Below are 121,534 nucleotides of genomic sequence, written 5' to 3' on the forward strand. Positions count from 1 at the left end.
GCTCACATCCCCATATGAACCCATCTGTTTTCTTCACACTCATCTGGGCCCAATTAGAGCATTAAACTGGGGCACCACCCCTCACTCATCGACTGATAGACAGCTTGGAAAACGCTCAATCTTACTTCATAATACGAAATATTGTAGTCACGACCTAGTGATATTGGTTGAAAATGTGCCATGTCGAAATCCATTTGAATCCTGTTCAATGCTTCACTTAAGGGAAGAGGATAGACTTCTCTGCATAGTCTGTCTGCCTCTTCACCCCCTCCATGTTTGGATACTGTCTGTCCACTAGCCACTTTTTACCACTGTCTTTCTGCCTCACTGTTTGCGTGCTATATTAGCACATTTGCATAACCCCTCCCTCCATGCCACAGCTGAACTGTGGCCACACTTATACCTTTTCTTAAAATAGTTATATATATATATAGATATATAGACTTTATTCTTGCACTGTTGGACTTACTCATTTGCACTATCATCATGACCACTATCACCATTGCACTATCACCATGACACTCACTCACACAGAGCACCTTACCTTATACCTTACTATGCACAGAGAATCACAGGCTCAGTCCCTGCCTCAGTCATTGCAAGTGCCTCTTGATTGATTAATCACCACTATGTGGATACTGTTTTTAGAATTGATTTAGATTAAGTGTTAGTTAGTATAATTTGTATTTTAGTATATTTAGTATATTATTTATCTTCTACTGTCCTTATTGCTTAGTTGTGTTTTTATATTATATACTTTTAATTACTTTTTCTGCTGTTAGGGAATGTGTGTGTGTTGTCTGTATGCTACTGAGACCTTGAATTTCCCCTGGGGATCAATAAAGTATCTATCTATCTATCTATCTATCTATCTATCTATCTATTTCTTTTTATTATTTTTCGATTTTGGCACGACTTTCAGGGCCACTTCTCAAACGAGTTCCCGACCATGCTCCTGGGCACCTGAGATGGCAGCGCGCCAACTCCTCTTCTTACTGAAGTTTTTTACATCCTTCCAGGGATTTCAGAACTCTAGGCGTGTGTTGAATGCAACCCCTCCGCCATACCACTTTAAAGATGGTTGAAATTCCGCTCATGACCTGACTGAAGTCAAACACACTATGAGCCTTTGGTGTTGGAGAAACGGGGGGGGAAAGTGAAGTTTGTTTTTTTCGCCCTTGAGAAAAGCTCACAGGTAGTTTCACACTTCCAAAATCACCCACGGCTGCGTTTTAAAGATGCAAAGGTGCATAAGAAATGAATGATCGCTTTGTATGTATGCATTCATGTATTCTGCCATGCTCTTGACTTCATGAAAGTAGAATAGGTGACCGAGATCCATTCACGATAGAATAAATAAAATCCCCCTCGTTTAAGACCATACAGACACTAAATACACCAAATCTGAAATACTGAGTCAGCCTTCATCTTTAGATTCGGTTTGTTCAGTGACCATCCTCACTTCCTCTATGGTGGTGATTGATTCGAGAACCTTATTTATCTTAAAGTAACTCACAAATGCTATGTTTGAATACTTTCATAACATTATCATGTACAAATAACAGAAAGCAACTTAAAGCAAAGCCAAACGTGACTTTATCATACATTTTCATGTCCTTACCGTGTACTCATCCCAGTGATCTATAGGCCGAACAATCACTGAATCACCATAAAGAATATGCAGCCAAAGTCAAGCTTAACCTACATTGATTAGACGGACCCATTTAAATGACTATGCATTTATGTCTGCATAAAAGCATGAATTAATTTGTGCTAAGCTGTTTTAGGAAAAGATGTCAATAACAGGAGTCAACCTGCAGACTGCTGAGTCAGATACTTTTGGCTTGGCCCAGATCCTTATGTACTGTAGGCAACCAAGAAGACCAGCAGGCACTGCTGTTCTTGTTAATATCCAACGCAATTGGAACTCTGTCTAAAGTGTGACAAGGTCATGAGTTCAGTTTCCTGTCTACAAATCTACTACAGAATCTCTAAATAAATTTCCCCCACAAAAACACAAAGTAAGCCATATATTTAGCTGATATATGGTGCATATATAAAGTCTACTAAACAACATTTTGGTTTTACACTTGAGGATGCCTGTCAAACTGTGGGTGGCATTTGGGGTGTGATGGCTTTGAATGTCCACATGGGGGCACTGAAGACTCCCAATTACCATGTCTAGCCAAAAATGTAGTATGGCAATTGTTAATTCTTTTGTCATTTCTTTGCCTGCCAAAATGTTGACAAAAAACAGTTATATCTGTATGTTGTATGGTTCATACTAATATTAAACTTCAAATTAACTGAATTAAATGAAATATATTTCAACATTTTGAATTAAATGGTTCCAGCAATTCTACTTTAAATGAAATTTGGTTCTATTTGGTAATACTCTAATCATAACTGAGTTTTACTTGTCCATGTCAAAGCCAAATGGAGTAGTTTATTTATTCCTATTATTTTATCCACTAGGCTCAGGTGACACATGGTGGTGCTGTTGTGGGCTGTGTGTCTGTCTCACAGAGAAATTCTGGACATTTAACACTTGTAAAATCCTGCATCCATTACATGTGTATACACTCATACAATATACAAGACCACCATGTTGAAAGTAGGACACAATATTATTGGTTTCATTCTACAACATGTTAGGAAGAATCAGCAAAATACAATTAACTGACGTTTTAGTTTTACTAGTTTTATTTTAATTGTGTGATTTTTTCCCCTCTCGACTCGATTATGTAAAATAATATCATACATATGAACTCTAAGCAGTTAAGCAGCTTTCAGACTGCCAGTAGATCAATCAAATTTGTGCCTCATCCATAATTCATTTTCTGATTAATTTTTATCATGATTTCAATTTATAGATTGACATTTAAAACATGATTACGAAGCACTTTTGTGACAGTTCAAGTCATTTGCCTTATACGTAAAGGTTCATATACATGTAGTTCAATTCTGTGAAATTGAGGACAAACTAAACCAAACAAATATTTAACAATGTAGTTAAAGCCCTTGTAATTTAGCTATGCATTGTGATGAATGTATCAGGACATCAAACTGCTGTTAAAAGAATTGGTACTAGTACTTTTTGGTGTAGTGGCATTGTATGTATTCATGCCATGGACAGCATGTAAACTAACTAATTATAGCAGTCGTAGCCTAATGTGTAGCATTTTGTGTGTTAAAACATAGGCCCATAAGTATTTATGGCCTGGCTATTTTCAGAGACTGCAGCATGAATGAATGGCTAGAGGTGGGAACGGTTTGAAATTGATTGCCAATATAATTTCACAGTGTGCAACAAGCAAATTCTAAATGAAAAGCCTGTGGCAAATTCAGACAGCCTTTAAACTACGATACAGTATTTACCAAGAAACGTTTGCTATTGAATATAGTCAGGTAAAAAAGAGAAAGGGATTGAGGTTCACTCCAAAAAGTAATTACCCTATATTCACAAATTAACCTGATAAGGTTTTAGTATATGACAAACACCTCATTCAGATTAATTGGTGAAGAGCCGGAAATAAGAGAGAGGGGTTAAGTTTAAATGTTCCATACTGCGTTTTCCTTGTCAGTGCAACTGACTGTAGAAGTGGGACGGTTTTTCCGTGATTGAACGTAAAACCGTGTGACATCACGTCAATGTTGACTTTCTGTCTTGGGAAGACATCCATAAATGCAGTGCTTGTGCTTTGTCCTTAAAACTTCGAGGTGGGTCGGGCAGGTGCCGCTGCGCACCCTGTGGGAACATATCCTTAAACACTTTGGCTCGTTTGTCAGACGCATAGTGGCGTGAGACTCCTTTCCTGGAAACAACCCGATTGGACTTCAGAGAGCAGCTGAAGGGGTTATAATTTCAAAAGTCTATCACTTCATATTTTCCAAAGAGAGTTTGCCCAGCTGGCGCCCGGGTGCTTTGTATTTTAGCGTGTGCGTAAAAACTGAGGATGAGAAAGGCACTCGTGCACTTCGGTTGCAGCTTTCATTTGTTGACGACTTAAAGATTTCGGACCATCTTCACATTGCAGCGTGGAAGGTGTTTCACATAGATGTCCACTCAACTGGAAAGAGGCCTTCAGCTAGATGAGACAAAACTTGACTCACTCAAATCCGAATGTGAAGGAGAAATTGACGTGGAGAGCCTTGACGGGTGTGTGCCCGTGGCGCGTCACGACTGTGGCGGGAAGGGAGCCGAGGTGACGGAGGAGCAGCAGCAGCAACCCACGCGCAGGCTGACCCGCAGCCCCAAGTGCGCTCGCTGCCGAAACCACGGAGTTGTGTCATGCCTGAAAGGTCACAAACGCTTCTGTCGCTGGCGTGACTGTCAGTGCGCAAACTGTCTCCTCGTTGTAGAGAGACAACGAGTGATGGCCGCCCAGGTTGCCCTGAGGAGACAGCAAGCCACGGAGGTGGGTTCACTGCGCATTCGACATCGAAGGACAACTAGTGGCAAACCTAAAAATTCACTAGCTCAGTTTGAAAAGTAGTCTGCTGATTTGATGATGATTATTAGGATATGTTAAGGGCATTTAGAAAACATCCGTCTATCTGAAGATACGCGTTTTTTGTTATTACATGTTAACATGTAAATCATTTTCATATAACCTGACGTAAAGCAAGGTAGGCTACTATTACTTGTATTTATCATGATAATGTGGTCCATGTTTTAAAATACGATGGCCAACAGTCCAATCTACATAGAATTCTAAAAAATGTTTTTATTCAAACATTTTTCTCGCAAAGCAGCAACAAGTTTAGTAAGATGTAGCAACCTACATCTTATTTTATAAAATGCATATTCACACATATTTCATTTCCTGACAGGGCAAGAAAGGCCACAGGACGACCCCATCGCTAAGACGCAAAGCCTGCCAGCGCTACGCACGAGCACCCAGCCTTCTCGTCAAAAGTATTCTTGAGGGTAAGTGCTAATTAACACGCATCTCATTAACACATCGCGGCCTCCCAGGCAGCGGGGAGAGACCGGATTAGTTCAGTGATTACTGTACGTGTCTGAATCCTCAGAGGGAAATGGGATCTGTTTGTGTTTATTTAAAGTAATTAAATTTATGCAAATTGCGGTACCGAATTACACTGGAATTTTGAAAGCAAAATAGACGGTACAGAGGATCTTATAGAAGTTTCCCCATGTGTATATTGAATTGTCAGGCCATCCTGCTGTCAAGGCTACATTTTGTCTTTTACATCTTGTTAATAAGCAGGACATTATGTAGTACATGACATAATATCTCATATGAAATGATATTCAAAGACATTTTTAATAAGCAATTAAAGCAATTTTCAGTGTGTGTTTCTTCAGTTGCGTGCAGAATCACAAGAGCTTTCTTTTTAATGCCACAGGCAGCAAACCTCCACTGATCGAAGAGGACTCCTGGCTGAAACGGATCCACTACCCCTCCATCAGCGCACGGATGCGCAAGCGGCGTGCTTTTGCCGACAAGGAGCTGGAGAGCGTCATGCTGGAGCGCGAGCTGCGGCAGAAAGAGATGCAGGAGATGTCTGGACTGGTGCTCCTCCACCCGCCTCTCTCCCCGCTTTTCACAGACCCCCCGCTGGCCGAGCCTGGGCTGCCTGCCTACATGCCCATGTACAGAGGTAACCCACTTCTGTTTGACTGCAGCCTCCTCTGCCAGGCCACCGACGAGCGACTCAAACCTCGGCCTATGGAGGTCAGTTACAAAGACAACCTGCCCAAAGGGTCTCTGGCAGTGGAGCCCTCAGGCCCTGGCAGGGATAGAGCGTTGGACAGGTGGGGGGCTTTGGAGGACTCGAGGGGCCTCCACGAGCCCCTGTTTCTGCCCATGTTGCACACCCAGCTCAGACCTTGCACGAACTCTGCTGGCCTCATGGACCCAGAGAGGACTTTGATTAAAAGTGTTATCGTTGACCAGTCTAGGTTAACACAGAGCACGGCAGCAAACCTAGTCCATGAGCCCAGACCGGTCAGTCAGCAGGGGCTTAACAAACACTGTAGATCGCCATCACACACAAGCTCAGTTAAAAACACTGGAGTTCGGCCTTTGCCCTTTTCTGTGGAGTCTCTATTGATGAGGTGAATAGCTCATACCATGTCATATACTACATTAGGACTGGCCGTGGGCTGCATTTAGGAATGTATTGGAAATGCAACCATTTTGTATCATTCATGCAAAGTGCATTATCTAATATGAAATAGGGCAACATTATAAAAAGTGTACTTGAACATTTATGGTGTTAAAATAAAAATTTAGCTAATAGATCAAATTCCAGCAATTTGACACTATTTCCTATTACTGATATATTTACATTTTATAATGCTTTGTATTACAGTATTTTTTGGAGGAGAAATATACTTTTTTGTCCTTTAAAGAACCTTACATTTTGTGTGACTACATGCATTGTTAACTTTTTTCAAGACACCTTTTGTAAACTTGAGTTTAAAAAGTGGCACAACTTTGCTTTGAAATATTGTTACTTTTTTGGCTCAAAATATTAAGAAAAACTGCATATAAACTGCCATATTTCCAGTCTTTCTTACTCAGAGTTGTTGATCACCTAGTTTTCAGATCTTCTCGAAACATTCTCCTGACAAACTTGACTGTTCAGTCTGAGCCTGTTTTCTCCTGTTATTTTAAAAACAAGCCACTATGACACTCCACCAACATACTGACAAGTAACGATGTCTCAGAAAACTAATTTTCTTAAACAAGAAGAACAAGTCTACTTCACATGTATGTGTTCCTGTTATGACGAGTTTGAAGTGATAGAACTTGTGCCCAGAACCTTTGTGTGTTTAAAGAAGTGAATCACAAATACCCCAGGTTCCTGTTCAGTCCTCTTAGAGCAAATGATGTCCAAATAAATTTTGTGGTGTTCTGGGACTCTTTTGAGTTCCAAAGAAAACCAATAATGAAAGAGCCTTTTAGCGGGTCTATATTCGCCTGATGAGAGGGACAGACGAATACAGAGAAACCCTGTCAAGTGCTGAGATGTTTAAGTTCCTCTACTAACCCTCTCGATTCATAAGGTGCGCCACAGATAAGCATTATGGGTAATATACACCAGACTGACAGATGAGCAAAATGGTAGCTAATTTGTATAAACCATAATATTCACATATAATCATGGACACTGGAGCAGGCAGCATTTAAAAATAGGATAAATGTACTAGTACTAGTGCTGTTTTACTCAGCATTGGCCGAATTATGCTACTCAATGCTAGAGCACACATGAAGAGCCAACCTTTCTACAATGGGCTACAAAAGCCAGGGCCATCTGATAATGTTGCCTTGGCAACATTGTTCTTTATCCCACAGTGGGGTTCCACTCTGGAGCCTTAACAGGTTTGTTTGACCCGTTGGCGATGTCTATCTAACTTCTCCTTTTTTGAAAATCCAGCTCTCCATTGTGATCTCTCCCCGATATGGCAGCCAGATAGTTTTGACAACTCCGGACCGTGTGGCGTCAACATGGAGCGATAGCAGCCCTGGCTCTGGCCCGGCCTCCACTGATCTCTGTGCGTTTATCTCTGGGTATCTGAGTTGGAAACATAGGGGCCTTTATACGGAGCCTCACAATGGGAGCCGCAATCCCGTTAAAGACAGGGGGGCGGTGCACATGATGTGTCAATGATGTCTGTTTGCATACTTTCCATTAAGAGGGATCTAAGAATATTAAGCCCTCGCATGACACACTGTCATCACTGTTTCCTTTCATCAGGACAAACAGACAAGCATCTGTCACCAGGGGGAAGATCATTATTTCCCTGGCCCAAAAAGAGGATAATGCATGGATGGAAATTAATTTCCCTTCCTCAAAGCAAAGGAAGGGCTTCATTCATCTTCCTCCCCATGTTGCGTTTCACAGTGCCACCCTCTGAAGTGTATCTCAGAGGTTTAATGGATTCTGACCTTTCTCCAAATGCTTCGTTTCTCATTAGGATTGCGTTGGACAGAAGATTAGCCATATTGTTCCATCCTTTTTGTGGCAGCCTGAATCGCCCTCCCGTTGGCATTTTATTAACATTTTCCTTCGTGGGGCTTTGGGCGGTGGGTGGGTGGGTGAAAGAGGGAGGTTTATTGAGCCAAGGCCAGTTAGCTGACGGAGCATTTAGCCATTTAAAGCACTTAAAACACATAAGTCCGTTTTGTAGCAAGTCCACAAACACGACTTCAAGCCGCTCTCTTTTGTCAGGGCTTAGCTTTTAGCCTCCTTGCCTTTCCTCATTTCCATTTCAGACATATTCATTACACGCGGGCATGTTTGTTCACCCTGGCCCGCACCAAACACACACGCACACACACATACATGCTGCCATTGGCCCACAGAACTGGAAGAGAAAGGTGTTGTTTCAAGTCACTGAGAGAGAGAGAGAGAGAGAGAGAGAGAGAGAGAGAGAGAGAAGAGGAAGAGGGAGAAAGACCCTCCCGAAACTCTTCCACCGAGAGGTTTATTTATCCTAACAGACGGCACCTAGCGTGAAGCCACCCCCGACATGTTTGTGTAATCGAGATATCCAGCGTCTCCGCTCTCCCCTGATGGAGTGAGTATCAGCAACGTTTAGGATCAGGGCTCAAAGGTGGGATGGGGGTGGGGTGGGAGTGGAGGAAGGGGGGGGGGCCTTTGATGCCGCTGCCAGTGCTCGGCGGCTGAAGAATTTCACCAGGCAGCACACCCCCACCCCGACCCCAAAACTCCTCCACCCTCCCGCTCCTCCTCCTGCCGGCACTTGGCGCTTGGCAGGCACGCCCCAGAAACGCGGGCTCTAGGGTTACACGGCCCCGAGCCCTGAGCCCCTCACTCCTGAGCCGGGGTGTCTCTTTCAGTGTGGGTGGGCCGCCTGGCCCGCAGCCGCACCGCCACTTCGGCCTCACCTGCTGTGCCCAGTAAAACAGACCCTCATGGAGCATGTGTGTGTGTGTGTGTGTGTGTGTGCGTGCGTGCGTGTGTATATGTGTCACAAGACTCCGAGTAAACACCAGGCAGCACTCCTCCGCAACAGAGACGGGGGGAGTGGAGTGGTCGTGACATCTGTATGCAGCCAGGCCGTTGGTTTGTACTGTATGAAGGCCCACCTCTGCTGGTGTGAATGTCTCTATGAATTCTAAACAGCATTAGGCTGACTGGGCAACATTTGAGATTTTATTAAGCTTTTTTTTTTAAGCTGGGCTACTCTTCAAGGTTGTGCACTACCAAAGCAGCCTAGACCCATTTCTTTAAAACAGTTAATTTTCTGCCATATTCGTCACATAAGATGCCCTCCTACATAGAGAACACACACGTCGCATGATGGGTTAAGCCAGTATTTGGGTACATTTTAGGGGATATTTTGTTATTAAATTGTCATTAACTTTCACATTAATCTGAGAGAGAGAGAAAACTGTTTTGATGCTCTGTCAGAAATATTCCGCCAAAGGACAGCTGAATTCAGCTCCATTACCCAAGAGTCCAAAAAGCTGTCGATTTAATTTTCAATCCGGTGTCCCCACATGCACAGAAGCCAAAAAACAGAGAATAATGGGCTTTGCAAGCTAAGAAGGCTGCCATGGAATTGAAATTTCACAGCTTTAAAAACATTAATGAAACAGGCCGGATAGGGTTCCCCTGCTCTCTCTCTCTCTCTATCCCTCTCTCTCCATATCCCCTTAGTGCAGTGGAGTTTTTCCATACAAATCCGCCTGATTACAGGCCTGCCCTGGCCAGCGCTCTCCGGCAGCAGGGCCCAACAGCCGAGCACTGGAGCTGCCCACGGCTGCAGCTGCGCCGCTATATGGTTACAATCCCCACCACCGCAGCCCAGGAACACTAACCACAGTCTTTCCTGGCTTTGTACAGCCTCACAGGTGATGGAGGGAGAGAGAAACAGAGAGAGAGAGAGAGGGTTGGTTGTTTCTGCCAGAGTCATGATACCTTGGCTATCCAGACACTTATCCCTCAGAAGACAGTTTGTTGGGTTCGTTATTGCTCACCAGCCAATTACAGGCTTGTATGAGACAATTACAGGTCGCTTGTATGAGTGGCGGTTGCTTACAAGTCTTCTCTCATTCTCTTGCCCTGTTTATGGCTTCAAGTCAGATACCTGAGGGAGGGTCAGTTACATCCAAGCCCCTTGTTTCCTGCTTCACTTGAAATTCCAGCTTAACCTTTTCTGACCTCTATCTCCTACAGGGGGCCGCTTCCCGACACTGTGTCAGGAATTTAATGAAAACGGGAGGTATCCGCAATACTCGGATGAAAATAGCCTGAGCTCTCCCTTCCCTTACCATGTGAAACCATTAGCACGGTATTTACCCAGGGCAGGTCTGATTCTCCTCTGTGGGTAACCTTAACCAGCGAACCTCTCACACTCCCTGCTCCATTATGGAAACTCAGGCTGGGCCTGGCATTGCCCCGTGGTTCTCATCCTGTAAAGGGGAGAGAGAGAGAGAGTTAGAGTGAGTGAGAGAGAGAAATAACAACAGCGTGCAAATGTATTGGCACCTTCTTAAACGTGATTGATTGTGCCATGGCTCTTTGCTCATAAAGGGGGGGAAAGTGGGGTTATTGACACATAAAACTGGAGTTTCTGATGGCCAGGAGAGCAAGAGAGAGAGAGAGAGAGAGGGAGGGGAGTGAAGTGGAAGTAGAGGAGGGTGGGTGGAGGGGGCCGTGGGATCAGCAGAGGAATAACAGCTGGCAGGCCAAAAGCAACGGGCCCGGTGAGCAGAGGGGAGCAGGGCCCTGGCAGCCTGTCGGAGAGAGGGAGAAGAGAGCAGAGATGGCGTGATAGCAGAGCCACACTGTAGCCAGTGCAGCTGCTCCGAGAGCGAGCTCGGGGTGGCTCACCTGCCAAGAACAACACCATGTTTAAGGGCTATTTATTCTAACAGGATTATGGTTACAGACATGACAATCCATTCCGCAAATTCTCGCAGTAAGAGAAGCCATGGGGCGGATTAAACGATGCAATTTATTCTAATAGCTGTGACAATATATAGTATCAATAAAAAGGGGTAGCGGCCATTACCAAGCTAGGGTTTCCCTGTGGCATGTGTTAATACCATTCCCCTGAACACAAGAATGCCTCTTGATCCATTTTATTTTGACTGGATGATGTGACTTAACTACGCCCTCACAAATGAAAACTTCCTTGTTTGTCTGTGTTGGATATTTGTTTAGATATTACTTTCTCCACTCTGACAACCTGTATGTCTTCTCACAAGCTGCCACAAGCTGAACCATGTCAGAAAGTGTGTCCATGTCCTCTCCTACGATTCTGCGAGCTGTTTTCCTGAAATTAGACATTGTCCTTTTCTAACCTGATATGTAGTCGGTAGTCATCAGAGCCAAGTGACCTTGAATGGTGTTGCTATGGTAATCAAAAAGCATTGGTGAACCATTTCCTTATTTTGTCCCATAAGGCACCTCTTTTTTTCAGAGCTGAAAGAGTAACTCAGAGCAGCTATTAAGGTTTTCTACATGATGGAGCAGCAGGTCACTATAAAGGCATTTTCATTTTCATTCATCACCTCTCTCCGTGTGCCTCCTCTGGAATACAAGACCAGCTGACTGAATGAATAAACTTGCCATTATAACGTTTGAGCATAGCCATAAATCAAGCAATCGCTCAAGTGAGACTTATTTTGGCTAAATATAGAGAGAACAAAATGGAGAGAGCGGCACACGACAATTTCTATTACACAACCCCCACCAGCAGTCAATAATTTCACAATCAGTACCTGATGAAACATCCACTCAGCAACTCATCTGACTGGCGATACCTGACCTAGGGCTTTTTCTGCAATCTCCAGCAACGCCCCAAGGACAGGCAGTGGGAGTATTTCCTGTGCCCATGAATATCATTTACACTTTCCCCTTAATAGGACCCAGGCACATCCCCATCAATGCAGAAAATTACACAGAATCAGGAGGGAGCCTGTTTGTTTTTTTCCCACACAAATAAATAATGGACACAGATATACACACAACAGCCTCACAAATTACTGAAACAGATTGCATAAAACATGCACACATATTAAAACACACTCATGCAGTCATTATTTACTCATTTCTGCCCACTTCAGAAAAGGCAGAACATATAATCAAATGCACTGCAACACACGCAAAGAAAATCAATCACTGACATCATTTATATGTACACACCAACACATAGGAATCACATTGCATCACACATCAATCATACATCTTTCTACAGGCAATATAGAGACACACCATAAAGTCCTTTAGCTTCCCTATTTGTTCCCTTTCTCCTCACACACAAGCCACCCTCAGCACACTCACACACACAAACACCAGTGGTCGTAGTTGACAATTAGGAGAGTAGAGGGGACACAGTGAGTCTTCTGTAGCTTGCAGCCTTCAGGTCAATATTACCGTTTACTTTTGGACTCACGCACATACCTTCCTTGCCTCACCACTGCCAGCCTACCACTTCCCACTTGGACACTCTTAGTCTGTGTGAGTGTGTGTGCATGTGGGTGGATGGCCTGAGCTCTGTGTAACCCACAAGGGAAGGTGTGTATTTGTATCTTAGCAATTCATACAGGTATGCGTGTGTGAGAAAGTGTGGAGCTGTTTGCAACTCAAAGGAGTGTGTTTTCCATCAGTGTGAGCCTAGCAACGTGCTCTCAGTGTCCCAGTTCTCTTCACACCCGGTCCCAAAAACACCCCCACGTACACACCCATGTCCTGCTTACGTCCCCAGGCCTTGTAACCCCACCCCCGCCTCCCCCCGCCTCCGCAGCTGAAGGCTTTTCCCTGCACCAAGCTGCCTGTTTTGCCTGTAACACAAACCGTTCTGTCTTGTGTTTTGACTTCAAACAAAGCTATTAATCACCTTAATCGCCCTCAATTAACCTGCTGCTCCAGATGCTCTTCTCACGTCACGCCCATAACCAAGCCAGGCAATGCAAACAGGATATAAATCACCCCTGCCGGGCCATTTCTCACCAGAGATTCATGTAACAACAAAACATTAGTGACATGGAAAAAGGTGCCCCTGCTTGAAGGATACTGAGTGGCCTGGACTCAAGTAGTTGGTCAGAAACTTGTGGGTTTGTGTATAAATAAATATGTGAATGTCTGAAATAAATCCGAATGTTCTTAAAGATATGTGTATTTGTGATTTGTGTTCTAGTGTTTAGTATTTATGTTTATGTGTGTCTATGTGTGTGTTTCTGTTGTGAAGGAGGGTATGGGCTAAGTTAGGATAGGAAAGATTTCAGCCCCCTCGTCATGTTTAGCGCAAGGCACTTTGCGGGCCAGTCCCTCTCTGTCCCCCGTCCCTCTGACGGGCAGGCCTTTACTGGGTTACACTCACTGGTCCACTGCCAAATGTTTGATATCTAAGCCTAAAGTACTGGCTTTGAACACGCATTCACGGATAGATCTCTCCCATTACATTGGTGCGAGGCTTAAATCATTGCAGACGCTGGCCAAGTGCTGACAGGTGAGACAAGACAAGGTCTAATCTGAGGTGGAGGGAGACAAGTCTCTTTGTGACATTTACGATGCTGTGTCGTGTTTCATCATAACAACAAGAAATCGTAAATGGAAAATCAAAACTGACCCATACATCATGACAAAACTCTGACCCACGTGTACATACTTAGTGTCTGTGCTGTCACTTCAAAGGCAATGGTTATATAAAAATATACATTTAAAAGCCGTTAGGTAATTTTACTAGTAAAATATTTACAGCTATGTTTCACTTTCATTTGGACATATTCTAAGGCTTAACTACAGAATGCAGAATTTGTGTATATAAATGACCATAAATAAAGCATAGACAATATACAGTATATAAATTAATCATTTTTAATGGATGGCCACAGGGTGAGAGGAACCTCCTGCTCACAGTTCTAGTGTTCTCTGTTTGACCTGATGCCTCTGACAGAAGAATGCACCGATGGAATGCTGACCGACCCATGGCAGGTATTGTCCTGAGTCTATCAGCCCCTTAATGACAGCTCATTGGCCAGATCAGGTATACACGTCTTTGCAATCAGTCACACGATGTGACAGCGGCGGTAAAAGTCTGCAGACTGCGCAGAGGGCCCTGTGCTGTTCTCTGTGGAAGGTACAGCTCTGTTGCGGCAAGTCTTTCAGGAAGGCCGTGCTGACAGATGGATGGACTGGGAACACTGCGGTGAGCAGTCACTGTCAAAGCAGCTTAGGTGGCGGGCATCCCCCCAAACAAAGAGCTTTGTTAAGTATGCTGAGTGGAAAGAGTGTGAGCGTACGTGTGTGTGATTGAGAGAGTGAGTGAGAGCAAGAGAAAGAGAGAAAGAAACTTGTTTGAGAAAACGTGTTTGAGAGAGATTTTTTTTGCATTGCCTTTACAGCTCTGTGTTTGTCTTTCTGTGTATGAATGTGTGTGTGTGTGTGTTTGTGTGTGTGTATGCGTGCACGTGCACATGTGTGTGTGCGCATCAGTATGAGTTTGTGTCAGTGGTGTGTGTTTGTGTGTGTATGCGTGCGCGTGCACATGTGTGTTTGCGTCAGTGTGTGTGAGTTTGTGTGTCAAGTGTATGTGTGTGTGTGTGTGTGTGTGTGTGTGTGTGTGTGTGTGTGTGTGTGTGTATGCGTGCACGTGCACATGTGTGTTTGCGTCAGTGTGTGTGTGTGTGTGTGTGTGTGTCGGCAGGTGGGCAGAAAAGACTGTGGGCAGATTGTGCGCATTCTGGCGCAGGCCCAAAAGCAGATTGTAAGAACCCGTGTCTGCGTGTCGCGCTCCACCATGCGAACACGAGGCCCGGGCTTAGCTGCGGCAGAAAGGACCAAGGCCCATTTGATGTGCAGCCTCAGCACATTGGGCAAGGATCAAGCTCTGATTACAAGGCCTGCAACAGCCCATAGCCCCACACTGGGCAGCCGTGGCCATGTCGTGCATCAGGGATTAACGGACACACGGGCCCATTCTTGCGACTTGCGCATACACATACTAAGGCTAGCATATTCACTGTGTGGACAGCTTAATGCCAAGGGTCAAGCACAGGGATTCCTGCGAGGTTGGTGTGTTGGGGTAGTGCTAAGTATGAGTGAGGATATCTTGCACGGACTGGAACAGATGTTTGGAGCTTCGGTTCACCTGAATAAGATTGTCAAGTCTTGTGTTTCATATCCTAATGCTTTACAGGGTAGTTAAAAAATGCTTCATAAAATGATAATGGTAAGAATACCACATTATGATTTCTAGAAAGTGGAAGTAAAATTGCTCATTTACATATAATTCTCATTAGAAGCTTTGAATCACGACTTCAAAGAGCTGAGTTGAACCTATTTAATAAGCCTGCTCAAATCATTTTGTTTTGGTTGTTTACCAAAGTGGCACAAATAGGGTTTGAGGACAAAAGGACACAAATCAGTGTCTTTGAAAGAGATATTTGTATCTGCCGTACAGGGGAGGTGTACCCTGGAGCGGAAGCAGTGGAACATTTCCATATATGCTGGCTATGCAAGCGGCAGTGAGATCTGCAGGGGACTTTTGTTGTAGTTTATTTTCGAAAGCTTCACACTCCGCTGTAGCCCCGCTGGCCGTTGAAATGGTGTCATTTAAGTTGAGCGGGGCTCCACCCGCCTCCCCCACCTTCTTCTCCCTTTCGTCCGCGAGGCCTGGTAATTATTTTGATTTCCTGAGGCGGCTCGTTTTGCATGTCTCTCCGGCACCTCAGTGTTTGCTTTGGGCCCAACTTTGAGCTCGGAGAACAGCTCGGCTTTATTTTTGGTTTCTTTTTACCACGGATCTGACCGGTTTGGGTCTCTGGAGTTGGATTATATCATCAGATGTGCAGCATAATTTTGACAGAGCCCTGAATGAAAGTAACTAAAAAAGTATCTTATAAACGGTATCTTTTGGTCTTTGTTTTTTTTTTTTTTTGGCTTTTATGGTGAAAAACAAATCACTCTAAACTATTCAACTAAAACAATATCAAGTCATTCTGAAAAACAGATTCTGAGAATTCAGATTTGATCCTAAATGCCGCTTCAATGGCTTTAAGAATAACCAATGAAGTGATGATATCCAGCAGAGCTAACAGCCCTAGTGTTCAACTACCTTGTGTCTGTAACACACATAAAAACAGACATGTGGATGCAGTGTTGCACATTGCCTTCTCTTCACAACATATATGGAATGCACTGAAATGTGCACAAGAGATGCAAGGAAAACTACACCTCTCCTTCATGGCATCCCAAACAAACAAGTCTTGTCAACAGCCTAAGAGCCACTTCCTCTCAGGTGTTGAGGACTGAAGCTCTGTAATTTGGCTGTCATTACTTCATTTAACCACCGAGTTTTCACAAGAGCCAAAATCACAGCCACAGCTATTTGCAAATATGCAGGCAAATCACTTAAGCCCTCTCATTTAGCCCTTGCCTGTTCTATTTGGTAAGTATGTTTTCACTACCATTTAAAAATGCATGTGTGACTTTCTCCGAAAATATTTTCCCCAAATGTATCCAATTAACACAATGGTCTTTGGAAGGTGGTTGGTATTTTGTCAGGCTCATTTTCATTCAGTGGAATATTCTACTCTACCGGGTAGGTGTAAGGTTAGAGTGAAACATGAACACTTTAAAGATGAATGTCCTGACCCTTCCATTTGTCTTTTTGGATTGTTGTGACTACATTCTGGTAGACATTGTTGGTTTTCTGTCAAAAGAATTGGATTTTATATAATCAAACCATCTTTTCTCTTGTACAGAGCGGTGCACTGGAGAACACTGGAGCCTCTGGAGTTGATCAAGGCTTGATTGTCAGCATGCGTGTCAGCAGAGACGCCTACTGTCACATCCCACAACACACAAACACACAGACAGACATACACAAAGAGATACAGAGAAAGAGATACACACAGTTAGAAACAAAGATATACACACAAACACCCTACAATATCTTGACCGCATCACTGCTCTGACGTGGCCCATGCCATCTTTGTGTTTTGTTTGTATGTTCACAACTTTACCCTCCTTGATGTGTGCCACTGATGTTATCCCACTCCACTCCTCTTCACTGTACATACAAGTCTCACTGTCTCCACAGCAGAACCCAGATGTGCTACACTGGCTCATCTACATGGTGGGATGGTTCACTGATATGTTAGCAAGAGGTTGAATGTGTGAAAAGGTCCACGTGACCCTATCAAAATGTTTAAGATTCTCTTAACTGCTCAAAACTGTACAAAGCTGGCTCAGTAGCAATGCATATATCCTCTCAACGTTTAGACTTTTCGTACTCAAATGTTTGTGATTTTACCAAGTGGATGTCATGTGAACCGTGGACTATTTTTCATTGAATATCACAGGGAGCGGAATGAGTGCCTTACAGACACAGCGTTTTCTCAGACTGGTACAGAAAGATGGATCGCTGCCCACCTTCCTGTCTAAAACTAAACAAGTGCTTCACTCCTGCAGTTTGCTTTTCACGCTCTTGCCAAAGCCAGTCAACACTTCCTGTTCTATTAAAGGCATACATATGTCGACAGATCGCACAGGAATGCAAGCTTTCCCACGCTTTGGCAGTAAAGGCTATTTTCCATTTCAGCAGATAATGTTAAAATCATTACAGACTAATATACTAATCCAGCTGACAGTTTAATGTGCTGCTTATGTTAAGATGTACAGTCACATCTTTCAGTTTTGTTTGTTTCATCAAAGCTAGGATCTTTGCTTCTATATCTATGCGTGTGTGTGTGTGCCTTTTTAGTCTTCAAAAAGTTCTTCAGAAAATGTCACTTAAATGAACATGTCCTTCAGTGCTAGAGAAAGCTCGAGACACCTTTGTTTCAACACGTATCCATTACTGTCGGAGTGACTGTCAGGCTGAATTAGCCCTCTCACCATGGGATCAAGCAATTAATGGGGAGCTAATGAGCTGCTGTTTGTCTTTGTGTTGAACCTGCAGCTGTTCAGGAGGGACCTGGCAGTGCCGCCGCAGACTGGCAGCTCAAGGCGGGGGCAAGGGGGCCCACCTCCGGAAGCCTGGCGAATTGGCCCCTGGACACCTCGGGTTTCACATCAAGGGCATTTCAATTTGCTCCCAGCTCTCGTTTGGAAAGAATAGGAGACAAGTAATGGAGGAGCTCGTGCCTAGAGCAGAGCAGAGCAGAGCAAAGGGGAACTCCTGCTGCTGAAAGGTCTGTCAGAGACCAAGGGGATGTAAGAATGAGATAGAGAGAGAGAGAGAGAGAGAGAGAGAGAAGGAGGGAGAAGAGTGTATATAAGAAGCAAGTAAAGAGTGACTATGTGAACAGAGAAAGTGTGATGACTAAATGTGGGTGACAGATTGAAGGGGGGTGGGGGTGTGCTGAGAGAATGTGTGCGCAGCAGGGAAGAGAAAGAATGAGAGGGTGAAAGACACAGGAAGGACAGAGTCGATCTGAATTGAGAATGCTGGGATAGTGCACTGATTACAAAAAAGCCCAAAGATTACAAAAAAGCCCAAGATTAGACAGCTCATGAAATCACAATGAGCCTAATGTGAGGTGTGATCAGTGCACAGGTTTCCCCTGGGGGTCTCTGGCGGTCAGCTGAATGAGACGCAGCGGGCCTCTAGCTGGTGATTTCCCACTTCCCACTCACTCAGGGAAACTCATCAGCTGGAAATACCTGCAGCACTTCGCAATTAGCGACCTTTGGAGCTCGTCTGCACCACACGTCATTACCGAGGCACACTGTTCATCAACGGCCATCTTCAGGACTCGCTAATGCTTCACCTTGAGTAAGTGTCATGTGAAGTACACGGCTGACTGTCTCAGGGGAGCATGTGTCAGTAAAGAACGCTGGGAAAAGGTTGTCTCATCATGGCGTGGATACCTAAGGAATGGATAGAGGGGAGCTTAACATTTGCAACATTTATGCATGGTATATTTTTGAAACTCCCAAAATATTACACAACAAAATCTAAAATGTTTATAAGAAACGCAAGATGCTAATACTTACATGTGCACATGTTAAGATTGTTTGATTACAGATGTAATAACTGACTATTACTGTCTCGTTACACAATGCCAATTAGTGTCACACTGTAACAAGGGTACCATGATGTGAATAAAACAGCACACTTGCACATTTTCTTAACAATATTAGACCCATTTACTTTTTATTATACTGTATATGGAGGCTTATTAAAGACGGAATATAGCAATTAGATATCTCTGTAATACCATATCCCCAATGGATTGCATTATCTTTATGTCTGTATGCATTGTAAATTTGCATGGTAAATTTCACATTAAATTCAATCTCATGTTCTTTGCTCGGTTCCATGAGGAGCGTGCCCAGTCGGATGTGAAAGACACGCACTTGAGGTTTTAAGAGGCAAAGCCAGGCGGAGAACATGCCGGAGCACAAGAGGGCCACTTGAGCCGAGTGTTTCACAAAGCCGGGCCCTGAGTCAGTGTAACCCGATCGGCCAGCGGGTCGGATGGGAATGACAGGGGATGCCGCAGACGCTCTTAAAGCCGGGGAATATGGCATGAGAAAAGGGGCGGCTAGGGCCTTTGTTGGTCTTATCTGTGGGTTGGCGCTGTCGCCACCTCAGTTTGGGATCTGTCTAGCTGTCTCTCAGCTCTCAGTAAAAGTCCAGACACAGACACACACATCATCCTAACGAATCCTGAAAGATAGAGATTCGGTGTTTCACAGGCCAAGGCATGCAAGTCAGCCATCAACGGGATCTGCCTTTGTGTGCGATTTAAAATAACACACTACACCTAAAAAAGGTATTTTTTTCATTTTCATAAACTCTGACCATAGCAATTCAATGAGAAATACCACTGAAGAGGTCAAGCTGCTTCACGTCCAATTGAATTGACAAAACTATCCATGAAAATCACCTCGGATTGATTTTAACATTTCAAGTACGTTTTAATCAATGGACCGGAAAGCGAAGCTTAAGCCGATTTACGTGCCAGGCGGCCGGGGTTTGCCTCTGTGCCCGCTGGCATTGTTCGGCACGACCACCGCACAGCACACATAAATCCAGCTCGACTTGCCTTCATGCCGCACGGCGAATATCGCAGCTTACCCTGCGCCGTGTTAACTGCCAGCTCGCACACTTTAAACAGACAGTTTGTCAGAGGATGCTCTGCTAATGTTATTGCCAGGTGTGAAGTGTGATGATTGCGTGTTGGCAGCCGTCACAGGCGCCCTGGAACTGGCCTGTGACCAGAGATCTATGTCGGTGAGAAAGTGAGAGAGAGAGAGGCAGAAGAAGAAGGAGGGAGGAAGAGAGAGAGAGTGACGTGCTTTGATGAGAGTTAAGTGCATTAGCGTGGTGGTCTGGAAAATGGCGGTCAGCATTTCTCGCACTCGGCCGGCCAAAGCCCAGCAGCGGCACGGCCACAGGTCCTGGGAGAAGCATGCGAGGACTGCTCAGCTCTGCTGGTGAATGGCTGGCTTTCATTTTCAGACTTCTCTCCAAGTTGAACCCCACCCCCCCTCCAAAAAAAAGACAAGAAATCACACCTTTCATCGACTCTTGTGCTTAAGAAAATATAAAAATTGAGGTTCGAATTGGGTTACAGCTTGAACTGTAAATGTAAATGTGACATACAATGACAGACTGGAGGTCATTCATCCCTAAATAATCCTCTTCTGGCCAAAGAGATACGAATTAAACTGAGGGTGCGCAGAGTAGCAGCTCATTGGCTTGTGTTGACCAGCTCTCATGTGTTGGACAGGGTGGCGATGAGAAAGTCAAAAGCATTGTGCTCTGTAGCAGTACATCAGACATGCAAATATTGTCCATCTGTGCAATCTGGCAGAAACACTTGAATCTTCATGTAATCCAATCAGCAGCCACCTCAGCCTCTCAGTCTCCAGCTTTGACCCACACGCTGATCCATCAAAAAAGGCGGCGGCGGTACTTTGCTGTGAGTTCATTTTTGGAATGCCTGCCAAATTAGCACTAATTACTCCCCCAATTCAACACAAGCTTTTTTTTTGTTCTTCTGTTCTGTCACAGATGAGAAACCAAATTGTGCTTTAAACTCTTCAGTGGCTGCAATCGTCGAGAGAGGCAAAGCACAGCGTGTCTCTCTGAACAGATTTACGCCCTGGAAGCTCAAAAGGGACACGAGATGACAAGAAAACTTGGGGGTCTGGCACTCGGGTTAAGCTGGGATCCCCATCAATCATGACATGACTAGTTTTGAAGGGCGCACGTTAACAGATAAGCATCCCAAAAATGTGCGATCTTTTAGATAAAATATATAGACCAATAGTCTGTTAACCTCCTCAGACTTCAGAACAATCATGAAAAGAAACACACACGTATTGTATGATTTATTCAACAAACACGGCGGGCAGATTGGCTTTGACAGGTTGCTTTTGGTCTCAGAGGTGAAGCTGCTCGTGCTCAGGATCTAATGAGCTATCTCGGAGTCTCTTTCATCTTAATGGGTACATCAGTCTCAATTTGAACAGCTTCATAAGAATCCAACAGCAGGTGACGCGGCCATCTTTCTTGAGATTAGAGGAGGTTTGACTTATTGGTACTTGAAAAGCATGGTCTTACAGCTTGTGATTTGTGCCATTTAGGCTACTTGTTGTTTGCAGTCCAGAGATGAGATAGGGAAACACATAGTAGGCTACGCTGCTTCAAAGTCAAGCATCAAGCAGGTCATTGAATGTGAAGATACACATAAAAGTAACAGCTGGAGAGATTGAATGAAAAGCCATCAACGTTTGATTTGGTTGGTCAGATTTTAAGATGGGATTTGCCAGGATTTTCCAACATTGTGGACAAAGGTTATTTACCTGTTCTGTGAAACAATTCAATTTCTGTGTCCTTTCTCATCTCCTTCTCCATCTGTCAATCTCTCCCTCCATCTCTCTCCCACTCTCCCCTTCACACACACACACACACACACACACACACACACACACACACACAAATACAGACATACCTGGAAGGAGGCCGAGTCACGGCCATGTCCTAACTAATACTCTGCAAACACAGGGCCTGGCTCTCGGAGGAAACCCGACCCCTGCTTTGTCGCTTGGCGTAAGTGGTAGCTGTAGACAGACTTGACATTTAGCTGGCCTGTCACTCAGAGAGAGAGAGAGGGCCCTGGAGTTCTGATTTCTCCCAGATTTTAAATAAATGAGGCTGTTTACTTAACACGGTCAGGTTTTAATCATATCCGATGGAGCTTTTAAAAGATTAAACACTTGGCTCTTTTGCACACCAAGACCTGTCTACAAAACGGGACCCAGAGGTTCTTCATGCTGGGGAGTGGAGGGGTTTATGACTTTATGCACGCAGCACCTGTTAAATCCTGGGTGATTCACATCACCTAAGCCGAGGTGATTCACCTTTGATTCGTCTGTGAATATTAAGCACTGAAAGCTGTGACTGAATTGCAAAACAAAGACATGCTTCTAAGTGTGTTGACTCCAAAGAGCAAAACTCAAGAGTCCATCAAAGCCAGTGACAAATATATATTATTGCACTGCATGTGTTCCCATGTCACATCACTTCACATTCAACTTGAGCCCACATTTCAGGCTAGCGTGTGTTCAGAGGGCATACATTTTTCTTCCATTTCACGCGGGATGGCGAGGTTTCAGACGTCATTTCTGAGTGAGTGATGACAACAAAGCTACGAGTAGCATTCATGTCTACCGCATTCCTCCGCCAGAGCATTTAAATAGTAGAGACAAAAGGCACGCCGATGAGTTGTCCACAGTGAGTAAATGCTTGAAAACCCACCCAAGCGGAGGATGGCTCTTAGGCCGGGTGATTAAGTGCTCTTTAGACTTTCGGTGACTCATGGCCCTCAGGTCACTCTCACCTGTCAAGACCCCCAGACACACAGACCCACACACACCCAAACCCGTACATTACAGGGTGTGTCAGGGCGGAGAGCCTTCCCTTCCACCAAACACAGGCCTCTCACAGGAACATGAGAGGAAGCGTCCATGACATGTTGCCTCAGTATTACACATGACGATGCGGAGCCAACGTGACAGCCAAGCATGCACTAGCAATGTGTGGAGTGATGGGCTTATTCAGGGGCGATTATTTATTAACCTGTAATAATGCATTTTAACTGCAAATACATTAAATATGACTATGACTGAAAAACAGCCATCTCACAAATCCCTTCACTGCCACAGTAGTTCCGGTCTCAAGAAATATTGATGTCACAACTATGACAAAAGAATAAAAAAAAAATATTAAACTCTGGGATGGGTCCAAACATCAAGGTGAGAGTATACCAAATATTTCTTGCAAACAATAACAGATAATAATTGGAATGTTAATATTGATATAGACTATATTGTTCATTTAAATGCATTTAAGCTCAGTTGTCAGTAGCTTCGGCCCATCATGCAGCACCTTGCCTTTTGACATGGAGAGCCAAACCCACGCCCAGACACAAGGGGAGACGGTTTTCCTTTAATGTCAGACAGGGGCTTTTCTAGATGCACAGGTAGACTAAAGGTGCTATGATCAGAATCAGGATAAAAGTGATACGAAACCATAAAAGTGAGATTGCCTCATGTTGCATCAACACACCTTTGCATTCCGAAGAGACTTGAGAAATAAGAAACCACCAGCGCCGGCTAAAGGTAAGCCCCACCACATTTTTTTATATCTCGATAATGCCCCCAAACTATTAAAAAGGGGCCATTAAGAAAACGAAATAAATAAAAAGTTAGACAAAACTGGAAAATAACCAGTCAATGCGCTCTAGATGACTCCCGCTAACTAGGATGTCAGTGACAGAAAAGCTTTGTGCTGCTGACAACTTCACTAATCTCACATGAATTGCAAAAGGCAGATGAAGTGGCACATTGTTATGAGAGCATGGAGCATCTACATCCTAGGTTTTAACAACCACTCACCCATGCCACTATCGCTGACACTCCCAGGGACGTGAACCAGGCCTGATGGGAAGCGCGGAGGTCGGGGCTGTTGTAGCTGCTTTGTCTGTGTTAAGCAAATCGATGGGGTGTTCAGTAGCTGGGGCCAAGGGCCTGGAGACACTAAAACAGCTCCAGCTCACTGTCCTTCTGCCTGCGTGGATGCTGGACTAATCACATCAGTTAACACACCACCAAGCTCATCAGTCCAGCCGTGCCTGGGGAGTGAGGGAGAGAGAGAGAGAGAGAGAGAGAGAAAAGAGAGAGAGAGAGAGAGAGAGAGAGTAATTAATTAGATGAGTTATTGCAGTCAGGAAGGTATGTGAAAGGACAAATTAGATTATGATGCTGTCATGGTTAGGCAGTAGGTGGTCGAGCTCTAATACCTTCACTGCTCACTACTGCTCTCCAGTGGTGCAATTACAGACCTGAGACACTGATACTAGGTTCTCCACTCTTCTTTATGAATTAAATATTCATATGAGTGACTACTGTGTTATGACTGTTAATTGGAATATCATTATTATCTATTCTGTTATGTAAACAATATGGCATTAAAGAATATTAATGTAAACATTTACAATTAATTTCTCTTCTTTTATCTCCAATATTACCCCGTGCTTATGGGCATAGAAAATCAAAGCATCATTTCAACAACATTTGAAAAAAGACCAATTTGAACACCACATCTCAGTTTCGCCAACCAAGACTAAACAGTGTGAGATTAGGAGAGGACATGCTAGCGGTGGAAACCCCAATCTGATCTCAGTTCCCATGACGTGTGGTGGCGTCTCAGCCAGGTGGCAGCGGCGGCGGTGCTAGCGCGTGGGAGTGGAGGAGGTTTATCAAAGATAACGATTTGGCAGTCTCCCCTTATTCACCTGTGTTTGGGGGAGAGGGCCACCTCCACCCGCACATTAGGAGACAGGTGGTGATAGCACGGGGCACTTATCACTACCCCACCTCGCCACAGGCAACACACACACACACATAGACACACGATTCTTGCCTTTCACCCCCTGACTGGTGGGCTGCCACATAAGTGATGTATATGAGATACACCATTATCTGGCTTTGTGTGGAGACAATGGGGCGGGCGACGGCATGTTTATATTTCTGACAAGATGGCTGTTCTGGATGACTGCTTGTCACAGACACAGAGGGGGGTAGATGTCACAGGAACAGGGAACTTTCTCACACTGCGCTGCCGGATAACACACAGAAACACAGCCATGTGCAGTTCTCCAACACGTATTTGGATTTCTAACAACAGAGCATTGTGTTAAATTAACCCTTAAAGGAGTACCGGAATGTTGAGAAATGAACATTCTAAAGAATATCTGGGTTCATTGAATTCAACATAGAATTTTAGAATTCTTCAATTGTTGCGGAACTTAGAATGTTCAAAAACCTACACCTTTAAGGTGTGAAAGACTGCAGAATAAAAAGAAGTATGTGTTCATTGCACATCAATAAAATGGTTGAACGGTTGAACGGTTTTACTACTGTAGATAAACAAGACTTAGTGAAGTGGCAATTAAGTGTCTACATGGAAAGATATACTTTTATCACATTCACATCACTACTCATACATTTTTACCTGCACCTGTTAGACTAATACAGACAGTAATATTTGTCCTGTGATTACCCCAAAAGCTCCTCTATGATTATCCATGAGTGGGTGAGATGGCATATCAAAGTATCAGTGCCTGACTGTTTGTTCTGGGTGGGACTAGTGAAAAGGAAAACAGCTGAATTAAACATGACACAATGTTTAATTAGCACGCTAGGCAAGGTGCTTTGCAATTATAATGTGACCTCGTTAGGAAAGGTTAAAAGATGTTGCCCTGGCATGGATTCTGCCTGTTTACACAGAGATAATAATCCATATTTTTTTCTTCGGGTTTGTTTGAGAGACAGTGATTCAGAGTGAGGTTATAGTGTGTAAAAAGAAACAAATGTAGAGGCAGAAATACAGAAATAAAGCCCATCTTCCCTCAGGGTGAAGAAGGGAATTTTCCCTCGTTTGTGCAGTGCACTGAAAAGCACCCCACAAATGCATTCCAGAAAAAGAAACAAAATAGAAAAGCAGGACTTCATCATGACAAAATGGCTTCTGTGATGTTAACTTGGTTGGACACTGTGACAGGACTCTGTGTAAACGAGGTAACTTGACATGATGTGAACCGCACACCCGCACAATTCGCCCCATAGAGCAAACAGCCCTGGGATGAAAAATAAGAGTGCCATAGTGTTCTTTCTTAAAGGGGTGGTGGTGGTGGTGGGGTGCAGTCTCATTCATGTCCATGAAGGAGCAGACACTTTTCTCTGCAGCAAACCTGTCAACGGCATGCAATGGCATGCTATGACCAAACAATGCACTAACTGAAAAAAAAAGAAGATTGAAATGAGTGACTAGGCCTAATGTTTCTAAGGAGAAAAGCTGTGACATATGAATGCCTACATTTGCTGACTAAAATCCAAACCAGATCACTAATTATGTCAAAATGTAGCCCGGGATCCGGTCCCCCCCTATGTTTGTGCTTTAGACTTACACATTGATGCATTTGCATCACAACATTTTCTTAATTTTGTTTAGGCCTAACTGTTAAATTGTCATTTGTTGCCTAGGCTAGAAGAAGAATTGGATTTGTATTCACTCCCCTCATGCTTTGTTGCAAATAGATTTCAAGGAAGGATATTTCACCATTATAGGCTACATTTTGGACAGACATAAGAGAGCTATGCATGGAAGAAAACAAAGACACCAACACAAAACAGTCTCTAATTATAAATCAGAAGTGTTAGTGCGACCTCTTGTGGATAGCTTGGCCATTTAGAATCTGTTTACCGCTGCTTGGCAACAGGACTCGGAAATCAGATGAGGACAGCTGCTGTGTGATTTCAGCGATTCCGGACTGTTCTGGCGAAAGAGCAATCTTGATTTAACATGGCAGACAAAAAAGCGAAGGAAAAGGATCCCATTGACATCGTTCACCAGAATGCCATCCACGTCGAGACGATTGTGAAAGAAAAAAGATGTCAGAAGCTGTATACAAAGTTCAGCATCAACCCATACAAGAAACGTATGCAAATTACGAGGTTCTTCATTTCCTGAAATTTCTATCAAATGTTTAAATCTTGTTAATATTACTTTAATGTAAACATTAACGTCGAATGCTCTGTCTTTTACTTTAGTTCACGTTTTGACGGATAAGCCCATGTCGACGAACACTCACGAGCAGATGGAGGCGGATCGTAAGTAGGCTAGCCTAGCCTAGGCCTTGTTAATGTGAGGCTCAGGAGGCATTTTGCTGAATGAGCCACTCTGAGACTATTATTTGCCACAAACTTTACTTTAACTTTTGTATGATTGCACGACCACATATGTGACACTGACGACAGTTATCTGACTTTTTGTAAACAACACTACAGCTACATTCCTAAGGATAATTCATGGAGCGCACCTAGAACCAACAAAGAAGTACACTTACCCAATGACGGAAAGCCAAGAGATTGGCTGGATATCTACTCCTCTGGTAACGTAGGGCTAAAATCAGCATGGTATTATTGTAACCGTATTTTCATGGAGATTAAGATTCTACCATTAGGACATGGTGAGGCATGTCTCAACTCATACCACGGCTTTCAGAAATTCAATTCAATTGTTCCAATGATACTAAATAGGCCTTTGCTATAACTTCCACCAACCATTTTTCAGGCTAATTTGCTTAGACTTGTTGCACACAACACTGATACATTTATAGATTTTATCAAACTAGGTCTCATTTATGTTCTTTGTTCCTCCTCTCAGATCGTGTCTGACCGCAGTGACCGGAGACTCAACTTCCCCCGGCAGAACTCCGAAATCACCAAGTATATGGATGCTGCGTGGCGCCTCAAAGAACAGACCCAAAACCTGCGCTAAAAGTCACACTGCCGACACAAGGAACAGCTACTCTATAAATCAAAGACTGTTGACAGACAACCATGTATTCATGTTATTTCTATTTGCTTACCCTTTAGGTTGAATGTCTCATAATGATAGATAGCCCAAGATAACTTTTTTTCTTGTTTATGCAAAATAAAATCACAAAGTATAAACCTCTGTCTCACCAAAAGATACAACTGTCAGTAAATCATATAGTATTAGCAATATTGACTGATCAAAAGGCTACATAAATAATGATCAATATTTTAAAATGTCGTGCCATGACATATGATCAATCATAAGGACCTGAATTATGTGTACGAATTTGTGTCCCAAAATTCAATAACAATCTGCCATCCGCACGCTCAGTATTTATGCCAGTTTAGTCATGATTTTAGAAGGTCCAGTTCAAGGTACTTCTGATTGTTTTAAAGCTCTTAATGGGCTGGTGCCTAGTTACATCACTGACCCCATGCATCTGCACCAAGTCCCCAGATCTCGCAGATCTGCTGACAAAGCTCTTCCCCCGGTCAAGGCTCAAACAAAAAGGTGACAGAGCCTTTGCAGTTGCAGTGCCACGGCTGTGGAACCAACTGCCCCTGGACATTAATGCTCCCTCCATCTTTGTTTAGTCTAGTCTAAGTCTAGGCTCAAAACCCACCTTTTCACCTTATCCTTCCCAGCTTCCTAACCCTCTGTCTGTTGCCCTATCTGTAACTCTAGGTCTCCTGTTGTTATTGCTGTTGAGTCATTGTTGCTATTGATCTGTGTCTGTCTGCTGTTGCTGGTCTCATACTGTAATTAATTGTTTACTTATTTTTACTTTATTTTTTGTTTTTTACTTCATTATTTTATTTTGTACAGCACTTTGTGTTTAAATGTGCTATATAAATAAATACATTTTACTTACCTACTATGATACTGGAGGATTACTTTTACTTGTCTTAGTCCATCCATAAAGCCTGGACCACTAGAAAGAAAAGACAATTTCTTAAGATAATGTAATAAAACAGTTCAACCATTCATGTGCTAATCCAATCTCTGTAAATGGACATGTTGGTTACATACAATAGCAATGCCTTCTCATGGGGGAAAAATATTGTTGATATTTTTATATAAGATATTTTGAGTTTAAAATAATTATATTTTGCACTCAAGAGGCAGGCAATATAGATTAAGACTAAAAACATCTTCAACGGGTAAGGTATTCTTTTATTTGTTCTGGTTAGTGATTTTTTTTTTTAGGAACAGAATAGCCTTATGTTGATATGCACTAATGTAACTAGGCTATACATGAAGACAAACCTTGGGCAGCCTACTGTCTAATACAACTCAATCCAGGTTAACTGCTGGAGCCACAATGGTTCCTGGCAGCATAATTGGTTTGATATCAGTGATTGATTCACACCACTCTATGGATAAAGATTTCCAAAGTTTCCTCAATACATACAAAAGATTGTTTCAATAGTTAAAGTTAATGTTAACTTATTGCCACGGAGTGAGAAGGACAGTATCATACATGAGTTTTATGCCTACTCCTACATAGTCAGATTTTCCTTTATGTCATTGCATACTGTCATTTTCATTGTGATGAATATAATGATGTGTATTCCATGGCAACAAAACCAACAATGCTGATCCATTCTAATAGAACTTCTGTGAACATTCTTGTTCCAGCATTTTCATTCACTTACATAAGGTGAGTTTCTATGTTGGTCCTCCAAAACTATAAGTAAACCATCAGAAAGAAAATAATGTCTTACAAAATAATCAATACAGTCTTGGAGATATTAATCAGACTTAAGAAGCCTCAGTGGCTGACTAATGATCACAAGTCATTTTAAATTGGTTTTCTCCACTTGGCAGTGAAGTCACTAGCTTTGACGTGACACAATTTAGCAATGGCTGCCTTGGTGGCCCAGTGTCACCACGTCTTTGGGCTGAGAACTGGAGTGGCCAACAACGTGTGCTGCGTTGATGAGCAAACGGTCATCTTCCCCTCTGGAAACAACTGTGTGCGCTACAACATTGACCAAAAATGTCAGAGATTCATACCAGGTAGCCTACATTAGGTTTAAAATGTGTGAATTTCAGTTTTGTTAATCATTTACCAGGGTCATATATTCCCCTCTTTCTATTCTCATTGAAAATGTCTTTAAACAGTTAGAAACAGTTTAACAAACACATAATGGCATGCTAATATATTATGTAGTAGTCTAACTAAAGTACCTAATGCAAACCTCATGTGCTCTTCAGTAGGCCTGTGGCCTATTAAATATTGAACACAAATCACTGGAATTGGAAATTTAGTTAATTTAGTCTGAAAAAGTTAAGATAGACTATTTATTTTAACCAACTCTGAATAGACCTAGCCTGCATTACACATACTGTACCAGACGGAGGCTTAGACCTACTGTTAAGACTCACTGAAACAACAGGTAATAATTAAACTACCTAGAATAAATCAAAGGGGCAAACCTTTTCTAGTGCCACATAAATGCCGTACCATGTCTCCCTTTGCAGGTCTGGAGAAAAGCCAAGGCATGTATGCACTGGCTATCAGCCCAAACAAGCGCTACTTGGCCGTGTCAGAGCGCGGGGAGAGGGCGATGATCACGGTCTACGACCTGCAGCATGAACAGTGCCGCAAGAGAAAAGTGCTTACGGGCGGCGACCTGGCTGTCTTTGAGTTTGTGTCCATGTGCTTCTCCCCGGACTCTAAATACTTCATCGCACAGTCAGGTGGCCCGGACTGGATGCTCTTGTACTGGATGTGGGAGAGGCAAAAGGTCATAACCACAGTCAAGACTACTATCGTTCCTAATCCCATCTCTCAGGTAGGCTGTTTGAGAGAGAGTAGCTTGAGCTTCAAGTTCAAGAGATTGCAGAAGGCTTGGCCAGGCATGGAATTTGCACTCATCTTCTTCTCCAGAAACGTTTCTTAGCGCGACCTGCTATTATGTATGAGGCTACATACCACTACATGATAGTTATATATCTATCTAGTTCCAACAGTTAGGCCTAGGCCTACCTGTCGTCTTGGTGCGCATGTTGCACAATAATGGCGCCTCAGTCTTTCCCGCTCAATGCGTAAGCCTATTCTGCACAGATTTAAAATGTATCAGGGTTCCCACGGGTCCTTGAAATCCTTGAAAGTTTGTGAATCTGAAAAAAAAAAAAAAAAAAAAAAAATCAAGGCCCTTGAAAGTTTTTGAAAATAGACATAAATAAATGGAGGTCCTTGCATTTCTTTTTGAGGAAAAAAATCCATACAATTCCGTCCGCTTATTAACATGTTTCCATTATTTCGCCACCACTTCTTTTGATATCCTACAGTATGCGTATGCCTGATTTACGTTGAACTACACAGCTAGCGTGATTTCTGCGTGTTTGCCGCGTGTAGTGTTTGTTGCCCAAATATTTAATTTAACATATTGATGAATAAACCAACAGGTTCATGGTAACGAGTTTAACTTGTTTAGGAAAAGTTTATTTCAGCTCAGTTTTATGCAAAATACAAACATGAACAATAGAATAAGCCTACCATCTGTCATATGACCAAAAATAAAAGAAAACTGCGATGAGAAATCCTTGGTCTGTTGAGGTAACATGATTTAACCATGCCCACGCTTGAAATTTATCGACACATTAGGTCCTTGAATTTGAGGATATTGGGCCTGGAAAGTCCTTGAAAGGTCCTTGAATTTGATCTTAACTAAGGTGTGGGAAACCTGTGTATTGATGAATGGCAAAATGGCTGATTTTAGCCTAATCCTCTTGACGTTTTTCACAGTAGCAATTTTTACATTAAATATATGCCAGCCTCTGGTGCTACTAATGACATTAATTAAATGTTTTGATTCTGCTACACTTAAATGGAACATAGACTTCAGGTATTTAGTAACTCCATGCTTGCCCTACTCTTTCATGTCAAAATGACTGCTGTGAAAAAAAGTATATTCCTGTACACTTGGAGTAGGCCTAGGCTAGGCTACAGTGGTGACCAAATTAAATGTTTCCTTCCCACTTGTTTAGTTTATTCAAACACACCACCCCTGTGTTTACATGAGAAGAAGTTATTTATATTGGCAGGTTTATTCCAGGCTGTGAAAAGTGAGGTATTATTGAACTGCAATGATTTTATGAATGTAGGCTACTAGGGAAACACTTCAAATTAGTTGTAGTGAGTTGTTTAAACATCATATTGATTTGATACACTAAAGACATAAACTTTCAGCAAGCAACGTTTTCCTTCAGGTCAGCTTCAGCCCTTATGACAACACACAGATCTGTGTAACTGGCTATGGAGTCCTGAAGGTCTTCCGCTTCATGGAGGGCATCCTTAAACAGACCGCCTTTCAGAAACTGGACACCCAGAATATTCTGTGCCATGCCTGGGTCTCAGAGGAGCGCATTATCGCAGGAACAGAGAAAGGCAGGTTGATGGTGTTTGAGTCGGGCGACCTGCACTGGGACATGAGTGTGGTCTCCAAAGCCTCCCAGGGCCCAGCAGACAACAAGTCCGGCTGTAGCAGGTATGCCTCCCAATGATGTGCTACGTATTTCTACTGTTACACCCCTCCCATCTCTGGCATTTGCACTAGGCCTACATCATCTCTGGCAGTCCAAGCAGACATCACCTGTAAAAGATGCATCTCATCTGGTGTAGAGTCAAATTTACTAAGCCTCTTTGAGGTAATCAAGTTTGGATTATTAACATAAAATGCCTTCAATGCCTTCATTGGCTACATCTTACTGGGCATCCCAACACATGCCATGATACATACTGTAGTGGAGGGCTATATACCAAATGTGAGCAACAGAAAGAAAAAAAGAAAGAAAGAAAGAAAGAGATTCTTCGCCATTGGAGGGAACTATTGTGGGGAAATTTCCAGTAATTAGACAATACTGTAGCTGTTAAATGTCTCCTGGGGTGGTTGTCCAATTGGCTACACTTTAAATAAATGTATACATTACAAGGATGATCTCAGTCATTTTGGTTTTCTATTAGCTGTGTTCTCCAAGGTCAACCTCCCTTGGGAGTCTGGAGTGATTCTCTTGTCCTGGACCTCTGAGGTCAACCGCCTTAATACCATCTTTTCTTTTAATTAGCTTTCTTTATGATGACAGCTCTTTTTTTCTTTTTTACTACGGAATCTATCAAGATAAAGTCATATAAATAATGGTAAGACTAGTGTGTTTTACCATTGTTCTTGATGTAGGTCTGCCAGTCTGAAAAAGAAGGAGATCCAGACGGAGATGCCACGTGTTACAGTCATCACAGCATATTCCAAAGGGTTTGCCTGCGCTGCTGGTCCCGGGAAAGTCCTGCTGTATGAGAAAACTGAAGAAAAGGACCACTACAGGAAAACCAGAGAAATCCGGGTAACACTTGTTTGTTGGTTGGATAGTTTGGCGCATTCCTGTTTGTGTGGCTTTGTATGTAGGCTTGCTAGTTTTATTTTTGTGTGTTGCTGCATCAGTGTGATTGTGCAGAAGTTTATGGCACCCTTTGCTGGTATGTTTTCTTATGTCATGCATGTATGTTTCGTATGCACATGTCTGTTCCTGTTCAGTAGTGTGTGTGTGTGTGTGTGTGTGTGTGTGTGTGTGTGTGTGTGTGTGTGTGTGTGTGTACATGCATGGTGTCAGTGTGTCATTTTCTGTGTTTGTTTATCTTGTATGTGTGTAACACCACCATGTGTGTGTGTGTGTGTGTGTGTACATGCACCATGTGTGTGTGTGTGTATTCCTCACTCAGATTCCCCAGGACCCCTGCAGGAGCGACCCAGGCCGTGCTGAGCAGCAGCAGATCATGTCTTTGGTCATCACCCCAACAGAGGAGACTGTGGTGACCAGCACAGACTTCAACCAGCTCTACAGCTTTACCCTGTCCACTGCGGAGATGAGCAAGGTCAGTGCAGGACTCTGTTTGATCCCTTTCAGCCATCATACATCCCTTCGGCTTAAGATCCACTTCTTAATGATGCTCTAGCATTTCGACCCATCTTCTACAGTGCCCTTTGTTTTGAAGTTTCTAATCCAGTTATGTTTGTGTACTATAGGCCACTACTTGCTTACTTTTTTCTTGTGTTTGTGAACACACAGAACAAACTATTTGTGAAGTTTTGTTTCCCCGACTCACATTTTTACAGTTCACACAGCCACATCAGAAATGCACATCTGTGTATGCAGAATTAGTTTTTAGTTAGAGCCGAGAGTATTTTAACTAATAAATCAATGATGCTTCAGAATATGTTAGTGCATGCTGGGTATGTCACCTTGACAGGGTGAGCTGGCCCACTTTGAGCACCTGTCCCACTCCTTCCACTCCGGAAGCATCACCGGCCTGTCTGTCTGCATACGCAAGCCCATCATCGCCACCTGCTCACTGGACCAGTCGGTGCGCATATGGAACTTTGAGACAAAGTACGGAGATTGTCACTCATTGTCGTTTGGCAGAGACATCTGTACTGGTTATTCGTATTATTTAATTTTCATTGCATCCCATCTGTATTTAGGGAAAACCTTGTCAAAAATGTTATTATGAAAATACACATAATGGACTGTAATTAGATTTAAGCCATTTTAGTTTCCAAACTGTAGAGTGTTTTCATGTTCAATTTTGTTATACTCACCCTTAGCATCCTTGAGCTTTACAAGGAGTTCCAGGAGGAAGCCTTCTGTATTGCTCTTCACCCCTCCGGCCTCTACGTGTTGGTGGGTTTCTCCAGTAAGCTATGCCTGATGAACTTGCTCATTGACGATATCAGGCTCTTCAAGGAGTTCACCGTGCGAGGCTGCAGAGAAGTTAGCAATGTTACATCCAGTTAGTGGTACAAATGGGTAGAAGTGTCCCATGTCATTTCTCTATAAAATTAGTTTTTTGTCTCTTACACATTTTTTTCCCCTTCTCTCTGCAGTGTGCCTTTAGTAATGGTGGACACATATTTGCTGCTGTTAGTGGCAACATCATACACATTTTCTCCACTACCACCTTTGAGAACATCCTCAACCTGAAGGGGCATAATGCCAAGGTTAGACACGCAGTGTGGTAGATTGTTGTGCTTCACAATGCACTGAGACTAGAAAGTTGTTGCAACAGATAGAATGTTTTTTTTAATGCGGTTTTAATTCAAACCACATTTTGTTAAGTTCTGTCATCTAGGCCTATTCTGTTGCTTTTATTATAGTATAGAGTCTTTATTGTCCTATAAGGATATTCTTTGTCACACATATTATTCTTATTATATTCCATGCAGGATATCTACAGCCTCATACATATAACATATAACATATAACATAACACACCCCATAACATATAACATATAACACACCCCATACCCCATACCCCCTCTCCCAAGTTTCCCTCCCTCCTCAACACCAAATAAGCAAAAAGGTGGACAGTACAGACAACACAAAACACAAAAGAATAGGGGGGATGGATGATTGTCACAGGAGTTTGTGAAGTGCAGTGATTGCTGAGGGTACAAAACTTTTCTTAAAGTGCGCTTTTTTCCAGTCCAGGGCTCTGTATCTGCGGCCAGATGGGAGTAGGGTGAAGAAACGGTTCAGGGGATGGTCAGGGCTGCTTGCTATGGTGCGTGCAAAGCGTGTGGTGGCTGCGTCATTTGCATCAGTGAGGCTGGGGGTGGGGAGCTGTATTATCTTGGATGCTAAGTGTGAGATTTTAATGAGTTTGTTCTTGCTGGTGACATTTAGTATGGTGAAGAAACAGGGGGAGCAATAGAGTAGAAGTGGTTGGATGATGCTTTTGTAGAGTAGCAGAAAGAGATGGGGGGCAACATACAGTGATCTTAGTTTGCGTATGGCGTTTATTAGTGATGTTTAATGTTTTGCCGTGGTATCGTTTCAGTATTGGTATTAAGATGCTTAGGTATGGTATCATATCGAAGTCATCATTTTGGTATCAGGACATCACTAGTGAATGGATACATACTTTAGTGGATGTGGACTGATGTGGATTTGTCATATCATAAGTAGTGGGAAAAAACAGAAATGCTCCCACTATTGTTTGTGTAAGCTCTGAGTAGGTTTCAGACAGGGCTGTCTGGCTGGCTAGCCTCAGGTTTCCATCCCATCGGGAGCACACTTGATTGAACTCAATCAACAGTTTTCAGACCTCAAAGAAGCATGGACTGATTGGAGATGAAAACAGCTAAAGATGAAACCTGACAGCTGTGTCAACAACACACTTGTTTATGCGGAGTGAAAAACCCTGGTTTAAAGCAAAAAAAAAAGACTATTTAAGTTTGTTTGGTGGCTGGGGGGATTAATGTTTGTAAAGTGCTTGCAAAGAAATATCTGTCCTAAGCTTTCCTGGCTTTAGACACCCTTGTTGGGAAATAGAAAAAACATTGACAATACAATTGATTTGGTCTCTGAAGCCCAAAGAAGAATGTGCTTTTGGATTAGTCTCACAAGCTAACTAAATTGCTTGATTGATTTGCTCTGTAAAACTTGATTTTCCCCCCATGGCTGACACAACCCCATAATGAATGCACACTTAGTTTTAACTACATCGCAGCTTTTGACATTTTTATGCTCTCAGAAGCACCGAATGGTAAAAAGAGAGAGAAGAATGTCTTTGTGATTGGTCAGATAATACAAAATACCCCAAAGGTGTTCCTTGAAACTGAAAAGAAACAGACAATCATAATAAAGTAGAACAAGAGATGGATAGAGAAGAGGTACAGTATATTAAAAGACTGACTGTGCTACAAAAGAATTACCTCCTCTCCTCGATCTGCCCTTACAATAGTGAGAATAAAGCATGTTTAGATTACTATATGTTATGTATTTGAAGATAAAAAAATATGTCTAATCGAGTATCTTCTGTTGAACTCTCAGAACTTGATGCACAAGATATGCCAAGATAATTGTGTGATTTCTATGAATTTATTGGCACTGATTATATAAATAGAAACCGCAATACCAGTGAGTCCACTAAAATGACACAGGTGATGAGGGTCTCATGACCTCCACTGCCCCTCCTATCCATGTCCGCAGGTGCTCTCCATCATCTGGAGTGGCGACGACAGCCGTCTGGTGTCCTGTGGCATGGACGGAGCTGTGTACGAGTGGAACACGCTGACAGGCAAGCGTGAGTCCGAGAGCGTCCTCAAGTCCTGCAGCTACACAGGGATCAGCCTGTCACCCGACAACAAGTCCATATTCGTCGTGGGCACCGACTACACCCTCAAAGAAATCCAGGACTGCCAGGTGAGATACACCTGTCATAGGTAGCCTAATTACTCTCTTGCACCTCATTCTTTGGTTTGTGTGAAATGTAAAATAATTGCAAGAGACTGCTGTCATGGCATGGTCAAAAAGTCACAAACAAAATATTTCTGTTTTCTATCATTTTCCGATGTGTACCAAGGTCAAGTTAAATAAATATATCAGAGTGATATATCAAAATATGAGGCAAGTTACCTCATAAATCAGTGTGTGCTCAGGCACGCATATATCTATCATCCTCACTCAAGTCAGACAGCCCATAAAAATGTTCGTGGAGCTATCAGTGCTGGGTCTTGTCAATCTGACAGTTCTTAAAAAGTAACGCTGCTCTCGGTCTCCCAGGACGTGTTTTCAATAAGTTTGCCTGACAGAGCTTGACGGAACCCTCCGAATTGTCTCTGTCTGGGCATTCGTGGAATATAAAATATTAGACATCTATGAAACTTTGTGGCAAAGACCTTTGTTAGATATATATAAAGTTTGGAGAGGCTCTTCACATAATATGACTGAAGATATTATTTTTGGTACATACTATAGATTTAGTGGATACTTTAGCAGATAGATTTTTATGAGGCAAGCGCCCTCCAGGTGTTTGAGCTGTTATGATACTGTGGTACTTTGTAACACTGCCATCAGTATTCTGCCTGCATATGGTCCAGAGTGTTCAAAAGCCCTGTGCAGTGGCTGGCAGATGGGGTGTGTGAACAAGGGCCACACACATCACATCTTAGCATTGCTGTGCCGTGTGTGTGTCCTGACAGATCTTGCGGGAGGTGAGCTCCGAGGACGTGACATACACCAGCGTTGTCATGTCCCGTTCCGGCCGAACTCTCTTCACCGGCACGTCCATTGGGACGGTCCGAGTCATCAGATACCCGCTGTCTCTCCAGAGGGAGTGGATCGAGTACCAGGCACATGCTTCCGCTGTCACCAAGGTTTGTCACTAAAAAAACAATGGTATGGAGGGAACGCAATGGGCCAGTGTCCCGGACATGGATTAAGCCTAGTCCTAAACTAGAAGCTCACTGAAGGGGATCATTGAAGTTGTCTTTTATTCTCATTTTAGATCAGGCTTAATCCATGTCTGGGAAACTGGCCCAATATGTTTCATTAAACTACATCTGTTTATGGAATTGTGCTTAAGATAAGCACTTGTTACAAATATAGAACAATAGTAATTACACCTGATTTTAAAGACATTATATTTTCTACATACATATCTGATTATGGCTTCCGGTTTTTTGATCATGGTAAGAGTATTTATGATAGTTCCAAAAGTGTGGCCATCCCACATTACTGAAAATTAGAAATGTATCGCATCCACGGGTAAAGCTAAAAAACAGTACATTGCTTGCAGTCAGGCTGCATGGAAGTTTCTTCAAGGGAAGCCTTAGCAAGTCACAAGTTGTTCCTTATAGCATCACACAAATTCTGCTGTTACAATGTAATTTAAAAAAGTATATAACTGTTAAACCTATTTCTATCCATGGTGGTCTGCACAGATGGTGATAACGTTTGATGACCAGTACCTGTTGAGCGTGTCCAAGGACGGCTGTCTGATCACCTGGAAGCTGATTGATAAGGAGGGCCGGGGCCTGAAGAGAGATAAGGAGCTCTGCTACGCCGAGGAGATCCTCATCACCAAGACTGACCTGGAGGAGAAGGTAAGGACTGCATCATCACTCAAAGACAGAAGTCAGACAGAATTACAGCTCAGAGAAGCGCGGTGTTATTGTAGCTGTGCTCTTATTGGGTCTGTTTAGAGATTCAGACAGTGCAGTAGCTGTCTAACAGGTATAGGTCCTTGTAAGCTATTTTGCACCAGATCCTACAGTGTTTGTACTTGCTGTCTTTTTAAGACCCGTTCAGATATACAGCGAGTAGGAACGAGTAAACCACAAGCGTCCATGTAACGTAAATCTGTTTGGGCAATGTCGAGGCGACAACAAGTGATATGACAGCAAATGATGCAAAGTGGGCAGGTACCGAGTTAAAATAACTCTAACTCTAAGCAATTACCAATGGGAATGATGCACACGCTGACTGACAGATAATGACAATAGCTAGTCCCCCAGAGGTTTCGCTGGCTATCTGAAAGCCACTTTATTCACATTAGTTTTTTTTTCTTGGACAATGCAACATGAGTCCAAATTTCATGACTTTCAATTCAAGAGTGTTGGAGTTCTTTTGTATGGAATTGAAATTAGTGTCTGTTTACTGACAAGAGTTGTGTTAGCTTGAAGTATGTGGTGAACAAAAAAAAAAATGACACTGTGCATTAACAAGAGCCATTCATCGTCATTCATCATCATCACGCCTATTGGTCTGAAATGTCATTCCAGAACCAGATCATGCTGGAGCTGAGGACGCGGATGGAGGAGCTGAAGATGGAGAATGACTACCAGCTCCGTCTGAAAGACATGAACTACAATGACAAGATGAAAGACCTGACGGAGACGTTCAATCACCAGATGGAGTCCCTGAACACCAAAATCCAGGTGACACTTCCTGATTAAAATCAAAGCAGATACACTGCCATGTATTGATGAAGATGTATGGTCTTTTTGACCCCTACTGTCCATTGACTTCAAGGACCATCAAGCATTAATGAAAGACAACACACGACAGAAATGTGCACAAACACCCCATCAGACATATTCTGATGTCATACATGTTAATTGGATGTTTATGATGATATGAAAGAGTAAAGTCTTTGAGTACTGCAGTGAGTTCTTTAGGATTTTGATAGCTGATTGTTGTGTAGATCCTGAAAACAGAGAAGGGGCAGCTGGAAGCCAAACATCAGGAAGTGATGACTGATTCTCAGAAAAAGCACAGTAAAGAGGTGCAGGATTTAGGTGAGTCTTCTCTCCTCTTCTCTTATCATTCATTCAGTCTTTCTTTTTTCTCACTATTTCTGTCTGTCTTCCACACAGCCATTACCACCACACACACATGCACACACACACACACACACACACACACACTTCTGTTGCCAGAGCACTGTAAATGATTAATGTCACATTAATGATATCTGATTAATTCCTCAAAAGTGCAGTAATTAGCCCGTGGCACTATCAGACAGATGTGATTGTAAGGGGAACAGTGTGATTACACCTGTAATATTGCACCACTGGGCCCGAGCTCCATCCTGCTCACCGTCTGCATGGACTGTCTGAGACGGAGCCCCACCCATACTGGTCATCCTCTCCTCCTTAAGCACCTCTTGTGCCCCCACCCCACCCCACCCTCGATGGTCTCCTCAGAGTCCACCAGCAGCAAGAAGCTCCTTCTGGAATATGAGAAGTACAAGGAGTTGCAGGGGAAGTCGCAGATCATGCAGGCCAACTACAAGCTCCAGCTGCAGACCATGGTGCAGGAGAAGGAGGCGGCGCTGCAGGGCCTCACGCTCTACTACGAGGGCACCATGAAGGAGAAGGAGCTGCTGCTGGAGCAGGTGGGTGGAGGTGGGGGTAAGGTAGGTGGGTGGAGAAGTGTGGAGTGGAGTAGAGTACTGTGAAGTCATGCAGTGTCCTCTCCGGAAACGTTTTTGTCGCCAGAACTTTATGGCAACTGTCAGGATGCATCCGCTTTTAAGCAATTATGGAAGCAGAAGGCAAAGCGAGATCTGCTGGCGGGATGCCGGGGTGTAGCAAAAACAAGTCTGGAAAATCAATTCTCAGACCTGATGGTTGTCATGGTGGAACAGTGTGAAATTACCCCAGTCGAGACTTAAGCCCTTGGCACGTTGTTTCAGAATAGCATTGTCGATGAGGAATATTAGCCCCCTCAGCTGATATGCCGATGTCTGAGTGAGGTGATATGAGTCGTTTTATAGTACTACTACACTGTTTATCCCCGCTACATTAAACTCTCCATATCATCATTTGTGTATATCCTTTACATTATTCAGAGCTGAATGATGCTGATGACAGAGATCAGTTTACGGTTTTATAAGGGTTGTTCATTTTATTAACATGAAACATGCACGTTCCATCTGTCATGATTATAGACTTCTTGTGCATGTCCCTTTGAATAGATTGATAGAGATTTTCCTTATGCTGTGAGTCCCTACTTCACTGCACTGTTCTATGCATAAATTGCATTTTGATTTGAGATATCTCAGTATGTTTTAGATAAGTAGGTGTTTGAGGTGTTTGTTCATATTTGTGTCAAGCAGCCTGAATTTCTTTGATTGTGCATTCATGACTGGTGGCTTGTCTCTGACTGTTAAGCTGAATATGAGTATTTGTGTGTGTATTCTTATATGTGCATAATGTCTGTGCGCTTATTGCATTTGCACATATTTTTGCGTGGGCCTATGTCCCGTGTGTGTATGTATTCCGTTCACACACACACACACACACACACACACTCTCACAGACACACACCTCCCACTGTGACACTGATTGGAATTGAGAAGACAAATGAACGGGTGTGAGGGGTGCGTTCCGCCGGGGCCATCCACGGAATCTTAAAGGAAACGCCGCGTCAAGTGCCATCAATCCTCAGCTGGCACGGAGCAGCGGGAGAATGGCCGAGCCGGGGGCCCGGCATAATCACCATATTATTTTCCTCCAAAAGGAATGTTAAGTGAGTCGTATTAGGTCACACCGATGATAGTGTGGCTCCGCGTACTGACAGGCACTGAGAAGAGTGTGTGGTGTGTGTGTATGTGGGGGGGGGGGGGTGGTAGCATGGAAGAAGAGTGAGAGGAGGGGTGTTTAATTGTTTAATTCACCTGTTTAAATGGATGGGATGGACTGACCCACCTCACGGTTTTCATATACTGTCTTGAGAACTCCTTGACAAATCCCTCCTACGGTTTCAAAATGTTTTTTATAGACATGTTTACTTAGCATTAAAGTCTGATTTACTTACACACACACACAGACAGACAGACAGACAGACAGACAGACAGACAGACACACACAGTCCCGCTGTGTTTCTCTGACACCTCTGCCTGCCCCCCATCTACCCCCTGCAGTGCCAGGAGGAGGCGCGCATGCAGCTCCGGGAGTTTGAGGAGTCCAAGAGGCAGATGGAGGAGGACAGCGACCATGAGATCCAGGACTTACGTCTCCGCTACGAGCGCTTGCTCACCGAGGAGAGGGAGACCAACCTCAAGATGAAGGGAGACACGGGCATCATTAAGAAAAAGGTATAGGGAGAAAAAGATGATGAAGCCCTATTAGCTACACTGACAATTACTTACAATCTCACTTATTACTGTTCCACTGGCTTTATTGAGTTAAACATGCATGCCATGCACATGCCTAGGGGGACTTTCCGACAGCTTTAAGCAAAGTCCAACACAACTCCATATTGGGAAGTACCACGAGTCCTCCACACACAAAGCCACAGACACTCGGGGGAATTTTACAGTTCATCGAAAGGGAAAGTGCTTCAACTATCACTAACCACATATCATACATCAAATGCTTCACATAATGTTAAACTTATATTTGTGTTCATCGCCTGTAATTTGAGTTATCAATATACAGATCCTAGTAGACAAGCCTCACTGTAGACAAGCTATAATTTTTGTACTATAGGTCTATGCCATGAAAAAGCAATGCATCATAGGATTTTAATATTATGAGATTCAGAACTTGTTTCATTCTTGACTCCTCCTAGAATTGTATAGTCAGCATTTGGTCACATGTGACATTGTTGTGTTTGGCCCCTCTCACTGCGGCCCCCTATCAGTGCCTGTGCTCCTGTGCTTGCTTAGAATAAATCTCTGTTCCGGTGCGGGCCACTTACACCAACACCAATTTAACCAACCAGCTGTCACTCAGCCGACACCACTCCCTTACTCCCTCCCCCACCTTCCCTCTCCTCCACCTCCATCCCCTTCCCCTCCTCCCTCCGCCACCGAGGTAGGTTATAATTAAGACCAATAACGGTGCCATACGGCCCACTCGCTGTGCGCACGCGTTTCCATCTGTCCACATTTGTGCGCAGCGCGCCATCAGCCACAGTCAGTAATGTGGAACAAATCGCCCCGTAATAGTAAAGGATGATGTTGACTTGGATCGCACAGGCTGCCGTGTGTTTTCAGCGGGCAAATATTTGTTGAATAAGCACAAGCACTGTCAAGTAAGCCGTGCAGGCTATTGGTTTACTGTAACAGCCAGGGAAGACACACAAGCTTGCCAGTGTTTAATGGGCTTCACAAATAATAAAACTTGCCATTTTTTAATTGTAACTTATTTGTTCATGGACAGCATATTATCAAGGGGAATACATCCATACACACACACAGACACACATGGGAAATGCATCCGTGATAGCAGGCTGTAACCAATGCCTAGTATTGTACAAATTAAGCTTAAAGCCAGGATTGTTTATAACCCCCTGATGTTTTTTTTAATGTTTGTCTCTCTGTGTGTATGTGTGTGTATTTTGCATGATCAACTAAACTCGGTCTGTTATCTCTTTGACGGAGGCCTCTTCTTCCCTATCCGTATTTGAGTGTTAGTCAGTGTTAGTGACCCATCGATGTTCTGCGTGTGTGTGTGTGTGTGTGTGCGCGCATGTGTGTTGTGCGGTGCAGTTCAGCAGCCTCCAGAAAGAGATCGATGATAAGAACATGCAATTCGAACGGATGAAGGGGGAGCAGAACAGGCTGCAGGCGGTGATCAAGTCCATGGAGAAAGACACGCAGACCCTGAAGAAGGAGATCCTGGAGAGAGATGAAACCATCCAGGACAAGGTGTGTGGGTTGTGTTGATTTGTGTGTGTGTGTCTGTAATGTTTGCATTTCTTTGTTTATTTGGCAACTGTGTGTGTTAGTGTGTGCATGTATGCCATGTGTGTGTGTGTGTGTGTGTGTGTGTGTGTGTGTGTGTGTGTGTGTGTGTGTGTGTGTGTGTAGTCAATCATTTTTTATTTTATTTTCTATTTCCCCTTTAGTTTTTAAATAAGTATGATAGGAAGTATGAAGTAAGATGACTATAGGGAATTATTTACAGAACCTTTGTTTACCAAACAAAATGTTTGCCCACAAGTCTTGAAGTGATTTCAATGCAGTTTTTCTCTGGCTGGGTGCAAGGCCATTGAGAAAGCTCAGTCAAGGTGACTAGGGAAGTTGGCCAGTCTGTAAGTGAGAAATAATCAGGGACCAACAGCATATGGGCACCAGTTCAGATAGATGTTTCATATCACACACACACACACACACACACACACACACACACACACACACACACACACACACACACACCCTCATACACATATATACCTACACTCACACACATACACATATATATACACATACAGTCTACACACACATATATTTCACATGTTCACAAACCAAATTTGCTTAAAGAAGCCCTATGCAAGTCTGGTTATTCATTCGCTGTTTCTGGGTTTTCGCCTGATTTGGGCTTGCATATTTCACGACATAGCTCCCCCTGCAGCTCCGGTAGCGAGTGACTGCTACGCTAAACCCCACTAGCTAGCTTGAGCTAGCCATCAAGAAACCAAGCTAAACACATACAGGGCTCACAATAAAACGGTCGAGCAAACACATTGTTCAAGAGACTATCAAACCACATTACAAAAACGAAGTTCACCCAAGGGTAGGCTACTTACAATTTCAACAGCAACAAAGCCAAGTCAAAGCAACAAAAAGTCAGTTTTGCAGTCTTCTTAGAAACTACAATCTGACTACATTTTCAAGGCCTTCCGCCGAGTCACATCCGGATTTCTTCGGTCCGGGACCAGAAAGTTGCATATTCGTTTTTTCCGCGGAGAAGCACTAGGGGGAGACGAAGCACCCACCAAACGACCCAAAAAGTGTTGTAGAACCATCAGAACGACTCTCAACCTGCATAATTATTTTTGCTAAAATTGTTGCATAGGGCTTCTTTAAAGAGCAGGAAGCAAAGCCTGTTGACAGGATCTTTAACCAGGGTCCTGAAGTGCTTTACAGGGATCATGCAGGAATAGTATCTCTGCATCACCCCATTGTATTCTTAGCCAAAAGTGACTGGAGGCATAGGGGGTCATGGTGGCTTAAGAACAAATGTCGCTGCTTGAGCTGGTACACTGGGAATAAATTACCTGACAGGGTGACACTGGAGGCATGGCAAATTTCGTCACACTCCTCCTAAACTTTTGCTCAGAACAACCTAATTCTAACATCCATTCTCTTACTTAAGTCTCCAACATCAAAAGCATAATCGCTACACACACCCCCTGAAAAATGGAAAGTCAGCTGTTGTAATGCCATGGATCGGTGAGGCTGTTTTGGCATTTCATCTCGCGTTTGAAAGAGCATATTTTATCATTAGGAGCCTGGGTCCATAACAGGTGATGGACTCCTCCATGTTTTCCTGCTCTCCCCCAGTGAGATGGAGGAAGTTTAATTGATAACTCGGCTCAGTCTTTTAAATGTCACAGATGCTGTCTATGAGGCAGATTAGGTCCTGCACTGCATGGCTTCTGCAGCCTAAATTGGATTTGAGATAAATGATACAAAATGTTTGGGACTAGCGAGTTCAAACACAGATCTGTGCCGTAATGAATATTAATGGTACTCCTGCTTTGTGTGTGTTTTTTCCGGAGTTTTCTTTCGCTTTGGGGGTGTGTTGGTGGAGCACAACATAGAGACATAGAGAGAAGTTGAATGTGGCTTTAGTCTCTGTTATTGCTTCTTTGTGTTGTTGAACTACTTTTGAGTGTGTTAATAGGGTTTCATGTCATAAATGGCATGAAAATATTATAATGAACAGAATAGAGTCCACCCAATTAAATGGTACTAATTTAAAAAAGCCCAACGAATAGAGGGGATTACCCTCTGAATTTCTACTGGTCCGAAAAACACAGCATGTAATCTTTTTAATCTGTGAAATGGTTTTCATTCGGTGTGAAATTCCACTTAAAAATGACTTGCCATTCCTATCTGACTATCTATCCATCTATCAGGAGAGGAGAATGTATGACCTAAAAAAGAAAAACCAGGAGCTGGAAAAGTTCAAGTTTGTGCTGGACTACAAGATCAAAGAGCTGAGGAAGCAGATTGAGCCGCGTGAAGACGACATAAAAGAGATGCGGGATCAGATCCAGGAGGTGAGTCACACAGGAACAAAAATAGAGAACAGGTAAACTAAGCAGTGACCTTCTGGATGGAGGGCTCCTCAGTGGCCTGTAGGCTAAACAATGGTTCAAAACAAATGCGGCATAGTGCTTCATCCAACAACTGAATTAAGCAACGATTGCAAGTCAGACTTTTAGTGTTTTTGCAAGCCCATAAAGAAACTTAATGTTGCCACTGGGATACTGCATTCACAATATGTGGAATGCATTCTAATTAGACTGTCCAGGATTTACTTCATCTGCACCTTAAAGCATCTCAACAGGCCATAGATTAGTTTAGTAATTTTGTTAGAGCCAACATCGCTGCAGTTATTTCCCAACTTTCCCGTCACCATCTGGGGGGATTTGTTTCAGTGGCGTCTCTGCCACACACTGATTGGGAACAGAGGGATTCATAGAAAGCATCTACTTCCCACGTGTTCTGCGCCACATTAGGGTCCTTAATTTGAAAACAAATGAGGCTGGGAGGCCAGATGATTGGGGGTTAGGTCAGCACTAATGGGGGAGGAAGCAGAGAGGAAGGCCAGGCGGATCAATAGGCTGTGCTGTGATGTGCTTTGGTATCCCCAGCAGATGGAGAAGGAGCTGGACTCCTTCCACACACAGGACATCAAGCAGCAGCTGAACATCAGCAAGCTCAGCGTCAAGCTCGCCGCCACTGAGAATGAGCTGCACAAGGAGATTCAGAGGGTGGGCTATCTGTGTGTGTGTTTGTGTGTGTATTTGTGTGGTGTGTGTGTGTGTGTGTGTGTCTGTGTGTGTGTGTGTGTGTGTTTGTGTTTGTGTGTGTGTGTGTGTGTGTGTGTGTGGTTGTGTGTCCGAAGTTTAGTGACTGTGTGTGTGTGTCCGAAGTTCATTGACAGTGTGTGTGCTCTGTACAGGGACGTATAAAAGATGGATTGTGTTTATGTGTGTGACTGACTGTGTCAATATAAATTACAATTATACTGAATAGATGGCCTTGATGATTTTAATACTGAATAGAAGGCCTTGATGGTTTTATTTTCCATAAAACTTTTATTTCTCCATTTTATATTTTAGCACTGAACTGTCTTCATTGTCTTGTTTTGACTCTGATCTCTCTCTTAGTCATATCTTAGGCATGACCCTTCCATTTACATTATGGGTCAGATTCACTAAGCAGTCAACCCAACTTATGTCACCTAATGCCCATGTAAAACTGTCTTTCAGCGTATAGATGATAGATATTTATTGATCCTTTCGGAAATTCATCTTGCACCATACAGCTTGTCAGATAAACAGACAACAGACAACAACACGGGGCAGCCGTGGCCTACTGTTTAGCACTTCGGACCTGTAACCGGAGGGTTTCCGGTTCAAACCCCGACCAGTAGGCACGGCTGAAGTGCCCTTGAGCAAGGCACCTAACCCCTCACTGCTCCCCGAGCGCCGCTGTTGATGCAGGCAGCTCACTGCGCCGGGATTAGTGTGTGCTTCACCTCACTGTTCACTGTGTGCTGAGTGTGTTTCACTAATTCACGGATTGGGATAAATGCAGAGACCAAATTCTTTAGACCCAGATCAAGAGAGTATATATACTTATACTTATACTGTACTTAACAGGACCACTAAACCCTCCCATAAACCCACACAAAAACAATGCCAAGTACACTACCGGTCAAAAGTTTGAGGTCACTTCGAAATTTCCATTCAGGCAGCAGTTTTCAGATTACATTATGTGCTTACATACCGGTAATTGCAAAAGGGTTCTCCAATGTTTTCTCAGTTAGCCTTTCATCTATCAGATTAGTAAGCAGAATGTGCCTTTGGAACATTGGATGAATAGTTGCTGATAATGGGCAATGTAGATATTGCATTAAAGATCAGCCATTTCTTTCTACAACAGTTGAGAACCCTTTTGCAATTATGTAAGCATATAATGTGATCTGAAAACTTCTGCCCTGATTAAAAAAAAACAGTGCAACTGATCTCAGCTGGAATTCTTTCTATAATGGAGTAGAAGGCACACATTCTAAGAATTTTGTTCTTTTTTTTATATAAATATAAATTAAGATGCAACAATAAAGAAATCTGAATCTGAATCAAAATTTCTAAGTGACCTCAAACTATTGACCGGTAGTGTATTTCTACATTTTAAAACAGTAAAGTGCAGTACCATTAGAGCCAGTGTCAGTAGTAATGTGCAATATCATCAGTGCCATTTTAATATAATACCAGAGTGCGGTATTATCACACAGAGGATCAAATTGTTTTCTCTTCTTAACTTATTCAACAGTGTAACACTGGTAGAGGTAAATGACCTGCGAGCCAGGTTGGTTTGGAAGGACAGCAGTTAACCACAGTATGTTAACTGGCTTTGTTACAATGGACACTTGACACGCCATGTGACTGTCAAGTGACTGCTACAGTAGTTTGTCATAAACTGTTTCCCTTCACTGGACTGTCACATGCACACATACACACACATTAGTCCGGCAGCCATGGGGTCAAACCTGGTTTTGTCGGTTAAAGTTTTTTTTTTTTTGCAGAATCTTGTAGACTAGGGGTATCTCTTTAAGATTTAGGAGGGTGCCCAGTGATATCCCTTGGGCAATTTTGTATATAAAACTTTTCTTGTTCAATGTATTGAATACAAGGTGAGACACTACAGGTGAATAGGGTGAAAAATTAACTAGCAGATATCACTATGAAACTTCCCCAGTTGATTACTTACATTAATATGGAAAAAAATGTATTACAAGTTGTGCAAATTAGGCACAATCTAATTAAATATGTGCTGATTTGCATAAAGTTTAAAAAGAAAAAATCTGAACATTAGATGAAGCCGGGTTCAAAATTACTTTTTCATTGTGTTTACATATTAGATGAAAAGTCTTTTACACAGGAAATTTGTATTACAAGTTTTCTGTAATTTAATGTTTAAATATGAAAAAGCCCAATGTGCCAAAATCATGAAATAGGATATACCTCTAATTTCAAGATGAGTAGGCATACTCATATTAAATGCAAATCAACTCAATTAAAATGTACTAAAATACAGTGTTCTGTGTGATAGTTTTTCAGACAGTACATTCAAATTTGGACAATTTAACCATTTACTAAGTGAATTAATGAATTTCTATATTTCAGATAATGCCAGTCCGGGAGACATGGGGTCAGACCTGGTTTTGTGGGTTATTTATTTATTAATTTTTGCTTAGACTTGTTGACTTGGGGTGGCTCTTTAATATTTAGGAGGGTGCCCAGTGATATCCCTTGGGCAATGTCCTACCATTAAAGCCCTGTGTGCCGAAATCATGAAGAAAAAAAAATAGGAAAAGCAAATAATCAACTCAAATAGAATGTACTAAAATACAGTTTGCAGTGTGATAGTTATTCAGACAATACTTCATGCATTCAAATTGGGAAAATGTAACCCTTTTCTATGTCAAATAATGAATTTATAATATTGCCTGTAATAATTCTGAATATGTACACTTTTCCTAGTATTAGTTCTGATAATTGTCCAGTTCTGGCTCATCCTACCCTAAAACATGCAGAGAATATTGTGCAAGGCACCATTAACCTGGCAACTGCATCTGTTAGAGCTACAAGGATTTTCACTCTTGCAGCCACATCTGATCATCTCCAAAATGTAGTTTGGTGCAAGTTTGACATTTTCTGGTAGACTGGTTGGGCTTAGTAACGAATAAATGAATCTTTCTTCAAATGGCAGTTGAATTTCCAACTGAAGTATTCCTTCGTTTCAGGCTCCAAATACTTCAATACTTAAAGGAACCGTATGTAAGAAATGTATTTCAATTAATCATAAAATGGCCCTAATATGTCACTAGACATTAAGAAATCATGTTCATTTCAAATACTTATATCACTGACAACAGTAGTCCGGCCAGGATATTGTCATTTAAAAAGTGAAGTTGCAGCCCTCAACTGATGTTGATGTTGTGTTTTGTCATGTCATTCTGTGTTTTGGCCTGATGCGCCACCCTCCACCTATCTACTAATCACGAAGTCAGTAGTGTTTCGGCATCCGGGTTGGCAACCTCGAGTCAGGGGGAAGGGGAGGGGGAGGGGATACACCTCTCTACAGTAATTTGAAAGTGATTGCAGTACCAGTTTTGGCCACAATCTTACATATGGTTCCTTTAAAAATGAATATTCTCTTTTTGAATGACGAGTTTAGGCTCTGAGCATAGACTACTACTGCAATAAAGAATAAAAATAAATGTAGGCCATATTTTATACATATTAGAACAGTAGAACAGACACCCTGTAGAAATCAGATAAAAGAGGGCAGTTTAGGCTAACAGTAGTCATTTACATAGCTGTGCAGTAAGTAAACCCAAAGTCCTTTTAGGCAAGTCCTTCCACTCAGCAGCCATGCAGTGGTTCATCACAATATAGTCAGTTAAAGATATCTTCAATATGATGCATAGAACAAGTGCAGCCACATTATAGAACATTCAATTAAACATTATCAATTATTTATTTCCTTACTCTCATGATTATTTAATTTAATTTCACTCTTTTTCTCTCTTTCTCTCTCTCTCTCTCCATCTCTCTCAATGTGCCTTTCTTCGACTCCATCCCAGTCGCTTCTTCCTGAACCTGCTTAACCTCAACTTCAATTCTTGTTCCACACTCGTGTTTTGCACGTTTTCTTCGCTCTTTCACATTCTATTTCACCCATCCAATCTCATAATTCTCTCTCTCTATCCGCAGGTGTTGGATGGCCAGGCTTTGATGAAGAGGTTTAAGACAGACCTCCATAACTGTGTGGCTTTCATCCAAGAGCCTCAGAGATTAAAGCTCGCCATCAAGGACTTACACGAACGCTACATACATAAATCTGATATGGTGAGATAGAGCCGGTGGCACAAAGTCACAATGAGTTAGAAAAAGAATGAATTGCAAATGGAAAAATTGAAAACGGGGGGAAAAAAGCAGAACATCACACCAGTAAAAGCAGATGTTGTTCTAGAGATAAATGGCATATTATGGCTGTTTGTAAAATCTCTCTCTCTCTCTCTCTCTCTCTCTCGTTCGCTCACTCTTTCTGTGTGCACATCGATGTATTCCTATGTGCGTTTCCACATGAAGATGGACATAGCAGGGCTTGACAATGCCATTCAGATGGAGTATGCCCGACACCAGGAACATCTAGAGAGAAGCCTGGCCTCAATGAAGCAGAAACTAGCCAGAACCAGCATGGGCCACAGCACAGAAAATGTGAAAATCATGCAGGTATTCTGCACCTTAAGAGTTTGAGTAATGAAATATATGATAATATGTGACGTGTGCAAAAGCATATGATATCTTGCTGATCATTTTACACAGAACAATCTTACTAATTTCTTTATAGTCAAATGAGATTGTAACACATACAATCTCATTTAAAATGAATAATACTGTAGCAGTTACTGTGTTCAGTGTTCCATTACCATGTTTGAAATAATGAAACAACAACACTGCAACGAAAACCCCTTGCGTTGCCAGAAAAACACACAGTAGCGTATTGCAACATGTGCAGCAGACTGTTCTCCATTGATTTCTCTGGGGGCTTTGTCTGTGGCTTGTTGGACACGCAGGAGAACGTGACCCTAATCACAGAAATTAACAACCTGCGAGGAGAGCTGCGGCTGCTGCGGTCGCAGGTCCACAACTACGAGACTCAGCTGAGGCTGAACAACAAGGGCCAGAAACAGCAAGCCGCCGAGGCCAAAGGTGAGGGGATGGAGATCGAACGGCGTCCGGTCGAGGGTCTAAAGATGGGTCTGTCTAAAGGTTGCAGGGTAAAGAATGCTTTTGGCCTGCGTATTACCACCTCAGCAGTTGTTTGGATGGGTTTATTGAGTTTGCGACGCAGTACAAAGATTGAACAGGGGATGGTGAGGTAATTTTCTGTTTCTTGTCAGACATGTCCCATTCCACTGAGTAGTACCACTCTCCACTAAACTAGCAGTGCTCTTTGTAATGCTGTGGGAGACATTTAGAATGCAGCAGCATCATCCATACAACAACATCTGTAGCCTACAAATGGATGGTTATCAAACCAACTTATATCTTAACAATTGAAGCAAGGCATTTGTCATTTCCTTTCCAAAATATCAAAGTTTTTAAGTAAAATAATTAATTTCCCTGTTTGGGAAAATATGCTCAACACCTGTGTATAGGTCGGAGGTTAGACTTGTTGTGAATGCTCTCCTTAATGTTTACCTTCCTGCCCACCAGATAACCTAGCACCCAGGTCCAGCATACATGATGTAGTTCACCGTCTGAACCTCCATGATGAGAAAGAGATGGTCATTCAGCTCCAAAAGGTTGAAATCAGACAGCTGAGACAGGAGATTCGGGACATGTCAGTAAAACACCCACACAGGCCACCATCCAGCCCCAAGCTACCTTCCCTCGCCCATTTGTAGTTCATGTTTACACATAGGCCTATCCATATTGCTTTGTGGGACCACAGAGATGCAAAATTATTAAAGTATATCATGTGAAAATATCAACTTTGTTTTATTTAGTGTTTAGCCTAGTGCTTTTTAGCTGTCACATTAAGATATTGTCGGAACTATTGGTTTGCCTGCTAGTGTGGGGATATTATATTTAGCTATGAACTCAGATCAGAACGGAAAAGAGCTGAGGCAAACAGAATAAAGGGCTGAGACGTTTTTAGGTAAACAGGATGGGACCTTGTGTTTTTTGTCATATCGTCTTGGCTACATACGGACTTCGCAGTGTTGTTTGTTCTCACCACCGGAGTCCCCGCGGAGAACAGGCGAGAGGTTACAGAGGAACTGAGTCCTGTATACAGTGCAGCTTCTGAACCACACCTCCTACGGGGCAAAAGTCCATGCGAAATTGCCTGTAGCCTACACCTGACACGCTGTAAACAAGAGAGAGTAGTTTTGTTAACATTATTTTCAGAGAGATAATCTGTCTTCAAAATCCTATTACGGCGTTGAGTTACAGAGCACCCGTAAGCAGGGACCAGAGAGAGAGAAAGCACATGCCTTCGAGAAATGATAAGAGCGAACGGTAGCTGAGTGCTCAGTTACAAGCGCATTCGGTGCACAGGTAAGAATTCATATTCACTGTCTTTACTACTTATGCAGTTAATGTAAATTATTGTGTCTACACGGTCGGTCACCTGGATATCATGCCAAGCCTTCCAATAACGATAAGTTTGCCTTTACTTCTCGACTCGGTATGTTTCTATATGGCGAAGCGATGGATGTTTGATGGTAAGTCTGTGTTGAGAAATGTCACTTAACAGTCGGTGTTTCCATCGACTCAGATCCTGATCTTTTCTCATAATGCAGAAAATAGGAAATGTGGATCATATTATTAGGCTATTGTTCTAGTGATGATGCAAGCCGCGCATAGACTTTTACCAAGACACATTTATCCATAAACTTGTTTGTAATTGCTCATTCTGAACCAAGAACTTCCAAGTTGTCAATGCCATGCCCACAGTCTTAACCTTTGCACCATGGGATTGACTTTTAGCTTGTAAAAATAGACAAAATATTGTAGAAGCGATGAATGTGTAATGCCATCTATTGTGATGTCTATACAGTATGCAAAATCTCTCCACATTTCTCATTCTAATTTCACACCAACCTCATCATAGCCTACATTTTCTCTCATCTTCACAGTAGCCTATTTTGGTATTTGTTACTATTGTGCACTTTTTTTTTAGTATATTCAGCTATGTCCTGTATAAGCATCAACACAGTTGTGTTTCAGGACAGTGTAGTGTGTATGGGCTTATCGTCCTGTTCCCCCCCCTCTGCCCTCCACCTCTCAGTGTCTCTTGCTCCCTTTTGTTTCTTGTTGTCCTCCTCCCTCCCTCTTCTTGCTCCCTTCTTCTCTCTGCTGCTTTCTCCACCTCTTGTTTCCGATGCCATTCTCCTGGGATGTCCTCTAGGAAATGCAACAACCTTTTGAACCATGTACTGCTGTGGTCTAGGTTTCCTTTTAACTCAAAGGGGAAAAATGTCCTTGCCATTATACATTTTGGCCTGGGACTTTTACTGAAGGCATGGCAAATTATTCATTATTTCAGGAAATACTTGGTCCTTCAGGGGAAGTGAATTTCCAGAAACTGTATAAAGCAGTATATATGATTTCATTTTCTGAAAGAAAATGACCTAGAATATTGGTAAGCAAAGGTAACTTTCTAGAAGTTTCTTTTTGGACTCCTACCTAAAAAAAATGATTTTGACAAATGTCTGTGCCTCAGTCTCAGAACAGGAACAGGGGCTGCCGTACAGTAACTGAAAGATTAGGGCCAGGTGTGTAGCTCTGGTGGTAGCAGCAGCCATGACGACACAGAATGAGGTCAGAGTGAAGGGCTGCGCAGCCGGTAGCTGGAAGCCTGCCTTATCAGGTTATGTGTCCGACAGCCTCAGATGGCCGGCTCATGCTGCTGAGAATGATGAAGATCGGCATGCATGGCCGTGTGTGTGTGTGCGTGCACGTGTGTATGTGTAAGTGTTCATTTGGGTGGAGGAGAGAGAGAGAAGGTGAGCGAGTTTTCTTCCGTCAGCAGCGCAGAGCTGGAGGGACATGCATGCTAATTGGTGATTTAATTAGTAGTTATAAATTGCAGCTGTTTCTTCCTAGCGCCCCACCAGGGCAGGACAGCAATGTGGAGCCAGTGAATTTGTTGTGAAGGCTTCTTCGCTTCACTAGGTGGAAGAATTGCGCTAAAGGACACGGCCCAAAATATAAGAATCCAGCAGAGCGACACATGCATAGTTTTGTAAGCATGCATAATATGAAAGGCATCTGAACAAATATGCATCAGTTAAAACACAGACACACAGACACACACACACACACACATGTCTGGATATGAGTAGGTTGAAGTGATGTATGTACTTGTGCCCTGTCTCCTGTTTCAGGGTGCTTGGCACGTAGAGACGAGTTGTTGGAATGATCCGGTGCTCAGGATGGGCGTGAATGTAAGGGGAGAGGGGAGGAGAAGTCACCCGCCACTCGACCGTGTGGTGGTGAGGGGGTGAGCACCAGTATGTCCAGGTAGTTGAAGTGGGGAGGGTCCCTCGGCCAGCGTGTGTGTGTGGAGAGCCAGTAGAGAGAGGGAGGGACCGTGCAGTGCACTGCTGAGGCAGGTTATCACGCTTGGCCCCCTTAAGATTAGTGGCACTGCAGAGAGGATTGGTGTGAAAGAAACAAGCCTGAGAGAGAGAGAGAGACTGAGGAAGAGGTGAACATCACACAGAGAGAGTGAGGGACAGGGAGAAAGACTCGTTACCAGGGAGAGAAATAGAGGTGCCTACTCTGCTCCTGAGGTTATGCCTGCCAGTAACCTGAGACGTGTGCTGCCACTGATGAAGAGGATCACACACAGGGAAGGTGAAGGGAAGAGGGAGCGTGCTTTGCGGGCATGACAAAAACAAAACTGTTTTTTTTCCAACCATTACATTGTGCAGTGCAGTCTTATCACGGTGAGGCAAAGGCTGAGTGAATTTGGCTTGGTGAGATGTATATTAATGTGACATAATGGCTACTCAGTGATGGATGGTGGTTCTCAGATCTGTGAAGTGGATACTAATAACTTGGTTTTGCAAGCAGCGTATGTGTTTTTTCTAAGAGAACTAACTGCATTCAAAGCATACATTCATAGCAGCTATATAAGTGGAGCTGGATGGGTTGAAATCAATTGGTGTCATTTGCATTAATGTCATTTGGATGATTTGGAAGAGTTTTTGTTGTTCATGATTTTTATTACATTTGGGAAAATAGTTATAACGTAATCTATAACAAAGTTGAGGTAAAATATGTTTGTTTTTTTTAAAGAAATTACTTCAGAGGAAGAACTTTTAAAATTTTTATTGAAGTATTTAAGAGATTTAGTTTTTTCATTGAATGTTGTTCATGTCTTTTTTATGCTTTGCTCCTGATTTTGGGAACACGATGCACCCACTGACACATTCTATTGTCCTTTAGCCTCTGCTCAGGTTTTGTGAAACGCGGAGGAGGGAGGTGAAGGGCAGCCGCTGCCGTTGTGTGTGGTGACGGTGTCGGATGGCTCTCTGAATGATCCTCATTCACCCGCCCCCCTCGTGCGGACACACACATCGTGCCACCCCATCTGTCCCTCTGCCTGACCGTCCCCACGGCGGCACCCGATGCTTGGTTCCGGTGCCCGTTTGAAGCAGTGGCAGCAGGGTCGGCAGTGGTGCCGGATCAAGCGCCTCTCATCTTCAGTGGGGAGGCTGTTGCACTGAGGGGGAGGAGGGAGAGCTGGAGCGTATGTCTCCATGAGCATCCACATCAGAGCAGTGGAGTGGCCAGACCAAAAGGCCGAAGCCTCCTGGAGACGCCTCGACACGCTGGACTCTCGGCTTTCATCTGCTTCTCACATACCAGCCTGTGAAGTGTCTACTGTACTAGATGGACGGAGCATGGGGTGCTGCTCAATGCACTAAAAGGCAGTGGACACTACACTAGACCTGTCCACCATTTACTATTATTTCTTTCACGTTTTTTGTTTTGTTTTTTTTGTGGCCTTACAGGTCATCATGAATTATTGAATGGGAATGGGAGCTGTTTGCTGATGGGGACGCTAAGCGTTTGGTTTGAAATTCAGATGGAAGCCATTCTGCTGTGGGGGATCGGGAATTCGCCAGACTTCAGCAGGAACGGCTAGACACACTCTCCACTATCACGTCTGTCGCCAGCTTGACAATACCACACTCTGGGCCAGGTTTTCTTTTTTTGGAGCAGAGAGTTAAAGAACAAAAGAGAAGGCCGCAGAAGAAAATAAAGCCAAATCTGCAATCCCTCACCCCCACTACGCCACCTTCTTTAAAACTCAACCTGCAAAATATTCACACTGAATCATGAAACACACTTCAAAGGAGGTGACTCTAAAGGACTCTTTTAAAAGTGCAACTGCCAGTGTAAAAGAGAAAAGCTGAGTGGGATATTTTTCCTGCTTTCAGAGTGACCTTGTACAAAAAAACCCAAGCTAAGGAGATCCAATTGATTACCCACTTTTATGATTATCTCCGAAGTGTTTTTTGTCAGAAGTGAACACACCTACTGCAGATGAAGAAGAGTCCTCTCTCTGGTCTACTGTAACACACCTGTGATCTACAGCTTGTTGAAGAGCTTGTTTGGATTAGACTCTCCCTGAAGGAAGGCAGAAGCTGGCACAAAGCTAAGGTAATTATGGTCTATAGAATGACCAGAAGTTTGTTTGGATATTAGAGGCGTGTGTGCATGTTTATCTGTGTGTGTTTGTGTGTGTGTGTGTGTTTGTTTGCTGTCTAAGACAGAAAGAAAATAGAGAGTTAGATTATCAGAGAAAGTACCTAAAAAGATGGAAAGAGAGGGAAAAAAAGAAAAACAATAGAGAGAGCAGAGATGCAGTGGTGCACTGGCTCTCTGTGGTCCGTGTGGCTTCAGCGGCTGTGGATTGTTTGCTTTTTACTCTTGACTTCATATGTGCCCTCAATTACTGACTCCTATTTCAGGGAGCAGGCCATCACTGTCAAATCTGTGGGGACCTAATTATAAAACTGAAACAAAGACAGACTCTCACAAGCACATTTAGCCACACATGGTGGCACACTGACACGTATATACACCCTACACCCGCACGCAGAAACACACACACACAAACACAGTCTAAATTCAGACCCTGAATACAGATAGAATCATTGCAGGGTAAATACAGGTAAAATCCGAAGTTGCTGGAGGGGCATTAAATTGAGCACATTGTCGCTCCCTTCTCATGTGTCCCAGTCTAATGAATGCAGCGCGGGTTTGTTTGTGTGCGCGGCTAGAATTCCTTGCCAGCCAGCGCTCTGCTGACTGCTGGAGTAAAGGCGCTGACAGCATTGTAAAGACAAGCTGTCGGAGCAGCAACCTTGAGGGTCGGCTGGACCACTGGGATGGACCATTGATAAAAGGATTAATACCTGAGCGGGTGATGAGAGTGATAGCATCAGTGACACACACATGCACACACACACACACATGCATACAGGTACTCACACTGGTACTCATATATATTCAGTCTTCATCTCCGCAGCACACACACACATCTCTCCCTCTCCCTCCCTTTCTCTCTCTTTCTCTCACACACACATACACATGCACTAATACATTCAGCTCAGACTACACTTCCATGCATTGGCGTTTGATTAGGTGCTCAATGTATTTGTGTGTGTGTGTGTATGTGTGTGTGTCACCAGTAGGTGGATGTGGCTGAGGCACAGCCGTGCGGAGGAGGACACAAGCATGGTGTTTGACTACTGTGTGGATTTGCATAAAAGTTTACCCTGTGAAATGTTTGCCAACTTCCTCCTGAAACTGTTTGACATTGGTTTAGTGAAACTGACCTCTGTGTCAGTTTGCCTAATTATTGACTGTAGACTAAAGCATTAAAGCAGAGAGTTGCTAATAAGGAGACACCGCACTCAAAGAATCCTCCATGGAAATGTATGGGGTTAAGTTTGTAAGGCCAAGTAACCAACCGCATTTGTCATTTTTAGCCTTAGTTTAGCAATTTGGGCAAAGATAGTTATCGTTCAATTCAGATGCTCTAAGCGATGTTACGCGGTTTCTAAGCAAAACATTTTTTGTCACATACAGCAAACATCACCTCACCATCCGCTAGCTGCCTGTGCCCTGAATACACTGTACAAAAACGTGGTCTCTGTGGACAGCCCAGACTCCAAAAACGGCAACAAAAACAACCTGGTCCAGCCTGGACCATACAAACATGACAAACTGTTCCAGCCAATCACCGACTCGTTTAGGAGAGTTTCATTTGCACTGGAGGGAGGGGGAGGGAGTTGCGAAATAGCTCTGTTTTGTTTGAACGTCAACAGAAGTGATGTTACCCAACATCGCTAAGAGCACCTTTGAACACAGATTTGCCTGATGTTCTTTTTATGTCAATATTACCTCCCTTACATATACTTCCCCATTTATTTGAATAGGAAAATAGCCCGAAGTAACTGCCCGAAACGCACTAGCAAGATGGCTGCCAAGTGGGGGGACTTGCTTATAAGGACTTTGATCCTAGTGCATTGAATAGTGCATTGTGGGTAGCCGTAGCATCTGAGAGACCCTCTGCATAGGTCTCTGATCTGAGGATGTGCAGAGATGTGTGTTGTTTTTAGTTACATGACCATGACTGTGCTGTTTTTGGTTAGAAAACAGAAGCTGTTTACTGTGCACTGTCCCAGACTGTTTGAATGACATTGTGTATCTCTCTTTTCTTCTCTTTACTTTGCAATGTTTGACTTGTCAGAGCTGACAGTTTTGTTCATGATCATTCCCTTATTTGCACTCACCGCTCAGATTATTTTATAGTCCATAGTTCACATCAGTTCACATCTTTACGTACACTAACCAGCCTGTATTTAACATTCATTTAGTATCTTTAAAGGCACTCTTAAGTTCCTCATAGAAAAACCTCAAATGGTCCCTGAAACTGATAGGTTCCTTTGCACTTTCTTAGTAGAGCTTTTAGCTTTTTACAGGACCCATGGCAACTTTTAATGTATGAAGCAGTATTTTGTGAATTTTGTGAAGTGACTGCTCATTTTGACTCTACAGGTTGATATTCCAGTGGAGCCAGCTGTGCCTTCACCCCTACCCTTAGTATCCTCCCGGCCTGGTCTCAGAGCGAGCTTCCCCCCAGTGACGGTGGCTGTCTGGGGGGCACCATGTCTGAGCTGGAGGACTTTCCCCCGCCTCGGGGCATCCAGCCAGCCGCCACCACCCCTGCCGCCGACCCGGCCCGCATCCAGCAGAACCTCCTGGAGGAGCAGGTGGAGCTGTGGTGGTTCCGGGAGCCGCGCAAGTCGCTGCTGTGCTACTGCGTGGCGGTGCTGCTGATCCTGGGCTGTGGCTTGGGCGGCGTGGGCCTGCTGTCCACCACCACCAGCGTGTCCAGCGAGTGGCGCCTGGGCGTGGGCACGGCGCTCTGCCTGCTGGCGCTCGCCGTGCTCCTCAAGCAGCTGCTCAGCTCGGCCGTGCAGGACATGAACTGTGTGCGCAGCCGTCGGCGCATCAACGTGCTCAAGAGCGGCGGCCTGGCCGACCTGCTGGTGGTGCTGCTGACCGGCGTGGCGCTGCTGGTGTGCGGCGCCGTGCTCCTGGACCTGGCGCTGGCCATGCACATGCCCAAGCCGGGCCGGGCGCTCAACGACATGTTCATCTCGGGCGTGGTGCTGCTGGCTGGGGGCGGTGCCGCCACGTTGGCGGTGGTCGTGTATGCGTTGGTGATCTTCCTCGTCGAGCAGACGGGCCCCGGGCAGAGGCTGAGGGAGCGGGCGGTCGGGGTTTTCACCATATCGGGACGGATGCGGGAGGCCAGGAGAGAGACGACCTCCAGCTTAGCCCAGCTTATCTGAACGTGGTCAGCAGCTCAAGCTGGTGCAGACAGCGTAAGGGTGTTACCCTCAACACACAGTGGGTTTGGCGCCTCCACTGGAGCCTGCAGTGAGCTCCTCACGGTCATTAATGGAACAAGTGAGGAGCTGATCCATCTCCCCTCACTGGCACTGTAGCGATGTTTTATGATAAACTGGACGCTACGCGCCAGGAGGGAAAATAAGGAGCTCGGGGGAGATTTATCACCATCCTTATTTATGCACCGCGAAATCATCTAAGGTAGAATCAGGCCAAACGACCAATTTCCAAGAATGATTAGCCGTGCGATTGCCTTGGACGGTCCACGCAAATGGATCTGTCGGGATGAGTGGCTCTATAAGAGTCCATAGGAAAATTGATCCGGATGAAATGGACCTTGGACCTGTAATAGGGCATGGCGCGCTTTCAATTCTCGCCTCGGTCCTTTTTTTTTCCCTCCGCCTTGGACTCGCAATTAATTTTGACACGTCTGTCCTTCACACTTCTATTTCAGTGGCTCGGGGAGAGCGTGGCAACAGGAGACGTCCATCTGGAGGTGTCGCGGCTGCGTTGCGGGAGACGGCGGCGCGGGAGGCCGGATAGGACTGGATGACACTCTCACACGATCACACGGATTTGCATGGCTGTGAATTCATACCTCTTTGCCTCGCTCTGATTTTCTTTCTTTGCACAAAAGAACAAATGAAAAAAAAAAACCACATCATCATCACCAAAAACTGAGAAACTGTCGAGCTTCTCTGATCCAGCTGCATATTCCAACTGTGCCACGTGTGTGTGTGTGTGTCATCAGGCTATGGCATCAAAATAAGCAGTGCTTTTAGTATTAATGCTCTCCAGTAGAGGTGATCTTTTTGACCTTTTTGAAGAATTCTTGTCTGCCTCTTGCACTTTTGCTGTCAGACTGTTCACATGCACAGTCCTAAATAAAGAATGTAAAGACAGAATCATATGCATTTTGAGTGTCTCAGAGAGAGAGAGAGAGAGAGAGGCCAGTGCTTTTGCAGTTGGGCATTATTCTACACGACAGCTGTACAGTTCTAAGCCAAGTGCGGGTGTGTTTGTGCTAGCTCCTCTTCTGTCTGCCTGACAGTGCCTTCATTCTTTCTGATCGCTTTTTTCTGCCTGTCTGTGTGTGTGTGTGTCAGTTCATATGCCATATGCTATCATGTCTGTGCCAATTATACTGGTATATTTTATAACATACGTGTGTGTGTGTGTTTATGGGGAAGTAGTTTAGGCTATGTGTCAGGTAAGCTGTCAGGCAGTAGATTAAGAGCCTAAGATGAGCTGAGTCACATAACCAGATATGGTGCATGATGCAGTGCATCAGGGGCAAGAGCTGGACAGGGCGAGCCGGTGCTGGGCAATGCCAGTTGCCACAGACCACAACCAGGCTATTGTGGCACGGCCAGCGGCCACTGTTGCTTCACAATGCCCTGCTCTATGACCCACTGTCACCCAGGCACAGACTGGGCGCATGCAGGGCGAGATAAGGCGGTCTGCGTCTGGTACTCTCTTTAAGACACACTCCCCCACCCCTACCCAAGTTGCACATGATCTAGCGCTTTGTTTCATTGAGACTTCTTACCAAGTGTGCATGGATGGATATTCACACATTGGTTTGATGTGGTTTGGGAACAAAAACGACCCAAAAACGGCTCTTTTGGTATAAATTCATGCTTTTTTCCTGGAAACAATGAGATGAATGAGGTCCGTGTATTCTGTTCAATAGTAACTGGTTGCGTGCAATCAAGTATACACTGATCCATGGAACCACACAAGCTCTAAATAAGAAGAGCATACACAATTATGTGGAATGATGTTATTCAATAATACTGTCCTTAATACAAAAATAAAGTAATGATTTCAAACTTATGCTGATAAAATGTGTTTATTTGTTTGTTTTTCTTAAAATTACCCTTTTATTGCCCAATGAATGCATAACATCTTTATTAAATACACAAGTATACAAGTATATAGTGGAATAAATATTAGGAGGTTATCACACTGTAATGTGTGCAGCATAAGTGAACCAAAAAAGTTCAGTCTTCATAAACCAACAACGAATAATGAATTCTGCTGGCTTTGCAGTAAAGCCAAACTACATTCCAGCAGGCGGGGACCATCACTGATAACGCCAGGAGTGTGATGCATACTGAGCAGGGCGGACAGAGAGCATATTCCCTGTGGCAGTACCTGCAAGGACCCGCAAAAGACTGAATGTGAGGGCAGTGTCAGAACTTTGGAAGCACAGCATTAATCTCCCTGCAAGACATTCTCAGTTCTGCCAGTTTTCTGTAAAAGGAGAATGTTCACTGGGATCCTTACGACTAAAAGTGGCTGTCATCGAACGTGCCAGTCATTTCTGGCCACACGTTTAGTCCATTTAAGTTTTCACATATTGTCTTTAAGTTTTAAGTCGGGGTATAGTTTTTGTCTGCCATGTGCCATGCTCTAATAGCAAGTGGCATGAGGAAGTAAGGGAAATGACTGCATTATTCAGATCTCTGGCCTCCTGCTCCTGGCGATAGTCTAGTTTGGGTATAGTGTTACAACATTGCTTTAGTGAAGCTGAGGCTTATAAATCATTGATCTCGTGCTCTTGGTGTTCATTTCATGGGCCGGGATATTATGCTTACAACCCTCACAGTAATAAAACCATACAGAGTACTGTAACTTCTGATAGGCTCAATAATCCTCAATCTTCCCCCAGATATTATACCACTTCCACTAAAACACACAGTGACTGTGATGGACAATAAAGTCCAACCGTAAAATAAAAAAAGTGTAAATTTTAAGAGTCCTCACTGATGAGTCCAGTCTCTGCTTAGATAAAAAAAGAGTCTCTGCAGGTGAAAAGACCACCCACAGGCGCAACGCTCTGGAAGCATAATAAAAGCTGGTGTGTTGCTTATTCAAGTTACTCGACTGGCTTCTTCCAGCCTCTGATCCTCTCCTGTCGACATGCGGGAATGTCCAGAGGAAAAAGAGATCCGAGGCAGAGAGGATTCACTGGGGCTGTTTGGCTGCTTCCTAATTTGTCCGCAACTGGTAATCTGTCAGAGGCAATGATGTAGAGTGAGTAGAATGTTCACATGGCCAGCCAGAGACTATCAGGCTCAATGCCACATTAGGCTGTAACAAATGCTTGTGTCATGATGTGAGCAGACAGTCGATTCAGGCAGTACTTAAGGTAAGCAACACAATTTCTTAACAACAGGAGTGTGTGGTTCAAAGTGTGATTGATCAGGGAACATATTCCTGTTTTGTGAGTTTGAAGGTAGTGTGTAGATGGGGAGTCATAAATGTAACTAAAGGGTTTTGTATCCATTCAACTTAAATGTGCCTGTAGAGCCATGAGAATCTGTTTAGAATTCCATAAGTAAACATGGCTAGTCTGGATTTCCAGTATCACCTTTCGTAGCTTCCTGCAAATGAACCGGTCAGTAGGTGAGTTGAGTGTGTGAAGTTAAGTTTCTTACTTACCTCCACTTTGTGTGATGTAACGAACCCATGGCAGAGCCTGGTAACCACTCTTCTCAATAATCTTCAGATAGCGCACCTATGTTTCAAACACAGGTTTAATATAAATTCAATTGTATATACCCACAGTATATCATATACAGAATATGACCCAAACAAATGTATGCATAGATGCATGTCTATTGCATAAATTATGTTCATTTCATACTCTATTCAGGATTCACTGTCTGGTAAGGTGAAGTGCAGTGCAGAGTCAACAACAACAACAAAAAAGGCTCACTTGGATTCCAGAGACGGTGAAATAAGGGATCTCAAACTTGACTGTGATTGGTCGCTTTCCCTCCAATTCATCACTTTCCACACTCGGCAGTCCAAAATGAGCTCTCATCATGTACTCCTTTCCCCCCTTTACAGTACAAACACACAGACAAACACACACACACACCAGTATGAACACACACATTCCTTTTTTACTGCAAACTGTTGAAATGTAGCACATTAGAGAATGTAGCACATCAGAGAGCACACCTTATTTCTATAAATGTTCTCTGCCAATAAGGACATAATCCTCAGTGCTATGATAACATGTGACAAGTGCTGTAAAAGAGGAAACAGTAAGAAAGTGCTGAATAGGTAGAACTGTGCTCACATAACCTTTGCAAATCACTCTGTTCTGCAGAGTGCCTTCTTCCTACCTCTGCAGTGCAGCCAAAGTAGCCACAACACACACACACACACACACACACACACACACACACACTCTTCTGTTATTCTAATTCTGCCTTACAGTTCCTCGTTCTGCCCATGTGCCACAGCCTCTTCCAAAAGATAGGAAGGCAGGGGGATGGATGTGCTAATGCTTCACTGGCAGCTTGAGAGTGACATCTTGAATTATTATTTTTTTTTATTTATTTAGTTTTTTGCCAAGAGGGTGGCAGAGTTACCTCTCTGCCCCAATCAAACACAGACATCAGGCCATTCTCATTTCCTCATGGTTTTATCAGCTCAGCTCCGACACTCTGTGTGTTTATCTGTGGCTCTGTAAAACTCTGATATCAACACAAACGCCGCTTTTCCCTCGGGAGGGAAGTGACCCCAACAGCACCCTCTGCGGATTGTTCAGGCATTCATTGGGGACAGATAGGCACGCAGGAATTGACTTGTGTTCTGGAACACTAAATGCAGAGACTCAATGCATTCAAACAAGCAAAATACAAGTAAAAAGAAGTAACACCTGCATTTTGCAGGAGGGTAGCGTCGAAGAATTAAGTGTATATTAAAGCTGACCGATGATCATGTCACCATTTGTGCTTGCCACAAGTAGGATTTTGCTGTATAAAATAGCACCCAATCCAAAGAAATAGTCCCTCTACACTGACAGCCACTATGACATCAGTAAGATGGTCTGGAAGGTTCTTAGTTGCTTTGTTGAGTGAAGATGAGTGATGGCGTGAGACTCACAGGGAAGGATTTGATTGTCCACTCCAGGGCATTCTTCTCCGGGACCCACTTGGCGCTGCCCGTGCTGGTTTTGAACTTAGGCGAGTCGGCATCACTGGGCACCGGCACCAGGATGACCACGTTGTTGGCCGTGGAGCGGCTCTTGAACTGACTGCGAGCCTGAGAGTGACCAGCGAGAACAAAGAAAAGACCGGTAGACAGGTGGACAGATTGTGAAAGAGAGAAAGAGAGAAAGAGAATGAGTCTGACACAACAGACATGACAGTGTTGAAGTGTCCAGTCCAACGCTTCACCCTCCCATTACCACGGACACAGACACACATTAACCACCCATTTGTCACCGTCACTGCAATTATCAGACATGCCTTATCAGTAGTGAAGAGCCTATGACGGTGGTATATGAGAAAAAGGAAACTGTCTAATTACATCTCTTTCATATCCTCCATGACAGGATCACAGTCAATTAATCAAACTTACAATCCTGTGTGAATATGTGAGCATATCTGTCTCCATTTACTGGATGTATTTCTAGGACCTATGAACAACAGGGTATGTGAATGATGATTTGAATTATATTTTTAAAGCAAACAGAATTAAGAATTTTTTTCCATATTATGTACTGTATTATGCACATAGATTTATAGTATTACTATGCAACAACTTCATGTACAGTAACACTCCCCATCTCCCCCCTCCCCCATCCGTGCTGACTGAAGTATACACTCTTGTACGCTCCTGGTAGTGCCCCCGTGTCAAAATGTCTGTGGCAGCAGCAGCCTGTCGGAGCTCTCCAAGATTGAGACGTAACCCTGGGTTGCCGTTGCGGCACGCATGGCCAGTCAAGCGTGTCCCATACCTTCACCTTGATCTCCACTCGGCTGTGCGAGAACTTCTCGATCACACTCTCAATCCAAAAGAGAGGCTTCATCTGTCAGGAGCAAGGCACACAGTAATGAATCAGGGACTCCGGCGTGGCAGGGCCCGTCAGGCTCGATTGTTTCTGCAGCTCAGCCACCCTGCCTTCAAAGGCCCAAGCGTCTCACACAGAGCATATAGGTTTAATGTACAGGTTTAAGTACAGGTACCAATGCTGTACACAATAGAAAGACTCATATGAAGGTCCATATATCAGTAATGATGAAAACCTTATGAAAACTAATTTGGTCATTTTTATATATGTTCTGTTAGTTTCAGAACAGAAACAAAAGGTGTCTTGGCTAACAATGTGACCAACAATGGCCGAGTATAATACATATCAAACTTTGGATGCGATTGTGTGAGTGTGAGTAAGTGAGAGCGAGGGAGGGGGAAAGAGAAAGAGAAAGAACAGCAGCAGGAGACACTGACCGTGGTGTTCAGGCGGTAGGACATCAGCTCTGATTCCCCATCGGGTGGGATGAAAGAAATGGTGCGGTCATTCTCGAAGCGCGAGAGCCGGACACACTGGTGGAACTTCACATCCTCCAGCTCCACTGCCTTGCTCTTCTCCCCTGATGCAAACAACATCCCGATTTATATTCAACATACAATGCATTCACCCTGGCAGACTGATTTGCAATTTTATTATTAATTAAAAAAGCAAAGCCAATGAAGCCTAGAAGTCAGTCAGTGTTGATAGGCAGTGTGTGTGTGTGTGTGTGTGTGTGTGTGTGTTTTCAAATAAGCAGCTGTTTTCTCTGACTCCGAATTGAGAACCCTTACTACAAAAGGTATACTTAAACCTGAGTACAGTTGAAGTTTAATTCCCAAGTGTATTTCATGTTGTAAGTTTATTAGTATAAAAATCATTAGATCATTAGAATCATTAGAATCATTAGAATGGTTTTATGACTTTTTTCGGACTGAATGGTGGCCGTCTCGTTTCCCCTAGCGCCTGTGAGCGGAAAAACCACCCTTGCAACTTTGGGGCGGCGGGCCGACAGCCTCAGTGTCAGGAGTGTAACGAATTGCTTTACTGCATTTACACACATACACACCAGGCACTGGCTAGAACAAGGTAGCGTTGGCCCCAGCCATGGCGCAACTGCCTGGGGCACCTGCACCGTACGCCGGCGACCCGGGTTCGATTCCCGCCCGGTGGTCCTTTCCGGATCCCACCCCGACTCTCTATCCCACTCACTTCCTGTCACTCTTCACTATCCTGTTGCATAAAAGGACAAAAAAATATACTTTGAAAAAAAAAAAGTAAGGTAGCATACGTATAGCTTACACAAAAAGTAAGCTATACATATGCTTATTTCAAAATAAGTAGACCAACAGTACACTTCCATAAACTTCTTTTTGCTAAGGGAATGAAGAAGTAGAAACTAGTACACTTTTTAATGACCAGGGATCTTTTGTCTTCGCCTCAGTAATGCTGACAGTCAAACAGCAGTCAATCTCAGTTTGGAATGTACACCAACCAAATGGGTGAGGATGAGTGGGTGAGGTGTGTGCATGGGCCTGCTGAGATAAAAGCACTGAATGTGCAGCTTGCACTCTGAGACAGGAGTGACGAAGTGAAGCAGAAACAAAGAAGAAAAATGTGTGTGTGTGTGTGTGTGTGTGTGTGTGTGTGTGTGTGTGTGTGTGTGCATGTGTGATAAAAAGACAGTGTGTAAGATGACAGACAGACAAAGGAAGAGCAGGAGCAGTGTGTGTGTGTGTGTGTGTGTGTGTGTGTGTGTGTGTGTGTGTGTGTGTGTGTGTGTGTGTGTGTGTATATATATATGTGTGTGTGTGTGTGTGTGTGTATATATATGTGTGTGTGTGTGTGTGTGTGTGTGTGTGTGTGTGTGTATATATATGTGTGTGTGTGTGTGTGTGTGTGTGTGTGTGTGTGTGTATATGTGTGTGTGTGTGTGTGTGTGTGTGTGTGTGTGTGTGTGTGTGTGTGTGTGTGTGTGTGTGTGTCACATTCTACTGTTCTCAGAAGGGTCCAGAACACAGGAGCCAGATCAGAGAGCCATGCGAGCCAGTGAAGGCTTTCACCGGTGGATGCAGCCTTTGGCTCGCTCCCTTTAGCAGCAGGAAGAGGACGCCACATAAGGACATCAGTGCCACAAGCAAAAGGTCACACAGGAAGTGCCCCCCTCCAGCTCTCTGATTGGCTCCCTAGGGACCTCAAGCACTGTGAGGGGGGGTACAGAGAGAGGGGGTGTAATTGGGGGATGACAGGCGAGCTCTGGTGCTAAGCCAGCTTGTATCAGACAGGATTCACTCAAAGGAAGTGCTGATTGGGCGATGAACAGTGCCCCACACCTGCCCCCGGCCTCATTTTCTTCTCTCGGTGTCACTGCTGGGTTGCTATTCTCTCCTTCATCCTTTCACATCCATAAACAGGATTTCTGCCCTGATCCACTCACAAAAAAACTGAGACACAGATGGATCACGTACTCTTTCCTCACTAGTCCCTTTATCAGGGACAGAAAACATTTACACATCCTATCCATAGGAGGGCGCTGTTTCTCCTATATCATAGGAGACACTTAAATCAATGTATTTTATGAGTAAATCTGTTTTGCATATCTTTTGTCAAAGGACAAGCTTTTATTATTACATTTTATTACAACTAATTTGGTCAATGCAAAGGTAACCAGCACACAGAAATATTCTTCCTCTTCTCTGTGGGATAATAGAGAAGCATCCTCACATTGAGTGCTATTGTACCGCCGTTTACTAAATTCACCCTAATTCTATTCAAGAGAATTCCCACACTTACTATATTAACCATTATACTTTAAGCTCTTCCTAACATAGAACTGCAGATCATGCGCACAACCTATTGCTGCTTCTTTCTATGACCTAGCCAGCTGTGATAATAATACCCTATATGATGGGCTGGTTGTTTACTAAGTTCAGCAACATTCTATTCTTTATTAAGGGAATTCCCACATATAGCACATTTACCACTATACTTAAAGCTCTTCATAGAGATGTGTCCTCTCACTACCCCTGTCTGTAAGCTAGCCAGCTGTGACCCAGGGGGATACACAGTGCAGTAGGATGAGAGCCGATGAGCGGGGTAGTTCCCACCTGCCCCTACTGCCTGGGGTGGGGATTAGGACACAGACGTTCACCCAGGGTGCGTAATCCGTCGCTCCGCACCAAACGAGTGCAAATGAGAGAGGGATGCAGATGAGAATATGGGGGGAGAGAGGGAGGGGGATGGCTGGACAGATGGGCGATAAAGACGGAGAGGTGGAGATTGTATACGTTACTCACTGCCCGTGTTCTCGAAGAGCACTTTGTCGTTGAGGCCCAGGCGAAGCTCGGGCATGCCAGACAGGACGACTTTGAGCTTGATGCAGCCCATGATCTCGCTGCGAAGGACACTGCCTGAGGCGCTAACCTGTGCCAGGATAGAAACAAGAGACATATATGAAACCAGTCGGGGAAAGGCACACACACACACACACACACACACACACACACACACACATACACGTACACACACACAGTACAGTCAAAGTTGAATGACTACACAGATAAACTACACAGTTTGCAAAAATGTCAACCTCACATATTAAAATGCTAAAAAAAAGCAAAGAAGACAAAGGGACAAAAAGTGATGTAAATTAGAGCAAAGTAGAGAAGAACTGATAAAAAAAATACACAGCCGTCCTGAATCATTCGTCAGACAGAATGAGGCTGAGAAAGTGTCCAGTCACAGAGAAGCCCATTTGGAGGCTGCACGGGTGAATGGTAATGCCCCATTAGAAGGCAATAAGGCATTAGCTTCCCCTTAATCAGGCTGTGAAGAAGGGAGTCGCGTTCAGTGTCCCGATCCATGGAAACGTCACCACACCATTACTAAAGCAGAAAATGGCGGTTGGGGTAGGTTGAGGTCACAGCTGAGGCTAGAGGCTGATGTATTAAAGGAAATCAGGGATTGTTTGTCTCAGTGTGAATTCAAGGAAGTTGAGGAAAGGTTGTTTCCTGATATGTGAGCCTGGCCTATGTTGAATTGGCCGGTATTCCTGCTGAGTAAAAAGGGTAGTGAGTGCAGATATAAAACTAGACAATAAGCCGACCCTGTTCAAAGACAATCTGTTATATTTAAACCATGAAGAAACTTGGCCCACCTTTTTTAAAATTCATTTGAATGCTTTTGCAGAGGTACTAAAATCCCCTCACCAGTAAGTTGACAGATTCAATGACGTCCATGAAGACTTCATTCTTCCGGTACTTGATGCCCTCGGACCTCCAGGACACGGCGTTGGTGACTGTGGCGGGGGGTCGAGGAGCCCCCACCTCCAGCTTGTGTCCCTGCTGGGTGATGTACCTACCAGGACCAAGATCGAGATTAGAGGCATTCCAAATAATAATATATGAAAACAATTGGACCTTTGGGACTACAACAACCAGTCAGGATGTTTCAATTATCTGTAACAATAGTTGCACAATGTTTGCTGTATTCAAAATAATGAGAGCTAAGTTCTGTTAATGAATGAGCTATAACCCATGTGACATGTGTTGTATATGTTGAAAGTATTATTAGTGGTCAAATTTGAGCTGATACTGTATGTTTCTAAAAAAGTGTTGTTCTTGTGGGTTTTGCTGTAAACGGATCTATGGGGGGGGCATGGCCTGACCTTGGAATTTGATGGAGACCAGACGGCAAAGACTGGAGCCTGTAAATACTGTTCTCACCACCTGCATCCCAGTTCTGTTTACCACACACTGACAATAGAGCATCTATCTCTCTCTCTCCCTCTTTCTCTCTCTCTCTCAGCTCTCTTCCTCCCACTGTTCATCTCCCACTCCCACAGCTGTGTTTGCCACTGAGGAATGGCTGCATTGATCTTATATCCTAACACTTTTAGCTGCTGAGGGATCAATACTGCTCCTTTGCCCTAACTCTGACCTAATTCCATACCAAGAAACAAGTTTTCTCAAAGCCATGATCTATAGCCCTCCAGGGACGAAGTTGTTTTGCTTACAATTACAATAATGGCCTGAAGGCAAGTAAACAACCTGAGAAAATGAAAAAAATTGTGTTGTGTAAAATGATATCATTAACAAACAGGGCATCTTAGTGCAACAACGACAGATGACAGAGAGACCAAATGTGTGTTTGATTTATCTTGCACACCTTTTGTACATTCAAACGAGGGCATCTGCCCATGTCTCAGAAACAAACAAAAAAGGAGAAAATACAAGAATTAGCATCAAAATGGACACTACCATGGGCGGATTATGAACTTTCGGGCCCCTGGGCCCAGATGTATTAAGGGCCCCCCATTTATTGTCGTATATGTGGGAGAGGGGTTTGGGGGTCCTCCCCCAGAACATTTTTAATTTGTTTGATGTGATTTCCTGTATTGTGGTGCATTTTGGGGATGGCCAATACTAAATTCAATCAGATTCATAGTCTACATCCTGATTTGTTGATATTGAGGCAATGATTCCATGCAAAGGCTTGGGCTTCAGGGCCCCCTGACCCCTTGGGCCCCTGGGCCTGGGCCCGGTAGGCCCGTGCAGTAATCCATCCCTGGAATGGAAACACTACCCACATAAAAAGCCCAGACCTGCATCTGCTCTGCCTCTCTTGGCTACCATGGCACTCTGCCTGTAGCCAGGGCATGCGTGCTGGGGGAGAGAGTCAGTCGGATGGCTGGGCGTGTGGAGCATATGTGAGCGGATGGGTTTGATGGCGTATAGATCACCCAGATTGCAGTCATATTGTGTCTAATGGTCAATTAGATATGCTAGATATAATTACTGATTCTTTTCTGGGGTTTTTCTGGGTAGAAAACTGCAAACATTGTGCAAAACAAAAACAAAAGCTTGGAGAAGACAGCGAAAAAAACAACAAAACCATACAGTTCCCACAAAGCTGTAGTCTTAAAGCTCCTAAGAACTCACCCACTTGGCCCTCTACACATCAACATCAGACTGAAAAATTATAAATAATAAAGAAACAGTTACTAAGCGGTGTTATGTGAGAAGTCTCGCAAAGGGTCATTTTGTCAAGATGGTTTGACTGTGGTCATCAATAAATTATATGATATATAAATGCTAAGACTAATCCTGTGTCATAAGGTTCTATTTTATACAACAACTCTCTGGTACTCACTGGCAGCACCAGTTATGAGGAAGTTTTGCAATAAGGGAAGCATGAGATGGCATAAAGATAACTATATGACAATAGGTGGGTTTACATGGACAGTTTTTTTGCCATTCGATTAAACTATTTCCTTTTAAAAGAATTTGTGCCATCTGTTTACATGGGGTATGTTCTATTCCGATCAGATGCTCTCAAGCGCTTTAGAATCTTTGATCAGAATAGCCGCTGTTGCCTACTTTTCCTTGAGAGGATACAGCAGGCAATCTGATTGACCCTATGCTGTTCAATCGGAATAGGAACAGAATGCACCACCTCTTCCATTCAGATTATAATTCTGATCGGATCGGCAGTTTTATTCAGATCAAGGTGTTTGTGTAATTTCTATTCCGATTGAGCCGTCATTCCGATTCTAACCTATTGCATTTTCTTTGTCTGAGTGACAATTACAAATGCACACACAATGTCTCAGGTGTTATGTTGCACTGACAGAGGACTGCACTCACTCCTGTAAGACTTTACTTTCTGTGGTCTGGGGGAAGCCAAAGTCCATGATCTCATCCATGAGTTCATATACAGTCACAAAGTTGTCCCGGATGCTCTCCTCCTCCAGTGACTTGAAATACTCTGTGAAAACCTGAAGAATGCAGGAAAAACATAAGCCACATGCCGTTCAGGCAACTGCTAGTAACAGTAGCAAGTTATTGTTGGCAGAAACTCACAACGACCACACAGACATTAATAATCCAGTGTTGTTTGAGAGACCCATTTGAACACTTGAGACAAAAACACACTGTTAAGGACACAGCTGGACACTTGCACTGACCTCAACTATTTTGTACAGAAATGAATACACAAGGGCTGCATTGGAGTTCTTCTTAGTCATTGCAACCACTGAATGGTGACTGTGTTAAGGTCAAAATCATGTTTTCTGAAGGAGAAAGAAAGTTCATTTGCAGTTAAATAACAGTGTGCCTTGCTCAAAAATGTAAGTAAATCAAAGATTAGTCTTAAAAAAAAATCAAAAAACAGATGGAGAAAAAGGGGAAATAAATTGAAGGATACGGTAGAGGTTGCTGTGCTTGATCCAAAGGAAATGAGTCGATCCGTGGCTCAGGACAGGGGAGAGTTCGGAATCCTCCTCATTCTTCATCATAATGGGCATGAAGTGATCGATCTCACCCATATCCATATTCCCCATGTAATTCCGACATATCAACACCTACAGTGGGAGGCAGTAAAGATGTATCCATAGAAAGCTTCACAGCAGTTTCATCTATCATCGTACAGGCAACACAGAATGTTTAAATAAAATATAGCCATATCATATCACAGGGTCTCTTTAACCGCATGTCAATGGTATTTAAAATTACATTTGAAGTTCTTGTATTTCTTTGTGCATCTTGAATCATATCATAATCATAAGTTATATTTTTCTTCCTTGACTTTACTCTTAACATAACTTCTGGCCTCAAGCCCCCAGCCACTCCTAAAATATATTTATTCACGGACCATGTGTAAAGTCTGCCTTCAGAGGATCAAAATACTAAACAGTTAAGTTAAGCGTTAAGCAGAGGTGCTTTTTAGCACCGCACAAGTCTTGTGTAGATGCAGCATTCCAAACAGCTCTCCCTCTCCCTGCCCATTTTCTTTGTTTCTGAGGGTACTAAACAAACAGTGATAATCCAAGGGCTCAGGCTGGAGTATTCTGACAGGCGTGGTGTTATGGTGCAACACCCAGAAAGTGTGCACTGTAAATATTGCTGTATATTTACATACTTTTTACATTCATGTATTTGCACTAAAACAATCACAAATTAATATCTACTTCCTCTCATACACTGTAAGCAACACTTCAAGCAACTCTCAGTCATTGTGAAATGCCAATTAACTGACAACAACCAGTTCCCATGGCAGGCACGTAAGGCCCAATAGAATGATGAAACACAGCACTTTTTTTTCCAATACAGACATACAGAGTCATAGTGATATCTCCACTCATACTTCTGAAGGATGCAAGGGGAAATATCTTAAAGAGTTCCTTTCTGTTCATAAATAAGTCATATTTCTTTTTCAATATCAGAGTCTGTGTGACAAAGGTCAGTGGGGTTCAGAGGAATACAATGAAATGAAGAAATAGGAAACTAGGAAATAGGAAACTACTCAAAAGCAGTAAACCAGTACAGGAGAAGTCAAGGTGACCTCACCCCCATGAAATGGTGTGCAATGCAACAATGCATTGTGCTTGATGTGTCTAACTTACAATCAACAAGGACTTTTGTGTGCATGGCATGCAACTTACAGTGCTGTCAATGCATGAAATACATTGTTTAGTGAGGCCTGCCAAAAAAGACTTGACTGCTGTTTCTCGTATACTGTAAGTCTATTTAAACTTAACTATATTATGAAGTCATGCTCATAAAGTATATTATTCTTTCTTTGCATCATATAAAGAAGAGCCTGCACACCTTGATAGACACTGCAGAGGGCAGCCATTTCACACAAAAAAAACAACTTAAAAGAAGGAGGAAAGAAAAGTGCATCACGTCTTGCTTTAAGCAGTTCCTCCTTCTCTTAAATTACATTTCAGCATAAATGGGGGACAGATTGTGCTGCTGTTTCACAGACTGAAAGTCCAATTAAACATTTACACTTTGGAAAGTATATATATATCTAGCAAACCTCTTACTCGGACTTGTGACAGAAGGGATGGCCGGTTCGATCCCTGACTGGTAGGTAAAATGTGGGTGGGGGAGTGATTGAACAGCGCTCTCCCACATCCACATCCACATCCACAGATGAGGTGCCCTTGAGCAAGGTACCTAACCCCCAGCTGCTGCCCGGGCTCTTATTGAGCTCACTGCTCTGAGTGTGTGTGTATGAATGTGTGTACACTACCCCCGAATGGATAAAATGCAGAGAACACATTTCCAGTAGGAACTTACAGTATAACTAAACTTAACTTATATCTTAAATTGACACCACAGGACAATACACACAGATACTATTGTTATTCAGAAATATTTCCTATAAAGCACCGGCTTAGACATTCTGAACAGGGGAAATTTAGCAGTGTTAGCAGTGAATCAATACTGTAGGCAGAATGCTACAGCTGACACTACCTCATTAAAGGAAACCTTCAACTTTCACTAAAGCATAACAAAAGATTCTGCTGACCTTCATTAAAATGGCCAGTGACCACACCAGTTTTCACTTTGAGAGTAGACAAAATATAAGTCCTTGATTATGTACAACTAACAGTATTGACACATTGTGGCCTTGGCAGGAGACAGATGCATACTGACTAGAAACCCACTTGGATACAAAAATGTTGTGACTGAGGAACCATTGCCTGGATGGAGAAATAGCTTGATAATATCAGGCATTAAAAAGCTTTCATCAGCACAGCCTGGGGTCCAGGCCACATCTGGGTGAAATCCATTTCATGAATACCCCCAGGCTGGCTTTTCTGTTTTCCCTCAGGAATACATTATTCTACTGGCTTTATCCTTCTCGCAGGAATACCATATTTTCAGTGGCAATTTATTGACTTTGTGACATGCATGGAATACCACACAGTCTTGAGTTAAGTGAAAGAATGAATCAAGTAAATGTCAATATCCTAGCTTGACATTTGAAATGTTTCTAAACCATGTCTGTGCATATTGGAGAATACTCTCCTCTCTGTTGAAAATGTGTGAAATGTAATTAAAGCATGTAGGACCATTCAAAGACCCTATCATAGCCTACTCAGTAGAACGAGTTTTGTAAGTTTGATACACCTGTTCTACCGGGCTCCGCCTACGTCCTGCCCAGCTGGCTCTGGGGAAATTTAAGCGCTAGGGGAAAGGTTTCATCGTTCCATATATTATCAATTCAATTAAAACATCTAGCCTACTCATTGATGTGTAAACAACATGATTAATAGATTACTCAAATAGACAATACAGACAATATAGAGAAGTAATTTCCGTCACGATCGCGTACTTTCCAAATGATACAGTCAACATGCAAATTCTGGAGCCTCGGTCGGAAAGTACACCTTTTTCATTTAATACCTCTGCCATAGCCACAGAGATGTCATTCCCCCCCCCAACCTGTTGCCTGAAACTGTCTGTCATAAAATGTACGCGTAGGATGTCTCGTACACTGGCCGTGGCAAAAACGCACACACTTCTTGTCACTATACAGTAGGCTACACTATTTTGTCTTACCTTGCCTTTCAGATCCAGAATAAAAATAGCTGATGCAGACATCTTGGAAGACGTGGCAAATTCAGTTTCTAATTTGAACTACAAACAAATTAAATGTGTGGAGCAGAGGCTCTGTCCATCCTCTCTGTGTTTCCGGGGTTTAAGCGTAACCAGAAGAACAGCTTTCGAAAGAGGTTTCAGATGTGGGGGAGGAATAAGCGAGCAACTGTCACCCACTGGCTAATACCGAGAGAAAGTCTGCAGGCTTCGTTTAAAATGGGTGTGCGATGTTATTTAAATAGGCTACTTATTCAGTGATGGTGTTTTCATACAACATGTATCATCCTAAAAGTGATAAACGTTTGCTAGAATGTATAATTTAGTATGTCTAATGGATTCGATCACATGCACTGCACATTGCATTTTCTATATGGTTATAATTCTACAATGGCAACGAAGAAGTTTTTTTTAAATAGCCTACCTGTTGTTAAGGGCCTAAAGGTGCATGAGGGCTTAGCTATTTCACACCGAAAATTAACTGTTTGCCTGAGTGTGGTACAAATAGACTATGATGAACAAACATAGCCTCCTGTCTGAGAAGAAGTGGGCATAGATCACTACAGAAGACACTGCCTCCAGCTGATCTGTCAAATCAGGGTGTCCCATCATGCCGCTGACTTTTGTTTCAGTCTCTTGTCCATTCAAACTATCCTTTGGTGTCTGGCTTGTAAATTAAGACACTGCATTTATCTTCTCTGGGCTCGTGAAGTTCTGCCTTTTTTTGCAAATGTTCTCATATTGGAAAAAAATGTTTTTGGTTGTGCCCTTAGTGTCCTACAGCAACAATTCATGAAATATCACAACATACAAGCATGTTTTGTATCATCAATGTTGCAGTGCCCTGCATCAACACAAAATCAACATGCCAGGTGATTTTCTTGCAAGTTCTGGGTCCAGTGATTTATTTAATTATAATCTCACTTTGTTATCTCAGACCAATCAAAATAATTGTTTCTAATAAAGTACATTTGTAGTTACCATATAATTTCGTGATTAGTGATTGGCTTCTAACAGGCTAGGCTATTTAAAGAGACCAAGATGTAAAACCATTTGTCCCATTTTACATGATGTCCCAATTTACCTGATTTAACCCTATCACTGTAATGTTAGCATTCTCTGAATAAATAGATGAATAAATACAATGTAGGCTATACATTTTCTGCACAAGAGAGTTAAACTAGACAAGAGAAATGATCCTGCTTGTTGGGAAGCGGTTTTCCTAGCCGAGAAAAACGTCAGGTTACCACAAACCAATAAGTCTGCAGTACTGGTCAAAAATCAGCAGATGGCGCTCGCTTTATTCATGTTTCAGTCCATTAAAAAAAAAAAAAAAAACTGTTGCTGAACAAATGCAGCTGTTGTGTAACGATATACATTTCATTATCAATTATACAATTAGATGTACCGCAGAGCGGTACAAAATATGACCGCCGCCCAGTCCAGCACATTTTTTCCACAAAAAGAAATCACGCTGAAAGGCCTATATGATTCTAACTGTCTCACTAAATTGCATTATCCACACTCAATTCTCACTGGTATCTGCTAGAAAACAAGTACCAAAACATGATTAGTTTATAGATTTCACATGTAAAAGATCAAAACGAAAAATGACGGTTCCATGCTATCCATGTGGGGGTACATGCCCACCAAGTTTTGTGTACCCCGGTCTTTCAGTGTCCCGGGAATCCTTGTTGGTGTACGTCACTAAATGTACACATAAATTATTTTATTGTAAGGCCCCCCGTGAACGAAAGTACACAAAACTTGGCATGCATTCGGAGGGTGTCATAATGGTCCTACACTTTTAATTTCGTGCAGTTTTGACCTTGTCAGCCAGAGATATTGTGATGAAAACACCTAATTGTTTGCTTTTTAATTTTTAACTAGGTGGCGCTATACATGAAATAAGTGGTAATGGGATGGGTTGACATGCCCCCTTAAGACCAACATACATACAAAAGGTGGACCTCCTAGGCCCTACGGTTCTCGAAATATTCACAGAAAACTGTGGTTCCATGCTATCCATGTGGGGTTACATGCCCACCAAGTTTCGTGTACCCCGGTCTTTCAGTGTCCCGGGAATCATTGACGTAAATTTGGGCATGCGAAAAAGAAAAAAAAAATCTGACTAAACCTTCGCTGCGCGGCGGTCATAATTATAGCATTTTTGCTTATAACTGTTTCTAAGGTAGTTGTATCCCATGTGAAAATCATTGCAAGCTCTCTCTGCCAATAGAAAACGTTTCTGTTTTTTTTTTTTTTTTTTTTTACGTTTCTCTGGGTTGCCACGGAAGTGAATGCTGAGAAGGGTCAACGAGTTCCACATTGTGAGCGCGGCACAATTCATTTCTGTTGATGAGACAAATCTGATTATCATTATTTTTAGTTTCTTCCTGAGAGCTTTCATTGGAGTCTTTCATACTCCCCCATCTTTGAAGATTAATACGACAACAGATTTTGGTCGTAGGTATCCTAGAAAAAGTAAGTGAAGAGAACTTCGTTTACTAGCTAGCTAGCTAGGCTAGCTTCACATGGGTGCCTGTGCGAATGGAATCACAGATTACCTTGTTTTGTATAATGTTTTCTATTCACCCAGTGGCCAACTCTACACCCACAGTCAAATTTCTTGCTTCTGCTTTCTCTTGGAATATCAGTAAATTGTCCCAACTTGAAAGTAATTTTAGCTAAGTAAATTATGTCAAATGTTGAGTCAATCGGCTGTAATGTAAGGTTCCATTTATCTGTCCATACTGTCAAAACTTCTATTTAACAAAATCTTCCCATTTTCATCAGATTGATAGACTAGAACCAACATGGCTGGAATCCTGTTTGAAGATATTTTTGATGTGAAAGACATTGACCCAGATGGGATGAAGTTTGACAGAGGTAATATATGCTGTTTTGGTGCTGTGTGTTGTTAGACAACCAATGGGCTTTGGTTCAAAGATTAAATACATAAGCATTGTACAAACTATTCAAACTTTTTATTTCAGTGTCTCGACTTCACTGTGAAAGTGAATCTTTCAAGATGGACCTCATACTTGATGTGAACATTCAGATCTACCCTGTGGACCTTGGTAAGATGAATGGTGACATAAGAAGCCATAGCTTTCAAGTGCGATACAATAACATTAATAAAGTATGACTTTACTATATTCTTCAGGGGACAAGTTCAGGTTGGTGATAGCAAGTACACTTTATGAAGATGGAACTCCAGATGATGGGGAATACAATCCAACAGATGACCGCCCTTCAAGGTAAGATGTGTGTGTGTGTGTGTGTGTGTGTGTGTGTGTGTGTGTGTGTGTGTGTGTGTGTGTCTCTCTCTCTCTCTCTCTCTCTCTGTCTGTCTGTCTGTCTGTCTGTCTGTCTAATAGGACTTGCAATGAGGTATCTATGTTGTTTTTCCTCAGGGCGGATCAGTTTGATTATGTAATGTACGGAAAGGTGTATAGAATTGAAGGAGATGAGACGTCTACAGAAGCGGCCACTCGTCTGTGAGTTTTGTCTTGCTGCCTAATTAAAAATGATCAACCATTATTTTTCTTTAATTCTCCAGATGTTTGTGTGCTAATTTAAATTAACCATTTATTTGTTGTTGTTTTCTATGTAGTTCTGCATACGTTTCTTATGGTGGGTTGTTGATGAGACTACAGGGTGATGCCAACAACTTGCATGGATTTGAAGTGGACTCACGGGTCTACCTTTTAATGAAGAAGCTTGCTTTCTAAACATGGCTTACAGTTTTTCTGTGTGGACTCAAAATACAGTGCATTTGAATATCCGGAAAGACAGTATCTCTTGAGGATCATGGACTTGCATCTTTGTGGATGTTTTTTTTTTTTTTTTGTAGAAATACCTGGGATTTATCTCTCTTTTTTCGTAATGTAATTACAAATTACAAATCAATACTGTTTGTGGTAAACCCTGTAAATAATAATAATAAAAAAAGTTTTATATATTTGGTTGTCTTTATGTTTTGAGACCCAGCACATAGAACCAATTGACCAACCAAGAATTACTTTTTGTGGTTTTGTAGACTAGCAGGTTGTTTAGTTTGTTAAAGATGTTAAAAGATATAGGCTAACCTTGATTATTGAAAATGATGAGTGTCTTGCTTAAATTAATTTAATGGAGAATTCGTATGTAATGACTCAAATGTTTTGTCTGGCAGGACTGGTGAACTGGTTAGTAACAACATACTTTTCTAACTAGTTTGCTTATCCATAAGAGTGGTGTTTGTGTATCATATTAGTCTCCTTAGAATTATAAGGTTCTATCTGCATTCTGTGTAGTTCTGAGATATTGAGCTTCAAAGTTTTAGAACTCAGAGTTATATTGATAAGTGGAACACGTATCTTTAGATGTATGAAGCTAGTGTCCAAAAATGCATACAACTTCAAGAATCACCTCACCTTATTAGGTTGTTACAGAATAAGAATGTCAATATCTTAATTTGGACAAAAATGTCAGATAGATAGAACCTTATAATTCAATGGCATTGCTCCATGTGCAAAAAAATACAGTATTTGCAGCAAAACACGCCACTTTTCGGCTCCAGTCTGTTTGGTTGCTAGGTGTATTTACGAGCGTCTTCCCCTTAGTTACTGGGTAGCGGTTCAGCATTGTATTCTACCATGAAGGTTCGGCTAACATCAGTCTAGCGTTGTTACTGTAAAATGTAATGTTAATGGTATGGCCAATTTCATAATATCAAAATGAGATATTGGTGAGTTGAATTTCCTCGCCTAAAGGAAAACGTAACATATGCTACTAACCAAGTAGGTTTACGTTTAATTGGCTAACGATAGCATAGTTAGCGATAGCATGTTTGGCTATAACGTTAGATGTGCATGTGTTGTAATCCATCTCTAAAAAACTGTCCGCTAACGTAAGCTAGCCTCAAGCAAACCTTACCACGCATGAATACTGTCAGCTGAATTTACTGATAGTTGCATGAATTGCCTGAGATGGGCTGTATTTGCAAATTAGCACAATAAATCTCGATAACTGATTACTGATATTAGTAGCTAACATTAGCTAACTTTGTTGTCGCCACTAATGTTAGCGAGTTATATGTACGTTTGGCGGTGGTGGTTCCATTTACGTGAGCTAATTATTGTCAATACCTACATAAACTGTCCTTGATTATTTGTAATCCACGTTGTCAAGGTACTAATATCCTGTTACAGTCTATTAATCTTTGAGAAACAAAGTTGTTCGCCCTCAAGACGTAGGACAATATTGGAGAGTAGCCAGTCAGGCTACTATCTTAGCTAACGTTTTGCTATTGACACTGATAGCCTAGTTGTATTGAACAAGCTATATTTCATCTGCATTGTTTGTAGGTATCCCTTTAAAGACCATGTATTGCATCTATTTGTTTCAGCATTCACGTGTAAAGGACTCCTAAATTCTTGAAATGGGTGACATGTTTGGAAATGAAGCAGATATTCTTGGGATGATCAAGGAGGTATAGACATAGGCTACATGCATGTATTCACGCAATACACACACACACACATATATACATATTGTGTTAACTAAAGGAATGGTGGATTAATAATTTGTGTTAGTTTTACTGCCCATTGTAGTTATTTTATTTTAGGTAGCCTATGTGTTAGGCAGATATCAATTTGTTGGATTTGTCACCCATCATTATTGTGTCTACAGTATCTCAACTTTGCTGAATTTGAAGAAACAGCAAAACAGTTTGAGAAGGAATGTAAAATCAAGGGGAAACCGATCCCCAAATCTCAAGGCAATGCTGTTCAAGATTCTAAAGCCCTCATCATTCAGGTAAACCTGTTTTAGGATTACAGATGTGATCTATCAATTGTCATTTTATTAATATGTACCCTTATATGCCTTGAATCATAAGTATGATATCCAAATTAATTTACAGAAAGATCTTATGAGCTCATTTGAGGATGGCGACTACAAGGTATTCTTTGAGCTCTGGAACGAACACATTCCTGTAGAGGACCGTGACAGTCATCCCACAGCTCAAAAGCTTGAGTTTTATCTGCACATCCATTTCACCATCTATCCTCTGAAGCACTGCCTTGGAAGACCAGTAAGTTGCTAAGGCCATGTCAGGGACTATGAAGACCGTTGTTTGTTTTTTTTTAAAGTGCTGATATCTCCTATTGGGGAAGAATGCCAGTTAGTATGCTCAGGCATCAGGATATTGCCAAACCTGAGTTGTTACAGTTATTGCTGAACTATTAAGTCTAACCCTATATGGTATGGGTTTGCTGGAGTTTTTGTTTGTTTGTTTTTGGTTACTGCTGGAATGACTTATATTTGGTTACCAATTGCATCCAGTTGGTACTTAAAGTATGTGACAGCCTTAAAACTAAAATTTGTCCCATAAATCTTACACACTTGTGTACTTGCTTTATTACACACATATACACATGCTTTATTATGCCCAGTTTACAATTTATAGACAATCTGAAAAAAACTTTCCTAGAGCTTCACTCCAGTTGTTGCACAAACATGCCACCATGCATATCACTCAAATATCAAGGTGTGCCATTATATGTGTTTTGCCATTCTAGACTAGCCTGGGTGTTCCCATGCTGCCTTGCGCGTGATTTGATTCACGCTGCTAAGGCAGCCTGGAGACCATGGAGCAAATTTTCGCCCTGCGATAGGGAACCAATCACAGAACAGGGGGGAAAGCAAGACGATGATGAGCTATGCACAGACGCATTTGATAGACATCCGTGGCACCCAATAAACGGATCTGAGCATTTTTTTCAAATACGAGAAAATGAATGTTTGGTTCCCAGACCACGTTTCATTGAGAAGTGGTGGCGCTAGCCAGGCTAATTCTAGACCTGTTCCTCTGTTTCAAGGCCTAGTTTAAACTTCTAAGCAATGTAATGTTTTCAGTAGGCGTTGGAATGAAGCATATTCCATGCTTGACCTATGCAGCCACTTATCATACAAACCATACAAAGAATTGCTGCTAGGAGAGTGACAAACTGAATTTCGTTGTGAACCACATTGACAATAAAAATATTGAATCCTTGAAGATATTGTTATACTATCTCCTCCAGCACACAATGACAGAATGTATTGTACAAGCATGTACTCATAGAATGCATTGGAAAACAAAGACACCTGCCATTTCATTTTGCCTCAGGAATTCCAAGACCACCACTCGTTGGAATACAACCTGTACGTAATACATTACATTTCTGCCCTTTTTGGCCAGTAGGTGGCCCCACTTCTCTCACTATTCCGCTGCGATGAAGTATAGTGAAGAAAGTCCATGATACAGTATGATGTACATGAAGGGTTTATGTCAGGAATTATGTATCAGTATCAGAAATAAGTATCAGTGGTGGTGAGCTGTGTTTGATATCTGCTGGAGCAGGACCGAGGGGATTTCGATGAGAGGATTACACACTTCAAACACTTTCTGGAGACCAGAGGCTCAGCACTGAGTCAGACCACTGAGTTCCTGCCGTTCTACGCTCTACCTTTCGTACCCAATCCTGTGGCGCATCCGTCCTTCAAGAACCTTTTCCAGGTAGGCTCAACATCTTCCTCCCCTCACCCTCAGTCACTCTCAGAAGTTGAGCTGATGTCTGAGCTGATTTTGTTTTTTGCAGGATTCCTGGATGCCAGAGATGAAGGAGAAGCTTGAGAAATTTCTCTCTACGACACTAAAAGCTTCCAACACTCCAAGATTGGTGACCATATATGTATCCTTAATGTTACTAAAACTGGATACAACTGGAGTTCATACTATAGCTTTTCACCATAGTCCTAAAACTGTATCATCAGGTCCTCTCACTCCTGGTCTTCTGACTATATCACTCTTCTTACCTAATGAAAGAAGTGAACCAGAGAGATAAACAATGAGATTAAAATGAATAGGAATACAATAGCCTAAGATTGAAAGCAGATGAAAAACATGTAATCTCCTCTCCTGTTACTTGTGAGAAACACATTTAAGTCCTTCATAAAAGCCTTTCCCACAAGGAACCAAAGGGAGCATTAATATGCAGACAGTGCCCCTTCCATTTATTTGCAGTCATTCAGAAACAAAAGCAAAGAGAAATCCACTTTTTTCCCCCCTTCATCAGTGTGTGTGGTTCAGGGCAAAACCTGATATGACTCTCACCCTGTGTTGACCCTGATGGTCTATAGCCACCTATGGGCATCTTAGATTGGTCTGACATCAAAACAATTACAGCTTTATAAGAAGTCTGCTGTATAGGCTTTCCTTCCCATGCTATTAAAGACCTGGATTAAGATTATGTAATATTCTTCAGTCTGGTTCAAATCCCAAAAGACAATCATTGTTGCTTTTCAATTGGTTTTACGAATAATACCAGAAATTACTGCCAAAGTACTTGTTGGAACTGCGCCCATGTGAGGTGATACTAAGTATGATATTAAATTATGTCTGCATATCCAAAGATGTGTCACAATAATCATACGAGACTACAGTGGAAAATCTTAAATGATATGATTTGATGCAGCATTCTTGATCAAATTTGTTTTTACTGATAGTTATCCCTCTTTTTGTTAAAATGATCACTGATATTATGTTCTAGTTATTTCTTTAACACTGGTGTCAAAGAGGGAAGGTTTCTCTAGCAACAAAGGTAAGCAGCTCATGTTTAGAGAATAACTCGATGTACAGTTTATGTCTGCTGTGTACTGTGTTGTGCACACATTGACAGGGACTGTGGGAAGGAGTGTCACTGTAATTGCATTTGGCGACTTTTCAGTCTGATGTGACGCATTTAAGCATTCTTGACTTGAGTTTGAATCATTTTGTGTGCTTGTTAAACCACAAACCACTAATGTGGAGGCCGTACCCAAATGTCATGCATCCTCTTATTTCTACTGTCAATCAAATTTCCCAATGTTGTCTGTTGAGGAGTTGTCTGTTTAATATGAATCTGAGTTTAGTTCCAAAACGCTACATCCTCCATTTTTAATACATTTTCATAAATCATTTTTTTTATTTAGTTTTCCAAGTAATTTCAGTGGAATTAGAATAGGGTTATTGTTATTTGATTCATCATTCATCTTTACTCAGTCAAAACAACACAACTGCAATTGATATTACCTGAAATACACAATTAAATAACATGACTTATTAATGTTTTCAAAAATGGAGAACTAGCGTTTTGGAACCAAACTCTTCATCTGTTATTGCAAAATTTTGGCATGAAAAATTGTTCAGTGATACTTGCTACATGTGAATAGCTTTTTTTTTTTTAATCTATTCCCTGCCAACTTGAATGAGACATGTGTATTTGTGTGTATGAAGATACAGTACAACAACTGCACTTGCAGTTGGCAGAAGCTGAGAGGAAGACTTCGTCCTACGTGAAAAAGTTCCAGAAGATGCAGGCCGACTACCATAAACTCATCGGTGTCACAGCTGAACTGGTGGACTCACTTGAAGCCACTGTCAGTGGAAAAATGGTACATTCAGCCCCCTACCATTACCCAGATCACACACAGAAACACACGCTCGCCACACATGAGCCCTATATGAATGTTATATCTATGCAAACCTAAAACTGAAACACCCTCACCCTCAGTGCAAGTCTATGCTCAATAACACTTCCCAGATCGCTCATGGGAATGCTGCTGTTTGTTGCAGATTTCCCCAGAGTATCTCCAGGGTGTGTGTGTGCGCCTCTTCAGCAACCAGATGAGACAAAGTGTGGCCCAGAGCATTGACTTCACCCGGCCTGGAACTGTAAGTGAGAAACACCCTTTCCCACATGTGGCCGTCTTAACACCCAGCCAGCCAGCCAACTGATGCTGATGCATACAATGATGCTCTTATTTGCCAAGTCCAAAGATCTATAGCATTATTATTTCCCTGGTTGTCTTTTGTTTAGCTAAAATGTGCTGTGGGGTCTTTAGGTTGCTGTGTTGCTTTGTTACATTTTTTCTTCATTGCCCCTCATGGAAGTCTGGTTAGATATTAGGTGTTTATGGTGTGTGACTAATATTTAGTTTACAACCCTCCTGCAGCTGCTTGTGTAATGAAAATACACCCCCAACATAGTCATTATCTCTGTTATGAGCTGCTCTTAATACATTTTTCCTTTACTGCATAGGAAGGAAGGGTTATTTGAAAGGACTCTAAGATGATTGAGATGTCTGCCATATACAGTACTCACCACCATCAGTGTTAGTGGATTCCCCTTGAGGAGAATGGCCATTATCAGGCCTGGCTTGTGGGAAAATCTAGTTGTGTGCTTCTGTTTTTGTTGTGTCTCTGTATACCTTCATTCAACAACTTCCTATTGTGTGTATTTGTGTGTGTGTGTGTGTGTGTGTGTGTGTGTGTGTGCTCTTAAAGGGATATTACTCTATGAGCCCTTATGATGATGGATATGTAAGTCTCTGATGTTTCATTCTTCTCCCTCTTGTCTTGCTCCCCCACTACATCGCCTTGCCGACTGTGCTTCTGCCATCCCCTCCCCTCCCCTCCCCTCCCCCCTCTCTTCCTCCTCTCTTCCTCTCATCCTTACTGCTCATCCATTCCCTCCCTTTTATATTCCTCCTGAAACCCACAGCCGGCTCCAGTTCCCTTTATATCGACTCCATCTAAAGGGCCTCCGTTGCTATGAGAATGCTGCTCTTTGCCTGACAGGGACAGGGTGTTGAGTTGAATCCCTAGTGGTGTCACTGTGACTGCAGTTTGTATTCTTCTTTACCCTGCATAGCCCGCCATGTGCTGTTTGTCTTTGTTAGTCGCCATAATAATGATTTGCTTGAGCCTGGTTCCTAAAGTCCCCACAGACTTGGTTCACAAGCGTCCTCAGAGCTAGAGTTTGGTCAGCACCAGACTAGTTTCACACTTTTACTCATTTGTTCATGGAAAATATCACTGCTATTTCCTGGACTGCAACTCTACCACAGGACTATTACAGTAGTTACCATGGGGCCGGCGCTTTTTTGTACGTGGGCGAAGAATTTCCAGGATGTACCTGGACTTTCTTAATCCTCTTGAAGTAAAGCGATATGGGATATAGAGCCTCGCCCAAAGGCTCCTAATCCAGCCAACACACGTTATAAGTACTCCATATACTTCCCCTCTTGCGTAGTTGCACAAATCATTTGTCAATTGTGAGGCTCTCAAAGTTTGACCAAGACTGAGCTCCTGCTATACATTTGTTGTTACACAAGTTCACACACCCTCCTCTGTCTTGGCCAGATCCTAAAGTTCCTCTATTGGTCTTCGGTCCACTCATTCTTCATACTTGAGATGCCTGGACAGATCTGTGTGTTGCGCCTCTGTGTTTCACAAAGGACAGGCCCGGTTCAACAGGATATAGATAGGCTGATATGGATCATTTCCCGGCCTTTTTAGCTCGAAATCGACATTTGAGGTCTCCTGCCTCCCACCAAAGTTAAACATTGAAATGACCTCTTTGAGATCTCAGCACTTCACCTTCATTAGCGGTTGTTTGGAGAAACCGGACCTAAAGGCCAGGTGCAATGTGATAGTGATGGCGGGTCATTTCTTCACTCACTAACCCCTTCTCATACTCCCTGTACCCGTATAAGGGTTCCTCATGCCCTTGCCACTCACTGCATGCAAAAACCAACAAACAAACAAAAAGTAAAGTAAAGCAAATGTGTTTATTGAATGCGCGCCTGAAGGTATTGCATGTGACCAGAATTATTTTACAGCATGTACAACTGTATATAGCTCCTCTAGCTTTGGTACACCCTGGCTTGTTACTTGGGCTGAAAGTGTCTCGGTAAACATCCTAGTGATCTCAGCGAGAGGTGAGCTCAATGGCCGTATTAAAGCATTTCAGAGAAGGTGCTGCTCATTCTGACCCAGGATCAGGATTGCCTCCCTTATCACTTTTAAGTATCTATCTATCTAAAAAGAAAAAAAATGTTCCTATCTATCTAAAAAAAATGTCCCTCAGGATGTATTAAGTATCTATCTATCTATCTTTGCCATAATGGATGAATAATGGATGAATTACTTTAATGAAGAATAACAAAGTAGTCAAGCAAATAGCTTAGTTGAAAGAAAGATCGCACTGATATCTTTTCTCATGACTGAGTTTAGAGATTCAGATTCGCACCTCCTCTGAAATGACTTGTGAATGTGGTCCGAGCTCTCTGGTTCGTTTTTTAGCATTAAACAGGTGAGTCTTAGTTGGTTTTCCTGTAAATGTTTTTTTAATCTGCATTCTTTATCCGGCTGTCAGTTTAATCTGAAAGAATTGGCGCTCTGTAGCCACTGTGAATTGTGCTCCCAGTATCCCCTGACCAGTTTGATGTTCGTGAGTTCTGGTTCCTGGTTTTAACCATGACATTTTTAATTTTAACAAATACAAAAGCCATGTCCATCTGCATTGGTCTCCTGTGCCAGCACCATTACTCATTTTCCTTGAAAAGTAGTGACCAACTCCATAGAAAAACAGTGTTGACAGAATGACTAAAGACAGTGATAGTTTCATTCTTGTGTCTCTCTATCCCTCTCTCCCAGGCCTCCTCAATGCTGCGTGCCTCCGTCGCACCCCCGTAAGTTCTCCATGAGTCCCCGTCCACAGCCACATGTATGTAAATCAGAAAACAGGGCCCTGTAGCACTAGAAAACAGACCCTGATAGAACAAGCAGTTCTACCTGCCCAACTCTCTACTGAGCGCTGAAAGCATGTAGAGTCGTGGCAAGTCTGAGATTTATGACTGGTAACTAAACTGTCATATATGATGAGTGAATGATACATGTTGGCAAAGTCTATTGCTATCTTGTTAAAAAAAAGCAAATACATTTATGTGAATTGACAGAATTGTTGCCCCAGGTAAAAAAAAAATTCCACTCCTCTCTTGGTCTTTGGCACACTGCTATGATTTTTTTTCTCTTCCCTTCAGACAGTTTCACCTTCAGTAGTATGCACCTTCTTAGGATGCCTTAGCTTTCTTTCAAGGTGCTTTTACCACCAAGCCAGGGCTTCCTTTTCATGTAGATTCTTGTCTTAGTTAGCATTGTCCTCTTGCATTGATATTGCTGAGTGTACTTAGTCCTGTACATCAACGATAGCATTACATTCCCACTGAACTGATAGAAAGCTGGCAGGAATGTTGGTGTATGCGGTGGTGAATGAAGTGTCTAATTTTAGTGTGTGTGTGCATCACCCCCACCCCCCCCCCACACACACACATTTTCTTCTTAGGAGGCCCAAAGACGTGCCGCTGCTGCCCTCGTTGGACTACGAGAAGCTGAAGAGGGATCTGGCCAATGGGTCGGATCGGCTCAAGGCGCTCCTGCTGCAGGCGCTGCGCTGGGTTAGTCTGGAGTCAGCCTCAAACACTCCCAGGCCCGAAGCCCAAATGAATCAAATCACTTTAGTAACCCTGAGAGACACCAGTGCTCTGATTGTGGTGCCAGGCCCACCCAGGATGAGTCATTGTAATCATGATTGGTCATTGATTTACTCATTAGTGTAGTTCAGACCACACTTAGATGCAGGCCCGGGATGGGTAATCGGGAGAATCAAGAAAATTCCCGTTGGGCCGCTTCACTTCTGAGCCGGTCGAGGGAAAAAATATTGACATTTGTCACGTTAGTCTATCTTCTCTTAAAGTAGCCTATACATGACACCACTCCACATTCTGTGCATGACACCGTTGCCTCTGCATGGGTTGTAGCCTATGTGAGGGAGTTCTCCCCTCCCAAAAAGAGTTGGTTGGGTCCCTATAGTATATATAAAAAAGTTTTCTCAGATACGGATAGCTGGACCGGCCCTACTGTAGCCATAAGCGTCAGGAAGGATGGATGGTAGTGGTAAAGTGGTAAAGAGAAATAGCCTATAGTCAATGATTATTAGCAATGTAATTGGGCTAATAATGGACGTTGTAGTGTTGTCAAGCTATTCGCAAGCACATTAAATGACTTAAAATAGTAGCCTTTTGTATCCGATTCATAGACTTTGCAGTATGCAAATATTGATAACAAAACTGAAGCTTGATCTGTGTAGGCCTATCCGGTAAAAAGTGTAGCCTCTGAGCAGCAGATCAACCAGTCGACCACTGAAAAGGATGAGCCCGAAATTAGTGATGAGGAGGCCATTACTACAGGGACAAGTAGAGAGGATAAATTAAAGTTATTTAATGTAAGAAAGAGCAATTATGCTACATGATAAACCTATATGCCTTGTTTGCTCAAAAGTGGGTGTAGTAAAGTAGTAGGCTAAAGCACCAAACAACAGTATAGCCTACCAATGCAAAAAACATGTAGCCTAAACATTAGTTCAATATGCCTCTTTGTGGAAGTGTGGGATAGGCTACATGTCAAAGGCTTTCTTTCTTTCTTTCTTTCTTTCTGTTTTTATTAACTTGTGGAATATTTTCTGTTAACTTCTCAGTTGAAGTGAATTATTATATAACCTTTACACATTTGTTGAACCATGGTACTAATAAAAACTACAGGATAGTAAGAGCTGAAATGTTACTTCATTTATCCAATTTCCACCACCATGGAAAACATGGGCCGGTCTTGGACCTGAAACTCCTGGCCTGAAAAGTGGCCCCACTCCGGCCCTGCTTAGAAGTCTGCTGTTATTGATCAGATTGTCTCATTACCTATGCTATGAATCGCTATGGTATTTTTCACTTCAGTTTCTGAAGTATTCAGTTGTCAAGTATTTATGATGTAGAGAGAGACTTTGTGCTAATTTCTTCATCACTAATTGTGCTGTCTGTCTTTGGGACTGTGTGTGTGTGTGTGGGGGGGGGGCTTGTTTGGATTTTTCAGAGGCTGACTCGGTCTGTCCACGGTGAGCAGCGTGACACCGTCCTTCAGGCCTTCATCAGTAATGACCTCCTGGAGCGCGTCAGCCGAAGCAGCAGCAGCTCCAGAAAGGTACACAGCTCCCTATGACCTTGCTCTTGCTCCTCCTCCACCTCCAGGCCATATCTGCCAGCCAGGTACACGACACGGTGACTGAGCAGACACCCCTGCTCACCTACTCCCTATTCGATTCAAGTATCGCCAGAAATGCATGTAGATCAAGAACTCTTTTCTGAGACAACCCAAAAGAGCAGCATGCAGCCCTTGCCCGTGAGTTCCTTCTCTCGTCACTTAGATCATTGGGTGATCATCTTGAGTCTGGTGCAGAGGGCACATGGCTGTGCTGCAGTTCAGTTTTTCACAGGGACATGGAAGTGAAGTAGTTTGGACATAAATGTGTCAACTGAGTTCCACTCAATGTATTGAGATCAGGGTTCCCACGGATCATGGAATTTCTGGAATATCATGGAATTTTACAGTCTATTCCAGACATGAAAACTCAGGGAATTTTATAATTTTTGGGGCATAGTCATGGATTATCAGGGAATTTTGTTGTAGCAGTTTAAAATTTACTTGCCAAAATACATGAATACAAATATATTTCCAAGCAGAATTGGTGTATATCTGGTTATTAGCTTTACTGCTAGCTTATAGCCCAACTTTGTTGTTTATTAAATACCTATTTATTCATCTACCGCTCTAAAAAAGTAAAAGATTCTTGAACGCTATGCAGGTGCTCTGAAATCATTTATCGGTATATTGTACTATTCATTATACAGTCAAGTCATGGAAATTCAGGTTTTTTGTCAGGGAAAGTCAGGGAAAAGTCATGGAATTTTACATTTGACTTAGAGTGGGAACCCTGTGAGATCTCTACAATCTTTTTTATCTGAGGGCTTTCATATGTATTTTACACTGCGTCCCGTGAAATAAAACGCTGGGTGAAACTGGCTTTACCACCGGGGGACTAGTCATCCCAACACCACATAAATGTAAGCCCTGACAAACAACAAAATCACACTTCACCATCTGAGGTCAGATAGGGTCACTTGTCTTCAGTAACTACAGATTTTTGGAAGGAAAACTGAAAGAACCATCTCTGGTTATATGATTCGCCAGCTCAGAGGATTCTGACATCTTCTTTGTGTTGGTGTTTATTTCCCTTTGTATTTATGCCTCTTCACGTTTAGTAATCTGCACATGGCCTGAAGCAGCGATGTCAAAAGGGGCGTTTTGTAAGATAAATGTCTCAGCCTATTGTCACTGTTCTCTTTGCCACACAGCAGGTAATCCATATGGGACACTTTAGCAGTCTAACGTTTACATAGCTTTCAATACCATACAATAGACAGGGGTATAAGCACAGTAATTGGATGTAGTCTTTACTTAGCCACTCTCCTTTTGGACTATGAGATAAGATAAGTGTCCTTAAATATTATTTTAAATGCAATGAAAATGAATGTCTTGAAAAATGACAGATCCCAAATGCATTTCTTTACACTTTCTTACAGTGCAACGCTGGAAGTAGTTGAGGTCAGGTTAAGCGCTGTGGCAAATCGTGGCTTTTCTCTTCTGAGGCCCTGAGGCCCATTACCTCAGTTGACTTGGGATAAGCTCCTTGGGTAGTCAATGAGACTGCACCGCTGCCACTATTCCAATGTGTTACATAAGTCTGTGAAACGTAAAGAACATCAAACAATGCAAACTATTTCTACACATCTTGTGCCACAAGGTTGTCTTATATTACCAGTAGTGTCTGTGACACGTCATGTGACATTTAGAACACTTGAAAAATGTTTCAAATTTAAACATCCATCTGTCAAACTGACGCTTCACATACATGTTAAGCACTGTAATGAGCAAACAGCAGGCTTGTTGAAAATGCATTTAACAGTGTTTAAACTTGTAAGTTGGTGTTTGTTATACCTTCAATTCTGACTGTTTTTGCAGAAGACCGTGCTTCACCTGATGAAATCAAAAAATGAGATTGTCCGTCAGTACATGGCCCGACTCATCAATGCTTTCGCCTCACTGTCAGATGGTAAGTCAATAACTGTGGATCAGGCAGCTCCTGAGCTGAGCTAGTCTCTATTCATTATTCATTTTGTAATATCCCTTTGATGTGGTTATAAGTGCTTAATAGGTTATCCAACCTGGGCTTGTTACAGGTATGATCAACTTTTCCCTTATAAAAATGGAAAGCTCTGTTGTAGTAGGTAGGTTTGTGATATTTACTGTTGATTTCATCAAATATGTCTCTTCCGCTCTCTAGGCCGAATGTACCTGTCTCAGATCCCCTCTCTGCTGAAGATTCTTCTGGACTCCATGAAGACGGAGGAGAAGGACTCGCTGACCAGGGAAAACCTCCTGGGAGCCTTACAGAAACTCAGCCTCAGGTCCCTAGCTCACATTCCCTCCACCAGCCGGGACCAAAGAGACATTTACCTGACCTATTCCTTCCCATGAACTGCATGTAACATGTTTGAAATGTGGTCAGAGCTACTAATAGCAGAAATGTAGTGCTTTCTTATTGCATGTTGATTTAGCCATTAAATCCATGGCGTGACTAAAGCTAGCAACATCACTTTGCTCAGTCACCATACCCTCTATGCTTTACTACTTCTCCTAGTGAGTCCTCCAATTCTGTCCATCTGGACTGAATAACGTCTTGATAAAGCTTTTTTTGTGATCTTCTGAGTGATCTATCTCTCTACTGTTAGAGAGATAGATAGATACTTTATTAATCCCCAGGGGAAATTCAAGGTCTCAGTATTTCCCCTGGGGATCAATAAAGTATCTATCTATCTATCTATCTATCTCTCTCTCTAACAGTACATGTCGAGTATCTCAGAATCAAGAAGGTTGAAGAATGAAGATCACTCAGAAGATCACAAAAAAAATAAAATAAATAATAATAATATATATATATAGTTCCTCTGTCTGATTGGCTCCTCACAGGCGAGCCCAGCAGACAGCCATGATCAGGGCTGGTCTGATTGGCTGGCTGGTGGACGAGCTCCATGACTCGGACTGCCTGACGGACTACACGCTGGAGTACGCGGTGGCCCTGCTCATGAACCTGTGCCTGCGCACACAAGGTAGACATGCTCTCTTTTTTACTGGCAGAGAAGTCACAAAGAGTTCACTGAGTGTTAATAACACACTGAGAAAGTGCAGACATGTCTTTTCAGGAGATGTTTGTGTCATCCAGAACAGAGCTGTAATATACTGCCACTAAGTTTGCATATTATTGCATCCTGTTTACACTAAGAGAGTCCGCATCATTGCCCATGGACAATCAGCTGGTTAAATTGTGCTGTGAGCACCTTGGGCCAATTACATTGCGTTTAAGTGTGCTATATAAATAAATGTGACTTGACTTTACTTAAATTCAACCCATGAGCTCACTGAACTCATTCAATTTAGTTTTGATATTGTTTATGTTATGTCTTTTAATGTCTGTGTTAAGTTGTCAAGTTCCCATTTTAAAATCCAAATGTCTAAAGTGTATTCGCCGTTGGTCAAATGTAGAGACCCTTACCAGCGATGTTTGTGCCCGCAGGCAAAAGGAAATGTGCTGAAAATGCCAAACATGTGCTGAAAGTTCTGACTGACCTCCTGGGACATGAGAACCACGAGGTGAATGCTGTGGTTTTATCCCTTAGGATGACCATGAAGGGGCACACCTGGTTGCATTGTGTCCACAGTGCTGTGGCCATATTTGTGTGTTTGTGTCTATCTGTCTGTGTGCATGAATCAGCATTTTCCAATTAATATTTGAGAATCCACTGCGCCTTAAAAGAATCCACGTCTGATGTCAATTTGCCTTGTTCACATCAAAGGTGGCCAATGGTGCATGCAGTCTATGTGTACAGTATGTGCTTTTATTTAAGAAAGAATAGGTAAACATTGTGGCGTGGGCTCACCCAAACCATGATCCACCTATTAAGATAGCATAAAGAAGTTATTCCTTGGCTGTAATCAGTATTTACACAGAAATTAATGAACACTTAAGATATTATTATAAAGCAGTTGTGTAATTTTTTTGTTGCAGATCCGGCCTTATGTGAACGGAGCCTTGTATAGCATACTGGGAATCTCTGCTGTTCGCGAGGCAGCCAGAGAAATGGTGAGTGTGTGTGTGTGTGTGTGTGGGTGTGTGTTTAAAGGGGAACTATGCAGTGTGTTTAGCTTAATTTACCTGAACACAGCTTTGTAGTCATTTGAATGCTTTTCTGGGGTGATTGGTGGCCGTTTCGCTTTCCCCTCTCGCTTCCCCCTGGCGTCTGTGAACAGAAAAACCAGCATTGCAACTTTGGGCCAGCAGCCCGCCGGACTCAGACACAGAAAGTCTCGCAGCCTCGCGATGTAAACATTGCTTTACAGCACTACACATACATACCAAGGCAGCGGCTAGTACAAGGTAGCGATGGAGTTTCTTAGACATTCGTCATGGCAGAGCCAGCGAAAAGAAGCAGAAAGCGAGTAAACCATTGTCAGAGGAACAGGGAAATAGGAAACGGCAGACTGACCGATTGAGGAGTATTGTAAAATGTATACGTTGAAGCTGTAGGGGGAGCTCTGCAAAGAAACCTGAAAAACTTTAAAGTAAAAAGTACAGACACCCACACAAATGAATATGCATGTTAACAGCAGGTATTGAAAGTTGTGGTGTATGTTTCCTCCTTTGTTGCATTTACAGAGCATGGAAGAGATCCTTTGTTGCTATAGCAAAGAAGAGAACCCAGAGCTCAACAGACAGATTGAGTTTATCATTAAACAGCTCAATTCAGGTAGGTCTCACCCAGTCACCATAACCACGACTACATACACAGACTAAGCAAAAATGTATTCCATCATCAAATGGATTCCCAATAACCGGTATACTATCTAATCAGCAGTCCTTGAAGGCAAACAACAGAACGTGCATCTTAGGTTTCACACCTTAAGTCTCTATTATTGTGTGAATAATGCACATTAGAGATAAGGCCTAAGGGTTTGTATCAAAGATATCATTGACTCTTTTGTGCTTTTAAGCTTATCCCCTCTTGAGATTTACCTTTAGTTTATATGAGGCCACTAATGTAGTGGTCACTCATGATAGGTCAGTGTTTGTATATTTAGTCTTTACCAGTGAACTATATAAATATAGTAGCCATTACAGATAGCACTGCTGCTCCAATTATATTTAAACAGTGTTGTGTGTGATATGTAGCCAGTAGCCAAATTGTTTCACACATTTTTGTGTTAAGCACAGTGCAGCTCTTTTGTACTTTTTTGCTAATTGTATTTTATTTATTTATTGTGTTCAATCATAAACTCAGTATGGTGTATGGACATTGTGGATTGAGTATCACCATTTTGCCCCTACTGGGGGTGAGCTTTACAAATGGTTTATCTTTGTTTTACTGATGCTGTGGTATCTCACGCTGACCTCCGCGTGCTCATGTCCTCAGTGGACGTAACGGAGGATGGGGCCGAGTCGGACGATGAAGAGGAGGAAGACGATGACGAGGTGAGGAAGGTGTCCGTGCCGTAGCACTCGAATGACAAAAGCCTCCACTTTATGGGCACGTTCTGTACCCTCCGCATGACCCACATCACTGGCCCCCTCAGACATAAGAGGGGGGAAGGTGAAGTAGGGATAAAGAGAGAGAGAGTGAGAGAGAGATAAACAGACCTTTTTCACTGTGACACCTCTGCCAAATGGGTTGATGGCAATCTCTCTACGGCACAGGTATTGGGTGTCACCCACCTGGAAGTTGGGTTTGGAGATTTGAGGAGGTACAAAACAAATAATAACAACACAACTACTACAACAATGGCCTGTCACTCAAAACCATGTGTATCTGTGTAGGTGCACACACTTGTGTGTACATTTGTGGTGTTTACTATTCAGAAATACTACCGTTCAGTACCATTATGTGCACCATTAATTTAACAAAATATTGACTAAGAACAAAGACAGAGTTTACTTAAAGACTGGAAAATAACCCCTGGGACTGCATGCCATCTTTACAGTATTGAAACAGAAGTTATAGGATTGCATGAAATGTTATTGTCCAACTTACCTATTATATAAGTGTTGTTCATTCTTACTAAATCAATTGCAATTGAGTCGGACTTATCTGACTTCTGTTATTTTGCTATTATTTAACTTTGGCCAGACCCTCTCCATTGTTGCTGCTCGGTGAGACATACCAGGCTCTTAATTCGTTTCAAATCTCTGTTTGTACAGGAGGATGCAATGGAGGCAGATCTGGACAAGGAGGAAGTGCTCCAGCCACAGCCAAAAGAACTTTCCGGAGAGTCCTTGCTCACAACAGAGTACCTGGGGGTAGGACAGCTGGTTGTAAAAATTATATTTACGCTCACAACACTCATGCATAGGAAAATGTATTTTCACTGTTGCACAAAAGTTGAACAAGTTAAATGTGAATCATTTTAAATCAGCTAAGGAGATTCTTAAACTATATTTAAACTCCTTATCTAATTCTTAAAATCTAATCGAAAATTCTTATCCAACAGAATGTAGTCAGTGTTTGTGGCAAATGACCTGTTAAACTATGTAGGCCCAATGCCAGCTTTACACTGACCGCAACCTGTGGGGTAACGTAAGAGAAAATTGAATTAAATAAGTCACACATTAATAGGCTGAAGTAGATATTTACCATCATAAAGCAAGCATGACAGCCTAGGGATGAAACACAGAGACAGGGAGTGATGTTAAATTTCTGTTTTCTCTGATTGATTACCTTAATATCCTATTATAGAATGTTCTGTGAAATATTTACCTAACAGTCTGACTCCTCAGGCTTCTCAGTGGATGTAACATGAGGAGATATGTGACCAAGAATTTGGAATTTTCTAGATCATGACCAACATGGTGAAGGCAAAGAGGAGGTCCGGTCCGCCTGCAGGCCACAGCATGGACGAACCCTTACAACGGCCAGTGACACCAAGTTCGCATCGAAACACAATGTAAAAGCACACACACACACACACACACACACATTAGGGGTGTAAAGGTGCACCTATTTGTACCAAAGTTACAGGATGTAAGGTTCAATACAGTTGTGAACCAAATGTGCTGAATGCATTAATCAATAAACAGGCTTTTTTGTGCGCAGACCATGTTTCAAATTTGAGTTTTCACACAAACATACAAGGTGGCAGACCGTATGTCTGTTTACTTAATTAACACCAAAAAACATTTAACACCTTTTCAAAATACTATTCCAGTTCAATTGTCAGCATATTAGCTTACAGGCTTACTGTATCGACTTCAACACAGTGACTTCAACACAGGGGTACGCACCAAATTGGGATTTTTGTGTACCGTTACACCCTTAACTCACACAGATACGCACACTGAGTGACACACCCTTTGACAGTGATATCAGTGTACATACACAGATGAACAATGTTCTTTCACTGGTGCACTTAAATGTCAAACGTATTGTCCTACTCAAACACCTGGGAAAGTCATCCTGCAATACAACCTTACAAGACCACAAGCACACAGACCAGCATAGTATGGGTGTGTTAAAAACGCAATACAGTAGCACTGTAATGCTCCCTCTTAACATATATTATTAAAATGCTTGTGTCAGTAACAAGCATCTGCATTTCATCCATTGCTTCTAAATTACTGTAAGAACCAAACTGAAAGAGCTCTGTTTTATTATACAATATGTAACTGAATGGTCATAATATATCTTGTCTGGCCAAGGACAGTTGAGATTGGCAGGAAACCCTGTTGTCCGATCAGTGCATTTTAGTCACGAGATATTGTGTGGATTGATGTTGGGAAAGTGGAGGTGGCACTCCACCTCCATCAGTTTACACCTTTGGCTTCAATTAAGATAACAGGTGTTTCAGTCTGATTTCCCCACATCAGGCTTGTTCCTGCTGTGACGGCCAAAAGCGACTCTCTGAAGTTACTGTAGATAATAACTAACAGGTGTTCCAGTCTGATTTCCCCGCATCAGGCTTAATCCTGCTGTGACTGGCCAAGAGCGGCTCTCTCAAGTTACTGTAGATAATAACTGACCACTCTCTGTGTGGACAAAAGGTGTTGAAATAAGACCCTTTGACTATCCTCAGACTATTTCGCGAATCATGACGTCGTTACTGGTAGCATAATTCAGATGTGTCCTATTCCCAGTGACACTGTGATTCCCATCCTCTATGAGTGCCACACTGCAGCTCAAAAACACACAGAGACACACACACATACTGACTAAGTTATCCTTTAAATGGCCAGCGGAAACAGCAGTGACCCATATAAAACAGCACAGGAATATGTGATCTGGCTGAATGGCACTAATCTATTTTTGGTCGCGCTCTTAGGTTAGTTCTGCCTCTCTGAGTCTTGTGAAAGAAGCCCAGCTGCCGAAGCCACAGTGAACCATTACAGTTGGCATGGAAATGCATTCCCACCTATTGTAATGGGTCATTTAATCTTATCGCTCCACTATGTCTCACCTCAACAAAAGGCAGATAAAGGACCTGGTCTGGCATACTTTGCCTCTGCTGGAATATCGGGAATGCACCTCACATTTTGGAGACACAAAGCATATACCGTTAACACACCTTAAGGAAGCAAATATCGGAAGGTATCACCACTGGAATGGTGTCCACTCTTGTGCGGTATCTGAGGCATGTTTAGGTATCCCTTTTTAGGGTCCTTGTTATGAGCACTTATGAGTCATAAATCTGTCAGGTAAGAGCATGTGGTGCCATATCCAAAATGTGGTGTCAAATCCGAACAATGAGAACCTCGGTCCTCTGTCTCGGATTCCCCTGGTCATTGTCAGCCACTGGTTTCATTGAGTCAATGGGAGGAACAATAACTGAGTTTATGAGCCCTTTGTGGAGCGCCAGGGATTGTTATGATGCCTGTATTTTTCGCCCATGAAAAGGCTGTAGAGGAGGCACACAGAGACAGATTCTGAGAAGTTTGAGCTGGACAGGCTCCATGCTCAGAAAGAGTTCAGGATCTGATGCTCAGGCAGCATGAGCTCATAATTGCCAAGATAGAGGTTGAGAATTAGGCTGCCGGTGTCCTATGTTGAACCACTTTCTCCCCAAACAGAAGGCCAGTGATGCATGCAAAGTGAGTGGAGATGTTTCCATAGAACTCTAGTGGTGATACTACCTGAAATGGAAAACCACATTTCTGATGTGTGTGTATAGTCAAGCTAGCTGCCTTGACTGTTTTGTAGGAATCCTTTACAACAAAATTTGGTACATTTACATTCGCTCACACATCAAAACCGTTTTTATCAACTGAATGGGTCTCCAAACATGTTGGAACTGTACTGGAAAACAGACTATCTCTCTCTCTCTCTCTCTCTCCAGAGATTCCCGGCGAGAAGGAGACTATCCTCTCAGCCGAGAGAGCCTCCCCCTGTCCAGGTACGACTCCCGTCCCCCTACGAGAAGTGGCAGCCGACCTAGCACCTCCGATTCGCTGCATCGCACCTTAGGTACGTCAGCACTCCTGTAACACATCACACTCTATACCTATACCTCTAGACACACACCTGTCCTCCCACAACATACTTTTCCTCCACACATCTTGGTGCAATACAACATAGCTTCACACACCCCTCACCAAACACTTCATGCCCACCTCAACACACCACACCTCCACCAGACATCTCACCCCAAAGCATCTCCCAACACTCCTCCAGACTACCTACGACACTTCACTCTCACCATTCACACCCCACATCACCCTCAGTCCCTCACATCTCACATCTCACACCTCACCATTCCAACACAGCACTCCTCTCCCAGTAGAGCTGTGTATCTGTGGACTTGACACTGAACAAGAGCATGTTCATTTTGTTTGCAGCACAAATATAAGCATGTGTTTTCTTATACATTTGGGGAAGAAGTCAGCTCTCTGGTTTTTCAGATTACAGTCCCAAACACATCCTGTTCATTCATGGCAGGCCTATATGCATGCAAGGTGGTCATTTTAGAAGATTTTAGGAGTCTAGACTCAGAGAAAGCAAACGGTCAGTCAGTAACTGTTGGGAGAGTATGACTGGGAAAATATGCAAAATGAATATTGTATTGTTTTTCAGTATGGTGGTAGTGTAACCTCACCAGTTCCTTTTCACTTTTTTCTGTAGCAGGACTTTAATATCCGTCTGTTAGAGTTGGAACTTGCCGGAATAAGCCTTTCTTCATAGTTTGCATTTTTCTTTCTTTCTGTCTGGACATCTTTTGATGTCCAGAGCCCCTAGGTTAGGCAGTTCCTGAAACTGGACTTCAGAAAGAATTTGTTTTGCCACTCCCTCTGCTCACTTCCTTGCATGGCACTGAATAAGCAGTTTCCCCTTGCAAAACGCAGCTGACCGTTTCAGTGGACAGAGGTCGTAAAAACACCGCACCACTGCAGTGTTTCCCACAAATTGTATTCTATTTGTGATGGTAGGTTTGCAGAATTAACTTGAATGCAACAGTTTTTAACAAATTAGCGCAGCGCGGTTATGCTAACCAGATTTAAGCACAATGTAGCACAACCTGGAAAATCATTGTGTGGTGGTCAATGTTGATATTGTGGTGGGCCGCCACAAATAAGTCAATGTATGGAAAACACTGCACTGTAGGGATCGCCTCACTCCTCTATATGCTCTCTTCTCCTCTATTCCTCTGCTCCTCTTGCATCTGTCTGTGGGCTTTTATCTAAAGTGCATGTGAGGTGTAGGGCAAACAGCTGATGACGGCCAGGAAGCGGATGAAGGAAGTTTAGGGAAAGTGCCAAATAGACACGTGCCACAGCTCCACCACATTCAAGAAGAGACAGGAAGCGGTGAGAGAAAGTGCTAGAAAGAGAAAAAGAGTAGATTGTAAATTGGAATTCAATCAATTTAGCAGACGCTTCTATCCAAAACGACACAGACTTGCAACGGCGGGTTTGAGAACTGAACCCAGGCTAAGGCTTGTCAGTCGTCGACGTTATCGCTCCACCACAACCATATAGAAGCTGAATATGTCCGATGTGTTTACTGAATTAATGCACTGTTTTATTATGTAGCCTATATGAAGCACTTATCCTTGATTTTGGATGTTATCGCTCCACCACAACCATATAGAAGCTGAATATGTCCGATGTGTTTACTGAATTAATGCACTGTTTTATTTTGTAGCCTATATGAAGCACTTATCCTTGATTTTGGATGTTATCGCTCCACCACAACCATATAGAAGCTGAATATGTCCGATGTGTTTACTGAATTAATGCACTGTTTTATTATGTAGCCTATATGAAGCACTTATCCTTGATTTTGGATAGTGCCCCTTCGGTTGCTTTGCCGACTCATGTTAGTGCTCGATCTCATTTAAAGGGCGGCTTCTTCTCTGCCTTTATAATTGGTGCTACATTCTGTTCCCGCTTGCCTTTGAGCTTATGACATTGACATAGCTGTAGTCCTCGAGGGCACTTGACACTCTTGCATGAAGATGAACCGGGCTCAGGCTTCTAGCAGTGCTGTGTGTGTGTTAATGGTGTCAGGGGGGTGAGGAGTGTGTCTGTGTGTTTGCCTGCTGTGCCTGTGAGAAGTGTTCAACTCAGTGTAGAGTGGCATGTTTTTCTACCTAGTGTCACTTTATCTGACCAAGGTCTGGCCAATCAGATCATTTTCCATATCTGTGCAAATAAAGTTGAAAACCAACAGTAACATCATGCGAGCATCTTTGGCACTTCAGGGAAACCACCTGGATATGCCTGGTCAGACCTGGTCAGGCTCACGCAAATTTGGCAGCTGTTTCTATCCTAAAGCCACACAGTGTCTTTATTTGTCACAATTACAGTCATCCGCTGGATTGATAACATTCTCCTGCTCGAAGACATCAGTTCAGGCTGAATCGCAGCCTCTTCCTGAGTCTCTGCCTCTGAGGTCATGGTCTTTGTAACTTTGTCTGGATCCACAAGCACACACACACACACACACACACCCCACACACACACACCAACACACACACCTTCTTTTCTGTGTTACTCAGAGAGGATATAGTGGAGTAGGTGTTTGCTCGGTGTGTCTGTCTCTTGGGATGGATGGAGAGGCAGCCTCTCGTTGGTCTTTTCCCGGTCATGTGGCCCCACGAAGTAGGAAAGACAAGACCACACACAACACACACACACACACACACACACCTTCTTTTCTGTGTTACTTAGAGAGGATTTAGTGGAGCAGGTGTTTGCTCGGTGTGTCTGTCTCTTGGTATGGATGGAGAGGCAGCCTCTAGCTATGTCAGCTAGCCCCCTGGATACATCCAAGGGTGCCTGTGTGTGTTTCTGTGTGTGCCTGTCTGTGTGTATGTTGATCAGCATGTGTGACGTGTCATTGTGTGTTTCTTGTCTCCCTGCATGCAGTGTCTGAGTCGGAGTGCTGGCGCTCCTCCCAGGAGTCGGGGTTGGAGGGCTCAGTGGTGGGCCAACCTCCCCCACCGGCCACCAGCGAGAGCAACGGCCACGTCACCAGGTAAGACCAGCAGCACTATACACACACACAAACACACACATATATACACACACTTATGCATACGCATACGCATACGCATACGCATACACATACACATACACATACACATACACATACACATACACATACACACACATGCCCCAGACCATTGGCACCGGCAGCAGTAATCCTGTACGCACTGTGCGAATAAACAAATAGACAAATACAAATAGCTTGTGTAATGTCTTGATAGAGACATGCTTTGCGCACAATGTTTTTGCCTATGTTTGGGGCAAAGAGAGCAGACTTTCCCTGTTTCTCAGCGTAAGGGATAGCGAAAGCTGTCTGATGATTGTTGTAAACTTTGTCATGACGTGATAAACAGTTCTGGTGCTTAAAAACACAACCATTCATTCATATAAATCATTTAAGCGTAGTGCTCGTCATGAAAAGAAAACAGCAGCTTGATATTTTTCAGGCATTTTTATATTTTTAAAAGGCACACTGTTCTTAGCAGTGATGCTCAGTGGCGCCTGCAAGTGTACGGCCGTAGCCTACGCACTGTGCGTATCAGGCTAGTCAGCTACGAGAAGAGAGAGAATTTCCCCTTTGCGTATATTCACTCCAAGTTGGCCTATCATTACTTCCAATAGCGGAGTCCTGGAAATGTAGCCTGACGAGCCAGACCCACATTTAAATGTAGGGTCTGGGCACTCACCGTTCACAGTGCTCAGTCGGAGGGGCGGGATAATCGGTTGTCTTTCAAATTCCCTCTGCACGCAATAGGACAGCGCTGAGTTCCATGCGTTTTCTCACCAGCGGAGCTAGTTGGCTAGTTCAAACTTTTGCCATCTTAAAACAAGCTTAACTCGTGTCACACTGTTGGTCAACAACAACATCCATCTTCTTTGTTTTCAAGTAGCAGGGAATTCAAGCCAAACCGTTGCAACTCTGCCATCAATCATTATGTTAAGCCCGCCTAACGACTCTATACACGATTTGATTGGCCTGATAGAAGTTTAATTTTTCGAGCTCACAAGCCAACGGAGAGTTGCTAGACTAGCCCTGGCAGCAAATTTTATTTGCTGCCGCTAGGGTGCGTCTAGATTTCTAGGCTACTGGAAATTACATGATGACCCGACATGTAGGCTACACAGCTGGATTATCCTATACGCGCACGTGTTTTTATTGTTGATGTTTAGATGGAGAATGACCGGGCATGAGAAAAGAAAAAAAAGAGTGTAATTGCTGAATAGCAGCTGGGTAAACTTGGGTGTTCCTCCTCATGTTTGATGTCAACAAATAGCAATGTTAAGCTAATCAGTGACATGAGTAGCCCGAAATGTCACACAACCGAACCTAGGCTTATTGGCAAACGTTTAGCCTACAGTTCAGTGTTCAAATAAACAACAGTGTGTTAAAAAAAAGTGAATAAAGTGCAAAATCATTTTAAAATTTTTATTTCCCTATTCCAAATGTAAGTCCGCATTATTATTTACAGGAAGCAAAGAAAAGGAATTTAGTCTGTTAAAAAAATAATATTTTTCTCTTCAACCACAAACAGTTGACATAATCTGCATTTTTTCCATATTTAATCTCACTTTATATCACTGAACTAATATTTAGTTGCAGAACCATTGTTTTTGAGTGCTGCACATCTGTGTCCCATAGTCAACCAACTTCTGGCACGTATGAACAGGTATTTCTGCCCAGAATGAACAAACTACATTCTAACTCTGAATCTAAGATGACACCTAGGCTTGTTACTTTTTGTATTTGACTTGGTGTGCCAGGTTCCCAAGATTGCTAAGAATGGTGTCTTGCTTTGATTTTGGTCCAACCAAAAGTATCTCTGTTTTATCGTCATTTAGCAAAAAAATGTTGCTCATCCACTGATTAATGGAGGCAAAGCATGCGAGAAGGGAACAAAGGCCATCTGGGTTTGTTGGCTCCACAGAAATATGCAATTGGGTATCGTCTGCATAGCTGTGGAAGTTTACATTATGCTGACATAGCATATAGAGGGGGAAAAGCAGAGGACCAAGACAGCTCCCTTGGGCCACACCGAAGGGCAATTCATGTTTTACAGACACATGATCCCCTAGACTGACATAAAAAATCTCTGCCAGAAATGTAGGTTTGAAACCAGTTTTCAACCAACATTATCAGAGAGACCAACCCACTTCGCAACGCAGTAATATAGGCTACACTTGAGTTTGTGCGGTATTTGATAAGGGATGTCTAGGCATGACTAGGCTGATGACTAGGCTGAAGAAGGGCTTTCTGTTCCTGTTTATGTAAAGGTTTTACATATTGAAAGCATTTTAAATCAGCATTTTACCTGTGCATGTAATTGTATATTTCTTGTGTCTTTTGTGATTTTTGTACCCATGTGTATCTCTTGTGTCTTTGGTCTGTATGCAGAGTATCCTTTGTTTATCCTTGAATGGTAAGAATTTGATGGGAGCCTGTCTAGACCTTTTGTTTATCCCCCGGTGTGATTCTCTATTGTATACACTAGGTGGGCAAGGATGGGGGGCTTTCACACTTCCCATTGTCACGTATGGCTGCTAGCATTTGGCCATGTGTAAGTTGGGGTGCTCCTACTTAACGACCGCTTTGGAGGATGAGCCCTCGAGTTAGAACAACAGATCCCCCCACCCCCCACCCCCCTTTGTTTGTAACATACTTAAAGTTTAGGATTTTCGTATAAGCTAGAGATACTGGTGAATCCTTTGGTTGAAGCTTGTCTCTCTCCCTTGATGCGCAAAGAATACAGACTGTTTACCGATTGACCTTCATCCTGACTGAGTTTCAAGATAACTTTGGTACTAGGAAAATGACCAATAATAAGCTCAATAAGTATACACTGCATGTTAGGCTAGCCTACATTAACTAAGTGTTTACAAAACGTATGACACCCAACCCGCTTATTTTTGTAAATAAGCAGGTCTGGTATCATTTTGTCTAATTAATATGGAACTATACGCACTATGGAATACAACACTAGCGGCGCCCCTGCCCCAGACACACACACACACACGAACGTTCCTGTCTTGGATGTACACACACACACACAGTTGCAGACTTATAACCATTGATGCAACCTTTCTAAATGCCCACACAGCCCAGGCTGGCTGCCTGTCGCTATGGTGTCAGACAAGGGAGCTGCCACGTGATGCGGTGTGATATTCCTCACCGAGGGTGACATACCCACCACAGAATGTACAGGGCTCTGTGAGAGCTGGAGCCTCTACTGTCTCTTTCTCTTTCACTGTCTTTGTATCTCCACTGTATGTCTGTCTGTCTGTCTGTCTGTCTCTCTCTCTCTTTATATCTCACTCCCCATCTCTCCCTCTTGCCCTTTGTCTGTTCTGTCTCTGTCTTTCTTCCTGCCTGTCTGCTATCTGCATCTCGGCCTCTGTCTCTGTGTCTCCGCTGTCACTTTTACTCCCTATCGATCTAATTGTGTCCTCTCTCTCGTTCTCTCTTTCATTCTGCCATGTCTCTCTCTCCTTCTCTTTCTCTCTCCTTCACTCTCCTCAAGAGAGACATTCATCTTAAAGCCTTGCAGGAGTGGTTCTACATATGGGAGGGGCCCTGTGTGTGTGTGTGTGTGTGTGTGTGTGTGTGTGTGTGTGTGTGTGTGTGTGTGTGTGTGTGTGTGTGTGTGTGTGTGTGTGTGCGTGCGTGCGCGCAGTTCTGACTCAACACCATCACTGGCCTGCCTGTGACATGCTCTCAAACCAGCCACGCAACAAAGGGCTCGATTCAGGGCACGCTATACCCCCTCACCCTCCACCCACACACACAAAAAAACACACACACACACACACACATAACCTCCACCCTCCTGGCAGAACCTGACTCCAGGAGCCCTGCTGCAGTAATGAGGCCCGGAGACAGGGCTTTAATTAAATGTGGCCCAGCACAGGAACGCGGGTCTTCTTTAAAGAATGTATACCGCTCCATGATCTCCATTGGCCCCTTCCCTCTTCTCCCCAGCGTCTTGAGCTTCTTCTTTAAAGCGCCATATCTGTGTCTGTCTTGAAGTGACATTTTTATTAGTCTTCAAAAACATCTCCTGGCTGCAAGTAGGAAAAGATGGATGACTTCCTCTACTTTTCTCCAGCCAGGTTATCAGTGAAGGCAATTGTGCTGAGCCACTGATCTCTCTTATCTTTCTCTCTCTGTCTCTCTCTTTTTTTCCCAGTGACTCCATCCCTGCATTTGCAAGCCGGCCCAAGATTCCACGCACGCCTGACACTGACGTGGGCCTCAAGCGGCACTCCCCCCTCCTGGTCCCCCAGTTCTCCCAGAGTGAGCCCCAGCAGAGCAGCCGGCCCAGCTCATCAGGCTCTGCTGCACGGAGCCACCGACTCAGTGAGTCTCTAACACACACACACACACGCACACACGCATGTGGGGATGCACAAATGCACATATAAATAAGCCTGCACATTCATATACATATCCATTCAGTCAGTTCATAAAGTATTCGCCCGTTTGCACACACATATGAGATTCACACAAAATGCTTTCCACTAATGCTCATATAGGGTTGGTGAAGGATATACCCACAGTTGTGGTTTGGCTGTAGACACGAGACCGGAGGCCGAGTGCCAGGGGTAACCATAGTCGTGGGAATATCCTTTACCAACACCACAATATTGCCAATATACAACAGTTCTGCTTACAACTAATCAAGTTTAAAGACATCAAATTGTGTTCTCTGTCGTTCATTTAGATTTTGTTCTTCCTGCGCCCCAAAAAATCCAATCAATAGTCTTGGTATCTACTGTTGCCAAGCAACAGTAAATGTCACTCTGCAGCCAAGTCGAGTGAGAGATGGGAACAATCATTTGTATACCTGCTTGTCCTTATGTTACATGTTAATCTGAACATTCAACCTACTTAATTTCTCACTGACATTTCAACTGTCAAATGTGACGTTATGAAATTGCTGCTTTCTGGCTTTGAATGAATGGAACATTCACTTTGGACAATTCAATGCAAAATGCGGAACTTTTAGCTGTAAAGAGTCTCAGTGGGGATGTCCTGAGATTATTGCCACTCATGGTGACTCATGGAATGCCTCTCGTCCGATCAGAAATTAAATGTACGCTATGCAGGGGTGCGTTTCCCAAAAGCATAGTTGCTAACTAATTTAGGATTAACAGGTTATTAGCAACTATGCTTTTGGGTTAGCAGGTTAGCAACTATGCTTTATGCTTTTGGGTTAGCAGGTTAGCAACTATGCTTTTGGGTTAGCAGGTTAGCAACTATGCTTTTGGGTTAGCAGGTTAGCAACTATGCTTTTGGGTTAGCAGGTTAGCAACTATGCTTTTGGGTTAGCAGGTTAGCAACTATGCTTTTGGGTTAGCAGGTTAGCAACTATGCTTTTGGGTTAGCAGGTTAGCAACTATGCTTTTGGGTTAGCAGGTTAGCAACTATGCTTTTGGGTTAGCAGGTTAGCAACTATGCTTTTGGGTTAGCAGGTTAGCAACTATGCTTTTGGGTTAGCAGGTTAGCAACTATGCTTTTGGGTTAGCAGGTTAGCAACTATGCTTTTGGGTTAGCAGGTTAGCAACTATGCTTTTGGGTTAGCAGGTTAGCAACTATGCTTTTGGGTTAGCAGGTTAGCAACTATGCTTTTGGGTTAGCAGGTTAGCAACTATGCTTTTGGGTTAGCAGGTTAGCAACTATGCTTTTGGGTTAGCAGGTTAGCAACTATGCTTTTGGGTTAGCAGGTTAGCAACTATGCTTTTGGGTTAGCAGGTTAGCAACTATGCTTTTGGGTTAGCAGGTTAGCAACTATGCTTTTGGGTTAGCAGGTTAGCAACTATGCTTTTGGGTTAGCAGGTTAGCAACTATGCTTTTGGGTTAGCAGGTTAGCAACTATGCTTTTGGGTTAGCAGGTTAGCAACTATGCTTTTGGGTTAGCAGGTTAGCAACTATGCTTTTGGGTTAGCAGGTTAGTAACCATGCTTTTGGGTTAGCAGGTTAGCAACTATGCTTTTGGGTTAGCAGGTTAGCAACTATGCTTTTGGGTTAGCAGGTTAGCAACTATGCTTTTGGGTTAGCAGGTTAGCAACTATGCTTTTGGGTTAGCAGGTTAGCAACTATGCTTTTGGGTTAGCAGGTTAGCAACTATGCTTTTGGGTTAGCAGGTTAGCAACTATGCTTTTGGGTTAGCAGGTTAGCAACTATGCTTTTGGGTTAGCAGGTTAGCAACTATGCTTTTGGGTTAGCAGGTTAGCAACTATGCTTTTGGGTTAGCAGGTTAGCAACTATGCTTTTGGGTTAGCAGGTTAGCAACTATGCTTTTGGGTTAGCAGGTTAGCAACTATGCTTTTGGGTTAGCAGGTTAGCAACTATGCTTTTGGGTTAGCAGGTTAGCAACTATGCTTTTGGGTTAGCAGGTTAGCAACTATGCTTTTGGGTTAGCAGGTTAGCAACTATGCTTTTGGGTTAGCAGGTTAGCAACTATGCTTTTGGGTTAGCAGGTTAGCAACTATGCTTTTGGGTTAGCAGGTTAGCAACTATGCTTTTGGGTTAGCAGGTTAGCAACTATGCTTTTGGGTTAGCAGGTTAGCAACTATGCTTTTGGGTTAGCAGGTTAGCAACTATGCTTTTGGGTTAGCAGGTTAGCAACTATGCTTTTGGGTTAGCAGGTTAGCAACTATGCTTTTGGGTTAGCAGGTTAGCAACTATGCTTTTGGGTTAGCTCCACTACTGGGTCTATTCTCCGCACTTTGCAAAGAGATGGTAGCTGACCAAAAGGCTGTACTGTTTCACAGCGAGGCAAGGTGGCTTTCCCGAGGTAAAGTGCTGTCGCGCGTGTTTGAGCTCCGAGTCGCCTCTTCTTGGAGGAAGAGCGCATGTTTGAATCTGCAAGCACGTTCACTAATGAACATTTCTTGACGAAGCTGGCCTATCTTAGCGATATATTTGATATATCTTAGCGATACATTTGAGTTAAATGTCCAGTTACAAGGCAAAGACAAGCACCTACCTCACCTAGCAAATAAGATACTGCATTCACCAAAAAAACTTGAGGTATGGGACAGGCGCCTCGATCGCGACAGCATTATGCCTTTGAGATTTCTGAGCGAAATCGCTGAAACGTCTGATTCGGGGGCCACTCTTGTGATCCCATGTGTTAAACAGTAGGCCTACATCACATCCCTGCAAAGTTTATTTCAAAAATATTTCCCAACCAGCAGTGCTCAGTATGACTGGATTATGGATCCATTTAATGCAGCATGTTGGTATTTCATTGAATATATTGTACAATGCTGTAAAATGGCCTATGCTTCCTAATATGTTGCTGGAAAACAGAAAGATGTGTGTTATTATTTATTTATTTATTATTATATCTGCAGCACCAGCTGCTTTTAACTCTGTTTAAGAGGATATATTTAGAACTTGTCATTATTTCAATAAATTTGACAATTTTAAGCTTGACCTACCACTTTCTTAGAGCGATGAGGGACAGGTGGGGCTCGAGAATGCCCCCTTGATCAAAGTGGGAATGAAAGAAAACGTTTGAGAACCACTGATCTAAGGAGTGACTCAGAAAGTCACGCAGACAACTGTCACTCTCAAGACACTAACTTATAGCTGTCTCACTCCCAGGGTACTAAGCTACACAATAACATAATGGGAATTTGTTGTCTAGCTCATTGGTTCCTTATACCTTATAGCTTAGGAAAGCTAACAGCTTTCTATAAGGATCTAGTTTGTTAACTACCACAGTCACGAGTTGGGTCGCGATAGTCTGTCATTTTTAAAAAGTGGGTCTCCAGAAAAAAAGTTTGAGAAACACTGGGTTAACACACTGTTGTATAACTTGCCTTCAAAGGTGACTATTTTTTAATAATACCACTCAAAATAATGCATGACATACTGTCAGAGACCAAACCTTGTGTATACCCTAGTATACACACCCATCCTATTGATCCCCATAGTAATGTCCTGTAGTTGTTAGCTTTCTCCCTGATTACACTAGCCAACTATTTACATTAGAAAAACGTCATCTGAGCTCAGGAAAAAAGAAAGCCCCAAGAGATTCTTCTCTTTCATCGTACTGTGTAGCTCACACAGTGGTCTGGTCCCCACAGAAGTGGTGATGACATCACTTTCCCTCTCTACTGACTTTATTGCATTTGAGAATGATTACCTCTGGTCCAGGCCTAAGAAGCCTGACCGGAAAGCCCATTACATTAGGCTAATGTACAGACAGATGGTGCCCCCACAATATGTTTAAGAATCATTACGCTGAGTAAACTTGTGTAGCCTGGCTCTTTATCTCTCCAGTAAGGTCTAGGCTGAGTCCAGTGAGAACACTCTCCAAGGGGGCCTTGTTGAGATAAAACCTGTATTTGCTTTAAGAGTGGAGTCAGACGCCTTGAGACACTGTAAAATTGAATAGTAATCAAACGTGGGTGCCATGTGGCTGTGAAGTATTAGAGGAGCACTCTGAACTCTTCAGATGGAGGTTTGCCTATAGAGTTAACGGACCATACATTTGCGGTTGGAAAGTGCTGCATTTGCTAGCTAAATAATGCTTGCCTGTCTATTCGCGTTATCAATGACACTTACTGGTGATGATATGATTGCTTTATGTCAACTTTTTAGCTTTGTAGATACCTTATCGCCCTGGGTGGCCTGTACACGTGATTGTAAATGTTACAGTTGTATAATTGTAAAACACTTAGAATTCACCTGTTCTGATTGACATCCCACTCTATAACAAGGCCCCATAACATCTTATGCTGGATTCAGGCCCAGGGTCAATTTATAATATATGGTATATCGTACCGCACCGCCCCGTACCCCCCAAAATGCACACACACACACACACACACACTCACTCACTCCTCTTTTCCCCTCTTTGTTCCTCTGCTCTTCAGGCAGCCTGTCGAATAGGAAGTGAAAAGATCTCTTTCACCAGGGGGAGGCCTATCTCCAGAGGAGCATCCAGCTTCCTGTAACAGCATCCGCACCTCTTATCACAGTCAGCCCAACCGAGAATCCTCCAGAGCCAGCGAGGGAGAGGGAGCAGGAGCACGGTGAGAACAATGACCAGGATTGTGGCCCCCCTCGCTGCTTTCAACCCCGCCACAGAAGGACTCCTGTAACACAACACGCTCCAGCAATAATCACAACAAGCACTTTTTCTCCTCCTCCCCTCTCTCTCTCTCTCTCTCTCTATTTATCTCTTTCTCTCTTTCTCTATCTCCCTCACTTCCACAACCTGCCTCTTCATCAGTGAGCCCTGTCTGGGCGCCCAACACCTTTCTCCCCTTGTTCTCCTGAGACAATGGTTTACATAGAGTGTTAATCCCTTACTGACATACGTGACCTTCCTCCAGATTGAATTTGAAGTCCCCTTATTTGCTCAGCTGATGATTTTTAACGATATGAATTATTGCCATATTGAGTGCAGTGATTTGTAGTGTTTTGTTTACATGGTAGTGGTGTTTTTGGACCATCCAAGTCCATCCATTTGTGTTGGCTGAAGCTGGTACTTTTTGCTCACTCATGGATTTTGAAATACTCTCAGGTGTCAATAAAGCTTCGTCTTTATATCAGCCGTTCTGAGCCAGGCTGCATTTTCTGTACAATATATTTTTCTCTGTCTGTTTCTCCTTCTTTAATGGCTCCCTCTTCAAGCCTGTGATTGACCTTCAAGCCTGTGACAGGTGCAGCAGAGTGTAGCATTTGATTGCTCTGAAGTGAAAGAGATTGGCTCCTTCTTTGATGTGCTCATGTTTCTTTAGCTGCCTCGCTCGCTTAATTGCTGTATGACCAAATAGCTGGAGACATGAAGGACTCCTGTAGGCTTGATGGGTTTCATTAAGAATTAAGAATATCCACTGTAATGGTAATATACACTCCATCATCATTAGCTTGAAACACAGGCATACATTTCATTTGAGAGCAAATTAGACATATTTGTTTTCCATTGAGTTTGACTGAAGTTTCCATTATTGCTTATGCGACCTGTGCTTTTTGATCAATGTGGTGAATGGACTGAAAGGATTTGGTCAACTCTTTCATGTCCAAGATTGCACTACTGGTGTAGTAGTGGTCACTGCATTTACAAAAGGAGACACTCTCTCTCATACTGTATGATTGTTACAGTATCATTTTTGTTTACAGTGCAAAATATTAATCCCACCATGGGTTTGTAGATGCACAGTGTAGCTAGCTGCAATGACTGTACAGGCATATCAATGCACTTTTAATAGACTTTAGAGGTACTGCTTAACATGTGACCATGTATTTTACCAGCCACAATGTCTGCTATTTTTGTATAGGTACAATAAAGATTTTAATAAACACATCATATTGTTTGCCATTTTGATTCACATTATATTGAGTGTTTCCATGCTAGTGGCAACTCTGAAGAGGAAGCCAAGTGTCTTTAGTGGGTATATTTTTAGCCAACTAGTAAAAACATATCCAAAAGATGCCAATATTGCCACACATCAGTTCACACTGACTGTACATGCTTGGCTCACAAGTTATAAAATGTTGATGATGCGGTGGGTTCAGAAATGACAGGGCTAACCCTCCCTTTTATTGCAATAGCATGTAGCCACTGTGTTCAAATAGCCTTTCCATATGATACTGTTCTTCCTTCCTTTCCTCCCTCTCTCTCTGCTCTTTCTCGTGATTAAGAAAGTACAGGGACTGAGGTGGCTCGCAGTCGTGGGTGCTGTTGTCCACACTGTTGCCTTTGTGTGTCGCCACATAAAGCTGTCAAACCCCCCCATCTGGGGAAGAAAGCTCACGTCCCGTTGTGTGTCATGGCTCCTTCGCCGACTTGCCCAACAGCTGCACATCTCCACACGGACAAAAACAACCTCTTTTGGTGGAACGGTGTGTGGAGCAATTGGAAGTTGCACTATACTTGCCATTGTGTTTGTAGGCTGCTATGTATGTCCAGACTCGAAAATTAAGTCTTTCCTGAAAGGTGTGTGTTAGTGTATGCACATCTGTGTGACTGGCATTGCATGGCAGGCCGACACTCGAGAGCAAGCCTTTTCCTGGTCACTTTCCTGAGCAGGTGTTTGATTTGTTGAATGCTATTTTTTTTTTCTTCTTTCTGCACTCTCTCCCCCTCCCTCCCTCCCTCATTCTCTCTCTGAACTCTCCAGAATATTCTGCCTGTAGGCTGGAGTGTGTGTGAGTGGGTTGTCAATGCTCCCACCGCAGGCACATCCGGTCACTCTGTGCCGCTGCCATCTCTCTGAGGAGTGCAGTCAGCTGCAGAGTGGAGAGAGGCTAGTTGCACTGGGTGAGGCAGGAGCAGGGCCAACCACTACTTAATGCACAGGCAAACAACTCAATCGCTAATAGCACTAACTTTGAAAGACTATTAGCTTTTAGCCTAGTCCGTATTCCCACTGAGTCCTTATTGCAAATCATATTGTTTTAGACCTTTGTCACTGTTTTGTACAACACATTTGCCAACACTTGAATCATAACACTGTTAAAGTTCCTGTTTTGATAGTCGTGTCTGAAAAACAAGTTTGTCAGTTTGTTTTAATTAGAAAAAGCAGGACTTAGTGTTTTACACATGAAGTATTCACTGTGGTGTACATCCATAACACCAGGTAACTTGAATGAGTCAGCGAAGAGACATGATTGTATTGCAGCCCCACAACAGAGCATCAGCACAATCAGAGGAAACAGGCTGTGTGTGTCATCATCATGCGCTCCGTCCAGGTGGTCTCTTCTCCTCATAAGCCTATAACACTGCTATCACACCGGTCGCCACAGCGACGGGGAGGAAGAGAGGGACTCACTATCAAAACAAACATGGGCAGGGGTGACAGAACAGTGGTGGAGAGGGGGAAACGGGGAGAGAGGTAGTGGGCCGCAGTGCTCAAAGTGAAATAACTGTCCCATAAAATCAAGATTGAGGGACAAAATAATCTCTATTTTGTGAGCCCTCTCTTTCTTACTGATATCTTTCTTAATGCTCTCCATGATTGGGACTGAAAACAAACTAGTGGTACCCCCAAACAACGAAGTTACTTGTTTTAGTTTCATTGTTACTTGTTTTGTGTTTGCATTCATATATAAAGGCCAAATATTTCTTTCTGCACCAGTGTACATCATTAGATGGGACATCAACAGCCTGGCTTTATTTAGCATAAATAGTATAGTCGCATAGTCATGCCTGATTATTTAAGTGTGCCTAGTGTGAGTGGAGGCAGACAGAAAACACTGTCAGGAGGGTGACTCTCTCTCTCCTGAGAGGACATCCAGCGTAGCTGGAGCTGTTGTTGTCAGCGGGATCGCTCACACTCCGTCAGCTGTGTTTATCTGGAGACGGCGCTGAGCAGTGCCTGATAAAAGACGCCGCCGAGTGGGGGCCACTTTTTGTCTGTTCTCAGATATCTCTCCACACACACACACACACACCTGCCCTCTACCCTGCCCTGTAAACAGCCTACAGAGTGCACTTAATATGACGTTGCTGTTTACATAAGCTGCTTATGACAATGCCTGTAAACTACTGTCATTTTAAGTGAATTCTGGTTGTACTTGCACTAAATCAACAAATCCAAACAACAAATGTCTCTTACCGGACATTCAAATTCTGCCAAGCCTTAAGCAATGAAGCAATGTAATTAGAAAGCTGTTGGCACAGGGAGTTGACTGTACACCTGTGACGTTCCAGCCATCCTTAGCCAACTAAATATACATTAGTGCCTCGTCAGTGCAAGTTACGTACGGAATCCTTTTTTGAGGTTTGATGTTTAAGTCATGTTTGCAGTTGGTGTGGAGTGAGCATATTAGGCTTAGGAAGGACATGGAAGTCCATCTGGTATACGTCACACTGTTTGGATGAATTGAGATGTGTGCGCAGCCTTCCTCTGGCCTTTCCTGACTAACCTCCAGGTGACGTAAGTGCTGCAATGACACACAAGCACTCCCACACACATGCCCGGTGTTGGCATATCAATTCATAAAAGACCTGATTTGTCTCCTGTCACGCTTTTGAATAATTTTATTTACAGTCTAGTTGGTGTGACAAAGCCTATAAATTCTTTACAATTTTATCAAATTATAAATGGCAAACAAAATAACATGAGGAAGAATGTGACAATTTATCCATGGCCATATGACGATTTATCCATGGCTATATTATATTTTTGTTGAGAGCTGTGTTGGAGGATGATTATATAATATCAGGTGGCAGAAATCAAAGCTCTCTCTGCCCACATCCAGCTACAGTATGTCAGCTGTGTCGGAAGATGACCACCACGAGCTGCCAAATGGGTGAGGGAGCTGCAGGTGTTTACTTTTGCGGCACAGCTGAGCAGAGATGCGTCGAAGGAACTACTCAGATGTCTCTCGTTCAAACACAAAACAACCCAGCTTGACATGTGGAAAAAAGCAAGAAAAAGAGCACAGCCCCCAGGGGCTATCTGAATTCCTGTAGAGAGGGAGAGATGGGGGGCATGGTGTTCCATAAGCAAGCCCCCTTCACTCATCAATGAGCCACAGTTTCCTCTGCACCTCTCTGTCACAATCAAAAGGAAGACCTCCAGCCTCTTGTTAATCTTTTATCAGCCTTCTGATGTTGCAGTCAGGCAAGTTAAGACACATGAACCAGAGAACCATGCAACCAACCCTCACTTAGGAAGTCCATGTTCACCACCAGTGGTCTTGAACTTCCTTGTTCTTCAGAGGAAGAGTGGGAAAGAGCAAATGACTTTTATTGGACTGTTGAGGCTGACCCTGACAGGGGTTAAACAGATAGTTCATGCAGGGGTATAATTGTATGGAGGGAATGATTTGCTAGCCATCGTCTATAGTAAGGTATTATAGAATAGGAATGTTGGTACCGTGTAAGGGGTGTATTCCCCCACCTTGTACAATACTTTAGTGTACAAAAAAAAAACTGTTGACATCTCATTGCCTTGTGAATCTCGGAACAGAGGAACAGCTCAGGCCTTTCTCATAACATTTGAATCTTTACCAGTGCATACCATTTAGATACCTTTCAGTTGAGCACACTGGAGTTTAAGAGGGACAACGGAAAAAATCAGCCCCTGCAAACAGGACAGGATGCACATGGGAAAAACAGAGACGGATGAGGCAGCTCAGGATATAGGGAGAGGGAGAAAAGGAAGGAGGGTTTTTTTGGGACAGCTGAGATCAGACTGAATTGTTCCTATTGCGAATCAATCTTTTGTTTCATGTCCAAGGCCATTTGTATTATTTTTAAAGCCTTGCAGTTTTACTGGTACCATCTTTACCAGTTCTGGTCTTACAGTTATAATGAAACAGCCTTCCTGCTACATATAAACTCATAAAATGTATGGACAGCATAGGTGTCAGCACATTCACTGTCACATACACATCCATCATATAGCAATAGCAAAGTCCTTTTAGGCAAGTCCCTCCACTTGGCGGCCATATTTTAATGCTTTTTGGTCACTTATCGGGTATCTATTTCAGCAAAAATGTGCGTGCGGCTCCACAACACCAACCTTGCTTCAGCAGTGAGATCACAACACATGATTGGCACAATGTATTGACAACACACCACATGATTGGCACAATGTATTCTGAAGAGGCGGGATATGGGTAGACAACTTGCCATATGTTACAAACTAACCCATGCATTTCTAAGGAGGATTTTTTGAGTGCTGTCTCCTCATTAAAAAGTCTCTGGCAATAGACCTTAAGTGCAAAGTGCTGAAGTGGATGATGATCTGAGTCATCAAAGATGATATTCCGCTGCATTCTGCAGTCTGCATGAACCCAGTATGACTGACCCATTGCCTATGGTCCTGAGAAAGGGTTCCATAATGTATCTCCAAAGTGCTACTCAAGTCAATCAATCCTCACTGATGGTTGGCCTTAAGTGTGTGGAGTCAGTAGAAGTCGAGGTATTTGAAAATATTGTGGTAAGGGTAATTTTCCGTGAATAAGGTGCTCTCACAGCAAACAAGGAGCTGCAAGGAAAACAATAAAATCATAGGGCTAGGGCAGGACATTGTCACCTTGGACAAATTTAACCTTTTGGTATAAAAGCTGAAGCAATATCGGACTTTTAAGAACGGGAACTGTGCATTGCAATAGGCTGCTTATCTGAAATTTCTTCTATGAAACTGTTTCCTTATCATGATATATCTGTCTGTGTTATTCTCTACCCTTCCCCACAGTTTGAGAATCCCTCCCGCCCACCATCATTTTTCATCAGGTTCAACCCATGTTAAACTCATTCAGCAATGTTGTCCACTGTGCCAACAGGACACTGAATTGACTTTTTTAAATTACAGAAAGTGGAAGTTTTGTTCAGTAGGTTTGTGTAGGTTTGCTAAAAGCATGTAACCATGAATGTGCAAAGGATGACCAGATGCCATTCAGTGTGAAGGAAAGGGCCCAGGTACATCTACATCATTACAGTAGCCTACCACACAAACCTTAATTTAAACAAGTTTTAATGCAACAGCCAAAAGCATAACTACAAACCCAATAAACGTATTTCTTCAATTCCTCCAGTATTCAATAATTAGCCCAGATTATAGGCTACATTGAGGAAACAAGGTAATCCAGTAATAAAGATAAATAAAGTCAATCATGCATTCCTTTCGCTCCTAATTCAACCTATTTCTCCCTGAGGGTGAAAAGCCACTGTCAGTCACCCAGTCAGAGTGTGCCTACTCAGAATGTGTAGCCTATGTGGAACGTCACTAAAAAATTCAAACATCCTCCACACCACATGTTCCAACAGGTTTCAGACCTGAACCTCATATGTCCACAATTTATTTTACAGCAATCACCAGGTTCAGTTCTTTCACTTGTTGAAATATAACCATTCTTCTTTAATGTACAATTCTATATCCTGTTTCAAGACGTTTTGCTGCTGTGACTGCAAAATGTTTTTCCCCCCTCAGATGGCTTTATGACAAGTGGTCTGACACTGAATGAAACACAGATAACAATGCCATACAAAAACTCCTTACCATTTGACTTTTTGCCATCATCAAAGACTAGGGCGTGGTAGCCTGTAAATGGATCAGTGACAGATAAGGGTTGGTAAGATGAGAAAATTAAAAATATCTTTAAAACTTTAAAACAAAACATGCCTGAGGTTTGCTAAAGTGTATACTTTGTATTTCTGTTGTATTCATATTATTTAATATGACGTGTATGCTATTTTTTAACAAAAGATAGAACTAACAGCCTGTTAAATTGTCAAATGGTGTAACCACAAAAATGACAAATATCTAATATTTCACACCTCCTAGAGTTCATGCAATTGCTCTCATGAAATTATTAGTTTATTTTGTAATATCCTATGAGAATATGTTTTATTATATTTATTTCTAAATTTAAATTATATGGGTTTTTCACTGTACTGAGCAAGACCATATGCTGTAAACATCTTGTTTTCTGTCTATTCTTTGACCATTTGAGTAAAAATGGTTTAAACAACCATTATTACAGTAAAGTACAGTTTTAAATCATTATCCATATTATTTTTTTTGTACATTATTAGTATTTTAGACAAAATACTGGTTACACCAATTGACCATAAAACGTTTATAGCAATAGGACATGAAATTGACACAGAAAATAGGCATCAAGGTAAACTGAATGGGATATTTTGATATGTATTTATGTCATTCATCATATTCCATATCAAATATCATTTCATAACATCAATGAAGAAACTTGTGTTCTATTTGAACCCATTATTTTCAAAGAGAGTGAGATAAAGGGCCCTATTTTCGCGATGCAAAACCTGGCGCAAAGTAGTGTTAATTTCGTCAGACAAGACTAGAGAAAAAATGTTCGTCAACAACCTTTTTTTCCATGACTAAGACGAGAAGATGACAAGACTGCACTAATGTCCTGAAACACTGACTAAGACTATCTTAAGATGCATTATTGTTGACGAAAAAAGACGAGGCTAAAATGTTTTGCATGAAATAAAAACTAAGATAAAATCTCTCTTCATTTTCGTCTAAAAAATGAGAATCCAGAATAGCTGTTACGTTTTCAAAATATTCCGAATGAGTTCATGGTTCATGCGCAGCAGCTTTCCTGTAGGCTAGTCTACGTGCTGTTGCTGCAACTAGACATTCTCTGCTGCAACCCTGTACGAAACTACATGGAACAAGAACACCGGAGATTTCTGTCAGAGTTAGCAAGCTAACTACCTAGGCATTAGGCCACAATGCTACATACCCAGAAGTTGAAGCTTCTCTCATACATATACAAATTAACATCCCCCAGAATGTCCATACGAACATTTTCAGCAAGTAATGTCAACTATTTAACTAGTTACACTGATGATGCAAAGTTTGCTAGCAAGTAAGCTAATATGGAAAGTTCGCTAGCAAGTTAGCTAAGATAGAGAGTTTGTGTTGCGTTTGAGCATAT

General features: G+C 42.8%; 7 protein-coding genes and 1 long non-coding RNA gene across 13 annotated transcripts; 6 read left to right on the plus strand and 2 right to left on the minus strand.

Moving 5' to 3' along the window:
• Positions 1–3,813: 3,813 nt before the first annotated feature.
• Positions 3,814–6,539, plus strand: dmrt2b (doublesex and mab-3 related transcription factor 2b). The gene is made up of 3 exons (XM_048252840.1): positions 3,814–4,418; positions 4,834–4,930; positions 5,371–6,539. The coding sequence occupies exons 1-3, from the start codon at positions 4,059–4,061 to the stop codon at positions 6,084–6,086; spliced, it is 1,173 nt and encodes a 390-aa protein (XP_048108797.1). The 5' UTR covers positions 3,814–4,058; the 3' UTR covers positions 6,087–6,539.
• An 11,062-nt stretch (positions 6,540–17,601) lies between these two features.
• LOC125300820 lies at positions 17,602–29,212 on the minus strand. Its single transcript, XR_007194609.1, has 4 exons — positions 29,117–29,212; positions 28,722–28,781; positions 23,863–24,098; positions 17,602–18,822 (listed from the first exon to the last, which is right to left on the minus strand). It is a non-coding gene; the product is annotated as an uncharacterized LOC125300820 (long non-coding RNA).
• On the plus strand, positions 26,743–28,727 carry fam183a (family with sequence similarity 183 member A). The gene is made up of 4 exons (XM_048252951.1): positions 26,743–26,966; positions 27,079–27,138; positions 27,316–27,419; positions 27,695–28,727. The coding sequence occupies exons 1-4, from the start codon at positions 26,831–26,833 to the stop codon at positions 27,806–27,808; spliced, it is 414 nt and encodes a 137-aa protein (XP_048108908.1). The 5' UTR covers positions 26,743–26,830; the 3' UTR covers positions 27,809–28,727.
• A 252-nt stretch (positions 29,213–29,464) lies between the features above and the next one.
• On the plus strand, positions 29,465–52,664 carry LOC125300617 (cilia- and flagella-associated protein 57-like). The gene is made up of 23 exons (XM_048252670.1): positions 29,465–29,510; positions 29,678–29,869; positions 30,335–30,648; positions 32,069–32,346; positions 33,034–33,196; positions 33,573–33,725; positions 34,101–34,240; positions 34,456–34,621; positions 34,735–34,848; positions 36,842–37,054; positions 37,834–38,007; positions 38,575–38,736; positions 39,415–39,570; positions 39,837–39,930; positions 40,339–40,529; positions 42,060–42,233; positions 43,632–43,790; positions 46,007–46,150; positions 46,751–46,867; positions 50,882–51,016; positions 51,260–51,403; positions 51,748–51,883; positions 52,391–52,664. Exons 2-23 carry the CDS (start codon positions 29,713–29,715, stop codon positions 52,579–52,581), a joined length of 3,675 nt encoding a protein of 1,224 aa, XP_048108627.1. The 5' UTR covers positions 29,465–29,510; positions 29,678–29,712; the 3' UTR covers positions 52,582–52,664.
• A 239-nt stretch (positions 52,665–52,903) lies between these two features.
• On the plus strand, positions 52,904–62,455 carry LOC125300503 (transmembrane protein 125). Of its 3 annotated transcripts, XM_048252493.1 has the most exons (4): positions 52,904–53,236; positions 56,135–57,355; positions 59,762–60,594; positions 61,074–62,455. In XM_048252493.1, exon 3 carries the CDS (start codon positions 59,872–59,874, stop codon positions 60,559–60,561), a length of 690 nt encoding a protein of 229 aa, XP_048108450.1. In that variant the 5' UTR covers positions 52,904–53,236; positions 56,135–57,355; positions 59,762–59,871; the 3' UTR covers positions 60,562–60,594; positions 61,074–62,455. The 3 variants fall into 3 exon arrangements, with proteins under 3 accessions (XP_048108450.1, XP_048108448.1, XP_048108449.1); XM_048252491.1 differs by having other exon boundaries at positions 52,905–53,236; positions 59,762–62,455; XM_048252492.1 differs by lacking the exon at positions 52,904–53,236 and adding an exon at positions 55,161–55,540 and having other exon boundaries at positions 59,762–62,455.
• A 3-nt stretch (positions 62,456–62,458) lies between these two features.
• On the minus strand, positions 62,459–77,302 carry ap1m3 (adaptor related protein complex 1 subunit mu 3). Of its 2 annotated transcripts, none has more exons than XM_048252490.1 (12): positions 77,244–77,302; positions 73,635–73,791; positions 73,396–73,463; positions 73,076–73,206; positions 70,640–70,787; positions 69,728–69,854; positions 66,872–67,014; positions 66,381–66,452; positions 65,525–65,683; positions 64,344–64,469; positions 64,067–64,142; positions 62,459–63,636 (listed from the first exon to the last, which is right to left on the minus strand). In XM_048252490.1, the coding sequence occupies exons 2-12, from the start codon at positions 73,768–73,770 to the stop codon at positions 63,614–63,616; spliced, it is 1,209 nt and encodes a 402-aa protein (XP_048108447.1). In that variant the 5' UTR covers positions 73,771–73,791; positions 77,244–77,302; the 3' UTR covers positions 62,459–63,613. The 2 variants fall into 2 exon arrangements, with proteins under 2 accessions (XP_048108447.1, XP_048108445.1); XM_048252488.1 differs by lacking the exon at positions 77,244–77,302 and adding an exon at positions 76,784–76,971.
• Positions 77,303–79,111: 1,809 nt separating this feature from the next.
• polr2h (RNA polymerase II, I and III subunit H) lies at positions 79,112–80,783 on the plus strand. Its single transcript, XM_048252969.1, has 6 exons — positions 79,112–79,303; positions 79,616–79,708; positions 79,816–79,899; positions 79,986–80,079; positions 80,236–80,319; positions 80,436–80,783. The coding sequence occupies exons 2-6, from the start codon at positions 79,636–79,638 to the stop codon at positions 80,551–80,553; spliced, it is 453 nt and encodes a 150-aa protein (XP_048108926.1). The 5' UTR covers positions 79,112–79,303; positions 79,616–79,635; the 3' UTR covers positions 80,554–80,783.
• Positions 80,784–81,424: 641 nt separating this feature from the next.
• On the plus strand, positions 81,425–114,461 carry LOC125300898 (lisH domain-containing protein ARMC9). Of its 3 annotated transcripts, none has more exons than XM_048253062.1 (26): positions 81,425–81,603; positions 82,212–82,295; positions 82,496–82,621; positions 82,728–82,898; positions 84,210–84,365; positions 84,448–84,540; positions 85,425–85,449; positions 86,124–86,281; positions 86,463–86,561; positions 87,174–87,209; positions 89,328–89,362; positions 90,016–90,127; positions 91,596–91,703; positions 93,582–93,672; positions 93,904–94,027; positions 94,590–94,729; positions 95,194–95,270; positions 95,686–95,760; positions 96,334–96,424; positions 97,088–97,146; positions 97,870–97,968; positions 98,503–98,612; positions 100,995–101,122; positions 104,023–104,131; positions 108,324–108,493; positions 113,026–114,461. In XM_048253062.1, the coding sequence occupies exons 2-26, from the start codon at positions 82,245–82,247 to the stop codon at positions 113,046–113,048; spliced, it is 2,466 nt and encodes an 821-aa protein (XP_048109019.1). In that variant the 5' UTR covers positions 81,425–81,603; positions 82,212–82,244; the 3' UTR covers positions 113,049–114,461. The 3 variants fall into 3 exon arrangements, with proteins under 3 accessions (XP_048109019.1, XP_048109018.1, XP_048109021.1); XM_048253061.1 differs by having other exon boundaries at positions 81,425–81,551; XM_048253064.1 differs by lacking the exon at positions 87,174–87,209 and having other exon boundaries at positions 81,425–81,551.
• The last annotated feature ends 7,073 nt before the right edge of the window (positions 114,462–121,534 follow it).

This window comes from Alosa alosa, chromosome 9 (genome assembly GCF_017589495.1).
Source record: "Alosa alosa isolate M-15738 ecotype Scorff River chromosome 9, AALO_Geno_1.1, whole genome shotgun sequence".
NCBI lineage: Eukaryota > Metazoa > Chordata > Actinopteri > Clupeiformes > Clupeidae > Alosa > Alosa alosa.

Coding starts and splice junctions, on each gene's coding strand:
- dmrt2b (XM_048252840.1), top strand. CDS start 4,059: ATGTCCACTCAACTGGAAAGAGGCCTTCAGCTAGATGAGACAAAACTT. Junction 4,419..4,833: donor GGAGACAGCAAGCCACGGAG/GTGGGTTCACTG, acceptor ATTTCCTGACAG/GGCAAGAAAGGCCACAGGAC. Junction 4,931..5,370: donor CGTCAAAAGTATTCTTGAGG/GTAAGTGCTAAT, acceptor TTAATGCCACAG/GCAGCAAACCTCCACTGATC.
- fam183a (XM_048252951.1), top strand. CDS start 26,831: ATGGCAGACAAAAAAGCGAAGGAAAAGGATCCCATTGACATCGTTCAC. Junction 26,967..27,078: donor CATCAACCCATACAAGAAAC/GTATGCAAATTA, acceptor CTTTTACTTTAG/TTCACGTTTTGACGGATAAG. Junction 27,139..27,315: donor CGAGCAGATGGAGGCGGATC/GTAAGTAGGCTA, acceptor ACAACACTACAG/CTACATTCCTAAGGATAATT.
- LOC125300617 (XM_048252670.1), top strand. CDS start 29,713: ATGGCTGCCTTGGTGGCCCAGTGTCACCACGTCTTTGGGCTGAGAACT. Junction 33,197..33,572: donor GGAAAACCAGAGAAATCCGG/GTAACACTTGTT, acceptor TTCCTCACTCAG/ATTCCCCAGGACCCCTGCAG. Junction 40,530..42,059: donor AGGAGCTGCTGCTGGAGCAG/GTGGGTGGAGGT, acceptor TACCCCCTGCAG/TGCCAGGAGGAGGCGCGCAT.
- LOC125300503 (XM_048252493.1), top strand. CDS start 59,872: ATGTCTGAGCTGGAGGACTTTCCCCCGCCTCGGGGCATCCAGCCAGCC.
- ap1m3 (XM_048252488.1), bottom strand. CDS start 76,825: ATGTCTGCATCAGCTATTTTTATTCTGGATCTGAAAGGCAAG. Junction 67,015..69,727: donor GCTCTTCGAGAACACGGGCA/GTGAGTAACGTA, acceptor TGTTTGCATCAG/GGGAGAAGAGCAAGGCAGTG. Junction 64,143..64,343: donor TCACCGTCTCTGGAATCCAA/GTGAGCCTTTTT, acceptor TTTGAAACATAG/GTGCGCTATCTGAAGATTAT.
- polr2h (XM_048252969.1), top strand. CDS start 79,636: ATGGCTGGAATCCTGTTTGAAGATATTTTTGATGTGAAAGACATTGAC. Junction 79,709..79,815: donor TGGGATGAAGTTTGACAGAG/GTAATATATGCT, acceptor TTTTTATTTCAG/TGTCTCGACTTCACTGTGAA. Junction 80,080..80,235: donor ACAGATGACCGCCCTTCAAG/GTAAGATGTGTG, acceptor GTTTTTCCTCAG/GGCGGATCAGTTTGATTATG.
- LOC125300898 (XM_048253062.1), top strand. CDS start 82,245: ATGGGTGACATGTTTGGAAATGAAGCAGATATTCTTGGGATGATCAAG. Junction 95,271..95,685: donor TGGGACATGAGAACCACGAG/GTGAATGCTGTG, acceptor TTTTTGTTGCAG/ATCCGGCCTTATGTGAACGG. Junction 97,969..98,502: donor TCACAACAGAGTACCTGGGG/GTAGGACAGCTG, acceptor GGAATTTTCTAG/ATCATGACCAACATGGTGAA.